The sequence below is a fragment of the Desmodus rotundus genome, chromosome 4 (genome assembly GCF_022682495.2).
Source record: "Desmodus rotundus isolate HL8 chromosome 4, HLdesRot8A.1, whole genome shotgun sequence".
In the NCBI taxonomy this organism is placed as follows: Eukaryota; Metazoa; Chordata; class Mammalia; order Chiroptera; family Phyllostomidae; genus Desmodus; species Desmodus rotundus.
In genome coordinates this window covers 58,234,890-58,378,594 of record NC_071390.1, presented here as the reverse complement: position 1 = coordinate 58,378,594, position 143,705 = coordinate 58,234,890, and the positions used below count along the sequence as shown (strand labels likewise).

Sequence of the window (143,705 nt, the reverse complement as noted above, 5' to 3'; positions counted from 1 at the left end):
AGACCAACAGAAAAATTCAAGAGGAGGCTGAAGAAAATCAGCATGCCAAAATCAGTGCTATCCCCACCACATTATAGCAGCAAGAACAGGAATGGGGCAGAAGACAGCTTCAAGCATAGATTTCTTTTGATGTTTAATGACTTCTGTTTGACATGCTGAAAATGCTAATGGTGAGGGGTGTGCCACTAGACTGGCCAAATCACTCGTGCAATGGAGGAAAGAGAGAATAAAGTATTTATCAGTTTCCCGTCAGAGGGAAAAAAATGTAGGGAGCAATGAAGCCAATACAAAGTAGAGTAAGTGTCCAAATAATTATTGATATTCATAACTCTTGATAGATGAAATAAGTAAACAAAATCCATCTAAAATCATTGATTATACCAACAAAATCATGGAGAATAATTTTAAAATATCCTTATGCTTCTCATCTTCAGTAAATAATGTTCCATTCCTGATAACGACAGAGAAAATGAATTTGAGTACATTTTTTTAAATATATTTATTGATTATGCTATTACAGTTGTCCCACTTCTCCCCCCACTCCACTCCATCCTGCCCACTCCCCTCCCTCCCACACTCCCCCCCATAGTTCATGTCCATGGGTCATACTTATAAGTTCCTTGGCTTCTACATTTCCTACACTATTCTTACCCTCCCCCTGTCTATTTTCCACCTATCATCTATGCTACTTATTCTCTGTACCTTCCCCCGCTCCCCCTCCCACTCCCTTATTGACAACCCTCATGTTCTAGTTGTTTGCCTAGTTTGCTCTTGTTTTTGTTTTAGGTGTGGTCGTTAATAACTGTGAGTTTGCTGTCATTTTTACTGTTCCTATTTTTGATCTTCTTTTTCTTAGGTAACTCCCTTTAACATTTCATATAATAAGGGCTTGGTGATGATGAGCCTCTTCAACTTGACCTTATCTGAGAAGCACTTTATCCTCCCTTCCATTCTAAATGATAGCTTTGCTGGATACAGTAATCTTGGACGTAGGTCCTTGCGTTTAATCTTGGGTAATGTAATTATGATGTGCCTTGTAGTGTTCCTCCTTGGGTCCAGCTTCTTTGGGACTCTCTGAGCTTCCTGGACTTCCCGGAAGTCTATTTCCTTTGCCATATTAGGGAAGTTCTCCATTATTTGTTCAAATAAGTTTTCAATTTTTTGTTCTTCCTCTTCTCCTTCTGGCACCCCTATAATTCGGATTTTGGAACGTTTCAAGGTGTCCTGGAGGTTCCTAAGCCTCTCCTCATTTTTCCAAGTTCTTGTTTCTTCATTCTTTTCTGGTTGGATGTTTGTTTCTTCCTTCTGGTCCATACCATTGATTTGAGTCCCAGTTTCCTTCTCATCACTATTGGTTCCCTGTACATTTTCCTTTGTTTCTCTTAGCATAGGCTTCATTTTTTCATCTGTTTTTCGAACAGATTCAACCAAGTCTGTGAGCATATTGATAACCAGTGCTTTGAACTGTGCATCCGATAGGTTGGCTATCTCTTCGTCGCTTAGTTGTATTTTTTCTGGAGCTTTGAAGTGTTCTGTCATTTGGGCCATTTTTTTTTTTTTTTTTTTTGTCTTGGCGCGTCTGTTACTTTAAGGGGCGGAGCCTTAGGTGTTCACCGGGGCGGGGTAATGCTGGTCGCTGCGCTGTGATGCTGTACGTGGGGGAGGGGCCGAGAGGGAGCAATGGCGCCCGCTTCACTCTCCACCGTATTTCAGTCTTTCACTCCGCTACCCACAATCAAACTGGGCCCCTCTGGTGCTGGTTCCCAAGTAAGTGGGCCTGTGCACACTCTAGGCCCCTGTGGGTCTCTCCAACAACCTCTCCTGTGAGGCTGGGAGTCTCTCCTGCCGCCCCAACCCCCAGGGGCGCTTTCAATCAGAGGTTTGAGGCTTTATTTCCCCGAGCTGGAGCCCTGGGTTGCGCAGCGGTCTGCTTCTCTGCCCGCCGTTTGTCTGGTTTATCTGTGGGCGAATGTGGTGCCGCAAGGTGCTACCCGCCACTCTGCCTGCCCCGCTCTCCGCCACTCTGAGTCTAGCCCTCTGGGTTTATCTGTGCAAATGTGGGGCCGCAGGGTCTGCTAGTGCTCGGACTGCCTGCGCCATTTGTCCCACACTCCGCCAGTCTCAGTCCTGCCACAGCCACGCGAGTCCTCTCCACCCCGGTGCCCGTCTCCGCCCCTCCTACCAGTCTGGATGAATGATTATTTTCTGTTTCCTTGGTGTTGGTCCCCCTTGCTGTTCGATTCTCTGTCAGTTCTGGTTGTGCGAGGAGGCGCAGTGTGTCTACCTACGCCGCCATCTTGGTTATTCGAGTACATTTTTTAAAATAGGTGTTAAAATAGCATATGCTATACATTTTCCAATAGATTCTCTTAAAACAAAATGATAACCAAAGGCAGAGGGAAGAAAAGATTTAGGCAATGTACGCAGATGCAAAGACCAAAAGCAGGATTGGTCAAACTAAAATCTAAGTCAAAATTCTAAAACAAGAAATGAAAATGAAATGAGTTATAAATATGAGGGGGAAAAGTCGACAGAATTGCCATTATTCATGTACTACAGATTGTATTTTGGCTTCTACAATATATCCCAAAACACAAGCATATTGTGATTTTTATACTTTTCTGAAGATTTTCAGGGTCTAGAGGAGTTACAGTACACAGTGCACAGTCTTTCACTCAAAAAGAAATCTGTTAATACCTGTCCTTCCAGTCAAGCTCCTCTAGAGGCATGCAAGGGTTGTAGCAGCTACTCATCCACCCACCCTCCCACACACCTGCCATATCCCTAGGCCTTGTTCCCAACCTGGATAGAAACATGCAAACAACACTTATAGTCTCATGGCACTTTCGGGCTGATGGAGGAGATTGACCTCAACTGAGCAAACAGATTCAGAAGGAAAAGGAAGAGGGGGAAAAAGAGGAGGAGGGGAAGGAGGAGAAGGAAGAGAAGGGCAAATCCATAGAAACAGAAAGGAAATCGGTGGTGCCAGGAGCTGAGGGAAGGAGTGAATTGGGAGTGACTGCTTAATGAATGCAGGCTTTCCTTTTGGGGTGACGATGAGTCGGCTCAGTTGGTTAGAGCGTCCTCCCGATACGCAAAGCATGATGGTTCAATCCCTGGTCAGGGAACATACAAAAATCAACCAATGAATGCATAAATAAGTGGAACAACAAATCAATGTTTCTCTCTCTCTCCCCCACCCCACCAACCCCTGCCTTCCTCTCTCTCTAAAAATCAATTTAAAAAGAAAGAAATAAATGTTTTGGAACAAGTTGGAGGTGGTGGTTGCACAACATTTTAAATATACTAAATATCACTGGGTTGCATATCTTTTAATGGTTAAAATGGTAAATTTTATGCTTTGTGAATTGTACCACAAGTTAAAAAAAGATACTGTAAGATGTGGTGAGTGCTATGAAGAAATTTGGGCAGGGTGTTGTAAAAGAGAGATTGGGATGGAGCTCATTGAGAATGAGTAGTTGGTGAAGAACTCAACATTTAACAGAGAAATGAATGATGGATGAACTGAGCCCCTCGAGGGTTTGCAAAAAGAGCAGAGGAACACAAATGGGTGGAAATTAGGTTGGAGAATGGGCAGAGGGCAGTGCAAGGCATTTGTATTTTCTCTGAGTGCAAGGGAAGCCACTGAGGAAGGGAGAAGCATGAGCTAAATGGTGTGTTAAAAGGGCACTTACATCCTGGCTGGTGTAGCTCAGTGGACTGTGTGCCAGCTTGTGAACCAAAAGGTTGCCAGTTCTATTCCCAGTCTGGGTTGAGGTCCAGGTCCCCAGTTGGGGGCCATGCAAGAGGCAACTGATTGATATATCTCTCACACATCGATGTGTCTCTTCCTCTCTTTCTCCCTCCCTTCCTCTCTCTAAAAAAATATAAATAAATTCTTTTTTTTTTTTAAAGGGCAGCTGACTGCTGTGTGAAGAAAGGTTTGTAGGGGTGTGAACATGGTTGCATTAGGAGTGTCTGCGGCAAGTACAGTCAGGACGTCCATGCTAGGAAAGGGAACACACTGAGGCTAGGAGGGCTCAGAGCCCCAGGCAGGGTTGCCATGGTTACTGGATGGTTCCCAGGAAATGGAGAGAAGGCAAATGACTAGAAGGACTGTGTCCCACAGCTTCATTAGGGCATGAACCAGGCCCATGTGAGGCACCTAAGCTTGGGCAGACATGCAGCAGGAGTAGCTTAATGCTTTGACACAGAGAGGATGGTAAGGAGAGTAACTCATCCCAGGGCAAGGTTGTATCCGAGAGCTGCACAGGCTGAGATGACAGAGAGAGGGGGGCCTAGGATGTGGAAGCCACCTCTTGACCCCAACTGTGGAGGATGGAGGCAGTGGGGCTGGAACCCAGCTGGACTTAGAGCACTCCATAGGCTGGAGTGAGGGGCAGCCAGGGGCTGGCACAGGAGGCATACAGAGACTCTAACACATAGCTGGCTGTGTGAGCAAGAAACGCAAAGGACGAGAAGCCAGTTACCTCCGTGTGCAGGCTTGGTTCACAGTATGGCTGTGGTCAGCCACATTAAAGAGAGTGGGGAGGTGAGTGGGGAGGTGGGTGGGGAAGGATGTCTGGTTCCCAGGCAAAGGATGTCTAGATGGATAAGGAGGTGGTCACAGAGGAACCAGTTTAACACTGACAGAAACTGCCAGTCATGGAAGAAGTCACAGGCCCAGGTGGGGAAGTTTTCTGGATTATAACAGCAGTTCAAACACATGTCCTGAGTCCTGTGTCCCAGGCAACATCCAGCTCCAGCCCCAACAAACTGGGATAACTGAGCAAGCACAGAAGGGGTTGGAGGTTGTGACGACTGCAACTTCTGATATGGGGTGTGGGTTCTCGCATTGGTGAAAGGCCACTTGGAGGGAAACAGATTGTAAAGGTCATAATAATGTGGGTGGGGGGGTGGGGGCTGACTTAAATCTAGCAGGAACATAATGTTACATGCCTTCCCAGAGTGTCAGCCTAAGAGCACCAATTCCTGTTGAACATCAAATGTGGTCAGAAATGTAACAGAACAGCAAACATGATGGCAGATGAGAAAACAACCTAAGCTGAAGATGTATATCTTTCACAGCAGGGTAGAACATCAAAAGATTCTCACCAAAATATAAAGTGAAAACAAAAAAGACATGCCTTCAACCTCGGGGGGAGTCATGCGAGTCCAGCTAAAACTGATTTAACCCCAGTTCATGTCTGTTTGTGGCCCCCAAATGTGTGTTCCAACGTGGATAAAACCCTTGAGGTTCTGTAAACTGGAATGCTCTGTATGACCAGTGTTTGCTCCTACCCTCTCAAGGCACAACTGGAGAGCAGAGATTCGCAGCAACAGGTACACCTTGCCCTGTCCTGCCCTCTAGCACCTGAGCCCTAGACACAGTGAGAGGAGGCCTGCCAGGAAAGAGGATGGGATGGCAGTCTTAGGGGACAAGCAGGACAGGGGCAATGGGCAGGGGGAGGAAAGCATCATTCCAGGTTTACCAGGACTAAGTAGTGCTCAGGGACTCCCAAGGAGCTGGCACACAGCTCAACAGGCACAGCAGGTGCTTCCTTCAGGACAAACTTGGTGGGGAAGGAGCACAAACTGGAAAGGGAGGGCCTGGGAAGGTGAGGAAGAGGGAGTATCCAGCCAAGGGAGGTTGTCCCCACATATTCCTGCCCTGAGCCACCATGTGGCTGCTCTGCACCAAGCCTTATTCAGGGCACTCCAGTGGGCTATGATTTGCCAGAGCTCTGTCCCGTTCACCAAAGCCAGCTCGTAGTAGTACTGGGTAAGAGTGAATAAGGAAATGAAGAAACGAATGAGTGCACAGATCATCTATTGAACTTGAGTCATAATTGAAAAGTGAATGGATAGAAAAACGTCAGTCAGTCACTGGACCCAAGGTCAAAGTAAGTCATGGGATGTGCTTCCCAACTCCATTTCTTAGTATCTAGATGACTATGAATGGAATGTGTCACTTCTGTGAGCTATAGCTTCATCTGAAATGGGGTCACAGGCTTATGGGAGCACTGGGGGTGGGGGGGGACACTTGGTAAATGTGAAGTTCACTGACAGGGTGGAGCGTTGTTGAAACCTTGTGTCATGACCAGCATGACCGGAGGACAGAAAGCAGGCACTGTGTGTGCAGCAAGAAGCTCTTCGGCCTTTGGGGCACAGCCAGCCCTGAAGAGCTTCCCCTTATCTGCCCAGACAGTTCATAGGCAGGACCGAAGCAAATAGCTGAGATCTGAACAGGATCCTGACCTGGAATACACCATTCCTCAGTGTGTTTCCTCCTTTTTTCCCATTCTTTATAAATCAGAAAATTAATTACCCAGAAAAGAGTCGTCTGCACCAGAAACCCAAATGAGTTTAATGTATAATTTATACATGAAAATGTAGATGTCAATGTGTGACAAATCGCCATAAAAATATTTTTGCAGTTAAATTTTCAGGCATCTGTCTTCCTCCCAGAAGAGCCACTGTACAGACGATGCAAGGCCCCAGGGCTCAGGCTGGGTGGGGCTGGCAAGGCAGCCTGTCATTTTCACCAGCTAGTGATGCAGCTGCCAGAGCCACCCGGCCCAGAAGGCCCCAGCCTTAGCACCAGCCACTCGCAGCCAAGCCCTTGCCCGGCCCCCTTGGGGTCCTGCTGTGTCTCATTTAAAAGGAGGATTTAACACTCTGTGCCAGCTCTGTGCTAGACCCAGGGATGGAAGACAGAATGGAGTAAGGTCTCACAGACCAGGGTTTTTGGTCCCCTGGAGGAGCAAGGCAAGCAAATGATGAATGACAATGCCAGTGTGGCAATTGCTACGGCTGGAGTGGGTCCCACAGGCCAAACAGCCACAGAGGAATAAGTACTTCACTGTGCCAGGAGCACCCCTCAAAGACTCCAGGGGAGGGGACTAGTCCTGAACAAGTTTGTCAGGAGGATAAAGGCAAAGGGACATTCCAATAAGAAGTACTTGTGCAAAGACAGAAGCTAGAGTGAGCATGTCCAAAGGGGTGCAAGTGTGGCCTGTGGCATGTGGCAAGGACTGTCCAGCAGTGACCCTGGAGTGGAGAGCAGGAGCTAAGTGCCCAAAAGGTCAGCATGCCCAGGACAGAAACAGGACTTTGTTCCCAATTGGAAACTTTAATCAGATCAAGTCTGCACACTCTGGAGAACAGGTGGAGGCCACAAGGAAGCTTGTGGGGAGTGAACGAGAGAGAAGATGAATGAGTTCTGCAAACTCTGAAGCACAGCATCCACGTAGAGGACCATCCCCAGCAGGACCCTGAGTCCTGTCCCAAGCCTCAGCAGCCTGCCTGCTTCAGGGTGCCTTAATTCACAGGCACACCAGTCCCTTGGCTCAACTGGCACATGACAGTAGGTAAACCACCTGAAGTGTAGGTTGGGCCCTTGTTTCTTGTCTGCAGTTGCTACTGCCATTTGGGGCTGGTTACTCATTGTGCAGGACATTACCCAATACCCCCTCTCCAGACATCCACGGGAGTACCCTCTCACATGAGGACATGGAGGAGGGGAACCGTGCCCAGTGTTGGCCCTAGCTGAGATCCACTGTGCCGCACACACAAGGGAGGGGGCAACTGCATATATTGGTTGCACCTGGCTTCTGTCCCAGAACCATTGATGAGGGTCAAGAATATGCTTCTTCTTCACCAGGCAATCACCAACTTTGTCAAAGACAATTTGAGATCCCAATGGTGTCCTCCCAGAACTTGAGCTTCCCACAAGACAAAGCCAGTCCCCATTCCCCAACAGCATCATGGTCCCTGGGTAGCCCCCTCGGAGGCCTACAGACTTGGTAAAAAAAATTAAGGCCCATACTAATAGGACCAGACACTCACAGAACAAGGGTTTCAAGCTACAACCCCGCATCACACCAGTGCCCATTTTAAAGAAGAGCCTAGCCTGGCATCAATAATCAGCCCCTTGGTAACTCCCTAGCACATACCTCGCTTGACCTTCGGGGGCCTGAGTCCCTCTGCCTGGGCCAGGGCCTCCCAAGCCTCGTGCTCCCGCCAGCGCCTCAGCTGCTCCTCTCGCATTTTGTAGAAAAGGATGTGCTTCTGCACATCACTGAGCTCAGTGAGGAGCTCAGGGTCAATGTACATGTCATGCAGGATCTGCTGCAGCATGGTGCCACCTGGATGCACACACCAGAAGGACAGCCAGACGGGGAAACCCACACAGGCTACTCCTCACCCAGCTTCTCACTCCAAGAGCACTCCAAGAGCCCCTTCTCTGTGCAGCATCGTCACCCTGCCTCAGCTCCCAGCAAGCGACAAACTCATCTCCTCTGCCCAGGACAGCAACAGGAGCTAGGTAGCAGGAAGCCAAGAGGCAGCTGCAACCCTACAAGGGGAAGCAGGCACCAGGAACAATCTAGTCCTTCTGTTGGGTCACCAAGCACCGCATCCCAGCAGCACCTGTATCTTGGCGTCCCCTGGGGTTCAGGGACAATGAGGAGGGTCAAAGCCTCCAGCTCTGCAGGACAATGCCCAGGCACAGCCCTGCCTGGGCCACAGGTGTCGAGTGATCTGTTAGTGGAAGGTAACAATGACACCAGCTGTATCAATGACACTGCCCCAGCCAGCCAGGAACCGATCTCTCCTACGCAGGTAAGAGGAGGAGGAGGTAGCTTTGCCTACTAATTCCATGTCTTTTGAGCCAATTTCAAACAGGACAGAGCAGCCAGCCAGCAGCTTCTAGGCTCCTCAGCTGTTCCCTCCACCCGCTCCACATTTCCAATCTTCTTCTCCAGACATTTGGCATTCTGAGGTAATGATTTTAAAACTCTGCTGGAGGGGAGGAAAGGGCTTCCTTCTATGTTATAGCAAGAAAGAAAACAAAATGGAACCAGGAGGGACAACTGAAGGGCCTTTATCATGGAATTCAAGAACACAAAGGAGACAGACATCCTCTCCCCTTTCCCTATATGGAGGTTCTAAAGCTATACATATGTTGACAGATTAACCCTCAATTTTGGTTGCTGTCATTGACCGTTTCGTTGTTTGTTGCAGATGTCTGACAATGCCCAAAAAGAATGAAACCACATCTTTCTTCTCTGTGCCCAGAATCTGAAGCACCCTGGACAGAGCGGGATGGGAGCTGCAGCCATTGAGACCAAACTCGGGGCCTAACAGGTACTCAGGGCTCCTGACGGCTGCCCTTGTATTCAGATAAGGAAATTGGGGTTCAGAGATCTGACTGACTTACCTATGCTACCAAATCAGAAGCTTGCCACATTGGGATCTACCCAATTCTTAAATTTGACGCCCACTGGCAACTATGAATCTTTTGATGGGTTAAAATTTTACCCCAGCTGGGAGAAAATAAACAGGGTTTGGCACTGTGGCCTGGTTGCCTAGGTGATCTTCATGTCCCCTTCATCCCCATGAGGACCAAAGGTGGATCAGGCGCCCAAGAGTGGTGCACCGCAGGTAACAGGAAGAAAAATTAAGGGGGTTCAGAAGAGCTTTAAGGCCACAGCACCAAAACAGAAGTGTGGAGGGCCAGGCTGCCCCTCCCCGAAGTGAAGCTGCCTTGTCCCGGCGTGACCCGCCCGCGGAGCTTCTGCAGAGGCTCCTGCCAGGCGGCGTTGTGCCCCGGACTGTGTCCCGCCGTGCCCTCTCCTCTGCCTTCCCCCTCCCCTCCCGCGACCTCACGCTTTGCTTCGACTGCCCCCACTCGGCGTCCTGACCCCTCAGGTTCTGTTTTTTCTATTTTTTTTATTGTTAACTCTATTAACAGTTGTCCCCACTTCTCCCCCCCCCCTTTGCCCCCCTCAGGTTCTTAGGCCCACAACCTTCTCCAGCCCCACGTCCCCCTCACAACTCTTCTCTTTCGTGCCCCAGCCGCGGCTGGGGGGGAGCCTGAGTCCAGAGAGGACACAAAGGAAGTTGCTGGCAGCCTCCTTCCTTCTTTCTGGGTCCCCCGGTCTCCACAGGAACAGGAGGGCAGCCGGAAGGGGCAGGCTGCGTGCGGGCGTGAGCCCCGGCGGACTGGCGGTCGAGTCCGCGCGGCGGTGACCCTGTTCGGGAGGGTGGGCGGTGACCAGACGGGAACGACCTCCGCTGGTACCCTGCTTTGTGCCCTAACGCGGCTGGGACACTCCCTGGCACTCCCAGGTCAGTGGGGCAGGAGGCCAGGCCAGAGCGCAGTCTGGGCGCCAGCTGGATCCGGTTTCCGGAAAGACCCGCAGGAGCGGCTCTGGCGGGAGCGGCTCGGCCCTGCTTGGCGCCAACTTCCGCCTGGCGCCCGCGCGCCAATCGGCCCGCCCAGGCGGATTAGGCCGCTGGGTCGGGTCTTGGGCGCCCCCTGGCGCCCTTGAGAAGAGGGACAGCCAGCGTTTAGGTAGACCTAGGCTGAGCGGGCGGGGACGCGCCAGGACGTCAGAGTAGGGAGACTTCTCTCCAGCCCCGCGAAGGGGACACAGCGGATGTTAATGTCTCAGATCCCAGTTGCAGGGACCGCGCACGAAACGAGCTTGCGGGGGTTCCATCGAGGGAGTACTCGATGACTAAAAACGAGGCCGGGGTCCCTGGGGTATTCAGACACGGGTTTCTGTCTCCTTTCACCTGGTTTTATTTTGTTTTCATTTTTCATTGGCCCGGATGCGATGTATTCAATTTTGCATTCTGAGCGGTTTCTTCTGGGGCAGGGGTGTTCGCACACCACTGGAAACCACCAGAATGTCCCCTCTGTGGGGTTGGGGGCCGCCCAGTGTGGCTCACTACACCTGTCACAAAGAAAGAGGTCGTCAATAGGTCTGCTTTGGCAAGGAAGAATGTCCAGGACAGATAAAGTGAAAAGGCGACATGCAGAATATTGTGCACAGTGTAATCCATTTTTTAAATTCTGTGTTTATTTTGAGCAAAGGAAAAAAATATGGAAGAACACACGTGGTTTTCTGCTTTCTTCAGGGGAGAGGGAGACCTCTTTAGATAAGTCCATATTTTTTAATGCAATGAGTAAGATACATAATTCATATGACTGAAATAAAATGTATTTCAAAAGTCCTTTAAAAATGTGACTCCAAAAATTGGCCCCTGGAAGTCAGTGCTGGTGGTGCTGGTACAGCCTAGTCCACACCCGCACCTAGGCCCAGAGAGGGACAGGTGCAGGCAAAGCTAGACCTCCCTAGCCAGGGAGGGTGCTGTTGGAATGGATAAGCCATTCGTGTTACCAGAAGTTCCGAGGCTGGAGACATTTCTCAGACAGCTCTGGTGCTGTCTTGGGAAGGAGACTGAAAGAACCCTGGAGGCAGGAAGAACAGTCAGGAAACTTTGGCAGAAGAAGTATCCTACGAGAGTTGCCAGTGGGCATCAAGGAGGGCAGAATTGGGAGATATTCCTTATCCCAGAGTCTCCTGCCCACCTAAAATCCTTTCAAAACTTAAATCAGATCACATCATTTTCTGCTAAAAAAAACCCTTCCAATGGCCCTCATTTTATTCAGAGTCAAAGCCGAAGTCCTTACAGGGGCTCACAATCTGCTTCACTCCGCCACCTCCTCAGGTAACCCCTCCCCCACTCTCCCTCCATCATTGGCTCCCCCTATTGTTCTCCTTGGCTACCTGCAGACACCAGGCGTCCTCCCTCCCCAGGGCCTTGCACTGGCTGTTTCCTCTGTCTGCAACCCACATGGCTCAATCATCTCCTTCAAGTCAAACTTTTAGATCCTCTATACGCCTGATCCTCCTTAATCTGCTCAATTTTTTCCCTTATCATTTTACAATGTAAAATATCATTTTACTTGTGTTTTTGTCTATCTCTCCTTAGTAGATACCAAGCAACACAGAGCAAGTGTTCCACTGATGCCCTCGGTGCCTAGAACACTGCTTGGCATGCAGCAGGTTCTAGATAAATAACTACTGGAAAAGAGAATGAATGAATAACTTTCAAGGTGGAATTGATTAGAGCCTGTGCATACACTGAGGCATCCAGAACAGGATTCTGAAAAAAAGCTGCTGGAGATGTGAACCTGGGAGTCATGGATAGATGGGCTGAACCTGTGGGGCACTAGGTGGACTGGCCTAGGCTGCCTGCCAGGGCTGTCCTCTCATACCCTAACCAACCCCATCATCTTGGCCTTGGAAATGCCTGGACCAGCCACCACGTAAGGATCAGCTGCAGGAAGGCTTTCCTTACATTTTGCCCACCTCCCCTGTGCATAGTCCCTTGAGGAAGCTGCTCTCCCAAAAGCACATTTAGGATCTCATCTGGTCTCAGTTTTGCAATCCAAGGGCTCAGTGAAAGTCTAGAGTAGTTTCTGCCTTGTCACCAGTTAAGCTCTGCTGAAAAATTATGGCCATAAAAATCAATGGTATCCCTATATGAGTGCAACGATTACTTAGACAAAGCAAGGTGAAAAAGATCCTGTTGACAGTGGGAAGCTGCTGGATATGAAAGGCTGGAATGAGTTTTAACAAACAATTCAGGGACCTATGTGAAAAGTAAAAATCTTCACTGAGAACATACCTATGATTTAAGTGTGTACAGGTGCACAGCACATTTACAATCAGAAAGACCTTGTGCTATAAAGTGTTGAGTTCACCTCTGTATTAGCAAACCTCCAAGAGGACTCTGATGATCCCTGCCTCCTGGTATTCATGACCTTGTGTGGCCCCTCTCAATCATACCAGGGTTGGTCTGTATGATCGAAGGAATATGCCAGAAGTGGCGATCTGTCACCTTTGAGATTACACGATAAAGATATTTTGGCTTCCCCTTTGAGTTGTCTCTTCCCTCTTCACTCACTCTGAGGACCATGTTATGAGACCCACATGGCAAGGAACTTCAGCCCCCTGCCTCCCTGCATGAGTGATGTTGGCAGAGGATCTGGTGAGGTGAGGCTATAGCCCCGGCCAACAATTTCACTCACAAGGGACTCTGAACCAGAATCAACCAGCAAAGCTGATGTTATAACCCTCAGAATATACAAGGTCCGTCTAGAATGTATCCAGTCATGTAATAAGAAAGAGACATTTATTGAAGAAGATATAAGATACAAGAAACATTGTACATAGGACAAAGATGCCTCAGTCCTCTTCAAAGTAGGCACCTTGGGACATCACACAGTTCTCCCAACTGCCATCAGCTGCCCAGTCATATTATCCTGAATCTCATTGATGGTCTGAAATCTCTTCCCTTTCAAAGGTGATTTTAGTTTTGGGAAAAGCCAGAAGTCGAAGGGCACCAAAACTGGGCTGTAAAGGGGCTGAGTCACCTGGACGATTGGATGTTTCACCAAAAACTCTGCATAAGATGTGATGCATGAGTGGGTGCATTTGCCCATAGCTACAGCCTTCTGAATCATCTGAATAGTTTCCACAGAAGAATGTTCAAGCTTAGGACAAAATGTGATGCAAATTTGTTGCTCTACTCACTCATTTTGAATGTGACAGGCACATGCTCACTCAACAGCATCCACCACCCCCACTGACTAGGGTAGTGAAGTTGTTATTGTTCATGCATGCACATTCCAGTCCAGTCTACTCTCCTCGGCTGCCAGGTTACATCACTGTCACACAAGCTGTTCTCATATTAACAATGGCTGGGCTTTTTCTGGACAGACCTCACGTATATAGTTTTAAACTGCTAAACTTCCAGGTGATTTGTTAAGCATAAATACATAACTAATAAAGCCTCAAATTAATGTATACATTTAACACAATTTCAAACCAAATCTGAAAATTAATTGCGAAGTGTAGAAGAAGTTTGATAAAATGATTTCCAAGTTAGCCAAAAGAATTAACAGATGAGAACAGCGCACAAAATATGAGGAATATTGAACTCTACTGCCAGTATTCAAATGTCTAAAATCAAACAGTTCAGTTCTGACATAAGGACAGGCAGACTGAAGTAAGAAAGCCCAAACACAGATCCAAATACATATGTAGTTATTTAGTATATTATCAAAATGGTGGCTAATAATGGGGGAAAGGATGGATGTTCATTCAATAAGCAGAGCAGAAATAATCAACTAGATACTCACCTGTTGTTGCCATGATTCTACCAGGACATACTTCAGTAGTTACAATCTCTGGGGCTTTTTTGGCACATATAAGATTAATTACTGCAACATTAGTCATTATAGTGAAAATTTCAAAATAACTGATGGGTTCAACAAACAGGGTTTAGATGAGTAAGCCATGGCACGTCTATAGGATAGAATGCTCTACAGCCATTAGAACTGATATGTGAAAATATTCATTGGCATAAGAAGGCATTCACACTGTATTGTTGCATGAAGGGGGAAAGCAACTGTAAAATGATTATGTGTGGTATGGCCCCCAGGTTTGTGCATCAAGAAAAAGAATATTTTAACCCCTATGGCTTTCTAAGAAAATTAAGAGATCCTATTAAAAGGAAAGGCCCGTAATCTAGAAACCTTGCTAGGCTCAGATATGCATGTTGTGGGGGCGCCAAACTGGGATGAGCTGCCACCTGAAGCTATGGACCACCCTGCCCCAAATCTCTTTTTTTTCTAAATTGAGGTAAGATTGTTTTGTAACATAAGTTTCAGGTGTGTGACATTATAATTCAACATCTGTATATACCACATCATGTGCTCAGCACCAAAATCTAGTTTTCATCCTTCACCATGAAATTGATCTCCTTTACCATTTCTCTCTCCCTCCACCGTTCTTCCCCTCTGGTAAGCACCAATCTGTTGCCTGCCTCTAAGAGTTTGCTTTTTTTATTTTTTGGTGGGGGGGGGGGGGCGGTGTTTGTTTCAGGTTCCACATAGAAGGGAAATCATACAGTATTTGTCTTTTTCTGTCTGATTTACCTCACTTAGCACAATTATTCGGGATCCTTCCATGTTGTTGCAAGTGGCTGGATTTCATCTTTGTTTGACTGAGTCATATTCCACTGCGTATATGCACCACGTCTTCTTTTTCCGCTCACCCATCGATGGACATGTGTTGTTTCCATAGCTTGGCTATTGTAAATAATGCTGCAATGAACATAGGGGTGCAGATCTTTTTGAATTAGGATTTCATATCTTTTGGATAAATACCCAGAAGTGGAATTGCGCAGTCATATGGTAGCTCTATTATCAATTTTTTGAGGAACCTCCATACTATTTTCCACAGTGGCTGCCCTAACTTACATTTCCACCAAATCCTCTTCATCAAAATGATGTAACACACTAAACACTTTCTGTGAGTAGATTTCTTATTTAGAGAGAAAAAAAGGGGAACTTTTTCCAGTTCTGTCAGAACAGAGGAGGGACAAAACAGTCCACGAAGGTGCACAGGAGTTGGAGGTGCATGGGCTGCCAGGTGGATGAGTCCCTGGGATTGGCGGAGTTCATGGGAAGACTTAGGGTTTTTGCCCCCTTGGAATTGGTGGGATCAGAGTACCTCTAAAGAGCAAGGGCACCACACTGACACTTGTAAACAAAAAGACAACAGCACAAACACACACATTTATGATCATAGCTTCAGAGCCCAGGATGGCAGCCAGCCAAGCCTGACTACCTAGGCAGCTTCCACAACTCATTTACCTCCTCTATATCTCTGTGTAAGTCATCAGGGCACAGGGCTTCTGTCAGCATTAAATGGATGCAGTGAGTTATGTGAGAGTGGGCCAGGAGCATAGCAGGTGACAATGTGAGTTCTGTTTCCCTGCTCCTTAATCTGGGGCCTGGTTTCTCACTAACTTGGTGAATCAAAACAGGTAGGAGTGGCGGGCTGTGGTAGCTAATTCTGTCTGCCCAGTAAGCTCGCTCTGGTTTAAAGGGAAAAGTCCTGTGACTTGGGCCTGGGGTTGATGCAGAAACACTGGGAGAAACTGGTTGACTTTCTACTGCAGCTGCCAACTCTTGGGCTGCTGGCACTTGTTCCCTACAGGAAGGAAGGTCTGCGTGCAGCAGGAGAGAATGGGACCAACACGCAGAGAAGCAGAGACTCCAGGGGAGAGACACCCTGGCAGGGTCACATCCATTCTGGCCCCCAAGGCCTGGCTCCTCTCTGAACGTTTCACTGTCCCTCCCTGCCATAGGAGCTAGTCAACCCCCTTTTGCTTAACCATGTTTGAGTTAAGGTCATTACAACCTGCATGTCCTGACCAACCCAGTGGCTTGATCTCCCTCTCTATTTGTCTTGCTAAGGATGCTGCAAAGGTGGAGAGTATGGGACACTAGGATGGGGAGGCACCTGGGCCAGACCATTTCTGCAGCCCCTCCCAGGAAGTCTTCACAGTCCCCAGGTCTCTCTGAATGCAGGGAATCTTACTTCCTCACTGCCCTAGCCCCTCTTTTTTAGTCTCACTCCCAGAAACCCAGGGACACAGTGGAGAGGCATTTTCGAGGTGGGGGAGGGAGTCCCCTGCTCCTAGGATGCTGAATCCCTTGTGCCTGCACAGCTAAAGGAATAGGATGTTATGGGTCCTCGGGGTGGAGGCAGATGACACAGACAGATGGCCTACCCTTGTCCTCACACTCTGCCCCATCAACTTTTCCTGGACCCCCAGTCCTGCTAATTAAAAACCACTCTACTCCATTAGAATTCCCCTGGAATGAGGCTGCTCAGCACAGTCTAACAGATTGACTATCTCAGCCCAGGACTGATTCTTATTAACTCAAAGGGCAGGAGGCAATTCTGGGGCCCCAGATGGCAAACAGGCTTACACAAAGGGCAATGTCCCTGGCAGGCAAGGCAGATGCCCACAAAGCCCTCCCAAGTTCCCCTGGTACCTACTAAAGACAGTTTTTCAGCCCTGCCAACTGTCCCTCTCAACTGTAGAGTCACGGCTAAACCACAGGACCGCCCCACCAGGCCCCCAAGCTGTCCTGACTGACAGAAACAAGCAGTGCCCTTGCTCCACTAGCAGCTGAGAAGCCAGTGATGCCGGCTCCCAGACAAGGCTCTCACACAACCAGTGGAGCACTGGGCCCTCTCTCCATTCCCTCCTCAGGGAAGCAACCAGAGAACTGCCAGTATTTCTTTACATACCTACTGTGTGGCAGCAGGCATTGTGCCAAGGGCTTTATTTTCATATCCCATTTAATTCTCAGAACAAGATTACGAGGCAGGTGATTTTATTATCCCAAGGCCAATTTTATTATCAAGGTCACACAGCTGCTAATGAATCAAGGACTTAAACCCAGGTCTTGCTGAGCCCTATCAGGTTTCTGCCCTCCCACTCCACCCCATTCCCTAGGCTCTTGTTTTGAGCTGGACAGTCCTTCCAGGGCCATGCAGCTGTGCCCACACTTCCCCAGTGTCAAACCTGGAGGGCACTGACAGGAATTAGTGTGCTGTCTGCCCCCCACTGCTCACAAACCATAGCTCTGGCCCTGTGAGAGCCCATGCCTCCACCCACTGTTCAGCCACCCTGTGCAGCCATGTGAAGGCTCGGCAGAGGTTGTAGGCTGGCAAACCAGCCCACTGCAGACTGGGCCCCCAGCTTTGCTGCAAAGGAAGATTCCAGAAGTCAGGAAATCCAGTTCTAGTCTTCACTTCCCTAAGCTGTGGGACTTGTGGCACAGACCACTGGTGTCTTCCTCTTCTTCCTAGGCACACAGCTAGACACTTGCCAACCCCCTGTAGTTCAGCATGGCTTCGGATTCCTGGTGAATGGAATGTGAACGCAAATGGTATGCAGGCCACCCAGGCCTCATCCTCTTACCCAACCACCACCTGACTACAGTCAATTCCAAAAACCTATAGGAGGTTGTAGCCACAAGATGGAAGGAGGCTGGGTCCCTGAGAGGCTGTATGGAGTAGAGCATTCCTCCTCAGCCCCCCTTGCAGCCTACCAGCAACTGTGACATGAGCAAGAAACAAGCATTTATTTTTCAAAGCCACCAAAGTTCAGTCGGTATTGCTATGGTGGTTAGTCTGTTCTGACTCTATCCTTACACAATGGTCTTCACACTGGAGCATGCATTAGAATCCCCTAGGGCTGGTTAACACAGAATGCTGGGCTCCAGACTAGAGGTTCTGATTCCACAGACCTGGAGTGGAATCACAGAACATGCATGTTTGACAAGTGCCCAGGCTGCTGGTTTAAGGACCACACTCTAAGAACCACTGTACTCTTGACTAAGCTGCAGTGTTGGAATTGCTGTCTCCATTTCACTGAGGAAATGTACCAGTTCCTGGATCTTTGATTTGCATTGTGCTGCCTTCGCACTGTGTGCCCTGCACCTGCCCACTTTCTTGCTCATGGTGTCCTGTGAGTTAGTGTCATCAGAGAGAAGGAGAACATTGCCTAGAGTGGAAAGCATGGGCTATAAACCCAGCTCTGCCACTCAGCAGCTGTCCTGGTAAGGCAAGTTCTGTTCTGACCCTGGGTCCACTCATGTAAAACGGAGAAAATAGGGTTAGTTCTCTCCTGTTACCTCAATCTCACACACACACTACCAGCCCAGCAGTGCTGGGCTCACAGGAGTTGTTAATGAGAATGTTGGACTGTTGCACTTTAGTAGCAGCTACTTGGGATTAAACAAAAGAACTCTGGTCCTAGATGCCCCTGTTCCAGCCTTGCCCATGAGAACCACAGTGGACACACGCCCATACTGCTACCTCCAAGGTCAGTGGCTGACATCTATCCTGGTGCAGCTTTGGGGAGGGAGGAAGGGCATGGGGTGAAAACAAAGACCTTTGCCAGGAACAGGGATTATGTTGCAAGGAGGAAGAGGGGAGAGTTCATCAGCCAGGGGCTGGTGACACCCACACTCCAGTTTCTTAGAACTTCTATTATAGATTCTCTTTCATATGGGTTTACCACCAAAATCCTCCCACTCCTGAAGCTTCCCAGAATCACTTAGAGATCCACAAAAGGGAGGTAAATTCACTCCAAAATGCAATTATGCTTGAGATTTGAATGAACACATTACAAACAACAGGAGTTCCAGGAATTGTTCAGACAGCTATATGCAAAAAAATGAAACTCGATCACCAACTTACGCCATACACAAAAATAAGCTCAAGATGGATAAAAGACTTAAATATAAGTTGTAACACCATAAAAGTCCTCGAGGAAAACATTGGCAGGAAAATCTCAGACATTCCACGCAGCAACATCCTCACAGACATGTCCCCTAAAGCAAGGGACATAAAGGAAAGAATAAACAAATGGGACCTCATCAAAATAAAAACCTTCTGCATGGCTAAAGGAAACAGCACCAAATTACAAAGAGAACCAACAGTATGGGAAAACATATTTGCCAACGATACCTCAGACAAGGGCCTGATCTCCAAAATATATAAAGAACTCACACGACTCCACTCCAGGAAGACAAACAACCCAATTAAAAAATGGGCAAAGGACTTGAACAGACACTTCTCCAAGGAAGACATACAGAGGGCCCAGAGACATATGAAAAGATGCTCAGCATCACTAGCCATCAGAGAGATGCAAATTAAAACCACAATGAGGTACCATCTCACGCCAGTCAGAGTGGCCAACATAAACAAATCCACAAACAATTGTTGGAGAGGATGCGGAGAAAAGGGAACCCTAGTGCACTGTTGGTGGGAATGCAGACTGGTGAGGCCACTGTGGAAAACAGTATGGAATTTCCTCAGAAAACTAAAAATGGAACTGCCCTTTTACCCAGCAATTCCACTACTGGGATTATACCCTAAGAACCCTGAAACACCAATCCAAAAGAACCTGTGCACCCCAATGTTCATAGCAGCACAATTTACAATAGCCGAGTACTGGAAGCAACCTAAGTGCCCATCAGCAAACGAGTGGATCCAAAAACTATGGTATATTTACACAATGGAATTCTACGCAGCAGAGAGAAAGAAGGAGCTTATACCCTTTGCAACAGCATGGATGGAACTGGAGAGCATTATGCTCAGTGAAATAAGCCAGGCGGTGAGGGATAAATACCATATGATCTCACCCTTAACTGGAACATAATCAATAGAAGAAAAAAGCAAACAAAATACAACCAGAGACATTGAGGTTGGGAACAGTCTAGCAGTGGCCAGGGGGGAGTGGGGCGGGGACAGTGGGAAGAGGGGATTGCAGGAACTATTATAAAGGACACATGGACAAAATCGGGGGGGATGGTGGGGGAGGGAGGTGGGTTCAGCTGGGGTGGGGGGAGGGAAGGGGAGAAAAGGCATACAACTGTAATTGAATAACAATAAAAATTTTAAAAATTAAAAAAAATTAAAAAAAAAAAGAAAAGGGAGAATGACACCAAAATCTGTCATGATAGTTGTTCTAGGGAGATGTTAAGATGTCTTGGTTAGGAACCAAGATGGGCAAGATGGCAGTGTAGCCCTGGCTGGTGTGGCTCTGTTGTTTGAGTGCCAGCCTGAGAACCAAAGGTTCACTGGTTCAATTCCTAGTCAGGGCACATGCCTGGGCCTGGGGCCAGGTCCCCAGTAGGGAGCGCTCAAGAGGCAACCACACATTGATATTTCTCTCCTTCTCTTTCTCCCTACCTTCCTCTCTCTCTAAAAATAAATAAACAGAATCTTCTTTAAAAGTTAAAAAAAAAAAAGATGGCAGTGTAGGTAAATGTGGCTTGCCTCCTTGTACAAACACATCAAAATTACAAGTAAACTATAGACCAACCATCCTTCAGAGCCCTCAGAAATCAAGCTGAATGGAAGTCCTACAACTACAGAATTAAAGAAGAAACCACACTGAGGCTGGTAGGAGGGATGGAGATGTGGAATAGGCTGGTCCTACACCCATGAGTGGTAGATAAAACTCAGGAGGGATATATCAGGAGCAAGAGGTCCCAGCCCCACACCATGCACCCCAGCCTAGGTTCCAATGCCAGGAAGAGAAGTCTCTATAATTTCTCTCTATAAAAACCAGTGGAATTGAGGCTGTGGAACACAGAAACTGCTGGAATCCCCGGTAGTTCCTCTTAAAGGGCCTATGCACAGACTTACTCAGACTCACTCCCTCTGAGCTCCTGGGTAGGGGCTGCAGACCGAAAGGCATCAGAGACATTTGGGGAGGAACTGAATTGTCCAGCATCAGGGCAAGAGCTGTGGGGCAGCATTCTCCTTGACAGAAGTGATAGCAGAGTCCACTGTCCCTTTTCTGAGTGTCACACCCCCCACAGAGCCACACAGCCACAGAGCTAGCAGGCAGGCACCGTATCTGAGACTCCCTCAACCTGGCTCACACTGTTTGCCCCACTCAGGGGATTCTCTGAGGCCCTGCCCTACCCACCTTGCAAGCCTACCCAAGCCATTTCCAGGGGCTTTTCCATATGATGGCTTGTCTTGACCCATGCTTCATATTTTCCTAAATTCTCTCAAGCAAGCGGCCTCGGGCATCAGCAAGCCCCATATATCCCACTAAGTTGCCCCAGACCCAGCATTAGCAGCAGCCAGCCTTGGTTCACAGTTTGGCCTTTCCTGGCACCTCCAAGCCCAACACAAGTAGCAGCCATCTGCAGATCACTTTGTAGCTAATGCTGAATGACCCAGGACAGAACACAGGCAGTGGCTAATCTTGCACATGCCAACAGCAATTAAGGCTCAATGACAAGAGGAGGTGGTACACAGCCCACATGATGGGTAGAGCTTGAATACCCAGCTTGGGTAACAGGGGAGGCTATGCCATTGGACCCTACAGAACACTTACTACATTAAGCCATTCTATCAAGCATGAGAGACATAGTAGCTCTACCTAATACATAGAAGCAAACACAGGGAGACTGTCAATGAGGAAACAAAGAAACATGGCCCAAATGAAAGAACAGATCAAAACTCCAGAAAAAAAACTAAACTAAATGGAGATGAGCAATCTATCAGATGCAGAGTTCAAAACACTGGTTGTAAGCATGCTCAAGGAACTTACTGAGGACCTAAATGACACAAAAACGATCTAGCCAGAAATGAAGGATACACTAATTGAAATAAAGGATACACTTTATAGGGAATCAACAGTGGAGTGGATGAAGCCAAGAATCAAATCAGAGATCTGGAACATAAGGAAGCAAAAACCCCAACCAATCGGAATAGCAAAAAGAAAAAAGAATCCAAAAAAACAATAAGGATAGTGTAAGGAGCCTCTGGGGCAACTTCAAGCCTACCAGCATTTGCATCATAGGGGTGCCAGAAGGACAAGAGGAAGAGCAAGAAATTGGAAACCTATTTGAAAAAATAATGAAAGAAAAACGTCCATAACTTGGTGAAGGAAATAGACATACAAGTCCGGGAAGCATAGAGAGTCCCAAACAAGATGGACCCAAAGAGGCCCAATTCAAGACACATCATAATTAAAATGCTAAATGTTAAACACAAAGAGAGAGAATCTTAAAAGCAGTTAGTTACCTACAAGGGAGGCCCCATACAACTGTCAGCTGATTTCTTAAAAGAAACTTTGCAGGCTAGGAGGTATTGGTAAGAAATATTCAAAGGAATGAAAAGTAAGGACCTACAACCAAGATTACTCTACTCAGCAAAGAAGTCATTTAGAAATGAAGAACAGATAAAGAGCTTCCAGACAAGAAACTACTAAAGGAGTTCATCATCACCAAACCATTATTATATGAAATGTTAAAGGGTCTTCTTTAAGAAGATCAAAAATATGAACAATAAAATGGCAGTAAACACATACCTATCAACAATTGAATTTAAAAAACAAAATAAACAAGAAGAACAGAATCAGGGATACAAAGTTCTTTTTGATGGTTGCCAGATTGGAGGGGGATCAGGGGGAAGAGTGAAAAAGGTGAAGGGATTAAGAAGTACAAACAGGTAGTTACAGAATAGTTATGGGGATATAAAGTACAGCATAGGGAATAGAGTAGCCAAAGAACATATATGCAGGACCCATGGACATGCACAATGATGTGTGGATTGCCTAAAGGAGTGGGGGATGAGTGCTGGGTGGAGGGAGACAAAGGGGAAAAATTTGAGACAACTATAATAGCATAAACAATAAAATGTAATTAAAAAATAGATCTCACTCTCGCTGGTGTGCCTCAATGGGTTGAGCAACGGTCTGTCAACTAAAAGATCACTGATTCAATTCCAGGTCAGGGAACACTGACTGGGTTGTAGCCCAGGTCCCCAGTTGGTACCATGCGAGAGGCATCCAGTTGATGTTTTTCTTGCACATCAGTGTTTCTCTCCCTCTCTTTCTGCCTCCCTCTCCAAGAAATAAATTTAAAAAAAAAAATTTTAAAGACCTCTTGGTTAGATGAAAGGTTTAACTTTTAGAATAGATGACTTGATGTTCTATTGACTATGGAGTTGACACTGTCCTCAGAGCCCAATGGGTGGATAGTGGTGTCCTCAGTTGAGGAAGACAGAAGAAGCAGGTTGGGTTATGGGTTGGGGAAGAGAAGAAAAATTCAATTTGGATCCAGTGACTGAGGTGTCCATAGGAGTGGACAGGGATACAGTCTAAAGCAGCTTTGCTGACACCCAGGCTCCCTGGGCAGCAGCCAGCCTCCGTCATCCATCCATTCATTACTGAGAGGGCAGCCAGTGCCTCCAGGACGCCTCCCACAATGGCTGCCCCTTACCTAGGGCACCTGGCAGATACCCTGGCCCCCAGGCTCCACTTTGCAGTAGGAGATTGCCTCCTCTGGATTCATTGCCAAGGTCCTATTTTAAAAAGTGAGTTCTGCCAGGTGGACAAGGAGTGGAAGGAAGTTTGGATAAGCAGAACAGATTCTGGGTGTGTCTGGTGGAAAACAATACATTGTTTAGAGCACACACTTCCACTTATCTGATTCTGCTTGAGACTTTCATTGCCTTTGAGCTCTTTCACAACTAAGCTGTAGAGTTCATGGAAAACACTTCATCTATTGGCACCCCTTTAGCACATCCTAATGAGGCTCAATTGACCTCTCCCCCCATCCCCCCCCAAAATGGCAGTCTCTTCCTTTACTCCATATAGGTTCATTGTGATTTTTCCTTTATACTGGTTGTTAATCTTACTAGCTCCCTCATTTAATTAATGAGTTAAATAAAAAATATATATATTCGGAAAATTATCTCTAACAGAGCACAGAAAGGACTACTGCCTCTCAGAGAAGGAAAGACTTGCCATGACCCCTGCACTCTCAGCCCCATCCACAGAACCCCAACAGGAAGGCGTTTGCAAGCCTCCAGGGCAGGGCGCTCAGTCCCTCCCATAGGCCACTCCACTTCTTTTCATATTGGACCACAGCTGTGCAGATTTTAAAAAGCAGAAAAGAAAATCAGATGTAAAACTAAAAGAAAACACATTCCCACCCTACCACCACTACAGATGAAAGACTGCTTGTGCCTAAAGAATCATCTACAAACACAGCACCAGCAACCCTGAGCTGTTTGCACTGGGAGGAGAGAGGACATGTGGGCTGGGCGTTGCCACCAAGGTGAGATCACTGGGCTCACACTGCCTTAGAACAGAACCTGGATGGAGACAGTTTACCTGGCTGACTTCCTGACCTTGGGGGACTTCCAGCATGTTTCTATACATAAAAGATTTTTTCCCTGGAATGTGGAGGGGGGCATGGGCCAGCCCCATGCAGGGCCCGTGCACTTGTCTCTCTCTTACACACATACACCCCCCACCCCCCATCCAAACATGATGTCCTGCCATTTTCAGAACATGTGCAATGCCTGCTTCCAGGCCTTTTTCTCTTTATCATCCCAAGCTACTCTAACCTAACCTCCTTTCTCCACAGACCACTCCCTCCTGGGCCTCTCAAAGGCAGGCTGTGGCCCCTCTGCTGGCTCCCTTGGACCAGTCTCTGCAGACAGCCCTGGGCCCCTTGGCAGATAAGGGCCACTTTGCTTTCTCTGGAGGCTCCAGGAGTAACTTCTCAGGTTGTGTTGGTTTCCTGCAGGATCCACACTCCAGGCGAGAAGCAACCCCCTCTCCTGCCTCCCCACCCTTATGACACAGAAAACAAACAGATCTTGAACTCCAAATGCCTGTGGAGGCTCCCCGTAGACCTTAAAGCCTTATTCCTTTAAAAAAAAAAAAAAAAAAAAAAAAGCAGAGAAGTGGGTCATTTATTTCAGTTTGAGCTGTGTCACATGTAACCCAGGTGGCTCAGCCTCAAGGTAAGTGGTAGATACTGATAAAACCTCTTCAATAATTACATTAGCAATAATGTCCGGGATGTATACTAAGTAATCTGGTCCTATGATATAATGCTTTACCCACCTCATCTCATTTAATACTTGAAACAACCCCATGTGGGAATATTATTATCCCCATTTTATGAAAAAGACTTGAAGAGGTTAAATGACTTGCCAAAGGCCACAGGGCTGGTGAGTAAGGTGACTGAGGAGTCAATACCAGCTTTCAAGTTTACCAGCTCTTCCATTTATATTCATCTCATACTCCTGAAACCCATGAAATAAAGACAATTATCTCCACTTTGCCAAGGGAGAAACTGAGGCACAGAGGTGTTTGGGGTGTTTTTGAACCCAGGCTCAAACTCAGGCTCTGCAGTCTTCCCACCCCAGCGCAGGCTCTAACCCAAAGGAATCTGCCTGGCACCAGAGGAAATGGAAGATCCCATCACAGTCCCATCCCTGTGCCCACCGGGGAGGCACCCTCACAGAGCTGTGACCACCCTAATCCCTCCCCACTTACTCCCAGGCTACCTGACATGGGACATGTGCCTGGCTCTCAGGGGAAGTGGCCATGCAGGCAGGCCGAGCCCACCGGAGAGAGTGCCCTTCTCTAGGAGCAGAAGCAGCCCAGCTGCCAGGGGCAGGCAGTGAGCTGTCTGGACCCCAAGCCCCATCACAGGGCACTAGGGCATTCGATGAGATGAGGCTTCTCCCGATGTGACAAAGGTCACATCTTGGAACTACAGCCGGGCTGGCAGGTGCCAGGCTTGTGTCTGCCTAGGCTCTGCAGCTCACTCCCTGTGCAATCTCGGGGACAGCACTGAACCTGGAGTCTGTGTCCTTACCTACGCATTAGAATGCAACCCTAAATCACTACCCCACGTGACCAGCCCTCTCCCAAGAAAAAGGCAGAAAGCTCTGGTTCCCCTACCCATCTGGCTCAGCCTCCCGAAGGAACCTGTGCTGAGAGATCTCATCCCCTCCCAAGCACCCCTGAGGCCCAGAACCAGCCCACAGATGCTCAGGGCACCCTAGCCACACACCAGCTATAGCCTAGCCCTGAGGACCCGCTCATTACAGTATCAACCCACCATCCTGGAGAACTCCTTTAAGAACAAGTTTTTCTTACAAACCCTCCTCAGAAGTAATCTCAATAATAAAACACCGTTGGGTTTTTACAAGCACTTGTAAGAGCAAAACCAACTAAAACATCCGTCCTCAGAAGTGTGACAGGTTGTTGGCAGCCTCCCCTTGTTCACCCCCTTCACCAGGGGCCTGTTTCCCTACCATGTGGTCATTCCCTGGATGGCTTCACCTTCAGGCTGTCTCCATCAGTGGGCCCCGAGGCTGACCCTGGAGGGTTTCCCCTCCCTCTTCCTGGGGTGATGAAGACACCATGGAAGGCAAAGCAGAAACAAGGAAACCAGATCCTGCTGGCGTTACTGAGCCACTCGGATCAAGCCAACCCTGAAACTCACCCCACCGCTGGACTTTCCAGTTTCAGGAGCCAAAAACCTCCCCTCATTGTTTAGGCCAGCTTGAACTAGGTTTCTGTTACCTGGGACTGTACACATACTCCCTGCACAGAGCGAGGTTCATTCACTTGTGGCAGTCCTGCAAAGGACAGTGTGACCATGGAAATGTGCCATGGATGGGGACGCACCAATGGAGAAATAGTTGAGACACATTAAGTAAAATGAATTGCAGAATATTTGTAAAATATGATTCTCCTCTGGGTGAAAGACATCTGAATGTGCATGGGTATTTTCTGGAAGGGAACCAAATGGTGGCTGCCTCTGGGGAACAGAAGACATACTTTACACTCTCCTATGCTTATATTGCTTTTACTTATAAATTTTTTAAAAAGAGAGACTAGTTTAAAAGTCTTTTGAAGCGATAAAATTACAGTCAAAGATGATAATTTATTTTGGTATTTATTAAACCATGCTTTTGAAGCCCCTGCTGAAAAATGAGATGCAGAGCATAGGAAGAAAGCAGAGTGAAGAAATAATCATCTCAGACCTTTGTCGGGAATACTTACTTCCTCCTCTAAGGCTGGGGTCTCTCAAATTGCTGACTTCACCAGAAGAGGATTTACTTAAAGATATCCTTCACTTTTTCTTCCTCCTAAAGTTCTACCACAGTCCCCAATCTACAGTGTCCACTTCAGGGTTTTCTGGGGCACCCTGGAGACCCCCAAAGCATTTTCAGAATGAACATACTTTTATTGCAGCCTTTGAAAAGGAAAAGACAGGTCGTGCTGATTTAATAAGGCCCTAAAAAGGCCCTAAAGGTATACAGGTCTCTGGATTTTTGGAGGTGCGCCCAAATGAATGAGAACAGTGCTACAAGAGGCCCAGTCTGCCCTGGAAGTCTGGGCAGCATCCACTTACATGACAGACACAAGAGAAGCACCCCTACCAAGCTCCATCCCTGGGGACAGGTTAATAGTATAGGGGCAGCTGACCTAAAAACAGTGTGGCCTATGGACAGACCTCCAGTGTGACCCTGGAGCTGAAAAGGTGAAGGTTACACAGCCATCCCATTCACCTGGTACAGCTGAGGGCACTGGACCACTGGGTGGCAGTGCCAAGCAGCTGATCCCTGGGCAGGCCCTTCCCAGGACAGTCTCCCAGGAAAGTCGTTGGGTGTTGGGGCTACTACAACAGACCCTCCCCTTTCTCTGACTCTCTGCAGTCCACACTGAGACTGCTGGACAAGAATACATCTGGTGGCCCCTGCTGCTGGGCCGGAGATCCTCTCTCCTCTGCTGGCCTCCAATCTAGACTCTCTGGGGAGCTCTCCCCTGGGGATCCCTAAGGTCACAATGGCAGCCACTGTACAGCAAGTTATCCCCTGGAGAAAAGGCTGTGTCTGAATTCTCACCACCCCGCACAGAAAGCCCTCTTGCTTTGCAGAGCAGGTAGCCAGATGCCCAGAGCCAGGGCCTCCAGTGCAGGGTGGGGCTGAGCTACTTGGAGGCAACATCATGCTCTTTCCCATAGGCCCCCAAAATAAAACTCAGCCCCCAAATCTAGGTATACAGGCAGGGACCAGCACTCTGGCTTTCTTTAAATGCTTGTTGCCTACCAGAGCCCAATTAACAGGACAATCTTCAGGAAATCTTCTCAGGCTTGCCCTTGCTATGGTTCTGCTCAGCAGGAGCCAATCAGAGCTTCAGAATTCAGAGCTGGCAGGCACCAAACTTCCCATTTTATTTGCAGGTACAGGATCTGGGGCAAGGCTTCCAAATCCTTGGCAGTAACTTACCTTTCTCCAACTCTCAGGTTTGGGGCACAAAAATGACTTCCTTGGAGCTGTTCTGGTGACTGAACAAGTTTATTTACCATTAGGGACTCTGAGCTCTGTCTGTGTTCCAGAAAGGTTCTTTATCCATTGATTTTTATTGTAATTCATGTAGGGAAACTGCGCACAGGTTTCTCCTGCACCTGCGCAAATGGTTTTCCTGCCAACGCCCCACCCCCACCCTGTGGGCAGTGGCAGCCAAGGAGACTAGGTCCTACCCTGGCCTCCATCCCAGTCTGAGAGTACAGAGGTGGGTGGGATTCAGGGAAGGCTGGGTGGGGAGTGGAGACAGAGCCCATGTGTGTTAGAGACCCCCATGTATGTATGCACCACTAACCCTAGGCTTCTTTTTTACTCTCATCCAATTACTCAGAGTCAGATGCGATGGCTAAAAATGGCCCAAAAGTTGTATAAACTAATTGGAAAACAAACACAACTCTAGACCTTCCCTGTGAACTAGGCCGTGACCTGTGAAAAGACTTGCAAGGGGTCCATCCACCCGGTCTACCTGGAAAAAGGGAAGCAGAGCAGTCCAGGAGCTGTTGGCGCCTACACACTGGCAGGGAGGGTCTGGAGCCATCAACTTCCTCCTGGGTAGGCTGGGTCAGAGGTACCTGGTGATGGGGGCACTAACCCCCGCCACAGATAGGCCAGCAGGTCCAGTTCCAACTCAGTGTCCCCAAGCTATTTTGCCTGGGGCTGGACAGAAATGACCTAAAATAACTTTCTTCTAGGCCTACAGAGTAAAAGTTCTTCTGCCTGTGCTTTTAGCTGGGCAGTGCTAGGCCACAAGCCAGCTTGTTCCAGTTGTAACCTCCACACAAAGGACAATTGAAAGTGGCTCACAGAATCTAAAATAAATCACTTGATAAAATGTATCTCAGATGTGCCAACTATGGATGGCCGTTACCCGCTGACCTCCCATCATGTCTCACCATACCCTACCCCACTGTTTACCACTGAGTTTACCACTGAGATGCTTAATATCACCTTGATGTGAAGCCAAAACAAAAACCACCAGAACAACAGCATTATTATAAAGATATATTCCATAAAAGAGTTTGGCAGTCAAAGAAAAGCATCACACTTCCTAAAAACACAAACATTCTTCTTCACCTAGTCTGCAGAAAAAATTGTAAAAAAAAAAAGAAAAAATATAACAATATTATCAACACTCACCAGTATACACCACACTAGCATGTACACATCAGCAAGTCATTGAAGGTAGCACTCATCCCTGAACAATAAGGACAGAACGTGTACAAGATCCAGAAAAGCTTTAGAAAGTAGCCCAGCCCAAGATGCACAGATGCTCAGTGATCCCTGGGGGGGGCTCAGTACACCAGACAGACTTCATTTCTAAGAATAAGCCCAGAATAGCCCTGACAGGAAGAAGGGTGGACATGGTGACCACAGATATCCCAGTCGGGGAGGAGGGAGTCACCTCAAAAGTTAGCAAAAAGACATCCTGAGCTTCTCCACAGCTGCAGGCCTGGGTCTGAGGCTTGGCACAGGGGACTGGCCACAGAGCTTCTCTCTCTAGGGACAGGCAATGCCAGGCTGGCCAGCCGGCCCTTAGCATGTGACCTCGAGAGGAGCCCTGGCCGAAGGGTTCAGGCTGGCTGTCTCTGGCTGGGCTCCTCGGCATTGCAGTGGAGGAAGAGTCAGTATTCAAGTTCCAGGTGACAGTTTCAGTAGCACCAAGACCAGAAGACAGTGCGGCCAAGCTGGAGAGGGCAGTGTGTGCACTGGGGGTGCACAAAGTGAGGGTGCATATGTGGACCTGGGTTGTTAGGGATGGGAAGGAGAAGTTGATGGGGTTGGTCCTGGAGACACTCCCAGGAACTATAAGGGATGATTTCAGTCCCAGACACAATGTAAGGCTGCCTAGAAGAGAATACCAGAGGAAATGAAGAGATGGTGTGAGAACATTCTTACCCCTATAAATAAATTATTTACACACTATAAGAAAAGGAGAGCCCACTCTCAGAGAAGAACCATGCCCATGGTCCCCCTTGTGCCTTCAGGGCGTAATGCTATGGAGATTGGGGGCAGTTCTCGGCTAGGCCAGAGGGCAACAGGCCAGGCACCCTGCGCCCCAGTCCACGCACTGGCTCAGGCTCATTCCACTTGGACGTGGCTGAGGATCCTGCAAACACCAGACTCATGCAGATACTTCAGAGCACCCCTCAACCTCCGAGGTCCACTTGCTTCCCTCCTCTCCTCAATTACAGGCAGCACCTCTAGGCTGCTGGGAGAAGTCTTGTCCATGCCTGCTGGTCCCTTACCCATGTCCTATTCACAAAAGGAATGGCTGTCCCCAGGCCAACCCCAATGCCAAGAGTGGGGAGGAGGCCAGGGCACCCTGCAGACACACTTGGGCTCCGGGGGACTGAGTCAAACCTTCCCTGCAGCCACAGGAGCCAGTTGTCCCTCAGTTACCACCCCCACCTAAAGACATTCTGTCTCTGGGTAGACCCCAACAGGGATCTTGGTCACAAGTTCCTTCAGTTAAGAAGAGGCCTCTCGGTCTTCAGCACCAGCAAGCAGGATCAAAGAGGTCACATCACGCTGATACTGAAGACAGGGTGTTGGCTCTGGCGAGGGGGCGTCCGCTTCTCTCCCTCTGGATGTAGAGTTGACGACAGTGGAGGGCTCTGGCCTCCACAGCGTGGCTCAGCTCTGCTCGCTCACCTCGGCTCTTTAGAAGTGATGGCCAGCCTTCACTGCCTCGATGTCTGAGATCAGGGTCTTTGCCAGAAAGATGCCAAATATCTGAAAACAGGCCAGCAGAGGCAGTGGCGGTCAGTGTTGGAACACAAAGGAAGGGGCAGGCTCAGAGGGGAAGGCCATGCGGGGTGCCCTGCAACCCACTCCCACCACACAGAGATTGAGGACACTGTAAGAGTAACCACGGAGCATGTGGCAACACAAGACCAGCCCACCATAAAAAGTAAATCCTGGGGCCTATCATGCTTACCCCTACAGCCCTGAAGGGGCAAAGAGCAGACACCACAGAAGCAAACGGACACTGCCCAGCCTCCAGCACCACTAGGCATGTCACATCACGGGCTGAGACACACCTCATGCCCAGAGTTAAACTAAAGATAACAGGATCACTCTGACTGGTTCTGATTCCCAAAATAATAAATCCTGAATGTTTCCTGTAAACCTAGACTCCATAATAAAACCAAGGTTGTCCCTGCTTCTGACTGTACTGGTACCTGAGACTACATCCTGACCTTAGCAACCAATTATCATGTAGGAAGACTAATTTTTTTCTACCAGGAACAGACTAATGTGAACTTGGTCACCTTAGGAATTTTGCTTTCTCCCCGCCTTTAAATTTTTGTGGTTTGTTATTTGATGAGTCAGTCCTTCTGAGGTCTCATTCCTTTGCCCACTTTGCAAACAAATTTTTTTCTTTCCTTTTCTAGATGCTTGGATCTCCTAGCCTTCCTTTGAGATCACTCAACACATTTGTTGAGTGAAGGAGGAAGGAGTACGTGGCTGGCTGGCTGGCAGCGCCAGGTCCACCTCAGTCACCCTATTCAAGGCCAGGTCAGAGCCAGACATTTTCTAAATGGTGTGTTTGCCATGCAGCAGCAGCAACACCCGTCCCAGATACTGCTGGGGGCTGCCAGCTTCTCCCCACAAGCCCTGGGCATGCTGGGAAAACTCCAGGCTTCTCTGACTCACTGAGTTCTTGACTTTCTCCAGCCAGGTCCTCTCCTAATGGACACTTGCCAGCCTACTCACCCCAAGACTCACTGCCTGCTTGGCCACAGCTGCCTTCCCACATGTGAAATCTGAGTCAAATGAACAGGTGCAGCCCACAAGGGGAAAGGAAGCCACAGGGGCAGTGGGAACAGACCTGCAGCAGTGAGATGGCAATGAAGATGCCAGCCACGATGTAAATATTCCGTGGGAGCCAGCCCTCCAGCGCCTGGATGCAGCCTTTTGTGAAGATGAACTCATCCCACTTGCTCTTCAGCTGCAGGGAAACACGACAGTAGCCTGAGCCACAACCTACACACGTCCCCACCCTGCAGCAGGCTTTGTCAGGGAGCACAGGGGCAGGTCCCAAGGACAGACAGAACTCTTTAGGAGGAACATGGACTTGTCTCAGTCTCTGCCTCTACCCTGGGCAGTCTGCATCAGTAACCTGCCTAAACAAGCCTATGACCTTTAACCCGTTTCTGTTTGGGCCGCCACAGATTTAAAGATCAGCTTGAGCAACCACACCTCTACAGCCCACATCTGGAGAAAGGGGAGAGGCCTTGAATGCCTGGAGAAGGAAGCTATCTATGTCTTTAGAGAGAGAAACTGGGAGAAGGGGGTTCAGTGTCTTCCAAGTCAGAGGATTTGGCTGGAGGAAGAAGGGATAGTGGCTTCTCCGAGTGTGTCCCTCAGTCCAAGTAAGCTTGGTTCCAGAGGCCAGAGCCAGCAGGGATAGTCACAAGCCCTGGATTCCATAATAAAGCCAGGGTTATCCCTGATTCTGACTGTGCTGGTCCCAGCTGCTAGCAGAGGCTGGGTAAACACATGGGGATCTCATCCAACCATACACAACCCACCCTCACCCACCTTATACACAGCAGTCCTGCCTCCTCCGCCTCCACTGTGGCAGCAGTATTGGAACATTAATGTACTTCAGGGGTGTTAACAGCTGAATTGTGTCCCCCTAAAACTCACATATTAAACTCCTGACTCCAAACACCTCAGAATGAGACTGTATTTGGAAATAAGGTGTTCAAAGAGGTGAACAGATTAAACTGAAGTCACTGGGGTGCGTCCTAATCCAATATGACTGGTGTCTTGCTAAGAAGAGCCTCAGGAGAAACCAAACCTGCAGACACCTTGATCTTGGACTTCTAGCCTCCAAGATACTGAGAAAATAAATTTCTGCTGTTTAAGGCACATAATCTGTGGAACCTTTATTATGGCAGCCCTAGCACCCAACATAAGTGGCAATCCAATTCATAACTGGAAAAGCTGCTATTGAGATAGGCTGACCTCTGTGGAACGGAGGTCAATGCAGAAGGACTTGAGGTTTCCCAAACCAGAGGTGCACATCCCTAGTGCCCATGGCCAACAGGAGTATCTATAGATCCCTTTCCTTCAGAACAGTCATTTATATCACCAAAGGCCACCAGTGCAAGGATGGGGTGGGGACTCACTTCACATCCATGTGCACACTCCTTGTGACCTGAAGAAAGCCCTAGAAGACTGACCCAGTCCTGCCCTGAGACCTATCTTCCTCCCTGCTGTCACCACTGCCTCCATATGGCAGCTGGACCAAATCATAAGCTCCTGCAGCTTCATCCTGGACCCCTAAACAGTAGACATCTAGCAATCTCTTAAAAATGTAGTCTTTGTTTCCCAAAACTATCATCTGATCTCTTTCCACTAATGTAGCAACTGCAAGGATCTGTGACTGTAACTCACAGGGCTGGAAACTACACCCATCACTGCTCCCGAGTCCTGCCGCCAGCTCAGGCAGAGGACATGCTGCTGGTCACCTCACTCCCAGCATGCAGGTGGCACCTTTGAGCTTCATCTCCACTAGTTCTCCCACTCCAATTTGCACAAGTGCTAAATCAGGAAGCTAGGCCACAAGGAACAACCCAGAAGATCTCAGTTATGTGCACTGGGGCTCTCACCTGAGTCCTGACATCATATCCACATTGTGTGTTCACAACTTTTTGCTGAAAGAAAAGCAGAAAAAATTAGTCATTTTTGTTCCCTTGAGAAACTGGTGGTAGAAGGCTCTGAAAAAGTCACAACCAAATGCCAGCAAACACCTGTCCAAATTCCATTATAGCTCATGTCCTTCAATTATGCTGCCGATTAACCTTTCATGCTAGGAAGGGTGGGCAAACTTTCTGTGCGAAGGACTAGATAGTAAGTATTTCTGACTCGTCTGTGGAGCAGCTGGCAGCAGCCAGTGCCAACATAAAAATGAATGGGCATGGGTATATTTCAATACAATTTGCATTATGGGCACTGAAATTTGAATTTCACATAATTTTCACATGTCAAAAGATATTATCCTTTACTTTCAACCATTTATAAATGTCTAAAACCATTCTTGGCTCGAAGATCACACAGAAACAGGCAGCAGCAGTCCAGCTCTGCTCCCAGGTCATCGCTGGCCAATCCCCGTGCTGGGAGGTAAGTGACCCTGGCTCAGTATTCCCGCCACAGTGCAGACCTCAGACACCAGCTGTGCAAGTGCAGCACACCCGAGCCTCTCCTGAGCTGGGGACTCACCCACACAACAGAGACGAGGCCCTGGCTGGTCAGAGCCCCGTGGCCCAGCACCAGGACTGTGTAATAACTGCACCAAGTTCTATAAAGGGCTCAGTCCTGCCCAGGCTCAGTTCAGGCAGACATTCAGTGCTCTTTCACAGGTTCTGAAACCTAAGGACCTGGGCTGTGGACTGGGAACAAAAACAGGTGAAGAAGAAAGAACAGAATTCTCTACCAACCCCAGGTGGTATGTGCCGCCACTGACCCTGAGAGCTTCTAAGAACTGAGCGTTTTCTCTAGAGAAAGGAGAATGAAAAGGGCAGACCAGGGCTGGATACACTGAGAGCCCTCCAGGGAGGGATATGCAGGTTTTCTCCCACTTCACCCAGAGCATGAGAGCCAAGGTGGGCCATGCAGATATTTTCCTGGAATTTATCCGTGGAGGATTTCAGAGCAGGAGGATCCCTGGGCAGTGCATGGACAGTGAGCAGGGCACTCATTCCGTCTATAGAAGAGAAATGTCCAGAGCACTCAGAATCAGGAACTGCTCCACTCCAGGGCAGCCAGGTGCTCCCTGCCAGGCTCAGGCCAACTCACCGCGGGGTCTGGCACGCAGCAGGAGAAGGGCACCCCACACTTCTCTCGGCTGTAGCTGGCACCACTGCAGTTGAAGTAGACATTGAGGTCCCAGTCTTCAGGGCCGTACGCCCCACAGCACTGGTTCTACAATCACAAAGCCCAGAGCCATCAGGGTTCCTGAGCCAGGGCTGTGGCTGCCCAGCACAGGGGGTCAGCCTTAGGGACACAGGGTTCAGTGTGCCTCTCTACCACACAGAGAACTGAAGGCCCACCCCACTGACCTCACCACATGCACAGAGATGCTGAGCGACGTGCCAGACAAAGGAAAGTGCAGCCATGATGCCTCCTGGGTCCAACACGCAGGGCTGGCTCCATGGTGCCCTTGGCACTGGGCACAGCAGCTCAGCTCCAGTCCTTCCTCAGCCCGAAGCCATCCCTTCCTTCCCACCCCCAGCCCACAGCAGGCAACTCACTATCCCCTGAAGCGCCTATGCACCACTGATGTGGTCCTCCGCTATCCCTAAGAGAACACCTGGTAGGCAGTGTTTTCCTCCCCGGCAAATTTCCAAGGTGGTCCCACCTACCTTTTTTTGCTTATTTACAAAAACAGCAGCTGAATGTCTACTCCCAACTGGGGTGAATGGGACACAGTCAAAGCTCTGCCCTCCCCATCCTACCTCCCCCACTATGTGGTGTAGCTGCAAAGAGAAGCCCCGTTTGTCTAAAATAGTGTAAAACCAAACACACCAAAAGCAGCACTGTGATGTTAATGGCACCCCAATCTAAGAGCAGATTTCATTTTTGTACTTGTCCTTACAGCTGACATGGTTATGGCTGTAATCACAACAAATACACAACCAGGATTTCTGGGGTTTTTTACTTCTGAGGTAAAAATCCCATCTTCCCCACCCTCACCTCATTAGGAGGTTCCATAATTTACTGAAGACCTCTGGGGAATTCTGTTTTTAAAAGGAAAGGAAGGTATTAGAGAAAACTAGTGTCTTTCAGGCCAATGGGGGAGGAGCCACCAGGCACGCTCCACATCAGCGAATCCAAGATGAAATGAAAATGAAGTGAGAACAGCAGCATTGAACAGAAAAGGCACGGTGAGGGACATCAGAAAATGTCTGGGACTTGGTTACCTTCACAAATTAACATAGGTCACAGTTAACAAAATAGGAAGGATCTCTGGTCTCATAAATGGGGTTTTGCTATATCTCATGATACATGAAATAAGGGTAAACAAGTCTTGGTTAATAATAAGAGCAGATCATAGTTATTTTTAATGCTTTCTAATTTATTCTCAAAACTCAAGTGTTCCATATAAAAGTTCCTGAGGAAGTTAGGTTTCCTGGTAGAACACAGATCAAACGAGAGCCCTGCACAAGCCCACATGGGGGGAGTGGGTTCCTCCCAGGTGCCGGAGGGGGGGGGGGCGGGGGGGGCCAGCTACAGTCCAAGTCTCCAGGTGCAGCCGCATGCAGGGGGCACAGAGGCCAGCTGGAGAAGAGGCCTGGCCTGGGACTGCTTAGACAAACCCCCAAAGACATGTTCCAGGGAGGCTACATTCCTCTCTATCTGAGGCAGTTTCCTCCAGGCAGTTCTGCCCTCTTAAACAGGAAGGGGAAAAGGTCCTGGGGAGGAAGGAGACAGGAATAGCCTCAGACAGTGAGTCACATGCCTTGGGTGGAGAAGCACTGCTCCCCAGTACTCACAGCCACAGTGCCCAGGGGACTGTGGCCACCCATGTGGCCAGGGCTAAAGAGGTCTGGGCCCCAAAGAGGGAGGAGAGGACTGGGCTCCTGAGGGAGGGTGGCCACAGGGACAGCTGGACTTGCCTGCCCAATCCAAATGGGGGGAGGGCACATGAAGAGCAATCCTGAACCACTGGGCAGTCATGAGTAGGCAAAGCTAACTGAGCAAATGCGGAGGTGGCCCCTCCAGGGACTCCATGCCCCATGTTCCCGTTAGCCTGGCTCCCAAGCAGCACAAACAGACTCAAACCAGGAAAGCACGCACAGAAGCAGAGTGCCACCATAGGTAGTACTTACAGCTTTCTGAAGGGAGTCGATGAGGTTCTGCAGGTCAATGTCATCACGGTAGGCTCTGATGTTGCTCTCAAAGAACTCCCGGAACCGGTCCCTCACCCAGTCCTGGAATAAGAAGGCCAGTACTGCCACCGCCAGCTCCAGGAAGAAGATGAGTACGATGGTGCCGCAAAACTGGGGATGAGGATGAGAGTGGGGTCACACCTGCAGGCTTCCAGCCAGACCCATACCCTCTCTGCCAGAGACCCATATCACTAGCTGGGCGATTCTGGGCAATTCCACCTCATCTGTAAAATGAAGAGACTCATCCCTACCCACACCACTGCACTGTTACATGAGTGAAAGTGTGAGAAAGTTCCAAGCCAATGTGCCAAACACTTCCTAGGAAGGAAACTGAGGCTCACTCAGGCACATAGCTGCTGAGGCTGCATAACTCACACAGGACGCATGAATTACCTGGCAGGGCTCTGCACAACTCTGGAGGTGTCACTGTTATCAATGCCCACTCAGTGTGGGGGTACATGACAGTCAACTGCACAAAGCGGTCCCCGGAAGCACAACTGTTCTTGCCCACAGCAGTGGTGGCATTCCGCAAGGACCCACATCCCTCCCTTCCATCGAGGCAGACTTCCCCCTGCCATTTTCTCTGGCCAGACAGCAGCCTAAGACAGGGTATACATGTATATATGTATGTATGCACACACATACATGCCTTCTGAATGGAATCTCCATTCACATAGAAGTAAGATACAAAACAAAACACTTTTAAGAAAAAATAATTAGGGGAAGAAACACGTGTTTTGCTTTTCAAGTTAAGCCCAGGAAAGAGGAAGCTTGATCTATTAAATTCAACAAATAATATGTTGCAAAACATAATTATATGTTTTTCCTCTCAGGTGCTATTTAATTTTAACTGAATGCATTTCAAAATGAATGTGTATCTAAATATAAAACTAAACTCTGGGTGAGTCCCAGTTCTGCCAGCAAGTTAAGGATTCTGCACTGCACTTCCAACATACCCTGCAGCAAGGAAATGATTTCCTAATGTTACCAACAACATCTTCTGATCTTAGCCAGGAAGGGCAAAGGTGAGCAGCAGACAAACAATTCCTTTAGAACTTGGGAGGGTAGATAAAAGGCAAGAGAGGGGGGAAGGGAGTTGGCCTGTGAGTAGTTGACTCCTCTCCCTGGGAGCTGTAAACTAGAAGAGCCAACTTCTCTTTCTCTGGTGATGAGGAGCTAGCTCAGCTGAGCATTTCCTGAAATCTTACCATCCGCTGAGGCAGCAGGGGTACAAAGGGCTGCCTCCTCACCCCCCACTCTTGGGGCTCAAGGAGGCTTGCAAGAGCTGCTCCCAGCACATCCAGATAAAGTAGGAGCCTGCCCAGCAGAGCCCACCCCCTACCTGTCCCCTCCCCTATCCCTGGGGCCACTCACAAACTTGAGCAGGCAGATGTTTTCCCGCAGGGCCCCCACGCAGCCAGCAAACCCCAGTGTGAACATCACCACGCCCACCATCAGCACCAGCACCACAGGGTCAATTCCATGCAGTCGGGTCACTTTGGTGAGGTCAGAGAGCACCCCCTGCAAGAAGCAGAGTCAGCAGGGAAGGATCAGCCTCAGAAGGAGTCAAGGGTGCCCTGGGGGGACTAGGCTGTATACAGAACTAAACCAAGAACAGGGACCTGCCTTGCAAGGCTCAAGCCCCCTTAGAGGCCTCTGCCCAACAGATCCTTGCCCACCTCGGCCCCCAAGGCCTCACATGCAGCATTCCTGGTCTCCACCTAGGCTGTGAGTTCCTCCCAGACAAATCTGCCCCCCAAGCACTTTGTTTGTAGCCTGCAGGGTGCCTATGCCAGGCCTTGAGTGGAAGGGAGCCATGAGAGGCCCTGTGACCTGTGCTCAGGCACCCTGTGCAAAATGCACTCACTAAGGGCACACAAAGGCAGCACTGTCCATAAAACTTTCTGTGACAATGGTGGCATTCTATATCTGCATTGTCCAAAAGGGTAGCCACTGGTCATATGCACTATTGAGTACTTGAAGTGTGGCTAGTGGAACTGAAGAAATGAATTTTAATTTTTATTACATTTTAATTAATTTAAATATAAATAGTCACATGTAGCTAGTGGCAACCAAAATGGACAGGGCAATTCTCCAGGATTCAGAGAAGGGAAGAGAAAGCACCAGACCAGGTAGCCCAGCCTGGACTAGGCAGCTGCGGGTTGAGCTGCTGTTGTTCTGGAGATGGCCACATGGTGGCGTTATGAGTCGTAACTTACACCTGCTTCCAGGTCACTAGGACAAAGACACTGCACCTCAGCTCCCTGCCCTTTAGGGGTTCACAGGCCACCTTAAAGGTGCCCAAACCCAAAGGCAGGCCTTATCCATTTCCTAAGGCCATGACAAGAAAGCCCAGATATCTAAGCACTCCTGGTCTCCTTCTTCCAGAGGCAAAGTGAAGCCCCACTGAAGAAAGAGAGACCTGGGCCTGAGGCTCAAGAGGAAACTTTAGTTCCTAGTGGTTCCTGCCTAGTCTGCTGGCCTTTCTTCCTTCTCTCCACTCCCCCTCCCTCCTTCCCTGTAGTGAGGACCCTGTTCAGCCCTAACCACCTCCCCAGCACCCACCTACCCACAGAGCAAAAGGTGGCACCACAGCTCCACCCTGCACACATCCTGTCTAATACCCTCCCCGGAGCTCCAACCACCCTTTGTCCTTCCAGTAGTAAGAGCCTGGGCTCCCCTCCTCACCTGTCCTCCACGGGCTGAGCAAGGAGATGCATAGATGCACAGAGACCTACCCCTGTCCCACAGGGGCATATAACAGAGCCCGCTCCCTGGTTTAGGGGTTCTTTCGGTGGACAAGGACAGGAGCTTTGGGAGTAAACACAGGGACCTACCTACTTGCTCCCAGAGGCACAAACAGAGTCAGAAGGTGGCCCCAGGCCTGCCCTGGACTTGGCTGCAGACAAACCCCAGGGCAATTTGGAGGTTTCAGGAACAAAAAACGGCTCTCCACACTCACAGAGCTCAAAAACCCAGCCAGCCCAGCCCTGGTGCCAGCAGCGACCCTAGCATGTGAAAGAAGTTTTCATGGTAAGTTCAGTAACAGTTTCCAAGAGCTGGCTCTGTGAAGATTAATGACTACAAATCATTACCTTACACAGGAAATGCTTGTGAGGGAGGAGGGACAATTAAAGCTGAACCAACCTGGTTCTGGCTGTCTGATGTTCAGGGTCCTAGTGATAGCTACACCTACCTTTTCGCTCCATGCCCATAGTCCGGCTCCAAGGAAGGCAACTCCAGCCAACTGCGGGGCGGGGCGGGGTGGAGGGGGGAGGGTAGACAGAGACAGTTAGGTTGGAAACCAGCACCATGAATGTGCTTCTTAGAAGAGGATCCACACTGCTAGTAGGGGAATGTCATTGGCTCATGTCCACGCTGGGTCGATCAGAGGCCAGATGGCCCCCTGACCCCTACAGATGAAAGGGACAGCAAGTTTCTTTGGATAACCCACACCTACCTTCCCTGAACATATGGACAAACTCCTTCAACCCCCACAGCTCCATGCAGAGGCAAAGAACCTCCAAATACACTGTCCTGGATAGCCCACACAGTTAGAGACAGCAGACTATGCCCTGTTTCTTCCCCATTCTGCAAACACCCCACTCCTTTCAATGCACTGTCTGGTGTATAAGAAGACATCACCCCTCATGACGGCTACCCCAGGTGCCTTCCCAGGCTCCCTGGGCAGCTGAGGCTCTGCACAGAGCAAGGCACTGCTGTCAAGAGAACAGAGCCCAGCACCACATCCGCCGCCCACCTCAGACCCCTAGTCTGGAGCACAGACATTCGCTGCAGAGGCCATTTGTTGGATAAGCTCAGGATATGCTGGTTCATTAATGCTCACCCCAGAAAAGTAGCAGTCCCCAGCCCTGACTTCCCACCTGCAGCAACCCACTGGGGCTAGGCTGCTTCACGTGCACCACCCTCCCTCACTCCCCAGTACACCACACAGATACCTGAACAGGGAGAACTTTTCCATATAAAACAAAACACCTCATGGTCTGTATATTATGCAGCCTCCTGTTTTTCTGGTTAACTACTTTATACCATGCTGGCATTTAGCTACCATTTATCAGTACCTCATGCTAAATAATAGAACTAGGTGTCTCCGTGGCTCTCAACTTTCCTAAGTGCATTCTCAAGCTTCAGGACATTCCTGCACTTGATTCACTGCTAGCCACAGGTGGCTAGAGTGGGAAGGAAAGACCCCTTAAAGAAAGCCCTGGGAGTCCTTAACGTCTTTGGCAACACAGACCAATTTCAGAAAATGTACGTGCCCGATATTTTACAGGGAATTTCAAAGGGTTCACAGACTTCTTACTGCTGGTCCTACACAGCCTGTGGACCCCAAGTGAAGAAGCCCTGACTGGATCCGATCCCTCAAGGGGAACACAGGCCAAAAGGACTAAGATCAAAATGCCAAGCAGTGTGGAGAAGGCCCCAGATCTTAAGTCTCTGTTTAATTCATTCATTCACTCATTCATCCAACAAATGCTGACTGACTACATCCTAAGGTCAGGCATGGTCTCAGGCACTGGAGCCAGTACCGAGCCCACATGGTCCTTTCCATCACACCACACCGACAGCCTGCGGGTGAGTCCTCCAGTGATTAACTAGCTGATGAGGTCCTTGTTTTCTTGGTGGGGTACATGACCACTGTCTCTCCCCGGTGTCTCACACTGCATGGTAAGCAAGCCTGAAGGTGACCAGTCACTGCATCCTGTAGGCCTCTCTCCCCACCATTCTCCAAGTCCCTCATGACTTACTTTCTCTTGCCAAGGCTGGAGGTCAAGTCTTCTTTCTCAATTTATCTCATCTCATCCGACATGGAAGATTATTCCCTTCTCCACAGACCACTCAGCTTTGGGGCCACAAAGTAAACATTCACAGTCATCTTCCACCTTCCTTGTCACTGCTTCTCAATCCCTTCTGTTGGCCGTCTTCCTCTTCAGAGTTCTCTAAATGCTGGCAAACCTCACTGCTCAATCCTGGACCCCCACACTCCCCTGAGCTCCCTGGATGATCTTGCAATTCACATGGCTTTAAATTCTATCTACACTGTACACTGCTGACTCACAAAGCCAAATCTCCAGCCACAGCTGCTCCCAAACAAATTCTCTAACATCTACTTGACTTGTCCACCTGAGAGATCTAAGGGCATTTCAATTCTTAACACACCACCAAACAGAGCCTTGGTCTCCATTTGGAGGGACCCCCAACCAGCTCCCTCCAACTCATACCTTATTAAATTATGGCACCACCATCCATCTACTCACTCATTTAAGAGAAAAAACCCAAACCTCATCCTTGACACCTCCAAATTTACCCTACCAGGGCACTCTGTTGGTTCTACCTCCAAAATACATAGTGTATTTGGACAGTTTTCTTCCTAGCTCTCTGTTCCCACCAGTCCATGCTCTATCCCTTCAGACACTTCCTCATGGTCTCCTCACAGGTCCCTGAGCAACTAGAATGATTCTTTAAAAACACAGAACACATAACTCTGCTCCTCCAAACCCTCCAATGACTTCCTTTTACACTTAGAATAAAATTCAAACTCCTTGCCATAGCCCACAAGGGCCCACAGCCAGCCTTGGCCCATACCTCCAACATCTGCTCCTACCCAGAGACATCAGGCTATGTCCTGTTCTTCCCCATTCCACAAACACCCCATTCCTTTCAATGCACTACCCGTCTCCTCACCTTGATCCTACTCCCAGGCCACCCTGGCCCTGCTACTAGCTCTTAAATCCACAAAATTCATCCTGTCTTCAAGACTTGACACTATTTCCTTAGCCTAGAATGTTCTTCCTCCATATCCGTCCTGGCTTCCTCCCTCGCTTCATTCCAACGTTCTTCAGAGATGCCTCCCTTTACTGTCCTAGAAGGACCACGCCCCACCCATCAACCCTGACAGCCTTCCCTGCTGAATTCTCCTCATCACACTCATCCAAGACCACGTGAGCTGTCTATTGTGTCTCTCCCGCGTAAGCCCTCTGAGGCCAGAGATACTTTCTGTTTTGTTCAAGATTGTATCCCAAGAACTTGAAGGAGGACTTGGCCCTTATAGGTATGCAGTAGGCATGAGTGAGTCACCAGAGCTCCCAGACCAGAGCAGTCCTTGCTTATGATCCTTCCTGCTCCTCTCCCAGGCACATTCCAAGATCTCAATCCAAATGCATTCAAAGCAAGAGAGGGCCAGGCAGAAGCCCAGGCTAGCCCAGGTCCAAAGCCAAGCCCTACATAAGGACATTAGGATCAGAGTAGGATAGGGCCTAGAGGCTGTCCATCCCTATCACCCATCCAGTGTCCCCCAACAAGTGTTCCAGCTCACCTAACTACATTCCCTGACAGCCCACCCACCACCTGGCACCACATGGGATGGCGAGAAAAGCCTACCCCACAAAACCCCTCACTGTATCCACTTGAGCAATCAGCTCCCCATCACTAAGCAAGCGCAGTTCTCCTCTCACAAGGACCACTCTCACAGAAGAAGGGCTCGTGTTGTTTTCCATTCTGTTTTAAAGAACTAAAGTTAACTCGCACCAGAAAAGACAGGAACTAGGGGGTCACATGTCAAATCATGGGTTTAATGAATACTAGCCAAGGGAAGAAACTTTGGTGACCATACTTGTTTTACAGACAAGTTGACTAAAGAAGAACCAGACAGGGAAGTGACCTGTCTGTGAGCTCACACAACAACCCTATAAATGAGCCAGGACCCTTGCCAGCTTCGCCAAGCTCCCAGGGAGACTCTCAAACACACGGTCCATGGGGCTGTCCTCACTAGCTGCCAACCATTTGGGAGTGACAGTTCAGCTGGGTGCCTTCCAGCTTCAGAGTAACCTTCCTTGTCTCTCTTCTATCACCTGATTAGACTCCTTCCCATAGAATGAGGTCCAACTCCCACCAAGCCCAAAGGGAGACCAGTCTTGGACCATCAGGCACGTACACTGCAGTGGTCACCACGGGAAGCAGCACCACCTTCCCTGGTTGCCAGGTGCTGGGTTAAACACTTAATGCAACCAAAGAAGCCCTTCCATGCCCATAACACTGGTACATGTACCTCCATTTTTCAAATAGGAAAACTCAGATTTGGTTATTTGCCCAAAGTCACATGGTTAGCTAGTGGCCATGAGTTAAGACCAAACCTGAGCATCTCTAACCCTCCTAACATCCATTATCTGACCATCCACAGGGCAGCCAGCCAGGCCAGGAAAAAGGGCCAATCACAGGGGCCCAGATGTGTGGGAGTTTCACAGAAGGGGCTTCTGAGCTGTACAAAGCCAAGGGCCCCCATTGTCCATCAGGTGGTGAAAATCACTGTGTCCCAACCAGGGCAGGTGGCCAAAGGAGTAGGGCCTCTCTTGGGGGAGAAGGGGTTGCCACTGTGAAGATTCAATACTGACCTTTCCACCTTAAGCAAAGGACCCTATGAAAGATGTCTTCTGGCACACTCTGGGTTGGCCCAGCCCTGCCCTGACATAAAAGCCACACAGAATCCACTCACCATGTGAACAAGCCTGTGGTATTTCACCCAAGGAGGTTCAAGTCACAACGGAAGTGTAGACATCTGGCCAGGCCCAGTTGGACTGGAGGAGGGTTCCAAAACCAACCATGGCAAAAGCAGCCTCTTATCTCCTACAATTTAGTGGCCTAGGTCCCTTGCAAAATGTCACGTACTTGGGCAATCCATGTGGGCCCAGAGGTCTTTACTCAACTGCTTGAGCAAAGCAGCAGCAGCAATGCAACACTTCAGGCTCTGCCCTGCTGGCCTGTAGTTCTTGCAAAGTCGCCTGGCTGGCTGACGGCAGGCTAAAATTCACAAAGCTTCTTCACCTGGGCCTCCTATGGGAGCCTCAGAGAAAACCAGATGAAAAACCAAGAAAGAGTAAGCCTTTGAAACTCACGGCCGGCCAGGGCAGTGCCGAGCGAAGGAACAGCACAGGTCATCGGTCCTGGCTCCAATCTCCACTCTGCAACTTCATAGACACAGGACCTCATGCAATTCACAGGACCTCGTGCAATTCTGGGTACTTCTCTAAGCCTGTTTTCCTCTACAAAACAGGGTGACCCACCCTGGGTCACAGAAAAGTTATAGGATTGAAAGAGGTATCAGATGTCATGTACTTACCCTGGGGCACAGAGGCATTCTGAGCAGGCCTTTCCTTCCTGTGAAGGAGGCATGGATGGGCCTTCAAGATGCCATCAGCATTTGCTGAACTGAAAACACTGTATGCACTGCCTGCCCCACCACCCCTGCCAAAGAAAACTCTCAGCACTAATCTTTGTCCTAAGACAAGGTCCTTCCGTCCAGAGGCATCTTGTTTTATTGGGTCTCTGGACCCAATAAAGAGTAAATTGGAGTTTAAGGAAACAGAGCCTTCTTCAAGTGAGACAGGAAAGAATGATAGAAAGAAAACAGGGCAGGAGTGGAAGAAGCTAGCACAAGGTCGCACCTCTGTTCCTAAATCACCCTGTTGCCTTGAGCCAGCCAGCCCTCTCCTGGACCTCAGTTAGCCAATCTGCCAAATCAAGCAGAGACTGGTGATCTACAAAGACTATGCACTTCCTGCTATCTCAACTTTGCCATCATAAATCATACCAGGTGGAAACCCCATGCTCTTGGCACTCTCCAGAATCCTGACTCCAGGCCTAGGGAGTTCGGAGAACACCAGAGATGCTTGTGGCCACTTAGAAAGTCAACAATTCAGCCCTGGCTGGTGTGGCTCAGTGGAATGAGTGCCAGCCTGTGAACCAGGGGGTTGTTGGTTCAATTCTCAGTCTGGGTCACATGCCTGGGCTGTGGGCCAGGTCCCCAGCAGGGGATGTATGAGAGGCAACCACACATTGATGTTTCTCTCCCTTCCTAAAATAAATAAAATCTTTTTTTAAAAAAAGCCAACAATTCAAATACTGGCCAGAAAGGATGCCAGAGAGCACAGACCCTAATCCCAACTTAGCCCTGAGAACCAAGTGGGCCAAGGAGAAGGACCAGGGTTAGAAGGCCTACCCCTCAAGATTGTGGCCACTCTGAACCCTATACAGAACAGGGAATGTTCCTTTCAAACTGGTCCCACATTAAAAGAGTCTAAACCAAGCCACTTCTCAGTGGGAATCTGGAAGGTCCGAGAGCCGGAAGGGACAGTGGAGCCCAACTTCCTCATTACAGAGGGAAACAGAGCCCAGGGCAGGATGGTGCCTTGCACAGGGTCACACAGCTATCACACAGCAGCTTTTCCTCCTGCCGGAAGGGTGGTTCTGAGAATAAGAAGCACGTGTGCCCTTCTCAGCACAGCCAGTGAACCCAGGCCAGGGGCCCCAGCAGGGAGGGGTGAGGTCCACTCAGAGTGTTCTGGGGCAGCTTCTACAGATGTGTCTGTGTACCCTGATAACAGAGAGCCCCCTGCCACCAAGCCCCACCCAGGAATCTGACTGCGTCAAAGCCTTTGAAAGGAAGGAAGGAAGGCAGTTATCCAAGGGAGTTTACAAGCAGCAACCCAAGCAACTGAAAGAAGGAACCCCCAACCCAGCCTCACCCCCACCCCAGTCTCTGCCATCACTGGCACAGTTCAGTGACTAACAGTGGGCAGAAAACCAAGAGAGTAAGTCAGGGGTCCACATTTCTGTAAGGCAGATGGCAAATATGTTCAGCTTTGCATACTGTTTCAACTACTCAACTCTGCTGTTACAGCAGGGGAGCAGACATAGATGACACATAAACGAACAAGCAGGGCTGTGTTCCACTGAAGTTGTATGTGCAAAAACAGGCAGAGGGCCAGGCCTGTCCTGCAAGCCAAGTTCTGCACTCCGCTATCACACTAAAACCATCTGGACCTAGAGACGAAAGACAGGATTTCCTTCAGTTTGGCCACATGAGCCCCAGGAATATAGAGAATAATTCAGGTCTACAATCCTGGTATGTTTTTACATTACTTCAACAGGTCTTAAGAGCCTAAAACTGTAAATAACCCAAAGTACACATTCCCACAGCAGAACGTTACACAACAATGAGAATGAATCATCTATAACTACATACAAAAGCATGAATGAATCTCATACACAATATTTAACAAAAGATGTCAGACTCAAAGAACATAATACTGTCAAGGAAGTGTTATGGCCTGAATTGAATGTTTGTGGTGTCCTTTCCACCCTTCATTTTGAGGTGGGGCTTTGGGGAGATGATTAGGGTTAGAGGAGTCGTGAGGGTGGGACCTCCATGATTAGTGTCGTTAGGAGAAGAGAAACCAGAGCACTCTCTCTCTGCATGTGAGGACACAGAAAGAAGACAGCTATCTGCAAGCCAGGAAAAGAGCACGCACAAGAACCTGACCATGCTAGTACCCTGACCTTGAACTTCCAGCCTCCAGAAATGTGAGAAAATAAATTTCTGTGAAGTCAACCACCCTGTGGTACTTTGTTACGTCAGCCCAAGCTGAACAAGACAGTAAGAATACTTTGGTAGAAAAGCTATCTAGCATCTAGCTGAAGTTACCAGTTAGGCAAAAAAGAGGGAAACTGTGACCTATAATAAGAAAAAAATTAATCACTAGGAAAAGACAGAAATGATAAAGAAAATGGAATTAGCAAAGATTTTAAAAGCAGGTATTGTAAACAGGCTCAGGAATTTAAAGGAAAAAATTAACATAATGAGAGAAGAAACAGAAAACAGAGAAAAGATCCAAATGAAACTATTAGAAATAGAATAAAGAAAAACTCTTGAAGTAAGCCAGAGGGAAGAAGAAAGGACACATTACATAGAGTATGCATATACAAGATGATATTTTAACCAAATGAAATGAAAGCATATCAAAATATATGGGATGTAGCCCTGGCCAGGGTGGCTCAGTTGGTTGGAACATCAACAATCCCCCATCAGGGCACATACCTAGGTTACAGGTTCAATCCCTGGTCAGAGCGTGTACAGGAGGCAACCATCGATGTTTCTCTCTCACAGTGATGTTTCTTTCTTTCTTTCTCTCTCTCTCTCTCCCTCTCTCTCTCTCTCTCTCTCCCCCCCCTCTCTCTCTCCTCTCTCTCTCTCTCTCTCCCCCCACTCCCTCCCTCCCCCCCCATCTCTCTCCTCCCCACCAAAATCAATAAACATATCCTTGGGTGAGGATTAAAAAAATGTGTGGGGTGCAAAAAACATATAGTGTGAAATATTTACACTAGGTAAAAAATTTTAAATCAGTAATCTAATCTTCTACATTAGATGCTAGAAAAACAGCAAAATAATCCCAAAGTAAGTAGAGGAAGGAGATAATAAAAAGAAGGAAATAATACAAATCAATAAAATCAATAAAAAATAATTTTTAAATTTTTTAAAAGAAATCAACAAAATTAAACAATAAAAACAAAAAGAAATCACCTAAAAAAGTCAGATTCACAAATCACACCTAATTTATGGTGACAGGAGGCAGGTCAACAGCTGCTCACAGAAGGGATGGGGAGAATGACTGCGGAGGGGCACAGGGACGTTTCTGAGGTGGTGGAAATGTTTTCTGTCAATGGTGATCACATAGGTATACAGCTGTCAGCTCCCTCAACTATATACTGGAAGTGGCTAAATGTAATTCTGTCTCATTTATACCTCAGTAGTGGTGATATTTTAAAAAAGCATTTTGGAGGGGAAAGAAAGGCACAAACAAGATGGGAATGAGACACCCCCACGCAGAAGATAAACCATTCCAGCAGCCGGGCCATGCTGGCTATGCAACAGCAAAGGATGCAGAGTTATGCACACACACCGGTCAGATAGACTTGGTACTACCCTATTAGCAAATAATGATCACAAGCGCCAGGGTGGAAAAGCAGTGCCCAGGAACAGCCCTTCCTCAGAAATCCCTACTGGGGCTCTTCACCTCGGGCATGCCTGACCAGGGATGATCAGGAGCTTAGGCCCTGCAGGGGTCAGCTTCACAGGCAACTCCCAGTTGTAGTGGAGTCTCTGATTAAGCAATCCTTGACCTCTGCCTTGGCAAGCTGAAATGTGGAAAATTACACACATACCCATCTGTAATGAGGTGATCTACTTCTTAAGAATTGGGACAGCCCTTCTGGAGAACAATTTGGACTATGTAAACATGCCAGGCTAGTCAAAACACTGTACACACCTTCTGACCCATCAATCTCCCTCCTGGGAATTGATCTCAGCAAATAATCTCCCTTTTCCACGGGGAAGAATCTATACCAAAAAAAAAAAAAAAGGAAACAACCTAAATGCCCAATATGGGAATTTCCAAAAATACAATCAGGAAACCTCTGTAGCAACCTGGAATGTTCCACACTAGGTGATGCGGATGGATATGAAAATGCAGACCTCAGGACTTCTGTACCGTCACAGAAGAATGGAGCATGGCAGAAAGAATGTAGTCAAGTTGGGATGCCTTGTGTAGAATTTCCATGTAATTGCAAACGTTTTTAAAGTAAAACTTGAAGAGAAAATGGTACCACTACTTCTCAGCAGTGAAAATGAAACGACACATCATGAAAAAACACTAGCCTTTTCCTTTTTGACTGCATCAATTACCCAGGGATGGAAGAGGAGAAAGCATCTGCACTCAGACCTGGGATCAGGCCTTGAGGTCTAATACTACATGGACAGAGTCCAGTTCACATATGGGCAACTGTCTACCAGCCGATCACACGAGGTAGTGACTTTCCTCCCAATCAAAGGAGGAGCACAATAAAGGCCAGAGGAAGAGAGTAAGACTCTCTACCAACAAAGATGCTGTGAACAAGGGTAGGAGAGGGGAGATGCTCTTTTAAGTCCTTCCCCATCAGACTTGCTTTGCCTTTCTTGGGTAGGGTGACCACATGTCCTGGTTTGCCTGGGACAGTCCTCAAGGACACCAGTTGTTCTGGCAAAATTCATACTAACCTCTCTTAATAACCTTAAGTTTCCCAATTTGGACTATAAATTATATGTATACTGTACTCATGGAGGCGTCTGTCACTTGGAAGGAAGGAAGGGGCCTGGTCATGGCTCGCCTCTCACTCGCAAACAGGCTGCACAGTAGGCTCAGAACCTAATTCCTGCATTCTATAAGCTGGGAAGCTGTGGCTCAGACCTGCCCATGTCACTGAGGAAGACAGTGGCGGGGGGCTCTCCTCTCTGTAACAGCGGTGTTGTCTGTGCTCACAAGGAGTCTCAGTTCATCCCTTCATCAATTCTCCTCCGACATAGATTCAGGCAAGGGTTTTATCGGAACCTTTGCAGATCAAACTCAGTGTCTGTGGTGGGAAGTAATCCTGGAACTGCAGATATCATCTGAATCACCCCTCTATTTACTCGGGAAAACCAGGAAGCCCAACTTCTTTGTGGAGCCAGGTGGGGTGACAGTGAAAGAAGACAAAGGGCCATACACTGCTCCTCCAACACTCACCTCTCCCAGCTTCCCATCCTCTGCAAGTCCAAGTGAGATTTGTTTTTTAGTTTTTAATTGTGGTAAGTATACATAGTATCAAATTAGCCATTTTTAAGGGTACAACTTAGTGGGATTTGGTGTACTCACAGCGTTGTGCCACCATCACCACTATCCACAGAGCTTTTTATCTTACAAAAATGACACTCCACCCATTAAACAATAACCTCCTACTTGCCCCATCCCAAGCCCTGGCAAACACTCTTCTACTTTCTGTTTCTGTGAATGACCCCTCTGGGTGCAATCATATAAGTGAAATCATACAGTATTTGTCCTTTTGTGTCCTGCTTATTTCACTTAGCCTAATGTCCTCAAGGTTCATCTATGTTGTAGCATGTGATAGGACTGCCCTCCTTTTTAAGGCTGAATAATATTCCGCTGCATGCGTATACCACATTTCATTTACCCATTCATCCGTCAGTAGATACCTGGGTTGTTTCTACATCTTGGCTGTTGTGAATAATGCTGTTATGAACATGGGTGTACAAATATCTCCTTTTAAGATCTTGCTTTCAATCCTTCTGGGTATAATGCCCAGAAGTGGAAATGTTGGATCACATGGAAATTGTACTTTTTAACTTTTTGAGAAGCCACCACACTATTTTCCATTACAGCTGCACCATTTTACAGTCTCACGAACAGTGCACACAGGTTCCAATTTCTCCACATCCTTGCCAACATCTGTTATGTTCTGTTCTTTTCATTATAGCCATCCTCATGGGTATAAAGTGGTATCTCTCTGTGGTTTTGATTTGCATTTCCCTAAGTCAAAGTGAGATTTTGCCCTAGAAACAGGTCTACCATAACCAAAGAATGATTATAATAATTTAAAAAAATGCTTGGGCCTTCAAAATGCTATGTTGGCTGGGAGCACTGTATCCTGCCTGACATCCCTGAGATAAGAATGCCATGAAGCCCAGCTCCATGCTCACTCGGTAAAACACACAGTTCAGAACAGAGACAGACATTGGCAGCACCCACATTTCTCACCCTAAGTGAGTGTTATCATGACCGGTCTCTTGGAAAAAAATTCTGCCCCTAAACTGGAGGGAGAGAAACTTAAGAAAGCTGTAGAGTGTTACAGGTGTTTGTTATAAAGAATGTTGCTGTGAAAATAATTCTAAATGAGACAAACTGCTAAATAAAAACCTGTGCTTGCTCCAGCACCCAGAATTGGTCAAAGAAACAACAGGTTGCCTTCTATATATTCAAACCTGCCCGCTAAGCCCAGGTAGTCCTTCTGCTCCACTGGTCATTGTTACTTCATCAAAACAAAATAAATATTATAAAAACTCTGTGAAAGAGAACTAGAATCAAGATGGCGGCGTAGGTAGACACACTGCGCCTCCTCGCACAACCAGAACTGACAGAAAATTGAACAACGGCAAGGAAGTCAGACACCGAGGAAATAAAAACTAAACATTCATCCAGACCAGTAGCAGGGGTGGAGACAGGACAACAGGGAGGAGAGGACTCGCATGGCCGTGGCGGACCGAGACTGGCGGAGTGTGGGAGGAACGGGGCAGGCAGTCTGAGCACTAGCAGACCCTGCGGCCCCACAGTCGCCCACAGATAAACCGAGAGGGCTGGACTCAGAGTGGCGGAGAGCAGGGCAGGCAGAGCGGCAGGTAGCACCCCGCGGCCCCACATTCTAGCACAGATAAACGGGACAAACGGCGGGGAGCGAAGCAGACCGTGCAACCCAGGGCTCCAGTGCGGGGAAATAAAGCCTCAGACCTCTGATTGAAAACGCCCATGGGGGTTGGGGCAGCAGCAGGAAAGACTCCCAGCCTCACAGGAGAGGTCATTGGAGAGACCCACAGGGGCCTAGGGCGTGCACAATCCCACCCACTCGGGAACCAGCACCAGAGGGGCCCAGTTTGATTGTGGGTAGCGGAGGGAAAGATTGAAATCCAGTGGAGAGTGGAGCGGGTGCCATTGCTCCTTCTCCGCCCCACCCCCACATACAGCATCACAGCACAGCGACCAGCGTTACCCCGCCCCGGTGAACACCTAAGCCTCCGCCCCTTTAAGTAACAGACACACCAAGACAAAAAAAAAAAAAAATAGCCCAAATGACAGAACATTTCAAAGCTCCAGAAAAAATACAACAAAGCGAGGAAGAGATAGCCAACCTATTGGATGCACAGTTCAAAACACTGGTTATCAAGACGCTCACAGAATTGGTTGAATTTGTTCGAAAACCAGATGAAAAAATGAAGCCTATGCTAAGAGAAACAAAGAAAAATGTACAGGGAACCAATAGTGATACGAAGGAAACTGAAACTCAAATCAACGGTGTGGACCAGAAGGAAGAAAGAAACATCCAACCAGAAAAGAATGAAGAAACAAGAATTTGGAAAAATGAGGAGAGGCTTAGGAACCTCCAGGACATCTTGAAACATTCCAACATCTGAATTATAGGGGTGCCAGAAGGAGAAGAGGAAGAACAAACAATTGAAAACTTATTGGAACAAATAATGAAGGAGAACTTCCCTAATCTGGCAAAGGAAATAGACTTCCAGGAAGTCCAGGAAGCTCAGAGAGTCCCAAAGAAGCTGGACCCAAGGAGGAACACACCAAGGCACATCATCAGTACATTGCCCAAGATGAAACAGAAGGAGAGAATCTTAGAAGCAGCAAGAGAAAAGGACACAGTTACCTACAAAGGGGTTCCCATAAGACTGTCAGCTGATTTCTCAAAAGAGACCTTACAGGCAAGAAGGGACTGGCAAGAAGTATTCCAAGTCATGAAAGGCAAGGGCCTACATCCAAGATTACTGTATCCAGCAAAGCTATCATTTAGAATGAAAGGGCAGATAAAGTGCTTCTCAGATAAGGTCAAGTTAAAGGAGTTCATCATCACCAAGCCCTTATTATATGAAATGTTAAAGGGAGTTACCTAAGAAAAAGAAGATCAAAAATAGGAACAGTAAAAATGACAGCAAACTCACAGTTATTAACAAACACACCTAAAACAAAAACAAGAGCAAACTAGGCAAACAACTAGAACAGGAACAGAACCATAGAGATGGAGATCATATGGAGGGTTGTCAATTGGGGAGAGGGAGGGGGAGAGGAGGAGAAGGGGAGAAAGGTACAGAGAATAAGTAGCATAGATTATAGGTGGAAAATAGACAGGGGGAGGGTAAGAATAGTGTAGGAAATGTAGAAGCCAAAGCACTTATAAGTATGACCCATGGACATGAACTATAGGGGGGGAATGTGGGAGGGAGGGGGTAGGCAGGATGGAGTGGAGTGAGGGAGGGGGGAAATGGGACAACTGTAATAGCATAATCAATAAATATATTAAGAAAAAAGAAAGAGAGAGGAAAAAAAACTCTGTGAAAAAGTCTAGCTGTGCTTTGCTTCAAAATATCCAGGGGGTGCGGGTGGGGTAGGAATTACACAAGACTGGATGAGATGGTAATTTTTGAAGTTAGGTGATAGGAACATGGTCATTCATTGTATTATTCTCTTTTTTAAGAAAGAGAACTTCTCTAAGGAGGTAAGGGCTTAGCATATCATTTTAGATATTTTCAGCAACCTTGTAAGGCAGGCAGCAGGCAGGTGAGAACTGTATTTCACAATGAAACTACCAAGGCTTATCAAGGTCACTAGTTCACGTGTAAGTCCAGACTGGTCCCCATAAGCCATCTGCTGCACTGTGTATGTCCCTGAGAGCTCTACACCCCAATTCTCAGGTCTTACTCTACATTCCCAGCTCCTGTGCAGATGAAGGCAACAAATCACCACCAAGAACTTAGCAGGCAAGGCCCAGGTAGCCTCTCCCAGCCAGGCGCCTGGCCTCACCCTATGAATTTCCCCACCACGCTCTCTCAGGTCTCATTTTCCTGACTGTTCTTTTTTGTCCCTTCCTGTTCCACCCCAGTGCACACTAACTGAGAAATTATTAACTCTCCCAGCGCACACAATGACAATTCTGCAAAACTCCAATAAAGCTGCAGCACCCTTCAATCACCAAACAGACGGCTATGATTCTGGATTTGTGGAGTCCACTATTTGAATTTGGTGCTGCAAAGATACTATCAGCAAGGGAGCAAAGTTCAAGAGCAAGGAATCTGTTCTGAAAATCCTCTGAAGACACACAGATATCAGAGCCCTCGGCCACAGCAGCAATAGGAGAGTTTCCCTCTAGCTGCAAAAATCAGAATGAGAATCAGAGGTCAAGGCACAAGGCCAAGCAACACAGCTGGCAGTGATAATGACAGCTGTGTGTACAAGTGGCCAAAGTGTGAGACTGCCTGCCTAGGCCAGATGGCTCTCTACCATACAACTAGATGGGGGGTGGGGACTCCAGGTGGGGCCAGAGGACCGCCTCAAGACCGAGCAATGCAGGTCTGGGAAGCCACAAGTCTTGAGGAAACAGCCAGGCCTCCCATTAGAAAGGGTAGGCCCATAGGAACCACATGGAAAGTCCGGCACTGCCCTACTTCAGGGGCAACGATGAGGATGGTGAAAAGTTGTCTGAGCACAGGAAAAGACCTGGGGCACACAGCCAAGCCACTGAATCCCCACCCTACTTCTCCAAGTCAGAAAACTCCAAAACTTGGAGACAATCACCAGGACATGATGCTGTATAATCAAGTGTGAAAGTCAGATGGTTACTATATGTATTGTGCTGATTATTTCATAAGGTATAAAATGTTGACTCACCATGTTGTACACCTGACACTAATGTGATATTGAATGTCAACTACAATCAAAAATAAATTTAAAGGAAAAAAGTTCCAATCCAAATAGGAAATGCCAAAACCCACAGTAGGGGAGAAATGTGGCATCACAGCCATTCCTTCTGTGCATGATCATGTCTTCCCACTCCCCTGGACAGAAAAATCAAGGTCTACCTTTCCCTGGACCAATCCCACTAGCAACACACACATGGTGCATCTCCCTGAACCCCTGGACCAGCCACTGCCCAACTGTTCTGCTTCTCTTTTACCCAAGAGCCCTTGAAAGAACCACCACTCTCCACTTCCTCACATCCCACTGGCTCCTCAGCCAACTCCAGCTGGGTTTTGGTCCCATCAGATCAAATAGCAGTGCTGGTCAAGGTAACCACCAACCCCTGCCCTGTCAAAGCCAATGACAATTTTCTGTCCTCTTCCTACTTCACCTGTGGTACAGCTGATTGCTCCTTTCTACTTGAAAGGCTTCCTCTCAAGACTTTTACAACATCTCAGGCCACTCACTCACAGCCAACTTTGGAGTGGACTTTCCACCTGAACCCCACCTCCAGCATCCCAGGGCTCAATATCCAGACCTCTCCTCTTCTCAGTCAACATGCTCTCCTTCCATGATCTCATCCAGTGCACCCCTCCCTGTGATGGTGGCTAAGACTCCAGAATGGCCACTTACACATGAAAGTGACATCTCTATGTCACTGGCGTTCCAAACCCTTCTGCCCCAACACTCCACCTCAGAACATGGCTACCACCATCCACCCCCTCTCTGCAGAATCATCCCAAAATCAGAGTATACCATCCAACTAATAACCTACCAGGAGTTACTAAAAAAAAGCAGGAAGTAATTCCAACTACTTACTGAGAACTATATGGTCCCACATGACCTGGCCCCTTCTTGCCTCTCTCCTCACCTGTGTCTCCTCTCCTCTGTACTCAGCTCCAGCCATATGGCCTTCTCTTGCATATGCCAAGCTCATTCCTGCCTCAGACCCTTTGCAAACACTGTTCTCCCAGCCTGGGGCTATCCTCCCCAGACTCCCACAAGGCTGCCTCTTCACTCATTCAGGTCTCCGTCCACAAGTCACCTCATCATAATGTTGCCTTCTGACCACCCTCATTAAGGAGCTTTTCCCTCTGTGCTCCATTGCTCAGTAGGCTAATATCACTTTTGGTTAAACCCAGCACCACAGGGCAGGGCTTCAATTGCCCTTGCCCAGTCTTAACTCCCAGAGCCTAGAAGAGGGCCTGGCCCACAGGCACACAAACTACTCTGCTCTGATGTCTCTTTGGGGTATTCCTGGGGCAGGAACAAGGCAGGGATGTGGGGAGACAAACACATATCTGGACTAGAGCCGCAAGTTTTCCTGAACCCCCAAAGCTGGGGTAGTCTGGTATTCAATTACCAGGCCACCTACACTGTTCAATTAGTCTGGTTTTCAATCACCCTGGCCTTCCTCATCACAGCATTTAAGGGTCCATATTATAATTTACTTGTTGCTAAAGAAGGGCTGACCAGCCCTGCCCACCAATCCATCCAGAGCCTCAGAAGGCCCAGCAAATCAAGTATGTGAAAAATTATAATTTACTCAATACAGGAATGTGGTGCCCGCTCTCATTGACTCACCCAGAAGACAATGTTGTAACTGAAGAGGAGGTACTTGTACCAGCAGCTGACCTCAGCGTTAGAGTATCGATAATAGTGCATCTTCTGTGAAGCAGGATCTGTGGAGAGATGTGGGAGCCATGAGGTAGCTGCTGGTTCAATTCCAAACCACCCCCAAAACCTGTTTCCCAAGGAAAGAGAAAAGACAAGGCTCATACACAGACTCCAGAAATCTCCCAATTGTCTCCCTGTATTCTTGTACTCATCCATGAACAGGGCTGCTTCAGTGCCAGCTATAAGTTAGGCAAAAATCAGGTTATGTCAACTTTCTGAAAACAGCCCAAAAAATGAGAAGAATTTTTGAAAGAATGGAAAATGGCTATTTTTTTAACTATCTCCTAAATACTAGGACTTCTGCTCCATCACCTTTCCATTGGGTATTGATTTTTCCACTTCACAGGGGGAAAAACAGGAATTCAGAAAGGTCATCTGACTTGCTCAAGGGCAAGAAAAAAAACAACAGGCCCCAGGATCTGAACCAAGGACCGATTCCACAGAACATGTTCTTTCCACCTACCACTACCTGGGGCAGAACAGCAGGAAGGGACAGCCAAATGAAGAAATGGGGACTCAACCATTCTGGCAAGATGACACAAAATCTAACACTGGCCAAGTTTGGACATAATCTAACACTGGCCAGTAAAGAAAAACCAGAATTAAGGCTCCATATTTGTTCACCTAAGATCTTCTGAGCCAACCTCTCAAGTTCAGCCCCCACAGAGGTGAGGAGGGCAGAACATCCTGGCCTTGGTGGGGAGATACTAAGAGCCCATTCCCTCATGCTCTTCCTCCCTTGCTTAACCTGCCTTCCACCCCACCCTGCTCCCACCAACCAAGACCACTGTTTCAGCCTTAAACTACAGAACACTCTGTAAACTGCACAGAGTGAAGGCTGGGGGCTGGGGTCACTCTTTTTTATCTGTTTCTATCCCCCGAAGCCTCTCAGAGTATCCTACAAAAAAGTAGGTACCCTCAAAGGGGAATTCAGAGGGCCTGACCCAGAACCCCTAACTCCTCCACCACGCCCTGCATCCAACACAGTGGCTGAAGGATGAGGAAGGTGGACAGTGCCTCCAGCTGACCCACAGGGTAAGGCGGGACCTGAAGTCTACAGCAGGGTGCTTACCCCCAGTCCTGTTTGCCTCCCAATTCTCAGATCTCCTAACATAACAGGACAGAGGCAAAAACAAACAAGGCTACTGGCAGTGAGGACACAACCCACCCACAACCACCAGTAATAAACTGGCGTCTGCCACGCTGCAAGAGTGGCTGCTGTAAAATCTTGTGAGGCAGCCTCAGGGCCTGGCCACTGTTCTGAGAGAGTGGTGCCGTGCAAGGACATGAAAACCCTCTAGAAGTGGGTGCTATGATGGCTCAACCATCCTTCCCACAGAGCGGAATCAATAGGCACAGTCTGCACACCATCATTGGCTCGTCCCCTCCCTTCAAGAGGGATGGGCGAGTGGTCAGTGGCCTGCTGGGAGAGACAGGTCAGTCTGGTCTCAAAAGCCAGCAGCCCCATCCCACCTTCCCGTCCTGCCATCAGCACAGCACTTCCACAAAGGCCCCTCCAAGAATGAGTGTGAACACAACCCTGAAGGCTGCTGCTGGACACAAGGACACACAACACAGGAGGCCTGAGCACAGCCTGGGCCACACAGGTGGTTGCAGGGAGAGGAGCAGGAGCTCCTAGGCAGAGACTCCTTCCTTCAGCAACACGACCTGACCCTGGACAAGCCCCTGCCCTCTGAAGGCCTCAGCATCCTCACCTAAAACAGGGCTATCGGCGACCAATCCCTAATGTCACTGGTGTTGAGGAGACCAGCTGGCAGCATCAGAGTGACTGGGTCTAAATACAGACTTCAGGGTCCCACATTCTGGAGGTTCTTCACCCACTTGTTGATTCCTCCACATGGGAAGGGAAGGCATTCAACTCACAGCAAGGTGAAGAGAGCTGTCTCCCATCCCCCACTCCCAATCCTACTCTCCTTCCCTGCAGGGAGGAAAAGCTGCCTCTTGCTCTTAAGTTGCTCTCTGTTTTGCATGTCAGGGATGGAGAAGCAGGTCCTGAACTTCAATGTCACACAAAGAAGAGTCTAGTGTCCACATAGGCATAGCTCATAATTTAAATTAAAGGAGGTAATCAGATGACTTGTTTGGACCCCAGCCTAAGCCACATCCTTCAACAAAGGGCCTACTGGCCTTTGGTTTGGAGGGAATAGAGCCAGTGCTAAGCTTCTGGCTCAGTGCCTTCAAAACCTCAATGAAGGGGTGAATGAAGATTGATGAGTATTCCTGAGCTGCCAGCCTGAGGTGTTAGCCACATTTACAAAGAGAATCGCAAGAAGCCAATAAAGGCAGTGGTGCTGAAATTATTACTTCAGCACCAAAATTCAGCCAAAATGACTCCAAAGTGACTGGTATTGAGACAGTATAGTGAGAAACTAGGAAAATTCCTTACCAAGTGGAATAGGGAAACTGAGACAGCTGAACACAAGGGCCGAGCAATTTACAGCCAGGTACAGATGGTCAGCAGGGCAAAACTGGGAAAACAAAGACCTCACACCCAGGGTAACCTTTCCTTCCTGGAGATAACATCTAGGCCTCAGTTGTATTTCAGCTCCTGGCCCAGAAAAGCAGCAAAACCAGGTGGGTGACACCAGAACCAACTGCAAAGGCCCCCTGCCCTGTCACTGATCAATCAGAGGAGACCATGACCCTGAAAGGGCGCACCTGGAGAACTGATGAAGACTCTACTGAAACCCTCCCCTGAGGCCTTCCCTAAGGTTCTGGCCTGTAAGAAAGAGATATAAAACACAACGTTTTAAAATTCCCATACAATTAAAAGTAACATTAAAATTAAGAAGGAAACAAAAATGTTAAGTTATCTGCAGCTGCAGCAATTAAAACAAAGGGTAAATATATACAATATAAAAAATTCAGACTTAAACCACTCCAGTTTTAGACAGATATTAAATGACAGATATTATACTGAAACGAAAGAACATAATTAACAGATAGGAAAATATGCAACATCACAGGAAATGAAACTTACAAGATAATCAGATGTTATTTTACACCTTTTAATTCAACAGAATAACCACCACTGTAGCTGGCAAGCCCATGGTGAGGCTGGTATATTCAGACCTTGATGCAGCAGAGTAAACTGTTACTACCCTTTGGTAAGCAATTCAGTTTATAAGACATTGAAACCCCACTCCCCCTGCAGGTGGTCATACCCCTAATCCAATAAATGCATGACTAAGAATCTGCCTCCAGAAAACAAACCAAGAGAAGAAAAAGAATATGTATTAAGTATGAAATCTGCACATCATGTCTGAAATCATGAAAAATTTGTGAGCATGTGGTCAAAGGCCAAAATGGAACAGGAAAGCATGAAAGTGGTTGCATGGGGTGGTGAATTTACAAGTGATTTTCTAAAAAGAGTTTCCGTTGTCACATTTACCATCACCACCTTTGTATTACCCATGTGAACTGAGGCCATTGTTGCTGGGGGCAGGGGAGGCATGTGGGCTTGAAGGGGGCTAGCCCCCCAGGTGGTGACCTCAGCAGTCACTATAAACAAGGCTTGTCTATTATGGGATTTTATTAACCCATAATATTCCTTCCTCCTATTCTCCCTGTCTTTTTAATTACAAAAGTAGCACATGCTCAGTCATAAAATATTTAGAGAACAGAAGTGTGAAAAATGAACTGGCAATGAGAAAGCACTAAACACTGGCTTTCAAATTTTTTACCATGGTGCACAGTAAGAAACACATTTATCAAAATCAATCCAGTGCACACACACTTGCATACTCAATTAAAATGAGTTTCATGAAACAATACTTCCCCTTAGTGCATGGCATGCATTCTAGACTTGCTGTTGTTTCCCCTCCACAAAAAAAAATTATCCCTGCACATAATCTAAAAGTCAACTACTATAAAAGCTGTGCTGAGAAAAACAGCAGATCCTAGTCCCTGGGCCGGGCCTTTCCCTTTCCCAGGGACACTTTCAACTTCTTGCTCACCTTGTTGTTGTCTAAAAAAAAAAAAAAAAATCACAGGCCCAGCATGATGTCACTTGTGCTAGAAGCCCCTGACACCAAACCTAAAGTTAATATCTGATCTAACTGCAGTTTCTTCTTCTCCCAGAAACATAATCTTAATTAACCAGCCTTGAATTTTCTGATCAAACACCAGTAAGGTAATCAATCTGTCACATGGGCCCTTTCCACAACCCCCCATAGAAAGCAGAGGCAATCTGCATGATAAAAACCCCCTCCTCATCCCCCCAAAGATTTCCAGGCCCCAAAATAATTGTATCTTTTGTCAGTAGCTCCCTTGTCTCACCCTTCTTCAGATAAAAATCTTGCATTTTGTACAATGCCTCTGAGCACACTTCTAGTTGCTAGATGAGATGCTGCCTGATTCATGAATCACTTAATAAAGCCAATTAGATCTTCAAATTTGTTCAATTTTTTTTCTAATGATGTTTACACCTCAAATATCTCATAGAAATGTCTATGTGTAATATGCTTGTATTACCACCCCTGGTTTTTCAGTTTTAGTTATTACCTATCCACTTCCTAACCTGGAAGACAAGGGTATAACAACTCTCTTTGCACCCCTACAAAACGCCTCTCTCCCCAAACCACGGCCTCACACTTCCTTCCCAATTATAGTTAACTCCAATTATAGTTAAACTATAGCTTTGGCTAGAGTAATTTTCAGAGTTTTCATCATTATGACCGCATGAGTCATCAGAGTGAGCAAGCAATATAAACCATGATTACTTTTCCTGTACAACTTTTTGTTCTCTGGAGTTAATATTTCTCTCTGATTTTTTTCTGTTTTCTTACTTTTCTATGACTTTATCAATATTCAACCCCATTCAATGCCAGTTGTCCAAATCTCCTCTCAATATAAGTCCATTCACATCAGATGTTCTATTTCTACTTCTTCCAGAAGACATCTCTCCTGAAGCCTTCTGAGCTGCTCCCATCTGGACTAGTGCACAGAATTCTCTTCACCTTGTTTGGGATATAGCCTATAAAAGATCCAATCTTTGCTCACCTTTGTGGAGAAATCCTTTAGGGCACAGGTGGTAAACACAAGGCCCACAAGCCGAATCCAGCCCCTCTACCTTGTTTTATCCAGCCCAGCACCTTGTTTCTACCCTGGTGGCAGCACCGAGATCTAGTTTAACTGTTAAGGAGCAGTTACATTTATACAGTCCTAAAATTACATTTGGCCCTTCAAAGGCAACTTCGAGGCTGATAAGGCCCCTGGTGAAAATGAGTTTGACAGCACTGCTTTAGGGCAAAAGCCAAGTTTTTCAGACCCTGTATGTCTGAATATAGCTTTATTCTATCTACCTGAATAGCAGTTTGGCTGTGTAAAGAACCCCAGGTTGGAAATCAATCGCACTGAGAGTGATGGAGCCATCATCGCTCTACTAACATGTGCTATATACTCCAGCACATTAAGAAACCCAAAACCACTCAGATTCCTGATTTCTGTATCTGACCTGTTACCTCTCTCTGTGAACTTGCAGGTTTATCCCTTTCTCCCCAGCATACTGAAAATTCAGGATCCTGGTCTGGTTCTACCTTCCTCCGCTTGGCTGAACATCTGATGAGTCCTTCTGATATGGAAACCAGTATCCTTCTCTTCCAAGAAATTTTATCCCTGAAGATTTTCCCACTTGCACTTTTTCTCTCTTTCTGCAACTCCCTCCTATTAATGGATATGGGAACCCTGGCTGATCCTTTAATTTTTCTTACCTCTTCAACTCTATTATCCATTTCTTCATCTTCTTCATCTTCTAGAAGACTCCTTCACCTTTTTAATTGATATTGTTTTTATTCAAATACCATTTCTATTAATAATGATCCAAGAACACTCAAACAGTAAACCAAAAAGAAACAAATGTTAAAGACTGGTCTTCAAACATTATAGCCAGTGGCGCCATGTTTGCCTGTGACATCAAACCACAGCCACACCTCAGTGGCTCCCAAATCACTCAGCAGAGCTTCCTTAACTATGAACTGTTTGAAGCTACCAGTTTGAGCACTAATGACTACTTTTTTTGCAAGCTCTGAGTAGGCGAGGGATCTCAGCAGGAATGGGAAGAGTCAGCTCAAGCTCCGCATAGTGTGAAAATGTAGCCAATGGAGGCTTCTTAGAGTAAAGTCATGGCGATGTTTACAGGGGCAGGGGCCTTCTCCATGAGGTTACAGACAAATTGGGCCATGGTTCTAGGATCAACTCCTTCCCCCTAGTCTTTTAATAATTCTGTTAATAGTTTTGCTCTGACCTTATTTTTTAAACTTTTAACACTATTTTGTTTTCTAAATTTTTGTATTATCCTGTTCTTATTTCATGGATATAATATTTCTCTTATTTCTCTGAGAAAATGTCTTAATTTTTTTTTCAAAATCTCTCTAAATTAAGTATTTCTTTTTACAATTTTTTTATTGATTGATTTTCAAAGAAAAAGGAAGGGGAGGGAGAGAAACATTGATTTGTTGTTTCATTTATTTATGCATTCATTGGTTAATTCTCATACATGCCCTGACCCAAGATCGAACCCACACCTTGGTGTAGCAAGATGACATTCTAACCCACTGAGCTACCTGGCCAGAGCTGAATATTTCTTTTAAATTGCTTTTTTTCCTGTTTCTTTTTGCTTCCTTTCATGTTAGGCGCATGAGGATGTTAGTAATCTTTGGTAATCCTCCTAATTAGGTAATCCGCGTGACTAAGAGTGAATGCCTCAGAGCTAACTGGAAGCACTGAGTCTGGGGCAGGCAAGTTTCTGTGCACGACAGCCTAGCTAGGCATCTGCTGGGAAATCCCTGTTTTCAACATCTTTAGTTCTTTCCTCTTGGCCTAGTCAGGTTCTCCCCAGTGATATCTGTTATCTCCTATGTGGAAGGTAAGGGGCTGGCTGTCAGATTCTACAAGCCAAGGGAAGGCAGAAAGCTAGGGAATGAAGATGGTCTTCATATAATCCTCCAAGAATACCTCGCATCTCCAGGCCCTTGGTTTTTCCTTCCACAGAATAAATTTCCCATGTCCAGCTAGAGAAGAGAGACAGTCACCAAGAATCATGGAAGAAGGAAAGGGGTCTAGGTATCTAACCACATTGACTGCTTTCAAACAGTTCTTATACTTAGCCACTTCTGATGCTCCTTCCCTCCCCCTACTCCCCATATAAAGTAGTAATATGGTGATACCAACACCTACATTTTAAACTAGGTCACTCATCCATCTATTCCTGGCTTACGATGTTTTCTTGCTATTGTTTCCTTTCCCCTCTCCCTATCCTTGTAGATTATTTTTTTTAAATCCCCTTTATCTTAACTTTTATGGGGTTTTAGTATAAAGTAAAATTAGGGGCATCCACTCAATCCATCATTTTTACCCACATCTCTAGGAAGTCCTCAAAATATTTTTAGTGCCATCTTTATACTGAGCAAAGAAAAAAAACAGAAAGTATAATGTATAACCATATAAAAGAACGGGCAAAAAAGACTGCAGATGTAATTAATGTGACTAATCAACTGACCTTAAAATAGGAAAATTCTCTACATTGGTCCAGTGTAATTATGTCAGCCTTTAAAAGCAGAGCTTTCTCCCAGTTGAGGGCAGTGGTCAGAGATTCCAAGCACAAAGAGGATGTGATGCAATGTTGTGGGATCTGAGACAGAGGAGCCACATGCGAGGACCAGACAGGGTTCGGGAGTTAAGAGTAGCCTGGATGACAGCAAGGAAACAGGACCTCAGTCCTATGGCAGCAAAGAACTGGATTATGACAACAGCCTGAGTGAGCTTGGAAGTGGGATTCTCCCCCAGAGCTTCCAGAAAGAAACACTGCCCTGCCAGTGCCTTGATTTGGTCCATGTGAGACCCTAAGCAGAGAACTCAAGTTGAATGACGCTATACCAGGACAACACCATAGCCCAGATCCCAAGCTAAACCCAAGTTACTCTCTCCCCTCATTCTCCAGTCAGTCATTTACCAAGATTCAACCTTTCCACCAGGCCTTGGAGGCTTCAGTACTGACACCTGACCTGGTCACAGGTTCTTCCCCAGGAACGGCAGCCATACTCCCATGGGTGCCGGGCATCCTGCTGCACCTCCAAGTAGCACACCTTAGGGTAGCCCTTTTCTACTCAAGAGGCTGGGAGAAAGGGGAGGCTCTGTGAGGTGCACAGTTGAAAAACACATTTCTACCATACTAGAAAGAAGTCCTCTGAGCCCACTGAGAGCTGGAGAACATTCACAGGCCAAAGGAATAGGTGGGCCCAAGAGGAAAAATCTAGGAGGGGGCAGATGAATAAGCAAGGGGAATGAAACCCATTCCCCTTAGAAGGAGAGGAGGTTACAAAGGCAGGTAACAGAAACTGCTTCATTGCCCATGTGAATCTCACACAGAGGACTGGCGCTGTGCCTTACCCCAAGGCACCAGCACCCTCTGAGAAAGGAAAGAGGGCCTCAGATCCACGAGCTCCCCACCCAGCTCTCTGACTCACCCTCAGAGTTAGAAGTGACTATGTCCTACTCTAATCCATACCCCTTAGGACTCAACCCCCTATAGCCAGGGTCTGCCAGAAACACTGGAAACTGGACACAGTGGCAGCAACCACTCTCAGGGATCCAGAAATTTGATTCTCTACCACAAGAAGACACTACACAAAGCCACACAGGGGTTAGGGTGAGCCACACAGGTATGGGGAAAGGGAGGTTCCCAGAGTTGAGATCCTCAGGCCCTTGACTGCAGCCTGGAATAACTATCAGGTGGAGTCTAGGGAAGCCCAGGCCACCAGCTCTAAGCCCCACGAGGGGCTTAGAATCCAGCAGGACTGGGGTTCTAAGTGTTTGGCTTCCTGTACGAAACTCTGAACGTAGCAAACACAGCATTATGAGTTTCTACCACCAAAAACCCACAACCCAAACCTGCTGGGTTTAAAGGAGCACTGAGGGGCCTCCTCGCTGATCTGGTGAGGAGACATTTGTCCATCTCAGTACTGGACTCAGGAAGAAGAACAAGGAGAGAGGCATGTGGGTCAGACGAAGGAAGGTGGGAGGCGGTGGCTCAGCAGGAGAAATGCTGAGCCTGGAATGGAGGTCACTTAATCCAGTGATTTTTTTCAAACTTACTATTTTTATTACTTTTTAAGCTACTGGAGCCTTTGTTCCAAAAAAAAAAAATCTGACCCAAAAACCCAGCATGGAGGCAGGCAGAGAAGGTCATCTGTCAACTCAGGTGGCTGGGGAGGAAGGGGAGGCTCTGTAAGGTGCACACTTGAAAAAGATGGGCCTAGCGGGGCTGACCCCAAATTCCACAGTGTATCAAGAGTCACTCTAGGAACCTTTTCCTAACTGCACATGGAGACTTCAGTGGGGCTGCAACAGACCTGAAAAGTCACGTTTTTAAGAGCCGCCCTTCACAGCAGTCAGTTTGAAAGGACTCCCACTGGCCAAATCTGGAACAATCTGAGCTTCAAAACAAACAATAATAGTAATGAAATTTCACTCTGAATAAAATAAGAATCCAAGAGGCCATTCCAATAGGAAATAAATGGACATACAAACAAGTGGGAGAGAAGGGAAAGTTCTTTACAGCAGAATGCCAAATAGTAAATTAGAAGGAATTAGATCATCACCCTTCAGCAACCATGACAGAAATAACTAATTCTGTTAAGAATCACCAGTGAGTTCTATCTTGGTCTGTTCTGGCTACTGTAACAGAATATCGCAAACTGGATAGCTTATAAAGAGCAGGAACCCTGGCTGGGTGGCTCACTTAGTTGGAACATTGTCCTTTACCAGAAGGTTGCAGGTTCCATTCCTGGTCAGGGCGCATACCTAGGTTGTGTGTCCCATCCCCACTCGGGGTGCTTATGGCAGACAACTGATCAACATTTCTCTCACATCTCTCTCTCTCTCACTCCCTTCCTCTCTAAAATCAACAAAAACATATCCTCAGGTGAGGATTAAAAATAATACTAATAGAACAGAAACTTATTTTTCACAATTCCGGAGGCTGGGAAGTCCAAAATCAAGGCAACAGCATGGTCAGGTGAGGAGGGCCTTCTTCCTGGTTCAAAGCTGACACCTGTTCACTGTGTCTTCACATGGTGGAGGGGAAAGGGGGCTCTCTGGAGCACTAGCCCTGTTCATAATGGCTCGACTCTCCTGACTTAAGTACCTACCAAAGGCCCCGGCTCCTAATACCACGAAATTGGGCACTAGGATTTCAATGCTATATGAATGGTGTGTGCAAGGGGGGCAGACATTCAGACCATAAACTAGTTGACGAAAGTTTGATGAACATAACAGCATGTTTACACAGTCTCAGTCTCTCCCCCATTAGACACTAACTACAAAGAGGACAACAGTAACTCAGCAGGGGAGAAAGCCTCCAGATACCACCTTAACTGAGTGACCACTGCTGTCACCACCCACAGTGAGTTAAGCCAACATTAGTCCCCCCTAAGGTAATGCACTGAGGACACGCACTTCTGTGGAATGACCCCCCCCACACACACACACAAAGTACATAACCTGTATAGTGCAGAAACATCAAAGAAACCCAAATTAGGGGAGTTTCTACAAAATAACTGTCCTCAAGTCAAAAGTCAAAATGTAGTTTGTGGACATTTCCCCTTAAAAAGGGTGGGGTGGGGGAGGCAGGATAAAATGCTCAGGCAACAAATAAGCCTAGGGCCCAAACACAGATCTTGAGAATGACTCATCAGCTCATTCAACTGCATCAGCAGCATCTGGGCAGTACCGTCTCACCCAGGTGAGGCAGGGCCTCATCACCACAGCTGTTGCCCCCAACATCTCAAAAATCTGGGTGAAAAGAGGCCTGGCGCCTTCCTGGCTTCGCAGCTGCGTTCACTCTGCTGTGGAAGGTGAAGCTGCCAGCTCATGGGGAGGGTGCCACGGTGCACTTAGCCCTGCGCCCTGATAATCACCGCAGGCCTGTTTCCGAAGACCTAAGCACACATGAAATGTCTACACTCAGAAGCCAGCTGCACACAAGATGTGGAGAATCTAAGCCCAGTTTACAGTGACATCGCCAACATGGACAAGAATCCCTGACCTCCAAACGTCAGGAGGACTAGACTGGGCCTTTTGTCTGCTCTGAAATTCTAAACTAAAGACCTGAGGGCCAAGGGCTCCCTAGATTGGCAAGACTGAAGACAACCTGTACGGCAACCCATCAGCACACAGACTCACTTTGCTAGTCCCAACCCCTAACCCCTGTGTGGTTTTGTGTAGCGTCTTCTTGTGGGAAAGAGTCAAACTTCTGGATCCCTAAGAGTAGCTACTGCCACTGTGTCCGGTTTCCAGGGTGAAAAGGCTTTTGTTGCGGGAAATACCTCAGGACTTGTTTTCTGCAGGTTCAAGCACCAGTGTACATGGCACCTAGCATGGGGCTGTGGAGACCAAGAAGAAGTTGGAGTAAGACCCATGTCTGTCTCAGGACACAATTCTCTGTACTAACTGGGGAGTCAGGTAGGTGCTGGAGGCAGGACTGGGCACAGGAAGGAAGGAGGAGGCGGGAAGTTGGTCAGGAAATGCTGTGCAGAGCAGATGGTTTACATATTAACTAGATGAGCACCCCACATATAGACAGACACTCACTAGTTTGGGGGCAGCACTGAGATGGAGCCGCTACGCTGTAACCCGACATGATGGCAACCAACAAGATTCTCCAATCTGGGTTATGAACAGAACCTTCACTGGTTCCCCAGGTCTGTAGGTGGTACAAAGACACAACCAGTGTGGCTGCCCTTAAGAGGGCTGACACAGCTTGGGGTGGGAGCCACTCCTAAACACCACAGACATTCTGAGTGATGAGTGGAACCACTCTTAGGGAGAAATAAAATCTCCAACTGAGTCTTTAGGCAGCCATTAAGGGAGTTGCTCCAGGATGGTGCAAGTTTGACCTGCATGTATACTGTAAATTTGAAATCTCTTTGTAGGTGTTGCCCTACCCCCACCCTCCCTTCCCCTAACACAAAGAAACTATATAAGAGAATTTAGAATTATACACATTTACTATTTCTCTTCTACTTTTCCATGCTTGAAAGGCATAAAAATTGTGGCTCCAAGATGTTAAAAATCTTTGTATCCAAAATTGCAGTCTGCTACAATATACTGTGCTTTATTTCACCTATTTCAACCTATTTCACTCCAAGGTCAACATTGGGAGCACCCCTCATCCTGTCCAGGACAGAGCCTGTCTCCTGGCCTCCTCTGAGCAATGCAAACAACCCTGAGGGAAAAGGTTCACAGAGCTAACAAAACAAACTTTGCAAACAAGCTATGAAAAGTGAAGCCTGCTGGAGAAAAATAAAACAAACTGCACTGAAAATGTCAAGAGAAAAGAAACAAGGGTGAAAGGAGGAACAGATTTTTTTTTTTTAATGCAAATCAATGGTGGGAAACTGCTGAAAAAGTCTGAGCAGACTCTGGAAAAAGAGTCAGCTGAATACTAGCAGTTCAGTCCCCCAAACAGTGTCCCACAAGGCCAGGGGTAGGGGCAGCAGCTGAGCAGGCTTGCCTAGGGCTCCTCTAGCCCTCCAGCACTCTCACGCTCAGTCCTGGAGGCACCAGCTCTTCTCCACAAGCCCCCACCCACCCTCACCAGAATTCCGGGGGTGGGCACACGATCCTAGCAAAATCAGGAGAGGCATCTCAAACTTTTCTTCACTACAAAGTATTACAAAATATAAACACACAGTCCCCCTTCTGGACTATTTCTTTGAACTTCAACATACCAAAACATCTTTATATAGAATGCTTTATGTTTCAAGCAAGCAACATTTACAACCTGATTCTGATGCTATCATCCAGCTGGGACAGACTGGGCGGGGCAAGTGGCACCAGATGGCCAAGGGAGGCTCTGCAGCACCCTTTCACAAAGGAGGGCTCCAATTACCACTAGGCTCTGTGCCCCACCGATGACCTTGCCAGCAGGCTCGGGGAAATGCTCGCAGCTGCCAGCAAATGCAGCTTTCTCGGTCCCCACACCCATCTCTGAGGCACCCCCAGGGCCCAGGGATACCTGCCAGACACAGTTAAAGTTGATGACTTTAAGGTAGGCAAGAGGGTGAAGACTGCAAAACCACAACCCAGACTAAAGCAGGTGCTACAGCAAGGGAGGGGCTGGACAAAGGCATATGAGCTGGGGCTTCTCAAACTTGAAAGTGCATGCAAATCACCTGGAAAACTTGTTAAAATATATTCTGATTAAGCGGGTGTGCGGTGAGACACCTCCACCCCCAGATTCTCCATCTCAACAAGCTCCCAGGTGATGCAATGCTGCCCATGACAGGCATGCGGGCAGTGCTTTGAACAGAGAGGATGTGAGATGCCTAAGAGAAAGCAACAACACTGAGAAAACCACATTAAGGCAAGTACTGGGAAGAAAGCCCACCCATCTTTATCACGAGTTGATTTACAGAGATACACTCAGCTTTCCTACAGGACCCCTGCCACTAAATGCTAAGAATTCTTCCTCCACAGACATCATGTAGAAAGACCCGGAGGGAATGTGCCTGGGAGTGTTTTTTTCTGCCAAAGACCAGGAGGCTGCTGCTCCCACAGGAGCCTGTGCAGCTCCCCCTTGCCCCCAGATCTCTCTCTCTCCCTCCCTCTCTCATACACCTTCAGTGGCCACAAATAAGTGAGAACTCTCTCTGTCCCACTGTATACGTCACCATCATTCTGATCCAATAAGGGGGCTAGACCCTCTCTAAACAAAGAGAAATCTCAGCACCACTGGGGAGATGGGGTTACAGCTGGGGGAACTGAGGGTGCAGCCAGGGCACTGCATGCCTTTGGCTCAGTGGGAAGATTCGTATCTTAAGGGCTTCCGCCGGTGCTGTGAGGAGGCTGCCTGCCTGCCTGCCATTCAAGAGACCAGAGAGGGCAGAACAAAGGAATATGGCTGTGGCTCAGGCAGCTGAGGAGGTGACAGGCCAGCCTGCCAGCAAACAGGCTTTTCTGCAGATGAGTGCTCGAATGAGTAACAGGGGACACTGAGCTGAACACTGAGGTACAAAGGAAAGTGGGGGCCTGTGAGACTTACAACAACCCAGGCACGCGCCTGGCCCCCACCCAAGGGCGCAGCTGGGCTGGGACTGCACAGGCAGAATCCAGTCCCAGTGGCAGCGGCAGGTGGCTGACAAGATAGGCACAGGGCATTCCTGCTCCTTCACCAGCTGCTCCAAACTCTTACCCAGAGGGGTTCCAGGCACAGCATGGGGACTTGAGAGGAAGGAAGGGGGATCCTGACAGAGGTACCCACAAAGGACAGGGCCCCTCCTAACATCCAGGGGTAGAGGGGGCACTGGGAGAGGGCAGGACCCAGGCTAGGCAGCTCACCCAACATCAGAGAACACATGAGGGGACCTGGAGGGGCTAAGATCTGTCCACCAAAGGACTTTGATTAAGCATAATAGGCACTTTGCGCCAGCAACAATAGCAACACTGGCCACCCCTTCTCTTCTTCCCCTCCCCGCCAAACGATCCACAATGGGAGCCAGCAGGAAACCAGGGCAGAAACCATGAATAGCTCCACTGTCAGTCCCCAGGCCCCACCTCCTCAGCCCCACAGGTCAGTCCTAGCTGCCACCCCACCACAATAGAAACTTCTGTGCTGCCAAGGCCCCAAGCCCACACAAAAGAGCTGTGAGTATGGGATGCTCTGGACTTCTCACAGGGCAGCGTGTAACAGCCATGGTGGGAAAGACAGACCAGCGGCACAGGCCTCAAACCCAGCAGGTCAGGAAGGGTCATGTCAGCCACCTTCCTGTTGTCGGGGCGGGTCGGGGGTGGGTAATCAACAGCCAGCTATAAAACCTCCCTGGTTCTTGACCTGCCCTGTCCAGGCACGGGACAGCCAGAGCCACACAGGGAAGGGTTATAGTCATCTCAGAAGCACCTTAGGGCCACAAAGATGTGTGAACAGCCAGAAAGCTCCTAGGACTCCCAGGAGGATTCCAGCAGATGGCTCTGATATATGCCCTTCCTCACATGCTTCCCCATCCCAGGAAGGAAAATTCATCTGCTTTCACCCCCTGCTTCTGCTCTGAAAAGAAGCTGCCTGCTCAAAACAGAAAACCCATCTACTACTTACACCAGGTGCCTTCTACCCTGGCTTTTTAAATCCCAGGGTGGCAATCAGGCCCACAGCAGCCTAAAGCAGCACAGAGCCAGGGCTGCAGAGCTGGAAAGAAATGAAGGAATCCCAGGGCAGTGGAAGGACAAGGGAGGCCAGGACGGGAGGCCTGACCAATCACACCAACCCCTAAAACTGAAAATCTGCTCTTCTAAAAGCTGATTCCCAGGTCCAGCTTGTGTCTTAACCAAGACTCCACCCTCCTGCTCTGCCCAATTCCTATAGCTGCCCAGACCAATGTATTGAGAAGCCTCTGCCATCCCCATACCCTGTCTGGTTCTGCTACCTCTTCACCCTTTTATATCACAGTTTGGGGTACATAGGCCTCATGGCCCCCAGAGCACAGTCAAGGGCTGCAAACAACAGGTGCTTTGGAGACTGGCTGACCTGAGCTGAAACAAAGACAGACTGCAGTGGGAACCAGCACCCCAGAACCCCATTGTAGTCCCTCCAGCTGCAAGCTCCAACTGCAGAAATGCAAGATTCCTCCAAAAGAAAAACTCATGATCTATCATTCTCCTTTTTTGAATCAAAACAGTGTGTTTCTCTTCCTGTTAAGCACCCAATGCCTGGAATCCTCAGCGACCCATCTCTACTACAGAGCTGAGTACATGCAAGGCGTCCCTGCAGCCTGGCCAGAGAAACAAAATACTGGAAGCAGCCTCAATGTCCATCAATAAAGGGGCTGATAAAGTGAATCCTAGTTTACTGTACAGAGGAATAACATCCCCGCTATTCACAAGAATGGCCTAAACTATGTGTGCTGAAATGGAGCAATCCCAAGATAAACTTTAAAGTAAAAATCAGCAAGTGCAGAACTGCGTGATTAGCATACAAGCAAGAGAATAAACAGGGGTGAAGTACAGAGATGCTTGACTAGGCACCCAACATCTGCTGATGGAGGCCTCAGGGAAGCAGAACTGAAGGGGTCAGGGATGGAAATACTCATTTTCACTGTATATCTTTATGTGTTTTGCATCATGTATACATTTTTTTAATTAAAAAGTTAAACCTAAATTGACACTTAAAACCCCTAAACTGTTACCTGTAGCTCTCTGCAGGTAGTGTCTGGCATCTCTCTAGAACAGAGAGCAGTGGAGGGAGGAGGGAAAGAGAGTGCCAGCCTCCCGAATAAAGACTTACCAACCCAAGAGAACTAGCTAGCTCCCAGGTCACAACTGCTCCCCAAGTCCCAATTTAAAGTTTTCCTAGGAAAACCAAGAGCAGATTCTGAGAAGGCAGAAGGGAAACCTGAAGTTATTCCACGGAGAGGACCATCTGTAGCCAGATCTGTGGGGAGACTGTAAGATTCCCAGGTTCAGGCAAGGGGAGGGGAGGGTTTGAACTGAACTGCATGCAACCCAGGTCTCAGCAGGAACCCTCCCCAAAGCCCTCCCAGACATCAGGGAGGCTCAAGGTTCTAGTGTTATGAGCCCATCCCATTTTAGCAGCTAAACAGATTTCTAGGCCTGGCCCAACTCCAAGGGCAAGCTAAAAACAGTTTCTCCAAAAATCCCATCTCAAAACCCCAATCCCTTAACCACTAAACTCCATGTATCTTTCAGGAAATGGAAGCTGCAAAATGTACTTGTGAGATGGATTTGTATATTTATTCCTTACTAAAGGGATGCATATATGTTGTTGAAAGCTTCCTTTAACTGACACATCAATAAATACTCTGCGCTAGAAGCACTGATGTATTTCCTCCAAGTGATTTTCCCCCTAAGGAACAATATAATATCCATCCCAGCCTCTCTCCTGCTTCTCTGGGGTATGACACATGCCTATTAGAACCAGGACTGGCCTGACTGCTTGGGTGAGTCCACTTAGGGGGCATGGAGTGAAAATGGAGCTCGTTCTACCTAGCGGAACTCCCCTGACCCACCCCCAGGTTACCAAAGCAGGCATTAAGATCTCTTAACAACCTCAAGCTCACAGACTGCCCAGGCCACAGAGAAAAAACGCTGGGAAGAAGGAAGGTGTATGTTTGTCTCACCTATTTCATAAGATGCTTTGTGATGACTGCTCAATATTCAATAAGTAGCCCCCAAATTAAGAAGCACAGGTGAGACTTCACAACAAGTAGAATCATACTGTCACTTGGAGCCCTCATACCTCAGCTGCTGGGAACAAGTCCTACCCCCGCACCCCCCCACACAAGCCAGGTCCACTACAGTGAAAAGCCCTCAGCAGTTCTTGCACAGAATCCTACAACCCTCCATCAGACCAAGACCAGCTCCTCTCTAACCGTCTTCCTGCATGAGCGGGCAGGGCTCCGCACACAGGTTGGCACTGATCCTCAACACACCAAATCCTGTGACACCTCAGGTGGCACCTGCCCCACCACCTCATCTGTCTTCCCACAGAGAAAGCTGCAGGGCCTGACCACCCCACCCTAGTACCTGGGTACATGCCACGCCCTCCTCCTTGCCCCCTTGGGAATGAATACCCCACCACTACTTCCAACGCTTTTATTGACATGCACTCACAAAACTTATCCGTGTTTATTCCATAACTTCAATTTCACAGGAAGCAGCTAGGACGACAGCAGAAAATGACTCTAGTGGGCAGGACGGCCTCACAGAGCCAGCTTCTGTTACTGCCACTGTTCCCCTGCAGGAGTGGAAGCCAGTGGAGCCTTTGGGAAATGGGGAAGGCCCTCACCCACAACCAACAGGTTTTCTTCACACACTGTTTTTCTCACAACAGCGGGTGGCCTAGATCCTAAAAAAAGCTGGTTGTTGAGACAAAAGCACGAAACACACCAAACAGGGTCAGCTGTGCAGGCCTGGCCAAGTAGAGAGCACACAGGCAGAGAGAGAACCAGGAGGAGCCTCAGGCCTGGAGGGGGAGGAACAAGGTTGGCTGGTACAGGGCCTCAGAGAGGGAAGGAAGCAGGGATGCAGACAGAAGGCCCCTGCAGTGAACAGTCCAGGCAGGGGAAGGAGATCCCCCACAGCACCTCCCTCAGCCTAGCTCAGACAAGTAAGACAATGAATCCCTAGGGGTGAGAGAGGGAGAGATTCATAAAGTTGTCAGACAGGTTTGCCCGGAATAGGGAGAGCAGAAAACACAAGGTAGAGAGGCCCAGGAAAAATGGTCAGGCAGGGAGGGAGGTTGTCCAGAGTCAACTGGCTGTGGTCTAGTACCTAACAGACCTGGCAGTGGAAGCCAGCGCTAATAGGCCACAGGGAACCAAGGCCCTAGGTCCATGCTAATTCCTGGGTTCAGAGGGGCAGTCCAGCCACCAGAGAGTGAGGGAGCCAAGGGACAAGGAGCCAGCAAATGCAGAAAAGGACAGGGTTTCTAGAAACATGGGAGTGATGCCCACAAGGAGGGACGCCACTCCTGAGGGACAGGTGTGCATAGTGATGCGCCAGGCCAGGGCAAGAGCCATGGGCAAGCCTGAAGGCCGGCTGCAGCTGGCCTCCCAGTACTGACAAGTGACTCCTTGACCAAACTTTAGTCAGGCTCCATCTACTAGACTAGGCGCAACCTTGGGTGTCTCTGTCCTTGAAGAGTCCAGTTCTTAGCAATAATAAAGCTAAGTCAGGCTGGGATCCCCCACCCTCCATTCTGATTACCCTCCTTATCTGGCCAAATTTCTCATCCTCCTAATGGAATATCCCCCAGGTAATACCTGATCATCCTAGCCTGCCTATTAGGTTGAATAGGCAAGAATCCTGTTAGGTCTGTTAGCAAAGAATTACCCTCTCAGAAATTTCCATCTATCGAACCCCTGTCTGACTCTGCTCCTTGGCTATAAATTCCCACATTGCCTTGTTACATTTTGGGTTGAGCCCAATCTATCTCCCACTGCAAAACCCCACTGTAGTAGTCCTTATACCTATCATGATAGTCCTGAATAAAGTCTTCCTTTCTGTGTTATCAAGGGTCAGAAAAAAAATTTTTCTTTAATAATGCAGAGCTCTCACCCAGAGTCTAAGAATTACTGGGCCTGGGGATGAGGCTGGCTTCCCCCACCAAGCTGTTGGGACAGACCCTGTCTCTTGGCCAAGGGTTGAGGGGCTGAAACCAGACAGCCAATCCACACGGTAGCCGGACATCAGGAAGGTCACCCGGAGAGAAAACAGGGTTTCTTCACTGCAATGGTTATTCAGTGGACAACCCTCTAGAGCCTCTCATTGGAGCTGGTGGCAGCAGAGGGGAGGCACAGAAGGAACAGTGTCCTGCGCAGAGCTGAGTGGGTGCTCCTGATTGAGGATGAAGACTCCTGCTGAAGAAAGTCACACATGGACTGAACTGCTGTAGTGGGTGTCAGGGGCCCAGCTGCCCCTCCTGAGAGGCCCAAATCTGAAGCGAATTGGCTGTACTCCTTGTCTGCACTTGCCACTTTCCAGTAAGCCTGGGTTTCCTGAGGCAAGCTGGTGGGCTTCTGATGCGAACACCCTGCCCTCGACCCTCCCAGGCCCACCACTCTGACCCTGGGCTACAGATGAAAGAGATTCAGGGAACACTCACTCATTTAGTTCCAGCTGCTATGAGGGGCCCTCTTCTGGGTGTTAGGACTAGAAATTCCTTAAAGCCTCTCTTTTTTGTTATGCCCTTTGGGTTCTGCAGAGCAGATTAGCACAGGCCCCAGCTGGTACACGCAGTCAGGGAAAACCGAAAGAGGAGGTTCACCAAATCTCCTCTCAGGTCCACTCTCCTGCCCTACCCTTTGTCCTGGCCTGTCCCTCCCCAAGCCCTTCCCAGACAGGAAGGCCTGCCTCAGCTCTCCCAAATGCCAGGGACACACAGAGTCTAAGGTAGCATCAGAGACTCACCTCTTACCCAGGATCCCAGGGGTCACTTTAGAGCCAATGGCTCTCAGCCACTCAGCATAGGCAGACACAGCCCAAGAAGGGAGGAGTCAGTCCCTCCAGCTATCTACTTGATGGACACCAGGGCTCTCCCTGGCTGCTCAGAGAGGGAGGCAGAACAGACCTCAAGAAGTGAAGAGTTTTAACTCTAAACTGTCCAGACTCATTAAAACTTCGATCACCAGGCCTCTAAGTGAAAACCCACAGTACTGCCCAGCCTGGCCCAGCCCCCCACACCCATCAAGCCCAAGAGTAGAGGAAGTGGAGAGTTCCCAGAATCAGCTGCTGGTGAGCACTTTGCTGAGAGCCTTCGGCGTGATAGCAGCAGCCCCAGAGGGTAAGGCCTAACTTGGGGCTCCAGAGTCTGCTTCTCAAACCTAAAGTGTGTACTTCTGCTTCATAGTAACCCCATGAGAGAGAGGCAGAAAGGGAAGATTCTTCTCACTTTACAGATGAGGAAACCAAGTCCAGGAGAAAAACTGAATAAAAATTAAAGACTTATTTAGCTCACTTAGCTAGCAAGTAGATACAGCTCAAAAGCTGCGTCACCACTATCCACTCTACATGCTGAAGACTGCTATTCATCTTTACATGAAACTGGCTGAGGCACTGGACACTTCCCACGGGCCAGGCTCTGTGCTGTTCCAGCACAACCACACTTGCCCTATCTGAACCAAAAATAAGTATGCTGCTAAGGGAGAAAATGGCTGTGGAGACATAATGAACACTCCACATGGATTCAGTCAGAGAGGACACTGCAATAATGGAAGCTAAGACAAACCAGCAACGCTGGTTTTTGCCTAGACCAAAGATTCTCAAAGCACTGGTCTACGCAGTCCCCCAGGGACCCTGATGACCAGCCAAGAATGGGGCCACTGTTGTAAACCGCCACCACCTCTCCCTCTATTCTAGATGGCAAAACAGAGGCCCTGAGAAAGGAGGAAATACAACTAAAGATACTGGATTAACCACAATGCAAAAGAACCTGAGATTTCACCATCTCTACCAGTGTTTTCTGGCCCTGCTGGATGTCACCAAAGACTAAGCAGGTGACAAAGCACAAAAGCAAAGATGATAGCATAGCCAGCTCTTTAACACCCTGCCATGACGACCCAAGTGAAAAATGCAACTAACAAAGGGGTTCTACCACCTTCTACAAGCCAGAGAACCAGCCCGGCCCTACACTCATGTTCTCCTTGTGATTCCACCCTTTGGTAACATACCACCTCTCCTCTACACATCTCTAGGCCTGCAAGTTCAGCCCCAGAGTCATGGAATTAGAAGGGCAAATGCTGTAGGGATGCCTCTACATGCTCCTGCTTCTAGGAAAGGTGACTACCCCTACCAGCCACATATAGGTAGAGCCCGAAGAAGTCCAAGGTCTGCTGTGTCAGGGCAGTGACAGGACCAGGAGCTTGCTTTCCTTCCCATGGACATTAATATCACTCTTTAGAGGCCACAAAGAAACAGGGATTATCATCTCAGTTCAAAGCCCCAGGTTGTGCTTGATAAGAATCCCTGGCCTGGGACTCACTACTAGTCCTTGGGCCCATGAATGAATGAATAAATAAAAAAATAAATCAATGGGCAAAAGAAGACCAAGGAACTCAAATAACTCGCCCAGCCTCTGCACACCACCTCTCACTGTCCTAACGTATTCTTGTCTACCATACCTCTGCCGTTCAAATGTGGCACCTCAATTCAACTTTAACCCAAATAACATTTCTTTGATTAATTCATGATCAGTGTCCCTGATGACACAGAAATGTATGACAATCAGACCTTGGAAAGAAGTCACAGTGGAAGACACAGTGGTATGCAGGTGCCAGGCATTTGTGCTATTCACTAACTGTTTCCAATCTTCTTGCCATACCACCCCCCCCCACACACTTTGTAGGTAAGTAAGTATGGCCATGTGACTGCTTTGGCCACTGAAACACCATCTCTAGGTGGAAGTTTTAAGAGCTACAGTGAGATCCATCATGCTCTCTGTAGTGTCCAGGAATGTTTCAATTAATCCACATGGGTCCCAGTGTGAGAACAACATAAAGCAGATACGCAATAGGTGTGGTGTGAGTAAGAAATAATCCTTTATTGCTTTAAGCGTCTGAAATTTGAACATTGGTACCACAGCAAACCCTGATCTATTTAGACTGATACAGACAGATAGATACTCACTCCCCAATCTTCTGTGCAGGGCAGAGTGGGCCTTCCCTTTCCCCAGCCTCAGGGAGACAAAAGTTCCATCACCAGTCAGGCAGCAGAGGTTCAGGGGCAGCTGCTATGCACCCAGACAGATGAGATGCTTTCAGAAGCAGGGGCTACAAGGACACCTGCACTAAAGGACTTACTGGTTCTGCTGTGGGCCAGGCTTATTCATTGTATTAATCAACTTTAATCACTTCTGAGAAGAAAGTATTATCTAGCTAAGAAATGAGGAAACCTGCTCACAGAGACCTTAAACAAGTTACTATGTGACCTCTCTAGTCCAGTTCTTCATCTGTAAAATGAAGTATTCACATTAACTACCATACTCAGTTGTTTTGAGGATTAAGTGAGTTAATACAAGTGAAGTTTCTGGGATAATGCTTAGTATAAGTCTCAAGAACTATTTAGTAAGTGTCAATAAATTCACCATACTACACACTAAACCTTCCACGTAATTGTGGTAAGCTTGTCTACAATCTCCATGAGATTTCAAACCCAGGAAAGTTTCCATGGACTGGCACAAAGGCAGTTTGTAGGCACTGCCAAACTGAATTCTACCTCAGCTGAAGTTAAACTAGCAACAAGTCAAATTTCTGACAACTGGTGGCCTAGAGTTAAGCCTCAGGAAATGTTTCTAGAACCTAGGGCTTCCAGAACTCCCTGCTCCCTGGCCCCCATGGGAACTCCACTGCCACTACAGACATACCTAGTAGGACCCCCTCCCCTCCCACAAAGAGCATGAGCTTTGTCCTCCCACTCCCAAACACGGCAAGGGAGGCACCCTCATATGTCCTGAGAGCTTAGCCCAGCTGCTAAGCTGGTAAAGGGCGAACTTCCCTGGACAGCCAACCCTTCAGCCCCCTGCTCTCCTTTCTTCCATGAGGCAGCCACAAACCTCCAGAAGCACCAGGGGACTTGAACTCCTGTGTGCCGAATGCTGCTGCGAAGCTGAACTCAAGTTCAGATCAATAAACGCTATGAGCACCAACTACATGTCCAGCCTGGGTTCTAAGACCCCACAGAGCTTACAACCACCCAGGCAATTGTGAGCCTGGAACAATGTTTGCAACAGCACCTGGCAATCTGGCACCCCAGAGTCTCAATCATGCTTTGTTAAATGAATCAAGGATCACATATGGTGACCCAGCAGTGGGGTTCAGAGTTGTGGAGATGAAGAGATCAAGAAATTCTCCTGCTGAAGGTGGGGTGCAACAAAGGATGAAGCAATAAAAGGGAAAATCCCACTGGTAGCCTGGGCTTCTAAGGCCTGTCTCCCAGACATTATGGATGATAAGGATGGACAAAGCTTGGTGACAGCTGACAGAGGAGTTAGAAGGCCATATGGGTCCATGATGGAGGAATGTGGGCTTCAATCCAGGGGTGGCAGGGCCCAAAAGGAAGGGCTCCTCAGCCTTCCAAGAGGCTGGCTGAATGTAGAGGGGATATGAGGGTGCTCTGATCCCCTGGGCCCCAGGTTTCTCTTCACAAATAGGAAAGAGTACCCAAACACTAAGCAGGCATTAACTTCCCCTAGTTTGAGGTCAAGGGAGAGTCTACTTTTGAGGATTTGGCAGGCAGCTCCACCCACTCTTATCAGCCCAAGGGCAACCCTCTTCTCTGAAGGGGGTAAGACCCCTAGAGAGCAGACCACAGGAGAGCACACCTACAGAGTCTCTGGTGCAATGCTCTGCATTCACGGCACAGGACGACTTGATGGCAGCAGACACCAGCGCTAGGGACAGTCAGCCACCAGGCCACCAGGCCAGTACCAGGGCAGACCGGCACCTGCCCCGGCCCCCCACCTCTGGCCACACACATGCACAGCATGGACTGCTTCTAGCCGTACACCAACTTCGCTTCCCCGAGATACAAGTCCCAGCGGCCCCAGGGCTGAAGTACACACACACACACACACACACACACACACACACACACACACCACCCCCCCCACCTGTACCACCACCGGTTCCCCTAGGAACAGTGGCCCAGGAGGAGTCAACTCAGCAGTCATAGACCCAACTCGACCGAAGCTCCAGTTAGGTCAGGAGTGGGCTTTACTCCCAAGCACAATCCCAAACGACCAACAGAGAGAAGCTGGGTCACCACCTACTTAAAATCCGGCCATCCAAAACCCGTGCAAGGCTAAGTGGGACGCACCACCGGGGTGGGCGAATTGTAGCACACCCACTGCGGGGCGGGGGGTAAGGGAGAGGACAGTCCTCTCTGGTCCGCGCCACCCTCCACCCCTGGCCCTAGCTTCGTGCGGCCAAGGGTCCGTGACGGAGCGGAAAGGAGTGCTCAGCGAAAGGAGGGGTCGCAACTGCGAACAGGGGCAGAGCCCCGAACTGCAGCGGGTCCAGCCACTCCCTCCCCGAGAGCTCTCACGCCCGCTGGGCCCGGCGGACAGCACACGGAAAGGGCGAGGGCGACAGAACCCCGAGTGCCAGCCAGGTGGCCCGCGGTGGCTCTCACTCCGCCCGGCGCCAGAGTTCGGCTCAGCGGGGTTCGGGCCAAGGCCTCCAAGCCCCTCGCGGGCGATCTGGGCGAACAAAGCCAGCACTGGGCGCAGAGCCGCCCCCGGGTAAAGACCAGGGAGCCTGAAGGGCCGAGTCCGGACCTGAGGAGCAGTCTTCGTCCCCAGAGGGCGCTGGGGGGGGGGGGGGGTCAGCCTCAGACAATGGGAGGGGCAGGGCCCGCCGCTCCAGCCGGGGCTCGGCACACTACTCACCCGGGGGTAGCAGCGACGACAGCGGCGCGGCCCGGCTCAGCCGAGGAAGTTAGAACAAGTTAGGGAGCGCAGGGTGGGAGGGCGCGACTCCGCGGTCCGAGCGGCGGGGGCGGGGCGCGGGGGGGCGGGGCCTGGGCGGACCCAGAAGCGCCGGGCTCACTGGGCGGTGCTGGGAAGTGGCGCCCCTTTCTCTGGCACCACCCGGCGCCTCTCCCCAGCCCCGCCCCTTCGGGCCCTGCCCCGCCCCCCCCGCCCCCCCCCCCACGCCGGTTCGCCCCGCCCCCAGCCCGCCCGGCGGCTGAGGCGGTGGGGCCTGTCCGGGGCCCGCCCCTTTGTGCTGCTTGGGGCCGTACCGGAGTCCTCGGTCCTTCCCAACCCCTGGTTTCGCGACGCAGGCGGAGCCTAGGCCGATATCCTCGTTCGTGGCCACCGCGAGGGCGCGGCTGAGGTGTGCTTTGCGGTCGCTGTGCGGGCCTCACCTCTGATCTGGCCCGACCTCAGCCTGGAAGAAGTGTGATTTGTGGGGGCCAAAAGGAGGCCACATCTGAAGGAATAAGGGGTGACCGGTTAGAGGTGGGCGCGGAATTAGAAAAATGGTCTTACTGGAAGTTGGTGGTGTTCCTGGGCATAGGAGACAGGCTTCAAGTGCAGGACAGTAGATTAACTTTTTTTTTTTTTTTTTTTTTTGCAAACTGGGCAGTAAAGACTCTCCCCTTTTAGCCTCGATGCTAATAATACCTATCTTACCTATCTTTCTTTGGATCGCCTGCTGAGATTTTCTTCCTCACCTTCATCCTGAGGTGGTGCCTAGGGGGATTCTTGAGGCAGGAAGGGGAAACTGGAGGAACTGTCTCCGGTGGAGGGATATTCACACTGCTGGCTGGGTTCTGGTGTTTAATAAGGCTGACCTCTGTGGTCTCAGCGCACCTACCCGTAAAGTGAGGCACAGAACCACTACTGATTTTATTTAATAAAGATTTTATTTACTTATTTTTAGAGAGAAGAGAAGGGAGGGAGAAAGAGGAAGAGAAACATCAAAGCGTGGTTGCCTCTGGAGCGCCTCCCACTGGGGACCTACCTGGCCTGCAACCCAGGAACCTGCCCGGACAGGGAATAGAACCAGAGGCCCTTTGGTTCGCAGGCCTGCATTCAATCCTCTGAGCCACACCAGCCGGGGCCCACTACTGATTCTCAAATCATTCAGGAAGAGGAAGGGGAGGTGGTTTACTCCATTGGGCAACAGAAAACGCAGATCTTTTAAAACTGGGCCAAGAGACTAATTGCACCACATTCTAGTACAAGCCAGGTTAAGCCAATGTAAAGAGGAGATCTTGAAAAGGAGATTGTTCAGTCCATTCCCAGTTTTTTAATTAAGGGAACTGCAGTCTGTAGGTAGTTCAGGGACCTCCTTGCAGAATCTGTCCATTCAACTCACTTGGCAGATAGTGAGTGCTAGATTGAGTGCCCAATATGTGCCAGGCCTGTTTTGATGCTTGGGGGGTAAAGTAATGGACAAGACAGCTGAGGCCTGTTGCTCCATAAAGCTTATTGTGTGTGTTTGTGGAGAAGACAGATAATTGCAAATTGAAGTAATTGCTGGGACAAAAACAAGGAGCTGGGAGAGAGAATATGAGCTCCATTAGATGGAGCTGCCAGGGAAAGTTTTTTTGAGGAGATGATATTGGATTTGAATTCAAAGATAGAGGAGATAGCCTTGGAAAAAGGCAGCAGAGACATTCTGTGTCGAGAGCAGTTTGTGCTGAGGCCCTGAAAAAGGTAAGCTTTGGATGTGTCAGGGAACTGAATGAAAATCAATGTGACCAGAATAGCCAGCCTAGGAAAGAGAACCAGGATGATGTGGGGAGGTATGCAGGAGCCAGGGCATACAAGACTATGTCAAGGAATGGAGACTTTTTATTAAACATTTGAAGGGTTTTATACAAAAGGCTGACATTTACTGCTGCATGAAGAATAACTTGGGTGAGTGGCAAGCAAAAATAAAAGGAAGGCAACACTGTTGTGGCCATCCAGGCCAAATATGATGGTGGTTTACCCTGGCCAGGTAGCTCAGTTGGAATGTCGCCCCCAGGCGCTAAGGTTGCAGGTTCAATCCCTGGTCAGGACATGTACAAGAATCAACCAATAAGTGAATATCTAAGTGGAATAACAAATCTCTCTCTCATTAATTAATTAATTAATTTTTTAAAAAGATGATGGTGGTTTGGATTGAAGTGGTGGCCACACTATGATGATTAGTTGAGAGATGTTATTATGGACATGGAATTGACAGGACACATTGATAGGGTGAATGTGGAAGGAAATGGGAAAATTAAAGATAACTTTCAAGTTTCTGGCTAGGGTAAATGAATAGACTATGCCTCATTTATTGAACTGAGTAGCCTGGAGGAAAGAGACTACATCTCAGGGAGGAACATTAAGAATTCTATGTGGTGATTGCTGGGGGGAGGCGGGTATAAGGAGACTAAATGGTAATGGAAAAAATACAATAAAAAATTGCAAAAAAAAAGAAAAAAGAAAAAAGAATTTGGTTTTACCTCTGTTGAGTTTGAAATGCCAGTCAGAGATCCAATTCAATTGTCCAGTCACTGAGAACTCAGAAGAGATGCCTGCACTGGAGGTGAGGCTTTGGGAGGTGTCATCTTAAAGATAAAAACCACTGGATCTGAGATTACTTAGGGTGAGGAGGTAGACAACAGGAGAGCAGAGGGTTCAAGAGGGACTCAGAGCAGCCAGACAAAGGAGCCAGAGCAGGAAAAGACGCTGAGAAAGAGAGGCTGGGAAGGGAGGAGGTGAACCAATAGGGTACTGTATCCCAGAGACTGAGAAAGGAAAGTGTTTCCAGAAAGGAGTGGCAGCCATGTTAGATGCTACTTGGAGATCAGGTAAGATGAGGACAGGGTAGGTTCCATTGACTTGCAATGTGAAAGTAATTAGTGAACATGATAAGGACAGTGTCCCTGGAGTAGAAGTGTGGAAATCAGACCTTGGTAGAACCATCATGTTTGGACAACTTGTCTAACAGAGAACAGAGAGGGCTCTAGAAAGGGATGTGGAATCAGGAGGCCTTTGGCAGAACTTGCTAAATGACCCTAATAACCATTCTCTGTCTTTTCCTTCAGCATAGAATTTCAAATTCTAGCTGGACACATGGCTTCCCAGAATAAAAGCATGTTTCTCAGACTCCTTTGCATCTAGGTGTGGTTATACGACTCATTTCCAGCCAACAGAATGTAAGTGGAGGTGTCCCATGTGCAACTTGTGAGAACTAACTTTAAAGGGCAATGTTGTGCTTTCCTCAGCCGTTGCTCTTTCAAGCTCACTGGAATATGTAAATATGTAGCTGGAGCTCAAGTGGCCATATTAGACTTTGAATGGAAGCCATGTGTTGAGTATGTTAGCGGAACAAGTTAGACTATCTAAATCCTAATGTGTAGGGAACCACCATACACATTCTGGGCAACCTACCTCTTGACTTTGTATACAAAAGAAAGAAATTTCTGTCTTGTAATCCTTTGTTTTCTGATGCTTACAGCCATATCTAATTTTATTTTTGTTAGAATACGGAGGGTTTTGTAAAAATATGGAAGTTATTAGAGCAGGTTTGCAGAGGATAGGAGAGAACCAGTAGAGAAGGTGGGAGTGATGATTCTGAAGAAAGGGTGAGAGGAGATGAGATATGGGCACTAATGGAGAGGACACCTGTGGTAGAGGTAACTCTGCAATTGTGAAGGAGGGGAGTATGGAGGCAGAGATGTTTCCACTGAAGGTTGGGTTGGGAAAGATGATAATTCACACCTGATATTTTCTACTTACTCCTGAATATGAAGGAGGTTGTGAGCTTAGAACAAGGAGGAACCAGAGGGGGAAGCAAAGTTTGTGAATCATGGACTAGGTAATGTTGGAGGTCTTGCCAGCCTGAGCAGCTTCTGGGAGATACCTCCATTCTGGACCTGTTGGCCACACTGCTGCAGGCATGAAGAGGGCAAGGGAAATGACCAGGAAGCCAGTATGGCCTCCGTGCCACTTTCAATCAGTCCCCACTTTACAGCCACTTACGACGCTTGCCTACCATTCCCAACTGCCATATGAGACCCGCTTATCTTTATCTGACTCAATTTTACAGCACTTTGGGGGCGGGGGACTTCAGAGAGCATCAGGGATATTCAAAGCAGAGCAGGTCCATTTTATTTTCCTTTATTAAAAAAATGTAAAAGAGCCCTGGCTGGTGTAGCTCAGTGGATTGAGCTCCAGCCTGCAAACCGAAGGGTCACTGGTTTGATTCCCAGTCAGGGCACATGCCTGAGTTGTGTGCCAGGTCACCAGTGGGAGGGGTGCACAAGAGGCTACCACACATTGATGTTTCTGTCCCCCTCTTTCTCCCTCCCTCCCCCTCTATTTAAAAATAAATAAATAAAATCTTTAAAAAATAAAAAAATGAAAAAGAAATGAGATATGGACAGCTCCAACTCAAAAGAGCTGAATTGTAACTTGTGACTTAGTTTTCAGGATAGCTCCTAAAACTGTAATTGACAAGAGTATACCTGAATTGTATTGCAGACTGAGAGCTCAAGTGTGGATTATGGGAACAAAAATCAGTACAGGAAGGAGGAAAGAGAGAAGATGAGAGTTTCTTCTCTTTTTCCTGGACCTGGAGTTGACTATAAATAAAAGTTTAAATGGAAGAGCTTGGCCTTTATCTTCCTCTGATTTCCTCCTTACCCCTCTGTCTGGGATGATCCCCGTCTGGTTCCCACCCCACTGCTGCTTTTACTCATCCTGTGGTCTCCTTTGCAGCACTCTGTGTTTATTCGGGCCAAGGGTGGTAGATGGGGAGAAGGAGCTTAAATGGAAGAGGGACTTGGTATTCACCCTCTCTTTTAATTCTCAGCCTCTTGATCCTGAACAAAACACTTTACATCTTTGAGCCCTAGTTGTTTTACCTATAAAGTCAAGATGATGGTAAAACCTACCTCACAAGCTCAGAGTAAGAACCAAATAATGTTTAGAAAACATCTTGTGAGCTGTAAGGAACTCGGTTATCTGGGTTGTTAGGGCCACACTACCAACAATCTTCACATTAGTTGGAGTGTTTTGGTTGGAAGTGAGAAGAACCACACTCAAACTAGCTTAGGCCAAAGGAGGGGAGATTACTGGAAGGATGCTCACGACATTCACAGTATCAAAAGAACTTGAAACTAGAGTGACTCTGGACACTGGGGGCTGATCCTGCAGGTTACCAAGACCAAGAACCTCTCCCTCTGTCTCTCCTAATGCTCTAGTTTGCCCCACGTAGGAGATGTGACTGAATAACTCTGCCCTCTAGGTTGGTATGAACAAATCCCAAGGAAAGACTGATTGGTCTAAATCTGGCCATATGCTTACCCCTGGACCAATCACTGTGATGAAGGAGAGAAGATTCCATAACTGGACCAGATCCTGGGCACATGCCCATTCCTGTGGTTGGTAGGGCAGCACCTAATACCAAAGAAAAAAGTTGAATGTGTAGGACCAACATAACTCCTGGCAGAACCTTATATATGTATGCCTGGTATTTCTTAGGCCCTAAGCAGTTACTGTAAGGTTTTAAGCAAAATAGTAACATGGTTACATTTGTGCTTTAGGATCCCTAAGGCTGTGGGGAAGAGTGGAGTGGAGGAAACAAGATTGGAGTAAAGAAGATTTAGGAAGGAAACTGTTCCAATGGTTCAGGAAGTTGATGATGAAATGGAAAGAGGTGAAGATTCAAACAACATTTAGGAGGTAGAATTGATGGATGACTAATTGGATAGGAAGATGCAAAATAAAGAGACATCATAGCCTGGCTGCACAGATATGATGCTATTCATCACTATGGGACACGGAATCCAAGTGACTGTGTGCGTGTGTGTGTATTTGGTGAGGGGTGATGACTTGGACATCTTCCATTCAATGTGTCCCTGAATAGCGGAGGGAGGCTCAGTTTGCTGTTTGGAGTTCAGGAGAGACATCTGAGCAAAAGTTATAAATTTGGGATTTGTGTTCAATTCCCATTATAGCAACCCAACTACTTTGTCTTTGGTCAAATGGGTTTTGTTGCTGTTCTCTGCTATTGTTGAAAAACTCTCACATAACAAAAAGTCTAAAGGTAGGCAGAACAAGGCTGGTCAGCAGCTCCACAATGCCATTTAGGCCCCCAGTCCATGTGTGGGTCTGCTCTGGCTGTCCTTACTAGGAACCTTTCATCCTCAGGGTCAGCGTGTGGTAATTCAATGGCTGCTCCAGCTCCAGCATCCCACCTACATTCCAGACGGGCAAAAACACAAGCAAAACAGCTGAAGGAGCTGCACCTGTATCTGAAAGCAAAACTTTCCCAGATTGCCCCACACTCTCATGTTCCATTGGTCAAGTCTTGTCACATGGCAAACCTTAGCTCCAAGAGATGCTGGGAAATGGCAATTTTTAAAAAGTGGGTCCTTGAACCTTTTTGGAAAAAAAGAACCATCTATTTTAAAGAATCTGGGTACTTCCAAGGGCCTCTTGTTCCTATTTGCATCTGCAGCCATGAGACTTCTGACCTCAGACTGTGCTCCCTACAAGACTGTAGAGATCTGTGATAGGAACACAAGATGCGTGTGAGCAAAAGATACAACGGAGCACATTTTAATGTGTTAATAGATGGTGGTGACAAGGGATCCCATCATCTGTCTCACCATAGTTGTTCCATCCATAAACCAAGGGTGAAAGAGAGGAGAAGGTTGGGCATTCCAGCCCTGACTGTGAGTCAACCATGCTCTAATTACTCCAAGCGGGAGAAGGTGGTTTTGCCAAAGAAGGAAGTTCCGGATGTGGCCAGACAAGGCCTCTTCAGGAGGGGGCAGATCAGAGAGGTTAAGAACTAGGTTCCTTGAGTCAGACTGCTGAATTCAACCCAGCTCTGCCCCTGAAAGCTATGTCCACTCAGGGAGCTATGGGATATGCACAGATGTGAAAGTCACCTGACAGTATAAAAACTGTTTCTTCTGGAATAATCTCATGTGAACTGACCTTCACAAAGCTCTGAATTTGTAAAATAAACGTGAAAAGGAGGCTCAGAGGGAGTCAGTCTGTAAGTGGTGGAACTAGAACTACCAGCTTCATGTCCAGACCTGAGTCTCCTATTTGTCCCCATCTGCCATATAAGACTATGTCCTAAAGAGTCATAAACACAGGAATTGGGGGATCAGCTATGTTCTTGGGGCCTCTATGCTCAGACCCTGCCAGGAGGGACCCTGATAGGACCCCGATAAAACCCCACACCCACACCCACCCAGGAAGGAGAGAGAGGGGTACCTGAAGCAGAGCAGAGCACAGGTATACCACAGGCATCAGAGGTGCCTATTCCTGTCCCTCTCATAGCTCTGGGGCTTTTAGCTGGTTCCAGGGGAGAACAGGCTGTCTCTGGGGAAGCTCTGCTAGGCTGCTGCCACCACATGCACACACTGACACCTAGGGGGCAATTGGCAGAACTCAGTTTATCAAGCCACTGGGGCTGTGTGTGTGTGTGTGTGTACTGCAGATCTCTTTTTCCTTCCTAGAGCACTGGTTCTCTTCGTACTCCTCTTCCGTTTACCCCCTCAGAAAGGACCACGTGTTGCACACCCAACTCCCTTCACTGTCAGTGGAAATTAGGCTCTTCCACAGGATCACAAGGAAAGCATTCCAAGGACCCACACATGGGAGATAGTGGTGTGGCATGGTTTATTCGTGTAGAAATAGAAGTAGCCACTTGGGTTTCCAGTGTTTCATCTCTGTCCATCATAACATGGAAAGAATCCAACCATGTCTTCAGTAAGACCAACACAAAAGCCAGTGTCCAGAGTTTTGCTTCATGTTAAAGCTTGGCCCTGGCTGGTGTGGCTTAGTGGATTGAGCGCCGGTCTGAGAACCTAACAGTTGCTTGTTCAATTCCCAGTCAGGGCACATGCCTGGGTTGCAGGCCAGGTCCCCAGTCCAGGGCATGTGAGAAGCAACTGATCAATGTATTTCTTGCACGTTGATGTTTCTCTCCCTCTCTTTCTCTCTCCCTTCTCCTCTCTCTAAAATAAATAAATAACATCTTAAAAAAAAAAAAAAAGCGTGGTCCTTTGGAGCCCATAGGCAGCTGCTAAGTGGTCTCAGTCCCCATCCAGGCAGCTTAGCCTGTTCCCGTTCCTGGCTGCTCCAGTGGTGGAGTCCGCGTGGCTGCTGGTCATGAGGCTTCTATGGTCACAGGGCTATGGAGGAAGAACATCAAGTGCACGGGGTGAGTGTGTTACTGAATGGACAAGAGAGAGAGAGAGCTTAGTCCTTTTGGACCCCATGCTGTCTGCTGTGCGTCCAGTAGCTGTTAGACCCACATGGTTGCGTGCTCCTGGGCAAGACAGCCCATGAATGAATAGGGCGAGTACATCACTGTTGGGGAGAGAGAGAGATAGAGACAGAGAGAGACAGAGAGAGACAGAGCTTCTTTGTTCCCTTGGGATTATATTAATTTAGACTTGGGATGGACCAGGTATCTTTTCAAAAGAACCAATCATTTTCCCAAACTTTCATAGACTCTGGATGGGTTCATACCCCCCAGTTAGACTGACAGGCCCCTATGGTCTAGCACCTCCTCCTGCATCCCCAACAGTCCAGTACCAGAGTGGGGAGGGGAGATGTGTTAATCCCCTTGGCTAAGTAATGCTTTGATCCCCTGGGATATGAAGCTGTAGCTTCCTGACTAAGCAAGCAGGCTTATGTACCCGAGTTTATTAAGCTCAATGTCTAGTTCCCTCTGCTCCCGTTTTCTAGCTAAATACTTTGAGCTATAACACTTTGAGTATCCTTACCTCCTTGGAGTATCCTGATCTCTCCTCCACATGAGTATTGCTGCATTTCCCAGACTCTGAACTGTGGGGTGAAAAAACTAATGTTCTCCAACCTCTCTAAGTTATTCTGGCTTGACTAGTAATCAAATTAACATGAGACATTAACAAGAGAAAATGTCCAAATTTTATTATGGATGTACAAGCAGGAGTGTCATAAGAATATGAGACCCAAGTATGCATTGGGCAGTTGAGGCTCACATGCTATTCTGGACAAAGAAGAGGGAAGCAGGAGTATGGGGTTTCAAAAGGAAAGTAAGCAATTTACAGGTAGATAATAAAGAGCAAACCTGTGGTAAACAAGTTCCTGCTGAGCCACTCAGGAACAATGGGACAGATTTGCTAGATTTCTCTGTCTGCCACATTTTGTCTATATTAAGATGATAAGTTAGGGAGCATACTCCCTTCCTTTAAGCAGGTTTTTTTCTGTCTGAATTCCTTTAGGCAGGTAAGGGGGAGGGTCAAAGTTTCTTTCTGAGTCTTTAATTTCTTTCTTTCTTTCTTTCTTTCTTTCTTTCTTTCTTTCTTTCTTTCTTTCTTTCTTTCTTTTTTTAAAAGGCTTATTTTTTATTCTCATTCAAGAGAGAGGGGAAGAGAGAGAGAAAGAGAGAGAGAGAGAATCATCAGTGTGAGAGAGAAACATCAATCAGTTGCCTCCTGCATGTGCCCTGACTGGGGATTGAACCTGCAACCCAGGCATGTGCCCTGACAGGGAATGGAACCAGTGACCTTTCAGTTATGGGGCAAGGCTCCAACCAACTGAGTCTCATTGGCCAGGGCTGAGTCTTTAATTTTTTAAATATAACCTTGCCTTGCCTAAGGTTCACCAGAGCCTTTCCTCATTTCCAGACAACTGATGGATGAACCCAGCTCCAGGCCCCTGTTGGGGTCAGTTGGAGCCTCTGTTGAAATGGCCTTACAGGTCAATTTCTCCTCCCATCCCATCCTGCTTCCCTCACTTTCTGTGCACAAATCCTTCTCTGGTCAGCTTCCATTCTCTGTGTCCTTGGCCTCAGCACATGCCATCACTTTACCTTACAACATTTTTGCCTGTTGCCTTTGCCTGTGTGAGGACATGGCAAGGAAGTAGAAAACCATCCAGCGGAGCACCTCAGCTAGGCTCTTCAGAAGAACAAATATAGAGGTGTCCCTACATCACCGGCCCCCAAAGTATCATTTTATACTCAACACTGGTGCCTCTGTTTCGACTGCTCCAGCTGCTTCTGGCCAACTGGTCCCCAGCTTCCCCTCAGGAATCCTACCTGGCATCCTCTCTGAGTCATTGTCTTTTGCCCCTGCTTCTCTCTGAGAGGCACATTCAGGTGCCCCAAGAGTGAGTTGCTGGTTACTCTGGTCAGCTGTCACCATCCACATCCCTTCTTGGGCCGAACTTCTTGGCCAGGTGCCTGGCCAGCCCATGAGATCCTGCCTTAGAGTGCAGGACCCACCTTTGTCCAGTTGCTGTGCCCAGGATGGAGGATTTGTGGTTCAGAGCTCTGAGGAGGGGCCTGTGATGTCAGCAATAGCATGGCCTGCACTCTTGACAGCCCTAGGTGAGGGCAGTGATGTGTGACATATGGGTACATAATGTCTATCGCTCCTGCTGTCAGGGCTGCTGACTACAAATTATAAAGCAACAAAGTGAGATCCACGTATTAGCATTCATAACCGATTTTACTATGAATATGCAGATCTGGTTTTGTGTTGATTATATTCCTATATGTCAATTTATAAAGGTGTTTGAAACATTTATGAGACTGAATCATTAAAGTTAGGAAGAATGGAATTTAATGTTTAAATGTTCAGGGAAATCTATTAAAATTATAAAATTTCAATGTATTAATTGTAGAAATAGTATGTGAATATTTAGATAAATGTTAACTGTTTCAGCTTTCCTGTATTGCACATTAGAAAAGATGGAGAATTGGATGGGTTTCTCTGTGGGCAGAGCCCCTGACACTAAGGAACTGCTGTGGGAGGCCCCTGGGGTGTTGGGAGTCCATCGAGGGAGCAGAACCTGTGCTGTCTGTGCACCAGGGAGTGGGAGGGTACCTGTCCTATGCTCTGCCCCACAGCCCAGCTGGGGCCAGTGGGAGGGACTGGGCCTAAGCACTAGGATAAGGGGTTCCCTGCTGGAGGCCCATCAGCCCTCAAACCATGCAGGCCTGAAGTTTGCACCAAGGTTCTCTTGAGTTACAAAGGCTGGAGAAGAGGTGAGAGTCAGGTAAGGGCAGCAAAAGCCTCTGCCTGGCAGAAGCTTCAAAGGCTTTCTGCTTCAAAGGGCAAGCAGCACTGCTCCCCTGAGGAGCAGGCTGTATCTCAAGGACCAGCTCCCTAACCCTTCCTGTCCAGAGGGTGCTGGTGTCTTTCTCTCTCTGTGTATGAGCAGTGCCAGAGCAAGAGCCTGACAGCAGGATCGGCCTTTTCTCCCCCTAAGCACACCTAGCACAGTCATGACTGGCACAGGGAAGGCCCAGTGCCAACTGGATCCACCGGCTCAGGAAAAATAGCTCTTCCAGATGCTTACCTGAATTTGCATTCCTCTCCAAGCCTCTGCCCATGCAGGCCCATAGGGCTTCCCCAGCTCCTCAGACCAAATGATTTTCTACAGTTTGATGTGGCCTGAGTTTCCCACCACATCTATAACCCTTTCTGTGGGCACGAAAAAGGTTCTGGTTGGTGCAGCAGCTATGGATGTTTACAAAACACATAAGGTGGTGCTATTTTTATTACTTTATTTAAAATGTTTAATTAGTTAATATGCTCACATATAACATATTATACAATTCAAAAGGGCATAAAAAAGGGACATTTTCCTTCTACCTATGTCCCCAGACACCACTACCCTATTCCTAGAGGCAAATACTCTTACTAGCTTTTCATATATTTTTCCTATCAATATGTTACTGCAGACAATGCTGGTTGAACCCTCAAATTCATTTTGTTTTTTTCTTTTTTTTTTTTTAGTGACAGAATCAGCAAAAGTTAGCTGGGTCCAAAACCATCCATGAGAAAGACTATTTTCCAGCCAACCTTGCAGTCAAATTGAGCCCTGAATCTTGCCCAATGGGATGTAAAGAAAATTGATATGCATTTCTTTCAGGTTATAACATAAGGGATAAAGGACACTTAGCATTTGACAAAATCCATATCCTTTAATGATCAAAACTCTCAACAAATTAGGTAAAAGTACTGTTGTTCAACATAATAAAGGCCATATGTGACAAGCCCACAGCTAATACCATACTCGATGATATGAAGTTAAAAGTGTTTCCTCTTAAGTTTAAGGAACGAGACTTGGCTGGTGTGGCTCAGTGGATTCTGTGACCACCTGCGAACCAAAGCTTCTCCAGTTTGATTTCCAGTCAGGACACCAGCCTGGGTTGCAGGCCAGGTCCCCAGCAGGGGGCGCGTGAGAGGCAGCCACACATTAATATTTCTCTCCCTCTCTTTCTCCATCCCTTCTCCTCTCTCTAAAAATAAATAAATAAAATCTGTAAAATGAAAAAAAAAGATTAGGAACAAGACAAGGATGCCCTCTCTTTCCATATCTATTCAACATAAGTCCTAGCTGGAGCAATTAGAAAAGAAAAAGAAATAAAAGGAATCCACATCAGAAAGGGAGAAATAAAATTCTCTCTCTTTACAGGCAACATGGTATAGAAAACCCTAGAAACTCCAAAAAAAAACTTGTAGAACTAATAAATGAATTCAGTAAAGTTGTAAGATACAAAATCAAGGTACAGAAATCAGTTGCACTTTTATATACTAGCAAAAAAACTACCTGAGAGAGAAATAAAGAAAGCAATCTCATGAACCTACTGATCCAATAGTCATCTCCATCCAACAACAGCAGATACACATTTTTCTCAAGTGCACATGAAACATTCTTCAGGATAAATCATATGTTAAGCAATCAAATCTTAAATGTTTAAAAGCTTGAGATCATACAAAGTATGTTCTCAGAGCACAATGGAATGAATTAGAAGTCATTAACAGAAGGAAATGTAAGGAATTCACAATTACATAAAATTAAACAGCATACTCCTAAATAACCAAAAGGTCAAAAAAATCACAAGGGAAATTAGAAAATATTTTGAAATGAGTGAAAATGCAAACATAGCATATCAAAATTTATGCAACCAGCAATGCTTAGTTAGAAATGTATAGCTGTAAACACCTACATTAAGAAAGAAGGACCTCAAATCAATGACCTTAATTTGCACCCTAAAATACTAGAGAAAGAAGAGCAAACTGAGCAAACTAAACCCAACACAAATAGAAGGAAGGAAATAACAAAGATTAATGCCAAAATAAATAAAATAAAAAGTAAATATATATATACATATGGAGAGAGAAGAAATCAACAAAATCAAAAGTTTATTCTTTGAAAAGATCAACAAAATTGACAAATCTTCAGCTAGATTGGCAAAACATAAGCAAATTATTAAAATCCTAAAGAAAAGAGGGGCCATTATTATCAACTTTTCAGAAATAAAAAAGATTTTAACAGGAAAAAAGAAAGTACTTCCATTTACAATAGCATCAAAAATAGCATTATTTAGGAATAAATTTGACCAAGGAAGTGAAAAACCTGCACACTGAAAACTATAACACAGATGGAAGGAATGAAGAAGACACAAATAAATAAGTGGAAAGACACCCCATGCTCTTGGATTGGAAGAATTAATATTGTGAAAATGTCCATATTGCCCAAAGCAATCTACAGATTCAATGTAATCCTTATCTAAATTCCAATGGCATTTTTCACAGATATAGAAAAACTATTATAAAATGTGTTTGGAACCACAAAAGACTCTGAATAGTCAAAGCAATCCTAAGAAAGAAGAACAAAAATAGAGGCATCACATTTTCTGATTTCAAGCTCCATTACAAAGCTATAGGAATCAAAATAATATGTTAGTGGCATAAAAACAGGCACCTAGAGTGGAACAGAATAGAGAGCAGATGACATGATGTAGATTTTTAAATATTCTTTATCTAGTTGAGGAGGTTCTCCTTTATTCCCATTTACTGATAATTTTTATTATCAATGGGTTTTGGATTTTGTTAAATGCTTTTTCTGGACGTCTTGATATGATCAAGTGACCTTTCTATCTTTACCTTGTTGATGTAATAGATCACATGAATTGCTTTTTTTAATAGACTTTATTTATTTATTTTTAGAGAGAGGGGAAGGTGGGGAAGGGATGGAGAAAGAGAGGGAGAGAAACATAAATGTGTGGTTGCTTCTCACATGGCCCCTACTGGGTATCTGGCCTGCAACCAAGGCATGTGCCCTGACTGGGAATCAAACCAGCGACCCCTTGGTTTGCAGGCCCACACTCAATCCACTGAGTCACACCAGCCAGGGCTGATTTTTGAATATTAAACCAGCCTTAGATATCCAGGATAAATTACACTTAGTTGTGGTATATAATTCTTTTTATACATTGTTGGATTTGATTTAGTAGTTTTTTTTTATCCTCACTCAAAGACATTATATCTTTCATTGCTTTTAAAGAGAGAGGAAGGGAGATAGAGAGAGAAACATTTATGTGAGAGAGAAACATCAATTCGTTGCCTTCTCATACATGCCCCAACCTGGGATTGAACCTGTAACCTGGGTATGTGCATTGAGCAAGAATTGAACTTGTGACCTTTCAGTCTATGGGATGACACTGCGACCAACTGAGCCACACCATCCAGGGCTGATTTGCTAATATTTTGTTGAAAATTTTTACATTTTTGTATCTATGTTCATGAGAAATATTGATCAGTAGTTTGCTTTTCTTGTAGTGTCTTTGGTTTTGGTATTAGGGTAATGCTAATCTTGCAGAATGAATTAGAAAGTATTCACTCTGCTTCTACCTTTTGAAAGAAATTGTAGAGAATTGGTGTAATTCTTCCTTAAATGTTTGGTAGAATTCACCAGTGAATCCACATGGGCCTTGCTCTTTCTGTTTTGGAAGGTTATTAATTATTGATTCAATTTCTCTGACAGATATAGACCTATTCAAATGGTCTATTTCTTCATGGATGAGTTTTGGCAGATTATTTCTTTCATGGAAATAAAGCATTTCACTCACATATTTGTGGGTATAGAGTTGTTCTTAGTATTTCCTTCTTATCCTTTTAATGTCCTTGGGATCTATACTGATTTCACGTCTTTTATTTCTGTTTGTTATTTGTGTCATTTCTCTCCCTCTTTTCTTCTTGTTAGCCTGGCTCGATCACTTTTATTGATCTTTTCAAAGAATCAACTTTTGGTTTAGCCGATTTTCCTTATTGATTTCCTGTTTCCAACTTCCTTGATTTCTGCTCTAAATTGTATTTATTTTCTTCTTATTATTTTGGATGTAATTTGCTCTTCTTTTTCTAGTTCCTAAGGTATAGGATTAGATTATTGATTTTTCATCTTTCTTTCCGTGGAATATATATTCAATACTCTAAATTTCTCTCTAAATACTGCTTTCACTGCATCCCACAAATTTTCATGTTTTATTTTCATTTTCTAGTTAAAAATATTTTAAAATTTCTCTTGAGATTTCATCTTTTACCCATGTGTTATTTACCAGTGTGTCATTTAATCTCGAAGTATTTGGGGATTTCTAGCTCTCTTTGGGTTATTGATTTCTAGTTTAATTGCACTGTGGTCTGAGAGCAGACATTGTGTGATTTCTATTCTTTAAAATTTGTGAAGGTGTGTTTTATGGCCCATACTGTGGTTTATCTTGATGAATGTTTCATGGGAACTTGAGGAGAATATGTGTTCTGCTGCTGTTGGATGAAGCAGTCTATCGATGTCCATTATATCTAGTTGTTTGACAATTGTTGTGGAGTGCAGTTGTGTCCTTAATGATTTTCTGCTGGCTGGATTTGTCCATTTCTGATAGACAGGTTTTGAAATAGTGGATTCATCTATTTTTCCTTGTGGTCCATCAGTGTTTGCCTCATGTGTTTTGATGCTCCCCTGTTCAGTACATACACAATAGATTGTTTTATCTTTTTTGGAGAATTGACCCCTTTATCATTATGCAGTGCCCCTGTTTATTCCAGATAACTTTCCTTGCTCTGAAGTCTGCTCCGTCTGAAATTAATAGAGCTCTTCTGTTGTCTTTAGATTAATGATAACATGGTATATCTTTCTCCATCTATGAACTTTTAATATAAATGAACCTTTACATTTCTTCTTTTAAATGTTTCTCTTTGAGGACTTTTTTAAAAACATTTATTTATTTCTTTTTAGACAGAGGGGAAGGGAGGGAGAAAGAAAGGGAGAGAAACATTAATGTTGTGGTTGCCTTTTTAGCGCCCCCTACAGGGGACCCGGCCCAAAACCCAGGCATGTGCCCTGAGTGGGAATCGAACCGGAAACCCTTTGGTTTGCAAACTGGCACTCAATCTACTGAGCCACGCCAGCCAGGGTGTAAATTAATCTTTACATTTAAAGTGAGTTTCTTACAGATAGCATATAGTTGGGTCTTGATATTTTTAAAAGACTTTATTTACTTATTTTTAGAGAAGGGAGGTGAGGGAGAAAGAGAGGGAGAAAAACATCAGTGTGTGGTTGCCTCTTGTGCACTCCCTACTGGGGACCTGGCCTGCAACCCAGGCATGTGCCTTGACTGAGAATCAAACCAGTGACCCCTTGGTTCCCAGGCCAGTGCCCAATCCACGGAGCCACACCAGCCAGGGCTGGTCTTGATTTTAATCCACTGTGACAATCTGCTTTTTTAAAATGTATTTTGACCATTGATATTTGAAGTGATTATTGACATAGTTGGATTATCTACCATATTTGTTATTGTTTCCTACTTGTTGCCATATTTTTTGATTCCTATTTTTTTGTCTTCCAATTTTTTCCTGCTTTTTTTTTGTGAATTTAATTGAAGATTTTATGTGATTCCATTTTCTCTGCTTCCTTAATATATCAGCTATCTTCCTTTTTTTTGGTGGTGGTCCTAGAGTTTGCAGTATATATTTGCAACTAATCCAACTCTACTTTCAAATGACACTGTATTATTTCATGGGCAGTGTGAGTATCTTATATTAATAAAATAATTCTAATTCCTCCCTCCCATCTATTGTTTCATTGCTGTCCTTCATTTCACTTACACCTAAACATACATAAGCATAGATATGTATATATACACATACAATGGAATGTATTGGCACTGTATTATTATTTTGACAAAGTTATCTGTTAGATCAATTAGGAACAGAAAGTTAAAGTTTTTATTTTACCTTCACTTATTTCTTCTTTGATGTTGTTTCTCACTTTATGTAGATCTGGATTTCTGACCTATATTATTTTCCTTCTCTCTAAAAATCTTTTCACACTTCTTGCCAAGAAGATATGTATACTGTTAACAAAGTTCCTCCATTTTTGTTTTTTTTTTTTGTCTGAGAAAGTCTTTATTTCTCTTCATTTTTAAAGGATAATTTCACAGGTTACAGAATTCTGAGTTGGTGTTGTTTGTGTTTTTTTTTTCCACGACACTTTAAAGATCACAAACAAGAAGAGTTTAAAGACTTAAACTCTTCCTGTTTGCATGGTTTCTATAGGTAAAATGTTTTTCCTCTCATTTGTCAAGACTTTTTCTTTATTTTTGATTTTCTGCAATTTTAATAATGATATACTTACATGTAGTTTTCCTTTTGTTTTTTGTTTTTGCATGATCTTGCTTGGTGTTCTCTCAGTTTCCTGGTTCTGTGGCTTGGTGTCTGACATCAATTTGGGGGAAATTCTCAATCATTATAGCTTCAAATGTTTCTTTTGTTTCTCTCTTCTCCTTTTGGTATTCTCATTATGTGTATGTTATGCCTAATATTTAGTGGCCTCACATTTCTTGGGCATTCTGTTCTATCGTTTTTACACTTCTTTTCTTTTCAGTTTTGGGAGATTCTATAGAGATATCCTCTTAGAGATTCTTTTCTCATCTGTGTCCAATTTACTGGTAAGCTCATCAAAAACATTCTTCATTTCTGTTACACTATTTTTTATCTCTAGTATTTCTTTTTTATTCTTAGAATTTTCATCTCTCTGCTTACATTGTCTATGTGTTCTTTCATGCTGTTTAACTTATCCATTGAAGCCCTTACCATATTAATTATAGTTGTTTTAAATTCCCAATCTGATAATTCCAACATCCCTGATGTTATCTCAGTCTGGTTCTGATGCTTATTTTGTCTCTTCAAACTAGGATTTTAAAGTAATTTTTTATTATATTTCATGTTCAATATTATATTACTTTCAGGTGTACAACCCAGTGATTAGATATTTATATAACTTACAAAGTGATCACCCTGATAAATCTAGTACTCACCTGACACCATATATCATTTATAGTTTTATTGACTATATTCCCTATGCTTTACTTTACATCCCCATGACTAGTCTATAACTACCAAGTTGTGTTTCTGAATCCCTTCCCCTTTTCCACCCATCCCAATGCCCCTCCCATTCTGCCAACTCTTGATGTGGACTCCATCCAGCGGGATCCATATGTTGTGGATGCAGCAAACAAATTCACACGGACTAAGAAGTCCTGTGGAGAAAAAGGGATGGCATGGCCACTCTCCCAGAGACAGAGTGCCTCGACCCTTGCCTGGACAGACTTTTATTGCTTTCCAATAGCATACATCAAAGAAGGCTCTCATTCATTATGCTCAGGTTTGCTTAGGTGATTACTTTTTACAGATAACAAAGGAAAGGATGTTACTGATTTACTTCTTACAGGCTAACAAGGAAAAAATGTTGCAAATGCAAGGAAACGATAAGAGTGATTGGTCTGGTTACACTCCGTCCTTGGGAGAATTAGCACAGACTTTAGGAAGTTACTTTAAAGATATGCAGTAAACATTTGCTGCTTCCACTCAGGGCGAGGGAGTCTTAGCAAGAGCAAGAGCAAGCAGCTTAGGTATAATGCCGGCCTGGTTTCCCATGGGAAAGCCTATTTGTGAGTCTGGCTCCTATGTGCCAACTTGCACCTGATGGTTTTCCGATAGGGCTGGGCTACTTTTGCCATTGCCAAGTGGACCAGTTCCCTATAAACTGTCAAAATGTTCTCTGTATCTATGAGTCTGTTATCGTTCTGCTAGTTTATTTATTTTGTTTTTTTAGATTGTACACATAAGTGAAATCATCTGGCATTTGTCTTTCTCTGGCTAACTTATCTCACTCAGCACAATATCCTCTAGATTAACAGTCCACATTTTTGGCACCAGGGACTGGTTTTGTGGAAGGTGGTGGATGGGCAGTGGGGGGTATACAGGACAGGAGGTGGAGCTTAGGTGAGCTTCCCTGGTGCTAGGTTCCTAACAGGCAACAGTGATCAGGTCCATGGTATAAAAGTTGCAGACCCCTGCTCTAGGTCCATCCATGTTGTTGCAGGTGGCAAGATTTCATTTTTTTTATGACTGAGTCATATTCCATTACATATATGCACCACTTCTCTATCTTTCGGTGGACATTTAGGTTGCTTCCATATCTTGGCTATTGTAAATAATAGTGCAGTTAGCATATGGATGTATGTCTTATCAATTTAGTGTTTTGGGTTTCTTCAGGTAAATACCCAAGCATGGAATTGCTGAGTCCTTCTTTGTCTTTTGTTATAGCCTTTGTTTTAAAGTCTGTTTTGGTTCTGGCTGGTGTGGCTCAGTGGATTGAGTGCTAGCCTGCAAACCAAAAAGTTGCTGGTTAGATTTCCCAGTCAGGGCACTTGCCTGACTTTTGGGCCAGGTCCCTAGTTGGGAGTGTGCGAAAGGCAACTGATAGATGTTTCTCTCTCTCTCTCTCTCTCTCTCTCTCTCTCTCTCTCTCTCTCTCTTTCTCCCTCCCTTCCCTTCTCTCTAAAAGTAAATAAATAAAGTCTTAAAAAAATAAAGTCTATTTTGTTGGGTACAAGTATTGTTACCCCAGCTTTTTTTGTTTGTTTCCATTTTCATGAAATATCTTTCTCCATGCTTTTACTTTCAGTCTCTGTGTGTGTCTTTCTCTTTCAGTCTGAAGGAAGTCTCTTATAGACAGCATGAGTAAGAATTTGTTTTGTTATCTATTCAGCCACTGTATATGTCTTTTGTTTCTTGGTTTTTTTTCTTTCATTTTTAAATTTTTATTTACTGATTTGAGAGAGAGAGAGCAAGCTAGCAAGCATGATTTGCTATTCCACTTATCCTCTGGTTGATTCTTATATATGCCTTGACTGGGGATCAAACCTGCATCCTTGGTGCATCAGGATGATGGTCTAATCAACTGAGCTACCCACCCAGGGCATCGTATGTTTTTTGCTTGGAGCATTTTTTAACCATTTTCACTTAAAGTAATTATTAATGGATATGTATTTATTGTCATTTAATTATTTATATTTTTAATTTGTATGTTCTTCTTTAAAAAAGCACTTCTACATTTCTTGTAATACTGGTTTGGTTGTGATGAACTCAGCCTTTTCTTATCTGGGAAGCTCTTTACCTGTCCTTTAATTCTAAACAATAGCTTTTCTGGGTAGAATAATCTTGGTTGTAAGTCCTTGCTTTTTATCATTTTGAATATTTTGGACAAATCCCTTCTGACGTGCAAAGTTTCTGTTAAGAAATCATCTGATAGTCTTATGTGAGTTCCCCTGTAGATAACTAACTGCCTTTCTTTTGATGCTTTTAAGATTTTTCTCTTTGTATTTAACATTTGGTATTTTAAATATGATGTATCTTGGTGTGGGCCTCTTCGGGTTTATCTTTTTGGGACTCGGCACTTTCTAGACTTGCATGTCTATTTCCTTCCTTAGGTTAGAGTTTTCTGCCATTTTTTTCCAATTCTTTTCTCTGTCTCTCTCTTCCTTCTGGCACCGAATAACTGATTTGGTTTTCTACTTTATCTACCTATTATTGATTTCCTGTAACATATTCTTTATTTCAGTTATTGTATTCTTCATTTATTTTTCTATAGGAGACCATTCTGCATGGCGTGGGCCCAGCTCCCACTCAGAAAGACCAGTGGAAAGTGAGGTCTGGCACCCAGGACCCACATCCACAGATAGGTTCTCCTGTGGGGAATCAGGCCTGCATTGTACTGAGGCCACTTTGAGACTTGCTTTTGCTAAAACTTCCCCACCCTGAATTGAGGCAGCAAATGTTTACTGAATATCTTTAAAGTAACTTCCTAAAATCTATGCTAAACCTTCCAAGGAGGAGTGTAACCAGTTCAACCACTTTTCCCTTTACATTTGCAAATATCCTTCCTTTTTGATGTAATTAGCAACATCTTCTCCTTTGTTTTCTGTAAAAGGTAACCACCCAAAGTGAACCTGTGCATAGTAAATGAGGACCATCTTCAAGGTAATGTGCCCAGAAAAACACTAAAAGCCTGTCAAGGCAAGGGTCGGCATGCTCTCCCCTTGAGAGAGTGGCCATGCCATCCCTTTTCCTCCACAGGACTCGATAGTCCATGTGAGTTTGTCTTGTCTCAGCCACAACACTGTGGACACTGCTTGCAGATGACCGTGTCAGTTTTCTCTCTTTTTCTATGTTGCCTTTGTTGAAGTTCTAAGTTCATGTACTCTTTCCCTAAGTTCATTGAACATACTTATAACCAGTGTTTTGAACTTTGCATCTGGTAGATTGTTTACTTGTTTTTTCTGGAGTTTTGTACTGTTCTTTCATTTTGGCCATGTTTCTTTCTCTCCTCATTTTGGTTCTCTCTGTGTTTGTTTATATGTATTAGATAGAACTTTCCCATCTTCTGGTCTTAGTAAAGTGGCCTTATGTAGTAGGTGTCCTGTAGGGCTCAGTGGCACAGCCTCCCTGGTCACATGAACTGGGTGTTTTAGGTGCTCCCCATGTGGTCTGTGTGCACCCTTCTGTTGTAGTTGAGCCTCGATTGCTGTTGGTACATCAATGGGAGGGATTTACCCCCTGGCCATTCAGCTGCAATGACTGACCATAACCAACATGGAGGAGTTGCAGTGCAGAGGCTGACCCCACATAGTGTGACTTGCTTCAGTGGGGCTTTAGAGCCTACTGAGCCTGCCCCTTAGGTGCATTGCTTGTGGAGGTTGTTATGTGGTGTTTTGGCATAGTCTGAAGCTCTCCACCAGATGTGCTGGCTCTTGGGCCTCCCCAGAGGTTCAGGCCAAGGTCAGTTGCTACCTATTCCCTACCACGGGCCACCTCGAATGAGCTACAGAATGATCTGTCAATGGCTACACTTGTGCTGGGCTTGGATGTACACCAAGAGAGGCCAAGCTGTACACCAGTGCTGCCTTCCCCTAGTGCCAGGCCTGGGGCCACTTAGCAAGAGCTACTGGGCACTTCACAGCCAGATACTGCTTGTTTGGTAGATTTAAGAAAAGTTGGAAGCATGAGACAAGACATGCCATTTGTATGGAAAAGCCACTGGAAATGGCTTGGTTGTGTCTGAAAGTTGGGGCGGGAGGACAGGTTCTCAGGGCATCATCAGTGTGAGGCTAACAGTGTTTGCCAGATTGATGGAGACTCAGATATGACCCCTGAGATATGGTGCCTGCCTGAGGGCTCTGTGGGGGAGGGCTCAGCAAAGGGACAATGGCTCTTGCCAGCACTTCTGTATGGGAGAAAGCTGCCTCTTCGGCACTTGCCCTGATATCAGACAATTCAGTTCCTCTCCTTCGAGGAGTGAGTCCCAGTAACTCAGTGCACAGGCCCTTTAAGAGAAACACCTTCAACTCCAGAAGCCCTTCGTCTCAGCCACAATTCCTGGTTTCCACAGCCAGAAGTGATGTGGAATTTTCTGCCTGGTACTGGAACCCTGGGCTGGGGGGCCTGGTGTGGAGCTGGGACCTCTTGCTCCTCTGGGGTGGGGGGGTCTCGCAGCTCAGATATCCCTCCTGATTTTAAACCAGCACATACAGGTGTAGGACCATCCCATTCAGAGTCTTGGCCCTGCCCTGGCCAGGTGGCCCTGTTGGTTGGACCTTATCCTTGTGCACCAGAGTCTCTGCCCTCCTACCAGTCTCACAATGGCTTCTTTTTTACTTTCTTAGTTATAGTGAAACCAGAATAGCCGGCATTCATGCTGCCTATGACCTACCAAACCCAATAAGCAGAGACAGGGATTGAATCTTTATGGGCACTTTATTTCGATGGCCGGTGATCTGAGAAGACAGTAGGTTTGTATCCTAACAGACATCTTAAATTCCATTTTAAACCAACTCTTTTTATAAGGAGAAGAAAAGTGTAGGTAAGGGGTTTGGAATTCATGGATAAAGTAAATCAGATAAAAGCTGCAGCATTCTTTCATCTGTGTCCTGGGCAGTGGGCATCTCACCCCAGAGTACAGTGGCTCAGGTACCATCTTGATTGCTTGCAGTCCTCCTGAAGCACAAAGGTGGAACTGCTCATGGTCTCCTGGAGTCAGGGTGGGTCATACCTTCAGTTCCTGAAACTATAGCTTTCTACATTCATTGATTGCTAAGCTTATTAGCTACTACCTGAAACTAAAATTTTCCAACATTTGAGTCCCCCATCAATAGGACTTCAGTTCAGCTAGACTTCAGGTGTTTCTGAATGTGGGTTGTCCTGTAATTTAGTTGTAATTTTGATGTGGTATGGGAGAAGGCAAGCATAGCATTTACCTATTCTGCTATCTGGACTGGAAGCTCCAAACTATGTTTTTGTTTTGTTTTTTTCCTTTTAGTATAACTGTTAATTTTTTTTTTATTGATGGACATAATGTACTGAGTAAAAGGAATTGCTGTTAGTAGTCCTTTAGTAATATGGTGGTAAAATTTAGTAGTGTGTGTGTGCAAGAATGATCTACAGTCACATTTCAAAATACTTGCTTTTCTTCTCCCCCTGGCAGAAGCATGAGGAGACTTTTCTCCAATATTTCCTGTGAGAACCTGGTCAAGCTTCTGCAGGTGAAACTCACAAGACTGTGGGGTCTCCCTGTGACTTAGCCCCCTAGACTTTTTGACTCTCAGAATTGTCCACACTAAGCCTCCAGCAGTTAATCAATTACAGTTTAGGTTTTCTCACCCTGGGACTGGTACCCACAGAGGTTTCTGCATATAGATTCCTGCTTTGGTAAGTTGTGATTCTTTGTACTTGCGTGTTGGTCTCTCCAGGTTTGGGGGCAGCAGTTTGCCCTGTTTCCACACTTCTTTTATAGATCTGCTACAGGGGAAACTCCCAGAAACTTGGTTCTTCTCACCAATGCAGTAAAGAGTTAAAGATCAAAAAATCTATTAGCGGGCAAGCAGGGTTAATTGGTAATCCATTCTCATGGAAGAGAATGGGCCTAGCAAAGGTGAGGGTGGAGGCCTGAAAGGCATTTGTTCAGGGTGAAGTAGGGTAACGGTGGCAAAGGTCAGGGTGGCCAAAGGCCTGGGAACGAATGCAGGGGTGGTGAGGACCAGGGTGGGAAGCGCAATTGTGCCCAGAGGCCAGGTGGCCTGAGGCCTGGTGGCCTGGCTGGCAGGTGGCCAGAGAGCCAAGAGTGCCAAGCCCCAGAGTCCTTTGTCCTGAGGACTTACACAATTGACAGGAAGAGGGGTGAGGGGTCAGAAGTTACATATTGATTGACAGGTAAAGGCGGTGCTAGGTTTCCAGGATAGGGGCATGAATCCCCAAAGCCCCTTACATGCGGGCAGGAAGCTGGAATTCTCATTATTAGCCTTTTAATGATTTGTAGGAGCTGATATTTGGAAAGGCAGCCCTTTGTGGTATGAGTTGCAAATCTGTTTTCCCAGTTATGTGTTGGTCTTTTGACTTTGCTAGTAGTTGATTTTGCCATTCAAGCTGTGTTACTTATTGAGGCCAGGCTGTGCTAGGTGCTGAGGAAGCCAGGAAGAACAAGACCAACATACCCCTGCTTTCCTGGAATGTCCAGTTCATTGATGTAAAGGAGGATCAGTTAGTAACAACAGCACCAGATGTGGACAGAGATCTGCACTCCAGGTTTGGTCCTAATGAAGGAGTAATAGGGCCTGTGGCTACCAAATGTAGAACTGTACCTACCTGGTACAGATGTAGAAACAGGCTCAGTGAGGAAGAGACCAGACCGAGGTTTCATGGTACCAGCTCTGGAGACTTAGTTCAGAGCTCTTTTCTCTTTATTAAAAACCTGCTCCTGACCAGCTTTGGTTTGTGTAAATCATCTCCCCAGAACTTTGTTTTCCCCCCATACAGTGAGGGGGTAAGATCAAGATTTTAACAGATTTAGTCTGTGCTGGAGGAGCATTTGCACTGGGAAGTGGGGCCATCATCTGCTGTGAGAGAAGCCTTGCAGGGAGCTGCCTGATAGAGAGATCCAGAGAGGCATTTCCAGGGACTTGGCCCCTCCCACTGCCCCCTCCCCGCCCCCACCCCACCTCTCTCATTTGAACAAGGCTAGACAGGCTCTGAGTACTTCTGTAATGAGAAAGTTCTCTCATCAACTATTTGGTTACTTTGAAGTAACAAAGGTAGGATAAATGCTTATCTCTTTTTCTTTATTTTCTAGGTTTTAAAATGAGTTGAATTTTTTTAGCATCATCCAAATATTTTCTTTTTCTTTTTAAGGATCATTTTAAACTCATACAGTTGAACATATTTGGTGTATTTTAATCCAATCAATTATAGATGTTCAAATTGTCCCATCTTTAGCAAGAGAGAACCTCTTTAAGCTAGATCCTGGGTCCTGTCTTCAGCCTACATTAATCTTTAAGAGCTTACTTGATAGGTAGTATGAAAATATGTTCCAGGATTATCTTGTACATTTTCTGCCCCAAGCCTGTAGTCAGCCATTTCTCCAAGAAGCTCCCTGGATATTAAAAGGCCACAGTCTGAGCTCAACTGTCTCTTTGGAGAGTTTCTTCATGTTTCCTGGCTGAAACATGAAAATTAGGGTATGGGTGTCTCTTACCTAACTACAAAACAGATACTCTGTCCAAGGCTTAAATATAAAAAAGCAGCTCTGGCTGGTGTGGCTCAGTGGATTGAGTGCCAGCCTGCAAACCAAAGGGTCGCTGATTTGATTCCCAGTCAGGGCACATGTCTGGGTTGCAGGCCAGGTCCCCAGTAGGGGGCGCATGAAAGGCAACCACACATTGATGTTTCTCTCCCTCTCTTTCTCCTTCCCTTCCCCTCTCTTTAGGGAGGGGAGGGAGGATAGATATATATATGAAATTCCTTGTGCTTCTCTAAGATTTTATAGTTGTTTCTCAATTTAAGGCAATGATTTTCACCCTTCCTCCAGACTAGAATGCCCTAGGGAGCTTTGAAAAAAATACTGATACTTGGATCAGTCCCCAGAGATTCTGGTTTAACTGGACTAGGATCTTGCCTTGGAAATCGGTTTTAAAAGGTGTGAAGCAACCGGACAGTGCTCGACCCTGGCTGCACATTGTTTATCATCCCATATGTGTTTTTACACTTTACCACATATGTATGGAGCTCTATACAAAACTGTTTTTCATGCTTTAAAATTTTATGCAAATTGTATCCCACTAAGTGTACCATACCCAAGCTTGTTCTTTTTCCCTAGCATTGTTCTGATTCACTCTGAATTGATACTTATACCACCAATGTACTCATTGTAACTGTTATAGCACATTAAAGCCTTTCCTTTACACCATCATTTTCTGCTCCCCTTTACTGCAAAGTACACGCGCAGTTAGTTTGTTCAGGCAAAAACCTTACAGTCATCCTTGACTCCTCTTTCTCTGACATCCCACATCTAATCGTTCAGGACATCCTCTTAGCTCTGCCTTCAAATATACCCAGCATCTGACACTTTCTCATCACCTCCACTGCTACCATCTGGTTCTTCCTACCATTATCTCTTGCCTGGATTATTGCAATAGCATCCTAAGTTGTCTTCCTGGTGGAACTTTTGATCGTCTACAATCTATTGTCTCAAAGCAGTCAGAATAGTGTATATCAAATCATGTCACTCCTCTTCTCCAAACTCTCCAGTTGATTCCCATGTCTCAGTAAAATTCAGTAGTTCTGACCACGGCCTACCAGAACTACATGGTGTGCATCTCTGCTGTCTCACCACCTTCTGACCTTATTTCCTACCTCTGCCCCTCACTCATGTTGCCCTAGCCATACCTCCTTTCATAATGTTCCTTGACTATAACAAGCCCATCCCCACCTCTGGGCTTTTGTACTTACTGTTCCCTCTGCTTGGAATGTTATTCCTCCAATATTCCTAAGATCTACTTTCTTCCAGGTCTCTGCCCAAATATCATTTTATGAAAGAGGTCCTTCCTGGCCAACCTGTATCTATATCACTTTCTGTCCTTATATTGAATTTCAGGAAAAACTGACTCCTACTCTTAAAGTTTGTTGGGTTGGCCCAGACCTTTATTATATAACACAGAAAACTGACCAGATATATTATTGGTGAGATGACAAGACCTTGGTTTTTGCCTTTTTTAAGGAAAAGTTTTTGTCAAGAGAGAAAATGCAGTAAAGCAGGAATATATTGGCCGCAGCAAAAGCATACTCAGGAGAATGGAATAAGAAAGGGCTTAGCATAGAAGAAGCAACAGGAGAGCCTAGGCTGGGCTCCCTTAGCTCACTGGGAAGTCAGAGAAAAGGGGCCTTGGAGACAGGTTCAGATTAGCCTAGAAGGGGCTGCCACTGCCCATTTCTCCCCTGGTTGCAAGTCTTGTGGGGTCCCTTGTAGAGGTGTCCAACCTGTGGCCCAGGTTGGCTATGAATGTGGCCCAACACAAAATCGTAAATTTACTCACCACCTTTTTTTTGCTCATCTGTTTTTGTTAGTGTTTGTGTATTTGATGTGTGGCACAAGACAACTCTTCTTCCAGGATGGCCCAGAGACACCTAAAGGTTGGACCCCCCTGCTTCTTAGCATTTAGGAGATGTGTGTCTGTGGGAGAAGACGGGGAAGGGAAAGGCGCAGGCCTCTCCTCAGAGGAAGAGTGCACACTGTGTCCGTTGTCCTGAGGGTTTGTATTTTTTTTTCTTGCAGGTGGGACTCTTAGGGGAGATCTCAGGGGACCGTCTCAGTAGAATATTTATCAGTGTTTCAGACGTGTCCTTTCAGAGGTGTGGTCTCCACTGATTGGTTGGCACCAGGGTGGAGGGTCATTAGTCAGCATAGTTGGTCCTAACATCAGCTCTGGTGCCACTTGTCTGGTTTTGCTGCTTTTCTGGGCCCATGGCTGAAATAACTGAGGCCTAGATGTTACCTCTAGTGAGGGAAAGTCAGGAGGTCTAAACTGCATGACCAGCAATATAAGTCATGGGGTTCAAACCACACGACCAGTGACATGCTAAGGGGAGGAACGGTTACTCTGGGGCGAGGTCTTTGTTTTTCCAGTTTTGCCCGTTGATAGGCACCTGGGGCTTTCTGCCTTGCTGACCTTCTGTACCTGGCCCATCATGCTTGCTCTGCTTATGCCTACCACAGATATAGCCAGAAGGATGTCCTTGAAAGGATCACCCCCCAAAATCTAGGGATCCATGCCACTAACATTCTTTATAGTAACTGTTTAATAAACAAACAACAAAAAACACTCCAAAACAAACCCTTCACCTTTAAGCCTAAAAAGGTTTGAGGGGTTAAAGCAGGACAACTTTTCCTTCCCCTTCCCTCCCAAACATAAACTCACTACATACCTGCCTGCTTGTCCCACGGGACAAGAGTAACTGAGAATGGAGGGAAGGTAGCCAGGGCTAAGGAGAAGAGTTCAGTCAGGACCCTCTGATTTCATCCACCCTCTATGCTCACAACCTCCTAAAGCCACTTCCCCACAGCTCACCTTCCTTACCCAAGCCCACCGCAGCAGTATGCCTGGCTCTGGCAAAAGAGAGAAAAAGTAGCCATAGGCACTGCTTCTTTCCCTCAGTGTTTCATTTTGTTTAATTTTAAAATAGTCATGGATGTGACAAGGAGCCTGCTTTTGAGTATGCATGGTACTGGGAAAGAGGACATGCAATCAGGTAAATGAAACAGACTAGACTCTTCCCTGTTCTCCCACACCTACTATTTCCTTTCCCTCTAGCCATATCTTGGTTCAGGGCCTTCATCCTGCATGAAATGACCTCTTCACCTTCTCCACCTATCCAAATATTCTCTATTTTGAAGGTTCCACTTCAGACCAGGATCCTTCCACATCTATGTCCACACCATCCCTGACCTTTGCCACCTAAAGACTCTTTTCCAAAACTCATCAGAGATTATTGGGAGCAGCCTGGTTCTGAGTAAGTTAAGGTGTGAACTCTGATGTTCCAAACTTGACACTAAGTTCTTCTAGGATGGTTCCTAACCTTGGCTGCATGTTGGAATCACTCAGGAGCTTTAGGAAACATTATTGCCTGGGTCTCATCATCCCAGAGATTTTGACTGAATGGGCCTGTGGGTATGGCCTGGGCATCAGAATTTTTTTAAACATCCCCAGTGGCTCCTCTGTGCAACCAAATTGAGAACCTTCAGCTTTTTATCCTGGTCTCTTTCTTGCATTCTCTCAGTAGTTTGCATTATTGTGGGTTTTCAATTTGTTTACCAAATAAAGAAAAGGGCATCTGCTAATGTTTGTCAGAGACTTGCTGAAGCTTTAAGCCCAAAGCCCACAGATATGAATGTCTTTGATCTGTAGTGTCACTGAAATTCTTGCTTCTCTTCTCAAAGTGTGGGCCTTAGACCAGTAGACTGTCAATATCCTCTGGAGCTTGTTAGAAATGTAGACTCTCTGGTCTTGAGAACTGTGAAAGTTTCCACACAAAAGATTTTTTCCACCTCCTACACTACAAGACTTGAACAAATACTAGGATAGTTCCCAGCAGCTCAAGGCTGTTTCCCTGGGAAGACCGAGCCCTCCCTTGAGCCCCCTGCAGGGGAAAGCTCAAGCCTGGCAAAAGAATTTAGTTGGTTCTAACCAAAGACCTGACTGTAGGTCCCTGACCTCCCTTTCTTAAGGGCATTCACTTAAAAACAGAAACAAACAAAAAACCCTTACAATTGTAAATCCTCTCTTTTTGAGCTGTGTAAGTTTGTGTCTCCTGGAACCCAGAGTGTCTTTCTTTCTCAAGGACCCGGGAGCCTTCCCTTTGAAATATAATCACCAGGGCAGATAAAGCTCCATCTCCCACTCTCTAGTGGGAGGGGAGAAGCCTAATGTGGTAAGTTACCCAGTTAGCAGACACAGATAGCCTAATCACATTGACCAAGGTCCTCAACCCGCTCTTTGTAATTTTCCACCACCTTGACTCCGCTCAAGCCCCTGCTTGTTCCCCCTCCCCACTCCTTCACTCTCCCTTTAAAATTCCAGTCACCTCTGCACAGAGCCCAGTTTTGTATTGAGGCCTCCCTACTACACTCATTACTGAGTAAAATCTGTCTTTACTGACTTTAACTAGTGTCTCCATTTTAACAAGATCCTCAGGTGATCTGCATGTACATTAAAGTTTGAGAAGCACTATTCTATAATATTTATCAATTCCTCAATGATGTCTAATAAACAGACCTGATAAAGACAGGAATTATAATGCTCGTTTTACTAGTGAGAGAGCTGAGGGCCAGAGCTTTGCTTGAAGTCACATGGTTAAACTAGAACTTAAACACATCTCATGACTCAGTGTGGTTTTCCATAATGCCATACTAATCAGGAGTAAAACAGTTGGTGAAGGAAGTCATAATAAGGTTTCTCTTTATGCACCCATTGCTACAGTATCCTTATAGGGGCCACTCTTCTTTAGCCATTTCAGGATCCAGTGTCTTCCAGGAACAAAGAATTCTCATCTGAGTTATCCTGTCAGTAGCTGGAGTCCCAGGGATCATAGTCACTGTACTGACCCAGTTCAAGCACTGAACAGTATTCCCTCCAGTCTGCAGAAGCCCGGCCCTTTACAGGCCTGTGCACACATGAAGCCAGACCTAGTCACCATCTCAGTCCTCGACCAGTCACCTCAACCCATACACACGGAGAACACTGATTTTTCACAGTCAGTGTATTTGGCACAGATGATTTTAAGTCAACCATCATTATGATAAATTTTTTTTATTAGCTTTACCAGAAAAACTTGTATTACAGGCAATTTCTGATGCATAATTTTATTAGAGCCAGAGATGATCATTTCTTCTAGAAAAACAAACCTCTGAGGTCAGAATGAAAAACAAAAAACAGATTTAATTTTACAATCTATCTTTATCAAGCCATCCAAAGCACATGTATGCAAGTACATGTGCTTTATGTAAGTATTACTTCAACAGTATGTAGTAAATTAGTAGAAAATACACAAGCAAAAAACCTTATAACCTTAATCTTCTAGTCAACCATCAACTTTTCTTAGATTTTTAAAGAGAAGAAAATAAAACTTATTTCAAATAACAGCACCTCAAACACCATACACATTTGTAATGAGGTACACCAGTCAACTTTAAGCCTCATATTTTCCAGGTTTAGCTGTAATATCCCTCACTCATTTCTTAGATTTTTATCAGTCTTCTCTGGGGGTTACTTTATCTTACTGAGCCTAAACAGAGTACAGTATTAAAATACCTTAATGATCTACACTGAAAATATGGCATGAGTGGGTTTCCAACCCTTCAGAGACGACACGAGTGCAAACATCTTGTGAACACAGATAGGTGAGTGCCCCGAGGTATCCCAGAGCTGGGCAGTTTCATACAATCACTTCTTCTCTGAGGCTGAAGTCTGTGGTTTGACTTTTCTAGCAGCTTCCAGAACAGAAGATGGGTTTACTTTATCTCCAAATTCTTTTTCTCGGTGCTCGAGAAGAATGCCCTAAAAGGAAAGGGGAGGGAACATCAATACTCATTCTGAGTCATAAGGTCAGGGGACAGATACTGAGCGGCAGCTACCTGTTAAGGCCTGTCCTCCAGCAGCAGGACACAGAGACCAGAATTGGGCCTGGCACTTCCCTTGAGGAATTTAGTCTTTGGGGGAAGGGAGATCAGGGTACAGCTACATCACAATCTTTGGACTGTACAAGCAGCTTTTTTTGGGAGCAGGAAGTTAGGAGTGATAAAATTTCACTGGGCAATCCAGGAAGGCTTCACAGATGATAAAGCAGGAGAGGTAACCAGGATGTCTACAGGTAGAAGTGACGTAAAAAAGCATTCCCTGGCAGAGGGAACTGAATAAGCCTGAGGGTGTGGACGTGGAGCTCAGATGTCAGCCTTTGGCAGGCGTTGAATGACCATCTGAAAAGGGAGACCCTCTTTTCACATAAGTTTTCCTAAGAAACTGGGAGCCCCTCACCTCTGATACTGTGATGAAAAATGCCCTAAGACACAGGATACCCCAAGTATTGTGAAGTGGTAAGAAAGAGAAAACGTGTTTGTGATCAGAATCAAGAAATCCCTGTTAAAGAGTTCTTTGGCCCATGACATCTGGGAATGCATCTTAAATTAAAAAAATAAATAAATAAACAGCTGTCATTGTGCCATTATTTATAAATACTTTAAAGGAAACAAAAAGTCTCACCACACTGTGGTGAGTACAGGGAAGCTGGTCAGGAAACTGTACTGACTTGCCCAATGAGGCAGAATGCAGACATTAAAAATCCTGAGGAAGAGTATAAATGACATGGGAATATGTTCATAATATACTGTGAAAGGAAAAAAAATCTAGCTTGGTAAGATACTGTGTTTTGAAAACAAAAGGCCTCTCGGCTTAGCTCTGTTCTAACAGGTTGTCCGTGGTGGCTGAGCTTATAGAGAATAGCTCTCCCTATCTTCTACTGCTTCGTTTTCAATTTATTTATGTGGAAAATACATTACTTCATTAAAGTAATTATGCTTTAAAGGTTAATACAAAGAAAATCCCCACTGCATGGCACCTGGCACAGTGGGGCCGCAAACGCTGCTCCAAAGAAACTTGGAAGCCAGTCCCGAAGCTCTGCCAAGGCAGTCAGCCTTCCAGGAGGAAGGAAGAAGGCAGGAGCTCTAGGGAGCACCAACAAAGCCAAACACCACACCTAGCAACACCAGGGCATGCCAGCCAGGCTTGGGGGGCCCGTAAGCACCAACTGAGTCATTCCAGGCAAGAGTAGGCTGGCAGATAAGCCAAGCCCTGCCCTGGAGGCTGAGGGAAGGCAGAGATAGGGAGGGGGAAGGAACCCCAGAGTGCCAGAGTGGGATGAGGCTGAGCAATCCTATAAGCAAGTGGCCTACCCAAGTGCAAGGACATCTGGAAGGGGTCTCTGGGAACCATTCCTAAAGAGCGGCTATGGGTGAGGGAGGGGCACGGTTTCTGGAGCAGGACAGATCTGAGTTTCATTTCCACTTACCAGCTGTGTATTTTTGCCTGTTTTTCATATGTCTAGGCCTACTTCCATACATGTAGATGGGAATAAAAATACCTAACACCCCAGACTGGCTGTGAAGAAGACAAGAGATCGTGTACAGGAGCACTGTGAGAAGGCAGGCCCTCACTGGCAGACACTACCACTATGACATTTTGATAGTTAGCAGAAAGTGAGCAAATAGGTTTATGTTCAATCAGAGACCAATTCATACTAGATTCTAATACAGACCAGTAATAGCAGCTTTACAGGAAGAGATTACAAATAAAGCTTCAAATTCTATTCCCACTAGCTTTTATTCCTCCCAAATTAGGAAGAGTACTCTGTAATCATCAATGTTTGCAGTGAGATCCACCTCTGCAGACAACCCTGTCTTTTCATAGATGAGGCCAAGTGTTCATGTCACGCTAAGGATGTCAGAGAGCAGCCTAGAAGTCAAGAACCCAGTCTCTGGGTCCTCCTGCCAGGTCCTCAAGGCTGCATCTGCTTTACCCCATCCCTGCCCTGCGTCCTCCTGGCTGCTCCTGGCACTGCCCTCCAGCACAGGGGAACCACCATGGCTCCTGGCTGCCCATGGTCTGACAGGGAGTACCCACCCACCTGCCCCCTGGGCCCTCATCTCCCTACACCTTCCCCTAGGCCCAAGTTACCCTGGATGCTCATAGCCAGGGCCCAAGACAGCCCGTGCAATGAGAATTCTGTTACCCCTCCAGGGACAGCTCTGACACCAGGACCCACACAGTGAAAAGATCGGTCTCCCCACATCTCCTTGCTCCTTTCCCTAACTTGGCCTGTTTTAAATCCTTCTTTCCCCTTCACTTTTCTTTACTGTCCATCTTTGATGACCTGGGAACACTGCAAAGAAGTACATTTTTGACAGAAAAAAAACACATTTTTGTTCAAGTACAGAAAACAGAACTTGACATCAGAACACCTGGGTTCAGGCCCCAGCAGGGCCACTGATGAGCTGTGCTCCTGGGTGCAGCACTCACCTTGCCTGCAAAACTGTAACAACCTCATGACGCTACTATGAAGAATGAGAAGATGTGTGATGAATGACAATTTCTCTCCCTTTCCCTCCCTCATGTTCCCTCGCTTTCTGGAAGGAAGACTGGGAGACTGAGTAGGGAAAGTCACCACCCCATCAGGGTCTCATGCTCACAGACACCAACAACTACAGGCTCACATGTGAACACTAGGAATTTACCTGCTTTCCTGATCCCAGTACAAAAACTCCCCCGAGGATGAAGCCTTCGCCTTCTAGGTTCCCAGAGAAGCCTCCATTCCAGGCCCGGAAGAAGTTGTTCCAGACACCCAGCCGGACAAATCCCATGAACATCATCTTCCGCTTTTGCGGGCCGTAGAACATTTTCTGTAGCAGCGAGGAGGACAGACCCCATGAGCAGGCTGTGTGCCTGCCTTCCCCAGGAAGGAAAGGTTCCCAGCAGGGCACTGATTTTCAGACAAAGACTCAAAGCCTGCTGGTCCGTGTCCTGCCCACAACACACAAGCAGCCCCACCCAGGGGCACTCTCAACTGCCCGAGGAAACAGCTGCCGACCTGGAGGCAGGCCTGACCCAGCCAGCCTTCGGCTCTGACTCTAACCTACTGCTAGAGACATACAGGGTTCTTGTTCCTGACAGGATGATTACAGTCCTATATTCTGCAGAGGTGAGAGCAGAGGGGAAAGAAATACAACTGCAGTAAATTAAGGGGCAGGGGCTTGTGCTGGGCCCCCACCTGCGTGGTGGGGAAAACCCAATGTAGTTTCAGCTACTTCCTAGACTCTCATTCCCAAGTGACAATTCAGGAAGGGCTCAATTAATACTTGACAGGACAGCTTTTCAGTGTCCAATCAAGCTAAGCTCAGAGGGCTGGGAAGGCCACTGCAAGTTCAGGGCAGTTGAAGGGGTACCCAGCCCAGCCTCCAACTCCAGGACAGACTCACCCTAGGGTACCAAACTCTCTGCACCTAAGCACAATCTCCACCAGTCTGTGTCTGACAGGCTCACAGCACATGTACCTTTTCATCCAGGAAGATTTTTCCCTTGAAATAAGGCTGGAAGTCCTCCACTTCAGTTTTGATCTGCTCCTTCACCACTGCGTAGAGAGGGATACCCAGTTCATCCAACTTGGGCTTCAGGGAGGACAGTTCTGCAGCTTCCTGCAGAAAACAGGGAAGGTCAGGGGCATATACATCTGTGGATCTGTGGCCAACCAACACCCCGTGTCCCACAGGCTCAGTGCATGGCTGGCACTGAGTGTAGAGAACAAAAAAACAAAATGCCAGAAACAATTAAGGCTTGTGTAGCCCAGCCTAACACTGTGCCAGCTGGGTACTAGGCCTCAGTATAGGGTGTCAGGTCCCATCCTCAGCACAGGCTTCTTCTGTTCTCCTTGGTGGGAAGCAGACATTGGGACCCTGTTATGGCTGTCCTAAGCACTGCCCAGGGAGCATCCACTAACTAAGAGATTGTACCAAACATGGTGCTCTACTCCTAGCTATGATGCTTCTCTCCTAACTCTTCTACCAGGGGTATCCAACCTTTTGGCATCTCTGGGCCACAAGGAAGAAGAAGAGTTGCCTTGGGCCAAATATTAAATACAGAAACACTAATGAAAATTGATGAGCAAAAAAAAGGTTTTAAGTAAATTTACGACTTTGTGGTGGGCCATGGATTGGACACCCCTATAACTGCAGCCCCTTCCCTGCAGAGGCCAGGAAAGCACGCAGGCCTATGGGACGACCTCCATGCAGGCCATGGGGAGAGCTGCCCCCATACCTTTGCTCGGCTAGCTTCCCCTCACTGCAATAACCCTCTTTCTCCAGCTCAAACCCCACCCTCCAGGAAAGGATCTCTATTCTAAACTGTTATTCATGGCCAGTCCAGCCTGGAGCAAAGACCTGATTCTCTGTGCATATCCAATCTTTCCTGCTTGGTAACTTTCTGTACTGAGTCTGTGTGTTATCACTGCTGAACATTGTGTCCTAAGTTCCTAAGTGTGTCTCCTAGTTAGAAACTATGTCTCCCATTTCTTGTATCCCTCAGTGCCAGCCTCACGGCTGAATATACAGAAGGCACTAGACACCGGGGGGAAGATCTGAAGGTGAAGGTAGACAATGAGAAGAAAGCAGATGAGCTGAGAAGTACAGACATCCTGGGCACTCATGAACTGCACACTGGATGACTAAATGAAACTGCCTGTGCATGGTAAGGCTTCGAAGTTAAGAACAAATTCCTTCTTTACATTTGGTGTTGGAATAAAGAAATAGCAAGAAATTCTTTCAAATGCAGTCCACTTGCCTCCAATACACACACATTGTTTGTTGTATAGTGGCAACTACGTTAGTTTTTATTTATTTTCTAGAACAGAACAAAAAGGGATGGCTAACAAAGCAGGATTCATCACAATGCTTTCATCAAGAGCTTTCGTGAGTGGCAAGTTTGGCCCTAGAGCAGAGAGGACCACAGGCTTGATATGGTCAAAGACCACCTGTGTGTGAAATGAAAGTTTAACTCAGTTTTCCTGGGCTCTTTACTCTGAGTGTTCACTGGACAAAGCCATGAGGAGGACAATCACATGCGTCCTCCACAGGCCACTCAAAATAGCTCAGACTACCATCTGACCATGCTCTTAGAAACATAGGTTTCTGCAAAAGGCTCTGCCAGGGCAGAGACCAGAGCACAGGAAATAAGTTGTAACTACATGCAGCAGTTGCTCTTGGAACCTTTTGGGTTTAACTGCTCTTGAGAAATCAAGTCACAACAGGCCTCCACGTTGGTATTCAGAGGTATCGCAGAGGTGGAATCAAAAGCTCTGACCTTCAGCTGTGGCAGGCAGAATAACAAACACCCTCTGAGGAGGTCCATATCCTGATTCCCAGAAACCTATGAATATGTGTCATTACAAGGCCAGGGGGAGTTAAGGCAGCAGATGAAATTTAGATTGCCAGTCTGCTGATCTTAAAGGAGATTATCCTGCATTATCTAGGTGGTTCCTGTGTGGAATCACAAGTCCTTAAATGTGGAAGAGGAAAGTGCAAAGTCGTGTCATGCCCTGCAATGTGAGAAAGACTTGACCAGCCATTGCTGGCTTTACTCATGGAGGAAGGGGCTGCAAGCCAAGGCCTGCACACACCCCTAAAGCTGGAAGAAGCAAGGAAACCGTTTGTCTCCTACACCCTCCAGGAGAAATCCTCAATGAGACCCATTTTCGAATTCTGACCTGTAGAACTGTAAGATAATAAATGTGTATTGTTTAAAGCCACTGAGTTTGTGATAATTTGTGACAGCAGCAACAGGAAGTTAATAACCTCCCACAGCAGTATGACTTTGCTATAACCTTTGCACCTCAGTTTCCTCCTCTATAAAACGTGACTAACAACAAACTCTATTTTCCAGGAGTATGGTGAGGAATAAATGAAGTAGCGGTCATGACAGTGCCCTGAATGTAAGGTACAGCAGGGCATCATGTCACTAAGTAGCTTCTTTGCCAGCCCAACCACACAAGCTGGGGAGAGATCTGCAAGGCTGAAAGAAATTCTTCAGGGTCAGGAAGGACAACAAGAGGGATACGGATGAAAACTTGCATGGGGCCAAGGCCACTACTTGAGAAGCACAGTTGTCTCAAGAGAGGTGTCATTCCCAGTTCTCCCCCAGGCTGGCCAGTGATCTCAGAACCTGGATCCTCTGCCACCGACTAACTTGTGTGACCAAACCATTCTGGCCCTCAGTTTACCTATCTGTAAAGTGACAAGGCTGGATCTTGCCTTCCCCTGACAACTTCCTCACTTATTGAGCAGACAACGATGGCTTCCCTCTGAGGGGCCAACCTGGAGACTGCCCAGTCAGTGGGCCCCAACTTTCACCAAACTCTCATGACAACTACACCCACACTATCAGCATGACTGAAATCTCCCCGAGCTACAGATTCAATACCAGGAGCACAGTGAGGCAATGGAGCTCCCCCACAGAAATATGTAGCTCTCAGCTGTCCACCAGCAACTGTAGGGGCTCCCTAAGGAGAAGGAGACAGGCAGGTCTGTTCTACAAGTGTGACCTTGTGGTCCTCCATGTGCTGCAGCCACTCTGCAGGTAGGGGCTGGCCATGCCTGTACCAGTAACAACCTAGACACCTCCTTTCAATGAGCAAATCCCTGTGCTAAGCATTAGGAACACACAATGGGACCCGGTCCCCATCCTTGATTCAAGAGGAAGACAGTCCAGGACACAAATGTTACAAAAGTGCACGGGTTTCAGAGTAACAAAGGAGAGTGAAGTGTGTTGCTAACCCCAGGATACGGTGAGTGACTAAGTGAACAGAAACAAAGTCAAAGAAATACTTAAAAGCAAATACCAAAAAAATGGACTAGTGCTGATCAAAGGCTAACACGGGCCTACAGGTCCTTGATCCAGGCTGGGAATGCGCTGGCCCCCCACTTGCTAGGACCATTTTCTCCAACCAGTTCTTCAAAGGTACTCACCTCTCGACAGAGAAAACAGCCTGGCCTCCGCACAGCCATAATCACAGCTCCATTCTTTTCCCAGAGCTCCTTTGCTTTGAAAGTCCTTGGTTCTGGGGAGAAAAAAAGGACATTCAGTATCACCTCCGCCCATCCCTGCCCTGCCCTGCCCCACCCCACCCTGACTGCTCAGCAGTTCATAGATGGTACCAGGCCTACCAGAGGACCTGGACAGGCATTTCACATGTGGAAAAAGCAAACGGGAAACAGAGACAGGAAATAGTCACCCTCTGAGGAAAATCAATATAGTGTGAGGATCCTATTATATACCCAGAATGCCTCTCCTCCATAAAAATCTATTTGCAAACTTGAATATCCCAAATTAAAACATTTCTGGAAAAATGTACCTAAGAAAACCCCAACTCTTAAAAAAGTACTCAAAGGGATTAAATCAACAGAAAAAAAACAAAACAAAAAACTTACCCTAAGTATGTAAACTACAGCATTATCCACAGGGGAGGGGAGAAGACACCTAATGAGGAAATGTTTGGGTAACACTGCAGTTGCAGTCAAGCCGGGTTCCCTGGTTCCCGGGGCAGAGTGACTCTGCATCTCGCTGTGTGACCTTGGACATGGTGTGTCTCCCCCCTGAACCTCAGTTTCTTCATTTGTAAATGCAGATGTTTAGCACTGGGCTGCAGGGAGTATTAACAGATGGATATGTAAGTGCTCACTACAGTGTCTGATAACAGAGTTAGTGAGGAGTCATTAAGTATGAAACCTTATTATTTTAACATTTTTCAGAGGGTTCCACGTCCCTGAGGGATATTATATTAAAAATGGGGTGTGGGGGCAGGGAGTGAGACTGGGAATCCCTGGGTTACACAAAGCACAACAGTTGTCTCTACAGGACTTCTTAGCCCCTTAGAAAGGTGACCTACATCACAAATCAGTCACAGTCCCTGCCTTCTGTTGACAAACTTCCTCATTTACTGAACAGATGACAACAGCCTCCGTTTGAGGGGCCAACCTAGAGACCTCCCAGGCAGTGAGCCCAAGTTTCACCCAACTCACATGCCAACTATACTCACACTATCAGCATAAAAGAAATCCCCCCAAGCCACAGATCCAGTGCCAAGAGCAGTGAAGCAATGGAGCTCCCAATGGAGCCACAGAAATGCATGGCTCTCAGCTGTCCTCTAGGGACTCCAAGGGGCTCCCCAAGAAGAGGGAGACAGGCAGGTCCATTCTAAAAGTGCGACTGTGGTCCCCCCATGTGCTTCAGCCCCACTCACCACATGTGGGGGCTGGCCATGCCTGTACCAGTAACAACTCAGAAACCTCCTTTCAACGAGCAAATCCCTGTGCTGAGCACCAGGAACACAGAATTGGACACACAGTGTTTCTCAAACTTATTTGACTTGGGAGCTCCTATTTTCTGAAGATCTAGAAGCCCAAATTCTTTAGAACATACTCTGGAATGATTGGTTTAGTAAGCAGTGGTACAATATTACTAAATGTTATGGAGCAATTATCATTATAGTTAGAGAAACAGAAAATGAAAAATTATTTTAGTAAGAAAAAGCTAAACTGTAAAATATCACATACACTCAGATCACAAATATATAATAATATGCAAAAGAGGCGCAAAAATAAAAATGATTATTGTTAGGGTAATGGAATTATCAGTCATTTAAAAAGTATTATTATATTTTCCTAATGTTGTTATATTACTTTTTCAATTAAAAAAGGTTATTTTACAAAGAAAAAAATTAAGTAAGCCTGCATCCCAGTGCCCCAGAAAAGTACTGAGACCAGAGGGGCCACTGCTTACCCTTCTCCAGTGTTTTCAGTTCTATTTCTTCCAGATACTCCAGGGTTGCTTGCTGCGGCTTAGACAGAAATATGTCCGTGTTGGCCAGCAACAGTGCCAGGGCGGCAGCCCCCAGGGCCCCTGCACCAATCGACCACATCCCCATGGTGAAGAAACTTGGATCCTGGAGGAAAGACATTTCTGGAGATTGAGAGGAAGGAAGACGACGTTACTGTTCTCACAAGACAGCTGGAATCTGACCTCCCAAAGTGCAAGGCTCCAGTTGGGCAGCCACCAGGAGACCAGAGGCAAGGGGAGTGGGAGCAGTAGAGATGGGACTGGAGGAGGGCTGCTGAGCACCTTTCACTACAAGGAGGCTCCTGCCTCCAGGAGCTCACCAGTGAGTCAAGAGTGATGACAGAGAGATTACAGCCCTCTTAGGTGCTTCTCTTCCTCTTCTCTTGCCCATGCCCAAGGCTGCAGCCCCCCAGCTCTGTGGTGCTCATCTGGGTCAGGGTGGGAATGACCAAATGAAAACAGCATTTAAGGAGAATTTGGCATCTCTGTATATTAGGGAAGGGGGAGAAAAGGGAGGGCCAGTGTGTGTGTTGGGGGAAGGTATGCTGCTATGCTATCTCTGATGTGAGGGACTCAAGCTGGAAGAGGTTTCTTATAACCTCACTACTCAAAATGTGGTCTCACGGACTGGCAGCATTGGCGGCATGTAGAAACGCAGAAATCTCAAGCCGTATCTCAGAACTAAGGAATCATAAACTGTATTTTAATCAGATCTGGCAAGTGATTCACATGCACATTAACATCTGAGAAGCACTGTCTTGGGGCAAAGAATTCAGGACTTTTGTGTTTGGTTGGCCCCAAGGGCAGGCTGGCCTTGGAAAGCAGGGCCCTTAAGGCCCTGACTTCTGTTGACTCAGCTCACTGTGGGAGTGCAGGGATGGTGACAGCCAAAGACAGGAACACAGCTCTGCAACTATGCTTGGAACGCCCTACCCCATTTGTCTATTCTTAAGACCCAGGCACCTCTTCAAGAAGTCTTCCTGGATGCTCTGCCTATCCCCACTCCCAGCCCAAAGGTGTTTATTCACCCCGACCTTGGTACTGTGCCTGTATCTGTCTAATGTGCTCCACACAAGATTTGGACCTATCTGCCAGTTTTCTCTTCTTTGACTCTGCTCCTCAGTTTATCCCTGAACCTCCTGTGCCTAGCACAGTGCTTGTCTGGTATACAGCGGGCTCTCTATAAATGTGTGCTGAACTTAATTCAGTACCACTGAATGAGGAAGATGACGACTTGTGGAAGAACAAAGTCCTGGGGCCAAGCAGGAAAGAGCCTCCCATGGGCAGGCTTCCAACTCTTTTACGTAGCAAAGTTACACATAATTGGATTACAGTGCACAAAACAATTAGGAGGAAAACCACAGCTCTCACCTGCTTGCTGTAAACAAGACATCCCCCAGTGTCTGGAACAACTGCTATACCTTTATGCACTTCCAAAACATCCCTGGATTTCTGACATGTGTGTATGATTCAGGAGCACATGGCACAGTCTCTGATTACAGACCTGATAACATTTCCACATCAGTACTCAAAGGCCAGCTGACATCTATCCTACAAAAGGAATTGCTTCAACTCCTGAAACACATCAGTGCACTTCAGGAAGTCTAGTGACCCTAAAAGTCAGCTCCACAGCCTTCCAACACACCACAGCTATTCTTAGAGGCAAACAAGCTCCATAAACAAGCATTCAGCCTGTTTGCTCAAGAGTACAAGGGAATCAGACTCAACCAGACTCAATATTTATTTCCAAATATTTCCAACACAGATCTAATAAATGGCAATTTAGTCAAATATAAAACTAAATGATATATAATCCTCAGGAGATACAAGCCTAGTACAAGGATAATAGGAATTCAAGAGGAAAGGTAAGGCACCTTGGGAAAGGTACGAACATGGAGCTATGGCAGTGCAGGGCTGAGAGCTGTTACATCTGCTCTGGGCAGCCATAGAAGCACCCAGAAGGAAGTGTCTTTGGAGCTGAAGTAGGACCCAGAGTGTAGGATGCAAGAATTGTGTCAGGCCCAGCTGAATAAACCTGGGAAGCAGCAGGCTGGATGGGTGTGGATGTCAGTGCTGAAGGCACTCTGAAAATGCAAAGTTCTTGTCCCACAGGCCCTACCTCAAGTTCAAGAGGTAAAGTATAAGACATGGGCTCCAAAGCCACTAGGGGCACTGTTGAGCACCCCACCTCCACCTCTGGCTGTGATCCAGAAAGTGTGAGCGGGGTGTGGACCTCATCCTCAAGCTGACCTTGGCCTGCACCACCTGGGAAACCTCTGGGCCAACACACCCCATGGACAGCTACAGACCATGTTGGAGCACCACCACCCTGCCCCTGCTCAGCTGATCCTCCATGCAGGGCAGAGGTTGGTGGTCAGGGGTCACAGCCAGTCCTTGCAGCTGACTGGCCTGGGTAAATCCCTCCCATTGATCTGCCAACAGCAATCAAGGCTCAGCTACAAGGGGAGGCTGTACTTAGCCCACATGAAGGGTGTAGCTTGGGTGATGGGGAGGCTGTGCCACTGGACCCTATAGGACACCTACTATATTAAGTCATGCTAACCAGACATGGAGACAAAGAAGCTCTACCAAATACACAGAAACAAACACAGGGAGGCTGCCAAAATGACATGACAAAGAAACATGGCCTAATTGAAAGAACAGGTCAAAACTCCAGAAAAAGAGCTAAACGAGGTGGAGATGAGCAATCAGATGCACAGTTGAAAACACTGTTTTATAAGGATGCTCAAGAAACTCAGTGAGCTCCTCAGCAGCATAAAAAAAGTCCCAGTCAGAAACAAAGGATACACTAACTGAAGAACAATTTGCAGGGAAACAACAGTAGAGTGCATGAAGCTGAGAATCAAATCAATGATTTGGAACATATGGAAGCAAAAAACAACCACACAGAACAAGAAGTAAAAAGAATCCAAAAAAAATGAGGACGGTATAAACAGCCTCTGGGACAACTTTAAGAGGTCCAACATTCATTCACTTCATAGGGCTGCCAGAAGGAGAAGAGAAAGAGCAATAAATTGGAAATCTATATGAAAAAACAGTGAAAGAAAACTTCCCTAATTTGGTGGAGGAGATAGACATGCAAGTCCAGGGAGTGCAGAGAGTCCCAATTATGATGGATGCAAGGAGGCCCACTCCAAGACACATCATTATTAAAAGGCCAAAGGTTAAAGCTAAAGAGAGACTCTTAAAAGCAAGAGAAAAGAAGTTAGTTACGGGAAGGTTGCCACATGGGAGTGGGAAGGGGAGAATGGGTGAAGAGGCGAGGGGATTAAGAAGTACAAATAGGTAGTTACAGAATAGCCATTGAGATATAAAGAAGTACAGGAAAAGGAGTAGCCAAAGAACCTATATGCATCACCTGTGGACATGAACAATGGTGGAGGATTGCCTGAGGGAGTGGGTGGTGCTGGGGGGAGGGAGGCCAAGTGGAAAAATCACGACAACTGTAATAGCATAATCAATAAAATATAATTTGAAAAAATAAAGAGGATGAGAGGAAGGACTCTTAATATCTAATAGAACAATGAATTTCACACGGGTCTCTAAGGCTACTAACAAGAAATACAGCAAGGCCAGCAGTAACTTAGTGTCACTCAACATGCACGGCCTAATTTCATTCACTGAACAGTCTTATGATGCAGAGATTATTCTATTTTGTAGCTGACAACACTGAAGTTCAGAGACATTCAATACCTTCCCCAGTGTGGCTACCTGGAGCCCGACTACCAGGACTCCAAAGCTTGTGGTCTTTCTACTGTCATACTTTGCCTCTCCCCACATTCATTTGTGGGTCTCTGGAGGTCAAGGGGTACCATCCCCTTTATCTTAAAGAGAATTTTAAAAGATCAACTCATTTTTTCTGTCATTAAATAGTCAAACCATGTTTACTCTAAAGGAAATTTACCATATGACAGATGTCCCTTCTCTTCCCTCCCTTTCGGCCCCTTCACTTAAGGAAAAATAGCAAGGTTATTTACAGACCAGTTGTCCCCCACCTGACACAGCCACAGCATTCAGTTCTCCACTGTGGGACTTATCTGCTCTGTCCTCTCCCACACAAGAAGGTGACGTGTGATAAGACCCCAAACTAACAACAGCTGTGGCAGCTCAGACTGGCAGCTCTGGTTGGGAAGAGCATGGTGCTGGGGGAGGAGACCCAGCTAGGATCCCTAGGTCAAGCTGGATTGCTTCCACCACCACAGCTCTCTCACCCCTCCCCATCTTCCTCAACTCCGAAATGATGGAATTGGACAAGGTGAATGCTAAGGCTCCCCAGTGACAATCCTGTGACTCTGATAAACAGCTCACTCTGGAGCCTGCACATTCTTGGTTCTTCATCATAACTCTACCCTCTCCTCCCCATTTTAATTTACAGAGTATTTCTTCCCTGCAGCCCAGAGCTTCACAGGTATCTTCCCTTCCTGCAACATGGTCCCTCATCCCCAACCTTGGGCAATTCAAACCTGGGAACAAACCACTCACCTTTCAAAGCGTCCACACTCCTGCTTCTGCTAAGAGAGCTAACCCAGTGAGCAGGCAGGAATAAGGATCAGGCAGCGAGGGAGGGGCTGAGGGCGGAGCTCTAGAGTCCTGCCTATGGCGTAAAGCTCACTCACTTTATGGGCAGGACCAGGTCACCCAGCAACCCTGGGGCTCCTGCAGCTGCCAATAGTCAATTTCCAGAAAAATATCAAAATGGAAAGCTGCCAAGGCCCCCAGCCCTTCAAAAACTTGAGCAAAGTTTGAGTCATCTGCAGTCATGCAAATGGTAACATTTGTCAAGTGCCAACAGACTCCCTCTCTGCTATCCGGTGTGGTCTAATGAAGTGAAGCCCTTTAGCCCATGTGTCACAATAACTAAAATCAAAGCCACTCTTTCTCTGTGGCTGCTTGTGCAGCCTGTACCTTGCCCCATTCTTCACCCATACCCAGGAAGTCAGCCGGTACTACTGAGGTCCTTCATCTGCTATCTCTTCTTTACTTCATTCGCCTTCCCTTCTTTTTCTGCCACTTAAGTGGCTCCTTTCAACCCACACTCCCTTCCTGGGCAACTTCCCCAAGTTCCAGCACTTCATTTACCACCTTGGAATTGACTTCCAGGTTCTATTGCTGTTCCTGACTCAGTTTCCACTTGTGTATTCTGTAGGATATCTCTGTTGCATTATGTCCATAAGTGACCTCCACTAAAGTCAGTTTCTCTTCCGGAGTTCCCTATCTCAGTGAATGACACAACATTTAGCCAACTGCTCAAGCCAGAAATGGAGAGTCACTTACTTCTTTCACCCTTGCAGCCCACATCCAATCAGTGAGGAAAATGTGTTTGCCACTCATCCTCTTCTTAACCTCACTGCTGCTGTCCATGCCCAGGTTGTACCTGGCCCATTTCAGTACTACACAGCTGAGCTTGGGTTAGCTCTAGTCAGGTCCTCTACAACTAGTTCTAGCCAGAGTGACTGAACACACTGACCTGATCGCCTCTTTCCCTTGCTTTTGGACCCCCACCATGAACTCCTCAGTGTGTCGATGGAGCCCTTCAGAGCTTAACTTCAGCCCATCATTCAGCCTCATCCCTGTCACCTTCAGAGCCTTGTCAGATCACTCAATGTACAAGGACTAGAACAGGTTTTGTTAGGCTCCACACTGTTGCACCTGTTGTTTCCTTTACCCAGAACATGCTCCCCATCCATGCCAACTAGGTAAAGGCCCAGAGCAAGTCACACTTTCTCTCCAAAGCCTTTCTGGAAAGCCCGAACAACTGACTGCTTCCTCATCTCTCATTATATAGTGTGCATACGTATGCAAACACACATATATCTTTGCACACTGCATAAGCAAATGGACTTAATGTATTTGAGTTCTTTACATGTCTGTCTATGCAATATGTTGGACCAATATGAGGGCAGGGGCCACTGTCTTATTCATTTCTGCATCTCCAGCACTTAACAGAAGTCCTGATAATTAGCAGGCATTAAATATCTAATGACATGATTTAAATTTTACTCTTTAAACTTCACAGTGAGGCAGAGTTGCAACTAATTTGTAGAAACCAAATTTCAGTGTTGGCATGACCTTGAAGAAAATACTCAAGCCTGGGGTTTAGGTAAATTATTTTTTTTAAAGATTTTGTTTATTTTTAGAGAAAGGGGAAGGGAGGAAGAAAGACAGGGAGAGAAACATTGATGTGTAGTTGCCTCTCACATGCCCCCCACCAGGAACCTGGCCCACAATCCAGGCATGTGCTTTGACAGGGAATCACTAACAGGCGACCCTTTGGTTCGCGGGCTGGCAATCAATCCACTGAGCCACACTAGCCAGGGAGGGTTTAGGTAACTTTAGGTTGGGTCCTAGCTCAACTGCTCACTGGAAGGGCAATCCAACACAGGCTCTAAAGGTACTCTGGGCCTGGGTCTCTCATCTGTACACGCAGAGGAAGGACCTAGGAAACCTATGAGGTTATCTCAGTTCTGACATCCAAAGACACTAAAGTACCACATGACTGCAACTCCGGGAATCTGACATCCAGAAAGCTGTGGGAACACCTGCTACTACTACTCTCTTGCTGGACGTGCATTCTCACTCCCTGCTTCCCCAGGCCTAACTCCTGCCTATTCAAGAGACCGTCTATGCACAGGAACTGAAAAAGTCTTAATAAAACAAAGTATCAAAAAATATAATTGGAGGGGTTTCCGGTCAAGATGTCGATGTAGGCAGACATAGCTTGCCTCTTCACACAAACACATCAAAATTACAACGAAAATATAGAACCACCATCACTCAGGAACATCAGAAATTGAGTTGAATGGAAGTCTGACAACTACAGAATTGAAGAAACCACATCCATCCAGACTGGTAGGAGGGGTGCAGGCATGGACACCGATGTGGAACAGGCTGGCCCCAGACCAACGTGGATAAAAACTCAGGAAGGGTGCCCTGGCTAGTGTGGCTCAGTGGATTGAGCCCTGGCCTGCGACCAAAGGGTCACCTGTTCCCTGTCGAACTGTCGTACTAGGGAGTAGGGGATGCCCAAAGCAACCACACACTGATGTATCTCTCCCTTTCTTTCTCCCTCCCTCACCCTCTCTCTAAAAATAAATAAGTAAAATGTTTAAAAAAAAATTCAGGAGGGATATCTGGGGAGCGAGGAGTCCCAGACCCACACTAGGCTCCCAGCCCATTCCAATGTCAGGAAGATAAGTCCCCACGACTTCTGACTGTGAAAGCCAGTAGGGATTGAGCTGGTGGAGGAGGCTGCTGGAGCCCTAAGCAGTTCCTCCCGGGGAACCCAAACACAGTCTCACCTACTCAGACTCACTTCCTCTGAGCTCCAGCACTGGGGTGACAGCTTGAAGGGCATCAGAGAGAGACTGAAGCGTGGCATCGAGGTGAGCAGAGGCCATTATCCTTTTGCTGAGCTCAAAGCCAGTAGGCTGGTGCCATAACTGAGACTCCATCAACCTGGCTAATACTGTGACCCACCTTGGAGATCCATAGAGACTCTACCTCACCCAGCTTAAGGGCTCACCCAAGCTGTTTCTCCATAAGAATGGCTGGTCTTGGCTCCTAAATCCTATCAAACAAGCAACAGCTGGCTTCAGTGAGGCCAAGTAGCAGCCAGATTAGAGTCACAGCTTGGCTTCACCTGGGAATCTCCAAGCCCAGCACAAGGAGCAGCCATCTTAGATGGCTTTACAGCTCAGGCAGGGTGCCCCAGGAAAAACACAGGTGGGGGCTGACCTTGGCCTGCACCACCTGGGAAACCTCTGGGCCAACACACCTCATGGACAACTATAGACCATGTTGGAGCACCACCACCCTGCCCCTGCTCAGCTGATCCTCCATGGAGGGCAGAGGTTGGTGGTCAGCGGTCACAGCCAGTCATTGCAGCTGACCGGCCTGGGTAAATCCCTCCCATTGATCTGCCAACAGCAATCAAGGCTCAGCTACAAGGGGAGGCTGTACTCAGCCCACATGAAGGGTGTAGCTTGGGTGATGGGGAGGCTGTGCCACTGAACCCTATAAGACACCTACTATATTAGGTCATGCTACCCAGACATGGAGACAAAGAAGCTCTACCAAATACACAGAAACAAACACAGGGAGGCTGCCAAAATGACATGACAAAGAAACATGGCCTAATTGAAAGAACAGGTCAAAACTCCAGAAAAAGAGCTAAACGAGGTGGAAATGAGCAATCAGATGCACAGTTGAAAACACTGTTTTATAAGGATGCTCAAGAAACTCAGTGAGCACCTCAGCAGCATAAAAAAGTCCCAGTCAGAAACAAAGGATACACTAACTGAAGAACAATTTGCAGGGAAACAACAGTAGAGTGCATGAAGCTGAGAATCAAATCAATGATTTGGAACATATGGAAGCAAAAAACAACCACACAGAACAAGAAGTAAAAAGAATCCAAAAAAATGAGGACGGTATAAACAGCCTCTGGGACAACTTTAAGAGGTCCAACATTCATTCACTTCATAGGGCTGCCAGAAGGAGAAGAGAAAGAGCAATAAATTGGAAATCTATATGAAAAAAACAGTGAAAGAAAACTTCCCTAATTTGGTGGAGGAGATAGACATGCAAGTCCAGGGAGTGCAGAAAGTCCCAATTATGATGGATGCAAGGAGGCCCACTCCAAGACACATCATTATTAAAAGGCCAAAGGTTAAAGCTAAAGAGAGACTCTTAAAAGCAAGAGAAAAGAAGTTAGTTACTGGAAGGTTGCCACATGGGAGCGGGAAGGGGAGAATGGGTGAAGAGGCGAGGGGATTAAGAAGTACAAATAGGTAGTTACAGAACAGCCATTGGGATATAAAGAAGTATAAGAAAAGGAGTAGCCAAAGAACCTATATGCATCACCCGTGGACATGAACAATGGTGGAGGCATCACCTGCTCAGGGAGTAGGGGCCACTAGGTGGAGGAGGGCAAAAGGGAAAATCAGGACAACTGTAATAGCATAATAAAATATAATTAAAACAAAACAAAACACAAAGTACCATCACTGGGTGGATAATTCATGCCTGATACAAGTATAGACAGCATCATATTCTAAACATTGAGGGTACACCTGCCCAGTTCAGCCCCACCCAGGGAATCCTCCCTCCTCAGAATGAGCTGGCTGAGGCACAGTCAGGGTAGAAGGAAGAAAGGGGTGTTGAAGGAAACAGAGGTAACTAAAGGTGCACATGGGCCTCCTTGCCTCAGGCCCTCAGTGAACAAGCCTCGAAAGGATGCCTCATCTCCCTTCTTTGCTCTGCTCTGTCCCCCCTCTCTTCCCCTGAGAGCTCTAGTTCAGTCCCTTCTTCAACTGAGCAAAGAAGGAAACTACGGCATAGAGAAGGGGCTAGCTAGTGCAAGGTCACATGGGGGAGGGCTGGTCCATCACTGTGCTGGGATCCCCAACTCCTAGCCTATGACTGTTTATCCTTCATTGGACACTCCTGCAGAGGCTAGAACAGTGTGGAAGGTCAGGGCTCAGGAAGGCGGGCTGGCCTACAAGTTCTGAAGTCTACTCACTGGCCTGAAGAAGGCTGAAAGCAACATTGCTCCTGAACAGGGTCTGGGGATCTGGTAGCTAGAGAGAGCACAGCCTTTTCTAAGCCCAATTCTTTGTATAATCCAAAGTCAAATGTTTTCATTAGGGTCACCTTGTTCATTCTCAGCTGAGAAGCCATTGTGCATCTCTCTGACCCACAGTAACAAAGGTCCTCTCAATTCTTAATGATAACAACACAGGCTTGAAAATGCCAGTTATGCAGCCTGGTGACACAGACACCCAGGGCCCCAAGAGCACTAGGGAATATGCTCCCACCCACCCTTGTCCTTAAGTATCATAGAAGTAGCCATTTGCAATGAGCTGCCTAGCTCTGGCCCAGCCTGCCTCTCAGAGGCCAGATTCAGAACTTCCTGAACAGACGCTGACATCAGAATAAGAGGACATAAGCTACTGAGAAACTCTGAAACACTGCCGTGGGTGAGGGAGGAATGTGGGGCTAGGAGAGGTCCTTTCCTCTGATCAGTGATCCTGAAGCTACAGAGCCCACCCCCCCCAAATATCTTCCCATCTGCCCCTCTTTTGCACAGCCTTCTGACAAGGGGTAAGAATCAAAGGATTAAATGCATAGATGGTGCTTTGCAAGCTACCTTTCAAAGAGTGACATCACTGTGAGGTATAATTCTTACTACTTTCTAGATTAGTCAACAACTGCCCCTAAAATGTTGTTTGTATACAAAATGAAGGGTTTCTGATGACTGGGAAGTTTCAAGGAGTCAGGGTTCACATTTTGAATCCCAATTGTCAGTCTCCAAGGCTGGGCCACAGCAGGAGCATCCAAGACTATACAGGCTGGCTCTTGGCCAATACTTTTCAAAATAAATCCTAAATAATTATTCACCTTTTTTATTCACCTGCCAAGATCAAAGGAAAATACATTAAAATTAAAAAAATAAACAGTAACTAAACTGAGGTTTAGGTAATTGAGCTGTGGAAAGAGCATGGTGTGGTAAAGAAAAGAGGCTCAGAATCAGATGGGCCTGACCCAGTTCGGCTTTTGGACGCTATGGGTGTGCACCCCCCCAGTCCCTTTCAGGCTGGGTCTTAACCATCTTTCCATCTCCTTCACCTCCCGGTCCCTACAAGAACCTCAAGGATTGGTGCCTTGTTTGGCTTTTCATTCCTAGACTTCAGTCTAGTGTTTTAAAATGTATACTAGGGCTCTTTCCAATTGTGTCAGGAGTTTATAACCTTTTGGGAAGGGAGGCAAACAGGTGCCTATAAGGTTCTGAAAAAGCTAGATACCGTGGTCCCATAAAACACATGACGCTATGCAAGTAGAGGGAAGAGGTCGCCAAGTCCCTCAGGCTACACCCGCTCACCTCCAAGCCGTTCTGCTCGAGAACCCCTGGCAGCCCCGCAGACCCTCCCAGGGCTCGGCCCCCGTGGGACTGACGCGCCAAGGCAAAAGCCCTTTTCTCGGTTCTTTGTCAGGGAAATTCAGGCAGGTCAGTGCCATCTATCTGCCTCGCTCAAAGCCTGCTGGCGGGGTAGACAGACAGGGGCTCCTTGCGAGTCAGAGGCGCCGCTCCCAGCTCTGGGTCTCTGACCCCAAACATGGGGTTTTTCCACTGACCACAGCGCGCAGGGGCGGGCGGACCAGCGCCGCGGAGCCAAGAGCAGGCGTCCTCCTCTGAAAGAAGTTGGGGCCACCTCGGTTCCCGGCAGGTGCGGCCGCGCCCTGCGGGTTCCGAAGGGGCTTCCCCTCTCCGCTGTGGACTCGCCTGACAGGAGGACAAAATTAACCCGCAGCTAATCAATCCGCGCACGGCCGACCCAGCTTTGCCTCAGTTTCCTCACCTGCGCGGAGGCGGAGCCCACCTTCACAGAGGTCACGTGCCTCGCAGAGCCCTGTGTGTTACTCGTCCTGGCTGTGCTTCCCTCCCGCCCGCTTTCTCTTGCACCCGATGCGGGGAGATGGAGCACCAAATTCTCTCCGGCCCCATGGGTACAGGGGTGCACCCGGCGCCTGCGCAGGTTCGCGCCTGCGCCGGAGCCCTGTCGCCCCACGTGACCTGCCCCCCCACCCGCGCGTGGTGGGAGGAGTTCTGGCTCAGTGCCCACCGCAGCTCTTTGGCACTGCTGGTGGCGGTCCAGGAGGTGGTGGTACGGCCCTAAGGGGCCTCCGAGGCCCTAAGGGCCTAAGGATAGTTATAATGGGGTCCCTCGTTCTCAGAGCTCTAGCTTCGTTCAGTCCTTCGCGAGTGGTGACACTAGACTTCTGATTCTTAACTTAGATGCCCTTTTTGGAGCAAAAGGACTCACCTAATTGGATCTGGACACACCTATCCTGTGGCTGAAGACGGTGGTCACCTTTCAGTCCTCAGAGCAGGTTTTTGATGTGTTTTTTTTTGGGGGGGGGGCGGTGTTTATCGGTAAGAGAAATCCTTAGGACCAATGCATTTGATATTTAGGAATGGCTTCAGAATTGCCAGCCTCTGACCCTGTCCCACCTTCTCTTTCATCCAGAAATGCTAGTCAGTAGGCAGACGGTGGTGAGGGGCGGCCTGGAGCACTGGCTCCTGGGATGTTGCCCACTCCTCTCAGATTTTGAGTAACGTGTTCTAGTTTGGCCCCCACTCATTCATCCATTCATTCACTCATTTACTCATATATTGCGTCCACACTGTTTTATAAAAATAGGTCATTGAGAGAACACCTTTTCAGAAATAGGTAGAACTGATTCATAATACAACACTTAAAATGTCACTGGGACAACAGTTTGATCAGTCATAGGGCAGTGTACCATGAAGTGGCAGAGCAGGGCTGACACCTCCACTGGTCACAGGTGGCCATCTGTCTGCAATACCCTCTCCCACTCTTCCCGGGAACCGCCTACTGGTGTACAAGTCCAAAGACTTCCCCCATCTACCTCCCTGAACTCCCACTCAGTCTCCAGGTTCCTTTTAAACTTATGGACCTATAGAGTCTATTCAAGAGTACTCTCCTTAACCAGACTGTGAGATCCTTTGCTTCACATTTGGGACCCCAGGGCCTGGCCCAAGGCCAGCACAGAGACGTACTTGGGAAGTGTGGTGAAACAGAGGTTGTTTGTAGATTAGGGGTGAGAGGGTTAAGCTTGAGTGATCATGCAGGCTTCTTACAGCACCAGGTATTTGATCTGAAGGCCCAAAGGTGTTTGGTATATTGATAATTTGATACAATATGGGCACAGTCATAAGAAGGCAACTTACCCTTTAGACTCAGAGCAACCATTCCCCAAATTTTGGGCACCAGGGACTGATGTGGGGAAGGGGGACAGGAGGCAGAATTCAGGCAGCAATGCCAATGAAGCTCTCTACTCCAGGCTGCCCACCGCTCACCTCCTGCTGTGCGACCCAGTTCCTAACAGGCCACAGACTGGTACCAGTCCACCGCCCAGAGGGTTGGGGACCCCTGACTTAGAGGTCCTTTCTCACTCCTGCGTCATTCCTCCTTATCCTGTGAAAGAAAGAGGAGAGGCTCATTCTCTCTATCCTGAAATAGGAAGTTTGGTAAACAGTGAGGAAGGTTGCAGGGAAGAGTGGCCACTTAGAACAAAACAGGAAGTTATTTCTGTTGGGTATGGATCCCCAGAGGCTGACGTCAATGACAGAACAATTCAGGGGTCAGGGGTAGCAGAATCCTGGGGTAGAAGGATTCCCGAGATTTCAGCTGTGATATAATTACAAAATTCAAAAAGCCATGATTGTATTTTTACCTCTGCAATATTCCAAAGCTCTGGACTTCAACTAACACACTCCCAATTTGTCCCAGAAGGCACAGGCTAAACTCGTTAAAAAGCAGTCATCAGACCAGAAGACTAAGTTATGGGCAAGTAGGCACAGGAATACTTACTTACAAAATTAAAGGATTAGAAACAAAAACAAAAAAATTATCCTCCAAGTTTTAAAGGTAAAAGTAATTCTGGTGTTGTAAGGTCCATAGAATAACCTAGATTTTGAATTTAAGAGGATAGGAATTAAGGTTGACTGGGAGCTTTGTGACAACTTAGGTAATTTAGGTATGTTACCCTCTTGACAGGGGCGGGGAAACTTTTCTGTCCTTCACAAACCTCATAGGACAGGCAGAAAACACTGCCAGCAAGAGGCAGATATGGATAAGGACTTGGGATTCTTTCAGCATCACAGCCACCTCTAGATTCAGCTCACTGCTTCTACTTATTCATCAGTGATCTGTGCCCATAGCATGACATGATTTTTTAAGCCGATGGTCCTGCTCTGTGTCTGGGCTCAGTGGGAAAAGTTCAGGAAGGAGCTAGTATGAAAGTGAAAATAAAAGTAGAAATAGTGCTTGACTCCACTGTCTCAGGCCTAGATTCCCATTCCGTGACTGAGTGAAAGTCAAATCAAGATCAAAAAATGTGTATGAACCACGAAAATATGGGGGACCCCCCCCAAAACCCTGGAATTTATAGAAAACTGTGTATTTATTCTTATATGTTTAAACTTCAGTCACCTTCAAAGTACTCTACATTTGACGTAATACACCTATCGAGACGTTTTTTTCCACTCCTGAAAACAGTTTTTGAACTCATCGATTTTGATGCCTTTTAGTGCTTCTGCTGTGTTTTGTTTCACCTTTTGGCAAAACATTTTCTTTTGAGGACTTTTTTCATCCAGGGAAACAAAAAAAAACACCATTTGCAGTGAGATTGGATGAATAGGGAAAGTGGGGCATGAGGGTCATGCCATTTTTGGTCAAAAACTGCTGAACACTCAGTGCTATGTGGGCTTGTAAATCACCCATCATGAAATGAGCAAATGCATTGAAAAAGTCTTCAAAAAAAATTCACTGAAGCAGAATGCAGTTTCTCACAACAACGCCAGCTGGAACAGTGATACAAATGGGTTCCCAGAACACTCACCTAGCAGGGGAAGCCTATACTACAAGGGGCCCGCCTTCCAGAAGATAATTCTGGGGTTGTTTTTTGGATCCTCCCTTATAAACGTGCACAGGTCAGCTCCAAATATATTCCTACTTGCTGATATCCCTGAATTCCACTTTTTCTTATTTTTAAAAAGTATAAATAGTACATAAAGGTGCTCTGCTTCCTCAGTGTGCCCCACAGCAAACCCTTTAGGGTCTCATCTCAGGAGCCCTCAGTAAATAACCACCAACAGTTCACCAGGTGAATCAACAACTGACTGGGGGCTGGATGGTGGGATTGTTCTGGCCCCAGGTTGAAAATAACAGCGTGTCCTCGAGTGTCCTCACTCGTTATAATTTGCTCTAGTCATTAACATTTACTGAACCTTCCTTCAGTTAGGAAGCTTTGGTTTTCAAGGAACAGAAACTCCAACTCAAACTGTTTTGAGGTGATCCTGCAGTTCAGTAATGTCATCAACAGAGATAGCTACCATGCTTTGCAGTCTATGCATTGGTTTCATTTTAAGGCTGGTTCCTCTTGGTCATAGTGTGTCTTCCAAGATCCAGCATGGGGTTGGGGGCAGTCAAACTAATGAGCAAACAAAACCCAGAGCCTCATTGTGATTGGCTAATCACTGTGGCCAAGACACTGCTACATTCTGATTGATCTAAGCAGTCTGGGTTAGCTCCCACCGCATACATTATTGTGTATACACATAAAAGAAAAAAAGTGAAATAAATGTGTCAAGGTGTTCCTAAGACATCTTCACATCTTCTACTTTTGGACTCAGAGTCACTGATCTCTGGATTTGTCACACAATAATATTATTTGGTTATTAAGAACATCGGTAATGCAGCATTTCTTAAAGTGCTCCATTATTGTCGTCTGCTCAAAGCCAGCAGGAAGTTTTGATAAATAGATGTTTGACATCTTAATGGTAGTCCTTCAAAACACATGAATTGATGACACCAACCTCTCATGGCTTTGGAATTTCTTTTATCTATCAAGAGATTTGGCAAATTTTTCCATTACATTACAATACTTTTGAATGCATCTTAGAAGCAAAACATAATAGACTTCATTTGTGTGTGTGTGAGGGGGATGGAGTGGAGCATGGGGAATAGCTTTCTCTCTTAGTTCCATAAAGCTCTATTGTTGCTTTGTAAGAAAATAGGAAAAAGAAATTATTCTTCTAATGACAAAATTCATTTTACTAATACCAAATTTGTATTCCATTGCTCTTTCCATGAATTTATGCATTCACAATAACTTTTTCATTTCAGTGCCAAAACATAATGTAATCTTTGAGAAGATTTTTATACAGCAATTAAACTCAACTCATGGAATATAAACAACGTGGTGCTCGTAACTGAATGCAATTTGACTAATATAGAATTCAAGTTTTATAAGGAGAGTAGTTATGAAAGTAACATGAAAGAACAAGGTGAAATTTGCCTCCCCAAATGTCAAAATATACTGTAAAGTTATTGTAATTCAAATTAATAAGATATTAGTATAGCCAGATAGTAACAATGTGATTTAGGGAGGGGACTTTGAGTCACACCAACAATGTGATGATTTAGGGTGAGGGGACTGATGCCACCCAGGTGGACAGTTAATGTGGTTTGCTTGATTGAGTCCTAATAAAGACTCTGGAGACCAAGGCCCGGGTGAGCTTTTCTGGTTGCCAGTACTCGGTGTACTGTCACACACAGCCACTGGAAAAGTAACACTGTTCATGATTCATTCCATAGTTAGAAAACAACCAAAAGCTCTGAGTTCAGTACTTCTGAAGCAGGTTAGTAAGAAGCTAGGAAATTCCTTGGCAAGTGGGATGGGGAAACTGAGACAAATAGCTAAACAAACTGCTGAGAAAGTAACAGCCAGCTAATAAATTGCAAAGTCTTATTTTCTCTAACCAAGGACACTTAGGAGAAAATGGTTTACATCTCTCCCCCCTAACCAGATAGTGACTAGTTTAAATCGCCCTTGTCAGGGAGCTAGATAACAGAGACCCAGCTGATGCCACTAGTGCCATCCAAACCCCAGCGTGGGTGAAGTCAGGGGAATAAATAACAAAACATCCTTTTAGAGCTAGACAAATACAAGATAAAAGTGAAGCTGACTAGAGAATGACCCCCACATAAGCTAATTCTGATGCATCAGCATATTAAAGGACACACCTGGAAAGCTGATGGATATTCTGTTGAGACCCTCCCATGAGATCTCCCCTAAAACTCCCATCTTTAGAAAACAGATTTTTAAAAAACCCTTAAAATAAAAAGTGTCAGTGGGTGCTCTCCCTTCAACATGCTCCCACCCACCTGTCTTTACTTAGGCATATATATTTGCTTTCTGTCTCCTAAGCTCTAAAGTAGGGGTGTCCAAACTTTTGGCATCTCTGGGCCACACCAGAAGAAGAATTGCTTGGACCACACATTAGATAAACCAACACGAAAATTGATAAGCAAAAAAAAAAGGTTTCAAATAAGTTTACAATTTTATGTTGGGCCACATTCATAGCCATCCTGGGCTGCATGTGGCCTGTGAGCCGCAGGTTGGACACCCCTGCAAGGTTCTCACAAGACTTGCACCCAGAGGAGCAGTGGGCCACCACAGCTCATCCCAGGCTAACCCCCTGAACCTGTCTCCAAGGGCCCTACTTTTGCCCTGTAACTTGTTTCCTGAGTCCACCCAGCCCAGGGTGGCTCACTTATTCTGTCTCTGTGACTTTTTTTCTAAAAGGCCAAGATGGCCTCACCTAGGCTCAACTCTTCCTTACATTTCCAAAGGGCCAAGGCAACTCTGGCTAGGCTCATTCCTGTTGCTGTAATCTTACCTCTTCTATCTTAAGCCCTTCCTTTGTTTCACTGTCCCCAGCTTTAATAAACATACTCTCAAAATCACCTGGACTCGTATTGCAAAATCTCTCCTGCCTGAGGTCAAGAACCCACATGCTCCAGATTGCACCAGAGCAGACCTGCCCCAGCCTGGCAGCTTTCTGGTGACATTTTCGTGGCCCTTTGCACTTCTTCTGTTGACTAACTTTAATCATGTCCTTATAATAAACTGTAACTGTGAGCACAGCAGCTTTCAGTGAGTTCTCCAAACCCCTCCAGCGAATTGTCATTTGGTGTCAGAAGTGAAGATAGTCTTGGGACTCTTCTCCCTCAAATTCTTCACTGTCTTTGATAGGCTTGGGGGCATCTGGATTATGCTAGCATAGTAAAAACCAGTCAAGAACTTTTCCATTGATTCAGTTTATTAAATTATGTTTCTTTAATAATACATTGGCCATTTCAACTAAGTTCTAAGTGAACTTAAAGTTGTTCACTAAAGATTTTCTAAAAACTGTTTTATCTATAGTTATATCCCATTTCTCAATTCTGATATCAATTTTCTTCTTACACTTTTTGCTGAATTAAAAAAATTTTGTTGGCTTCAGCAAAGTATTTAATTAGGTTATATTTCAGGCAAAATTCACCATTTTTAAGTGTCAATTTGAAGAGTTGTGACAAGTGTACACAGTCACCTAACATCACCACTTGATCACACGGAGCATGTCTGCTACCCCGATAACCCTCTGGTGCCCCTTTTTGGTCAGTTCCCTTCTCCTAGCCCCAGACGACCACCGATCTGCTTTCTATTGCCGTAGCATTGCTTTTTGCAGTGTACCTCATATAAATGGACTCACGCAGTATATTAGTATTTTGGGTCTGGCTCCTTTCACTTAGAACAGCAATTTTCAATCAGTGCGCCACAAGAGTTTTTAGAACATGCAATACCTGACTATTAGTCAGGGGCACTGACCTCTTTTCCCTTAGATGTCAAATTAAAAAATGACAACAGCCAATGCAACAAGAGCTGTCCAGTATGAATTAATCAAAATTATACCTATTTTTTGGTCATATCAGCAGAAATACAATTTTTTTTGGTGTTACACAGAATTTTAATATCAATTTATGTGTGCCATGAGATGAAAAAGATTGGCTTCCGGCAACGATGGCGACATAAGCAGACATAGTTTGCCTCCTCGCACAACCACATCAAAATTACAGCTGGAATATAGAACAACCATCACTCAGGAATGTCAGAAATCGAGTTGAATAGAAGTCTGACAACTACATAATTGAAGAAACCACATCCATCCAGACTGGTAGGACAGGCGTGGGCACAGACATGGACATGGAGTGGGTGGGCCCCACACCCACCTGCATAAAAATTCGGGAGAGATATCTTGGGGGCCAGGAGTCCCAGAGCCATACCAGGCTCCCAGCCCAGGATTCTAGTGCCAGGAAGATAAGTCCCCACAACTTCTGGCTGTGCAAACCAGGGAGGACTGTATTGAAGGAGGTTGCTAGAGCCCTAAGCAGTTTCTTTTGGGGAATCCACATACAACTCACCTACCGAGACTCACTTCCTCTGAGCTCTAGCACTCTGGTGGCAGCTTGAAGGGCACCAGTGGCATAGAGGGAGAAACTGAAGAGTCTGCAGTCGGGGTGAGCAGAGACCACTGTCCCTTTGTCAAACCAAGCCCTCCCTCCACAGAGCTGTTAGGCTGGTGCCATAACTGAGACTCCATCAACCTGGCTAATACTGTGACCCACCTTGGAGATCCATAGAGACTCTACCTCACCCAACTTAAGGGCTCACCCAAGCTGTTTCTCCATAAGAATGGCTGGTCTTGGCTCCTAAATCCTATCAAACAAGCAACAGCTGGCTTCAGTGAGGCCAAGTAGCAGCCAGATTAGAGTCACAGCTTGGCTTCACCTGGGAATCTCCAAGCCCAGCACAAGGAGCAGCCATCTTAGATGGCTTTACAGCTCAGGCAGGGTGCCCCAGGAAAAACACAGGTGGGGGCTGACCTTGGCCTGCACCACCTGGGAAACCTCTGGGCCAACGAACCCCATGGACAGCTACAGACCATGTTGGAGCACCACCACCCTGCCTCTGCTCAGCTGATCCTCCATGGAGGGCAGAGGTTGGTGGTCAGGGGTCACAGCCAGTCCTTGCAGCTGACTGGCCTGGGTAAATCCCTCCCATTGATCTGCCAACAGCAATCAAGGCTCCACTACAAGGGGAGGCTGTACTCAGCCCACACGAAGGGTACCCTGCTTGGGTGGTAGAGGAGGCTGTGCCGATGGACCCTACAAGATACCTACTATATTATTAAGACACGGAATCAAAGCTGCTCTACCTAATACATAGAAACAAACACAGGGAGACTTCCAAAATGAGGAGAGAAGGAATGTGGCCCAAATGAAAGAACAGAACATAAGTCCAGAAAAAGAACTAAACAAAATGGAGATAAGCAATCTATCAGATGTGCAGTTCAAAACACTACTTGAGTTGTTTCTAGTTTTTTGGCAGTTAAAATAAAGCTGCTGGGAACATTTGTATACAACTTTTGTTTGGACATACATTGTCATTTCTCTTGGATCAATATCTAGGAATGGTTATATAGTAAATGTAAGTTTAACTCTGAAAGACACTCTCAAACTGTTTTTGCAAAGTGTGTATCATTTTCATTGCCATGAGCAACGTATAGGAGTTCCAGTTGCTCCACACCCTCACCTATACTTGGTATTGTCAATTGCCCTCTGTGGTTTGCCCCACTGACAGCACACTTGCCACGACCCTGCAGCCACTCTCGGTGCTTTAGTGCAAGTGGTCCAGTCTCTACAAACATCCTGCAGCAATCCACGGGCAGAGAGGGCTCAGAACTCCTCAGATTCCCTGTTCCTGATGAACAGGAAGAACAACTGACAGCGGATGTGTCTTTATCCCTGTTCTGGTTCTCTGTCTTTCTCTGTCTCTATGTCTAGTTATGGGTAGGGCCATATTGGCACGCTGACATTGTGTGTGCGTAGAACAAGGTCTAGAAGGAAACCCTGCAAAGGGCTAATAATGGTTACCTTTTTCAAGGGAGGAGGTGCAGGGGGGTAAAAGATGAGAGGGAAATTTACTCTTCAATGTGTGGATTCCTGTTGGCATTTTTAAAGCAATGGAATTTTTTTAAATTGCTATAATGTTAAAGAAATAAAAGTGTCCATATCTTGGGCACCCCCCTTCACCCTGGATATCTCTATAGTTTTTCCCAGCTCTGTCTATCTCTCATTTCATTATTAATTATTACTTAAAAAATCACCTGCAATTTCATTAAGGTTGGAGAGACTCTCAGAGCTTCCAGACAAAGAGAAATCTGTCTAGTGAGACTGGCTGCACCATTCATTAGAGACTCCCAGTTTCACTAAAAATGTTTAGAGGGAAGAGCATATTAGAGAGATTCTAGGTTTGCTTAACACTGTCTATATTTTTGTCTGTTTTCCTAATGTCCCATTCAGTATAGAATGTGTCCCAGAAAGAAAAACTTCAGCTTTGACAATAAAAATCATCGTCTCCCAAACCACAGATAACTTGCTTTGGACAATAACATGTTGCCACCAGCAAGTCCTTCTGAGAGAAGGCACAGGTCCTCCCTGTCTCCAGTCACCTTGCTGTATGTTCTGTTGCTGATATCTTAAAGTATCAACAACTTCCCCTCATGGGCACATGCTCAGAACACCCGGCAACCTGGTGGGAGCCAGTGCATGCTGTTTCTGCACCCCAGGGATGTTGATGAGCTTCAGGTCAGTGGCTGGGATGGTTTGGCTACTGCAGGATGGAGCTCAGAGGTGGGCATTCTTTACACTCACCATGACCTCACCCGAGGAAACA

The 143,705-nt window shown here is 46.7% G+C and overlaps 2 protein-coding genes, 1 long non-coding RNA gene and 1 pseudogene across 7 annotated transcripts; 1 reads left to right on the top strand and 3 right to left on the bottom strand.

Moving 5' to 3' along the window:
* The first annotated feature begins 8,695 nt into the window (after window positions 1-8,695).
* Window positions 8,696-12,894, top strand: LOC123479784 (uncharacterized). The gene is made up of 3 exons (XR_006655527.2): window positions 8,696-8,782; window positions 9,025-9,147; window positions 11,785-12,894. It is a non-coding gene; the product is annotated as an uncharacterized lncRNA (long non-coding RNA).
* Window positions 12,895-26,234: 13,340 nt separating this feature from the next.
* TSPAN14 (tetraspanin 14) lies at window positions 26,235-82,157 on the bottom strand. Of its 2 annotated transcripts, none has more exons than XM_053922082.2 (9): window positions 82,046-82,157; window positions 57,040-57,137; window positions 40,473-40,523; window positions 38,651-38,797; window positions 37,217-37,387; window positions 35,184-35,309; window positions 33,998-34,042; window positions 32,209-32,328; window positions 26,235-31,109 (listed from the first exon to the last, which is right to left on the bottom strand). In XM_053922082.2, exons 2-9 carry the CDS (start codon window positions 57,118-57,120, stop codon window positions 31,038-31,040), a joined length of 813 nt encoding a protein of 270 aa, XP_053778057.1. In that variant the 5' UTR covers window positions 57,121-57,137; window positions 82,046-82,157; the 3' UTR covers window positions 26,235-31,037. The 2 variants fall into 2 exon arrangements, with proteins under 2 accessions (XP_053778057.1, XP_024416932.2); XM_024561164.4 differs by lacking the exon at window positions 82,046-82,157 and adding an exon at window positions 59,812-59,857.
* Window positions 62,624-63,334, bottom strand: LOC112305376 (ATP synthase subunit g, mitochondrial pseudogene; annotated as a pseudogene).
* A 30,743-nt stretch (window positions 82,158-112,900) lies between the features above and the next one.
* Window positions 112,901-134,111, bottom strand: PRXL2A (peroxiredoxin like 2A). 4 transcript variants are annotated; one of them, XM_024561350.4, is made up of 6 exons: window positions 133,919-134,111; window positions 122,484-122,646; window positions 120,671-120,762; window positions 117,209-117,349; window positions 116,393-116,557; window positions 112,901-113,663 (listed from the first exon to the last, which is right to left on the bottom strand). In XM_024561350.4, exons 2-6 carry the CDS (start codon window positions 122,626-122,628, stop codon window positions 113,550-113,552), a joined length of 657 nt encoding a protein of 218 aa, XP_024417118.1. In that variant the 5' UTR covers window positions 122,629-122,646; window positions 133,919-134,111; the 3' UTR covers window positions 112,901-113,549. The 4 variants fall into 4 exon arrangements, with proteins under 4 accessions (XP_024417118.1, XP_024417117.1, XP_045052046.1 ...); XM_024561349.3 differs by having other exon boundaries at window positions 122,484-122,663; window positions 133,919-134,057; XM_045196111.2 differs by lacking the exon at window positions 133,919-134,111 and adding an exon at window positions 127,044-127,123.
* Between the last annotated feature and the right edge of the window lie 9,594 nt (window positions 134,112-143,705).

What these genes read in the sequence shown, in the direction of transcription:
- TSPAN14 (XM_053922082.2), bottom strand. Translation starts at nt 57,120, where the DNA reads ATGCACTATTATCGATACTCTAACGCTGAGGTCAGCTGCTGGTACAAG. An exon ending in TATGGGCATGGAGCGAAAAG is followed by an intron (nt 38,798 to 40,472) that starts GTAGGTGTAGCT and finishes TGCTTCTTGCAG; the next exon opens with GGGGTGCTCTCTGACCTCAC. An exon ending in TTGCCATCTCACTGCTGCAG is followed by an intron (nt 31,110 to 32,208) that starts GTCTGTTCCCAC and finishes GCCTGTTTTCAG; the next exon opens with ATATTTGGCATCTTTCTGGC.
- PRXL2A (XM_024561349.3), bottom strand. Translation starts at nt 122,661, where the DNA reads ATGTCTTTCCTCCAGGATCCAAGTTTCTTCACCATGGGGATGTGGTCG. An exon ending in ACTGAAAACACTGGAGAAGG is followed by an intron (nt 120,763 to 122,483) that starts GTAAGCAGTGGC and finishes TTTTCTCCCCAG; the next exon opens with AACCAAGGACTTTCAAAGCA. An exon ending in GCTGTTTTCTCTGTCGAGAG is followed by an intron (nt 117,350 to 120,670) that starts GTGAGTACCTTT and finishes TGTTTTCTGCAG; the next exon opens with GAAGCTGCAGAACTGTCCTC.